A 114,914-nucleotide genomic window follows, 5' to 3' on the forward strand; every position below is an offset into this window, starting at 1 on the left:
TTCTATTTCCACCCGGCTTAAGATGAACCTGAAATATGTGTAATACTTTAATTTGACATCCAATGTGGAACCTTTGAGAATGATTTGCGATGAAAACCATCATCAATTACAAAATCAATTTGTTAGAGTACACCTTTTGATAAAAGAAAATTAGAGGCCAATGTTCATTCCGAGAAACGGACACAGGATTCTGATACCGCATGTAATATAACACACTAAAATAAAGCAGCTGGTCCCAAAATGAAGCCTCAATTTCTATTCTTGCAGATTGTTTAGAAATCAGCACGAGAGGAACCTTGAAACTGTAAAGCACTTCCTCCCCTGCCTTCCACTGCACCACTGAAACTGCTCAGTGGCAACAAACAGACACACTTTGGTTGTTCTGGGCAGTTCTGCAAAATATAAATGTCAAACTGTGTAAATGTCAAGTACAGCATTGCTGAAAAGAGAATTCATCCTCTGTAAATATTCCCCAGCTAAAAATAACGAAGAACATCTCTATATGTCATTCATGCAATGCACTGAAATATGGATAACAGCCTGGTCCTGAACTAATGGGGTCAGTGTATTTAACATACAGTGGGTAATCACTAAAACACAATCTAATGAAAACTGAAAATACTGTTAAATGTGGAATTTCCAAACACATGTCCATTGCCACCCTAATCCTGCCACTGACCTTTAACCCATATCTTCTGCTTCTCTTTGTTTGACTAGTAAAAATACATGTTGCATTTGTGTGACTTATACACCTGAAGCTTGTCTCTAGAGCTATATTAAGTGTTTTGTGTTGCTCTGAATGTATACGTTAAATGCTTCTAAATGGCATTTAACTGCATTTGACCCACCTTTTGTAAAGTTGTTTACAAGTTAAGAAGAACAAATAACCAAAGGAGTCCATATTTTTTGGAGAATAAAGGTTAAAGTCAACAAATAAATAGATCCACCCACCACTCCCATCTACACAAACAGTATTATTTAATACACACCAGTGCTACTTCCAAGTGTTTCTGCAGTGGCTGGAGGAGTCTAAAACGGCTGTGACTTACACTAAACGTGAGCAGAGAGGAGGCGGCATGAAGAAACCAATAGTCCCTGACAAACCTGTGTTTACAGGAGAACCTGAACAGGAAAGAAAGTAGAGAGGAACCAATGTAGTCAGATGGGGTTTCACACTTCTTCTTTCCCATCTCTCGCCATTGTTTTTGTGTTCTTCCTTTCCACTTTATTTTCACTATTTGGGTGAGATGGATCGGTGAAATTATTTAACCTTTTCCACATTGCTGATTTGACTGTTTGTAGCCACTACTGTAACTCAGTTTGTGTGATATTGACAAATGTGATCCCAAATGTGGACTCGTTCCATAGGACTGCCTCAAAGCATTTTCTGACACCTGGTGGCAGGAGCCAGTATAGCACGTCCTTTGTTGGCTTTAGTCTGATACAAGGTTTCTACAACCCACACACAACACTAACACAAATCTATTGCAGTAAGTCAAAGGCAGCGAGTTTTGCATACCCTGTCGTATGTGTACGAGATGTCCATGGAAGTGATTCCCAGGTAATGGACAAAGGCAGCGTAATCACTCCTTGCTCCGGTATCCCACCCTGTCAAAGAAAGACACGAAACATCTTGTATTGTGTGCATGAGAGACCTGAGATTTCTGTGGGGTACATACGGTATACTTAAATAATGGCCAAATTTCACCAACCATAATGGCTGCATGTGTTCAGGTGAAACCAAGGACGAAGACTCTAACAAGGAATTCAATATGTTCTTATTTACTCCTGACAGGTAGTGCAGCAGGAGCTTCTTACCAACAACAGCTATGTCCACATTGATGTAAACAACAGTTCGCTCACTGAGTTTGTGAAGTATTGCTGGAGAAAAGACAAGAACAAGGTCATATGTCTCACTGTACATAAGCTTACTAGCAACCCTTAAAGCAAATCAAAATCATGGAATGAAGGTACATTGAATGAAACAGTTGAACAAGTAAAGAGTAAACAACTCAGAAAAAATATATTTGTTAGGAATGCCCATCTAAAGAGTGCTAACATTAGCCACCATGAGCTACCGTTCATACCAGGCAAAGAAAGGTTGATCAGCAAAACTCCTGAATGTTATATTGCTCGTGAACACATGAACATATTCCTTGGTGGATTAATCCCTAATCACCTCTGTGTATTCTGCAGACCCAATAAGGCCAAACTCCTCCGCTCCCCAGCTCCCAAAGATAATGGACCTGCGAGGCCTCCATTTGTCTAAAATGAAGAGAGATTACAATTGTATCCGGCAATATAAACAAAATAATTAGTCTTCCATTCAGCTAAGAGTCTACGACTGCAACTCACCCTGCTTCACCATCATGCCCAGCACTCTGGTTAATTCCAGCATAACCGACGTCCCACTGCTCGGGTCGATGGCACCGTGGACACAACTGTCCCTGTGGTTCCCATAGATCACATACCTGTCTGTGGAGACACACGCACACGCAGAGGAATTAAGATGTGCAAAATGTGCAAATAGATGTTATAAAATAGCCAAAGGGTCTTAGTGAACAAGTAGGCCTACACCAATGACTCCATAAGGTGCTGCATTGATGGCCTAAATGAGACGCATGGCATTTAAAGGAGGAGGTTCTGTGTGAGCAGCAGCTCTGTATTCAGCAGAGGAGTTCCAGTCTGGACCAAGAGGACCCAGAGCCTCCACAGATTAAAGAGGAACATGAGGAACTCTGCACCAGTCAGGAGGGAGAGCAGCTTGAACTGAAGCAGGAGACTGAGACCTTCATGTTGACTCCTACTCATGAGGGTGTTTTCCTTCAATTGTTCTCTTGCTGATAATAATAATAATAATCATTTATTTTATATAGCGCTTCTCAAGGCACCCGAAGTCGCTTTACAGAGTCCAGTAGTCATACACACACACAGTCATACCGGTGGTGGTAAGCTACATCAGTAGCCACAGCTGCCCTGGGGCAGACTGCCGGAAGCGTGGCTGCCATTCAGCGCCTACGGCCCCTCCGACCACCACCATCATTCATTCACATCCATATGACCGGGGTGAGGCTGCGGTGCATGTCTTTATGATGGTATGATAATTGTTTACAGGGTCATTGTTACTTTTATCTACCGGCTAAAGTTGTATTTTGTATGTTAAATGATTGTCTTTGAAATAACTCAAACATCAGTTGACGTAGAGAGGAGAGAAAAATATTTATAAAAAAGGCGGAACCAAAAAAACAACTTATCCAACGTCGGAACTTGACAGTGTGACACCCAGCGGAAGTAAACAACGGAGTTAGCGGGGGAAAGATGGAACGTTAGTAGTCTTCGCCGAGGTAAAACAACAATGTCGTCAGTTGAGAACATGAGAAAGTTTGTCCACGAGCGGCTGACTGCTGCTGCGGAAGAAATATTCAGAGTTTTTGAAAAAACTATCTTCGAGTACCAGGAAGAGGTCGACCGTCAGCGCAGACTGCTGGACATCGTTTGGAAACCTGAAATAAAGCTACACAGAACAGGTGTGTGAAATATAGCTCATCCTTTTAATTAATACTGCAGTCACGTGGATTCATGCAGATGGTCGACATCAAATGAGAACAGGTTGGTACAATGAGGTGAAGCAGGCAGAGAATAAATAACCTACCTTCCACGGTACACTTGCCGTCCATGGAATAGGATATATTCCTTTCAACTGTTTTATTTAATTATTTATTTAGAATATAACATTATAAGAAGTAACATTGCGCTTTCTCTGGATATTCTATTGCACATTAAGCAACTCTCCATTGTGAGGGCGAAGAAGATTGAACAAGTTAAAATATTTGATCCAATACTGATGTTGGTTTTCTGCCCTGGGTTCACACAATTTTACCATCCTGTCCTCGTCCACTGTCAGGATAGCGATAGCCGGTGTGGTGAAAGCTTGGTTTCACTTGTTGGTATTTTCATTTTTATCAAAAGATTATTACCAGAGCTACCAACTCTAACGGTTTCGCCGTGTGACACACGCTTTTGCATGTTTTCACACGCTCTCACGCCACACAACCAATTTCTCACGGCAAAAGAAATTCTGATTTTGGGCCGAGGAGCGTTGGTTCCTTTTCAAACTCCGCGACGATAGATGGCGCTAAGGAGCGCATCTATAAACCTATTCGCTGCATAGACATCCTATTTACCCCAAAGAGTCCCGAAGTTAGCAACAGAAGAAGATTTTCAAACAGACACAACGAGCAGAAACTACGGTGTGTTAATGCAGGGCTCTCAAGTGTCACGCATTCAGCGTGACAGTCACGCATTTCGGTCTTACGTCACGCACTCCCGTCACACAACGTATTTCTCACGCTGAAAAAACTCGGCTATTTAATGTTTTAATGTGCCGCAGCCAGTGTTGGGCAAGTTACTGAAAATTAGTAATTAGTTATAGTTACTAGTTACTTCTTTTAAAAGTAATTGAATTACTTTACTAGTTACTGTATATCAAAAGTAATTAGTTACTCGGGAAAGTAACTTTTAAGTTACTTTTATGTCTGCTTTTTTAATGTCATGAACAGTACTGAACAGTCAAACACAATAAACATATGTTGTAGACCTATTTATTGCAATCAACAGGGCAACAGGCCTTCAAATCAAGCAGGAGTACAAAAGTCCCTTTTTTAGTTAACTTAATACAAAATAACTGTCTCAGTGATTTAACAGTGTTTTTTTTTTTACCACATTAGGCCCAATGAAATAAAAGTGATTGGCCTACAGTATTAACACTAATTAAAAGAGAAAACAAAGGTGCCTTGAGGTGCTGCATATAATTGAGGGGGGGTGCTAGTGAGGCGGTGCTGATCTGGAGTCAGTTTGATAGGATTTGGGTATAAATAAATTATTTCATTTAAAATATGGATTTTATTTAAAGATATTCATGTAATTTGCATGCAAAATAGGTCTACCGAACCAGCGGACACAAAATTCAACCAGCGGCAAAAACCGCGGACCTGGCAACACTGGAAGTGGCTGTCAATCACAGTGTGGCACCGTGCGTGCTGGTCGAGGGGGCGTGCCTGTGATTGGCGGAGGAGAGGGGAGGCGTGCCTGTGATTGGCGGAGTAGAGGGGAGGCGGGGTTAACCTGTCGGAAAACGGAAGTTACGGGTGGTTGACGGGAACCGTTGTTGTTGATGACGTTCGAGCTGCTGAGCTGAGAGGAGCACGCTGTCTGTGTTGGTGAATGCCCAATAAAGGGAGGAATAATAACGTCGTCCCGTCTCCGTGTCATCAGTGCCATAACGTCTGAGACGTTACAATATCACTGCGCCACCAAGATCCTGCGATGTCAGATCAGAAGCAGCTAAAGTCGGCCTAGCTTGTCTTCTTGTCTGCAAGTGTTCATTTTTCACAAAAGAGAGTAACGCGAGTAACAAACTCATTTAAATTTCAGTAACTGTAACTGCGTTAGTTGATTTAAAAAATACTTCGTTACACGCTCGTTACCGCTAAAAGTAGTGGAATTACAGTAACGCGTTACTTTGTAACGCGTTACTCCCAACACTGGCCGCAGCACGCAAAACATGAGCTGGCCGCGCTGCCCTCACCGTGGAGGAATCAAGCGCTCCCCTGGAGTTCTGCTGTGAGGAGCCACTTATCAGCCAATCAAAAAAAAGAAATGGGCTACACAATAGCCAATCAGAAAAAAACATATCTGGATAAGATTTAATCCAGCAAACAATGAAAATAAAGCATCCTGGATAGATATGTCACTCTTGCCTGTTTTCAAAACTTAAGAGCCCTGTTAATGACATGTGGTTCAATTAAATACTCACTCTCTTAAACTTTAAATCTTGAAATAATTCGTTGTGTTTGTGCGTGTGATTTTGTGTGGTGATGTAAACTCAGCTGTCATAACAAGCAGCAGGAGAGCACCGTGTTAACCTCTTGGTATACTGCATGTGTTAGAGTTGGAAATCGGCACACCACCTAGACGACACTCACTGGAAGAAAGAGCGGTAGACTTCTACGTTACATCTATAAGCGTTTTATTCAGAAATCAGGATACAAGTAGACATCATGCATGGACCCTTCTCCAGAGCTCTGACCAGTGGCCCCAGCCCTGGAGAAAAAGACCACGACTTAGAGTGCGCGGCCATTTTAAATAGCCGAAAGGAACAGTTCTGATTCGTCAGGAGATAAGGGGGCGGTGTCTTCTCATTGGTTCTTGTTGCCAGCTCCCGCCTCTGCCGCTCCTTCATTGGTTCTTCTCGTCTGCCAATGAGTTCACATGTTGTGAAAAGGTGGGGGGAAGAGGAGATAGTTGATTTAATAGACCCTCTCTTGTAAGAAGACTTCCTTCGGGCCTTATCTCTTCAGGGATGAGGCCTGGATCTTCTCCGAAGGTCGTCCACACACCGGGGGGGGGCTTCTTCCCACGTGTGAGTGTGTGTGTGTGAGGGGGATCGGTGAAGGGGGGGGGTCAGTGAGGAGAGACAGTGAGGGTTTAAAGTGTCTAAGAAGGAGAATAAATGGCCCCATCTGGACCCTTGTTATCTATCCTCCCGATGAGGTAAGGACTGTGATTGCTCTTTCTCTACAATGAATACAATGAGCTCTTTCTCTAGTCATCTTCTTTGATGAGTGCAGTGCAGAAGGGGGGTTTACATCAACATTCCTTAGGTGTCACTGTTATCTTTCTTTAGATCAGCTCAGACACCAGAGTGCTCCGCTGGAGGTTTTAACTTCCATTCAGTGTTTTCCATCTTACACATAATCTATATGCAAACAATACTAAGCTATGCTAAACTATAATATATATTCTTTAACAATCCCTCTTTTCACATCCGCTGGATGTGAACCCTTCCTCTGGGAATATTTATTTCCCTCTTGATGCCAGATCTTGTCATGGCCTGGCCTCCCTAAGTGGCTATGTGTCCTGGTCTCCTCGTCCTGTCTTAGCTCTGCCATTTGATGTGAATAAGTCTCCTGAAATATAATCTTTCGTTGCCTAGATTAAGGTCCCATAAGACCTGTAAAATACCTATTTCTCGGGGAGAGTGTCTCTCTGTTAGGGATGGGAATAGGGGCGTGGTTTCTGTCATGTGGTACTCCGATCCACCCTCTTAGATCTTCCATCCTAGGGAAGTCAGTAGGTCTGTGTGCGTTAAATCTGTAGTGTGCAGGTGTCGAAGGAAAGAGGTGAAATTGAGAGTGGTCAGGCAGGGGGGGGTCTTGCATCCTAGCGGCTGGTGAGTAGCAGGTTGGCATCCTGATAACCAGTTGACGATCCGGTCCCCGCTGCAACTCATCTGCTTTATCCTGGTCTGGGTCCTGGAAGTCCTTCTGGTCCTCTGGTCCTCTGCTCCTCTGGTCCTCTGCTCCTCTGCTGTCGATGGGGTCTTTATCCGGTGGTCTTGAACTTGATTTCGTCTGGATCATCCTGGTCAGGCTTGTTGTTCTTCTTCCACTGGTGTCGCATGGGCCCTGGATACGAAATGACTCTCATGGGCAGCATCGTGGGTGGTAGAGCGTGCTCTTCATTGGCTCCTCAGTCTCTCAGCCGGGTGATGATGGTGTCCGATGCTCCTGTGGGCAGCTCCTCATGGCAGGTCCTCACAGCAGGCAGTCAGCACACGATGGAGGTCGATGCTGGAGCGTCAGGTGTAGCTGTTGAAGAGAATGAGAAAACACAACACAACAGCCACTAGGCCGGATCTATACAGAATGTGACACTTGACTATGAAAAATTGTATTTTAATTTCTATATTTAATAAGTATCTAATACTTTCTAGGCTTGAATTCGCAATCTTTAACTGAGTCGGAGGAACAGCTTCTCACCCCGTGTGGGAGGAATCATCTATTAAATGGCCATCCGTCGTCCAACAGAGTCTTAATTACTTATCCAATCCAATCTAACTTTATTTATCTTTACTGGTTATGATAAATGCAATTGATCCTATCTGTGGCCCTTGACTAGGGCATAGAAATATTCAAATCCTACTAGGATCTGATAGCAGGCAGGTATTCGTCCAGCACCCTCCTCTCTCGTGCTCGAACCCTAAAACAGCTTATGGGGAAAAACAAAACCTTTGCACATCGAGGTGCCATTACTGACAGGAGCGGTGAGCAGTGAGAGTCAATGTTGTCTGCACACATCTTCCTATGTTGCAGTCCTAACTCTCGCTCTAATGTCTCAGGCAGAAATGTGTGGAAGTGACCTCACATCTGTTAGTCAGAATTACCCTGATGAGGCAACTATTCAGCGGCTGGTTGTGATTCTTGACGGCTGATCTGCAAATGTACAATGTGTTATTCGGTGCTCCTCTTGGTGAAGCCTCTCACCTGGAGGGCGCTGTGAAGTCCTATGACTTCAAAACACCCTGTCCACCTGGGCTCAGTCCACTTCCCATGTGAACCTCGAGTCTTACCCAGTCACCTGGTTCCACTGATGACTCATCAGCTGGCTCCTAGTGGGCTTCAGCAACCTACTTGGAGAAAAACTTAGATCTGGTCAGTTATATATATATTTTTTCCAGAATATTCTCTGAAATTTGTCAAGTCTAGGACTGTCTCCTAACTCTCTGTTGACCCCGCATGGGTCTTCATGTCAATAACTCATGGGAGAGAAATGTTCTCCCTCCTTTGAGGATAATTTAGCCATCATTGTCTCAATTGCTTCAATTGTTGATTAGCTCTCGCGACTATCACCTGTGATTGGGCAATAGACTGCTCCGTGTGAATGTGCTCTCTAGAAATATTTCTCAACTTCTTGTAGGTGCTTGTTTCTAAATGTGGTAAGTGTTTGGTTGCAAAGCTGTGTGCCAGTCAGACCTGATCACTCCTCGAACGCCACATCTCGGTATCAGTTTCTTCTTTGGACAATTCACCACTGTCTTTGGATCTTCTGTCTGCATGAGCTTGATGTCCTCAAATGCAAGTTCCGGGAGTCCCGGTATGGCAGCGGCTGTCATCTGTTTGACCTAACCTGCTGCTCTCCCCTCTGAGAGGTCAGCTACTTTATTGCCTCTGGCGACTGTGGTCTGTAAGTTATGGTGTCTCTTCATGACTGTTGCTTCTTCATGGTTCCAGGACGACTCTTGGTAGCTGCTTCAATTGGCTGAGTGATTGAGTATAAGTGTGTGTGCGTAGGTGAGTGTGTTTCTTTTGAAATGCCAAGTGTCTTGTTTAAGCCTTTTCAATGTAGTCTAATTTCCGCTGCAGTACATTAGCGATCTCCTTTTAACAGCATATCAGCATCTCAGTTCTACTCCCTCCCTCTTTATTTCTGAAGCAAATTCCATTTGATTCATAAACATGAAGGTGGAGAGAACTCAACATAGCCATCACTGGTCATCGTCACGTTTGTTGTCTCAGCATTCAGCACCTGCAAACCTCTGGTGGTGGTTGGGGACATCCTGTTTGAAACCTCTTCTTTCTGTTAGAAGTTTCTCATTCAGGGATGCTTCTTCATTGGCTCCTCTGCTTCCTCAGCCTTCCAGCATCGAGATATCTGTTGATGAGACTGCCATCTCTAATCCCCAGAGTCTTAGACTCAAAATCAGCCAATCCTCACTCAAAGGTGAGTCCAGCCTTTAACACCTAGTGATGAGTTCAAAGTTCCGCTAGAACAATGGAGGGGTCAAATGTCACTAACCCACGGTCAAAATGTCACTTCCGGTTAAGTCGCTTAACCAAGTATTTTCACAATAAGAGTCTTCTTTTCTTGCGATTTCTCTCTCTTTTCTGTCTAGTTCTTGTCTCCTTTCTGTCTCCTTTCTTTCCAACCTTTCTTTGCAACCTTTCATTTCCTTCATGCAATTCAACTGGCTTCAATCTATAATATTAACATACAGTCGCTCTCATGCAACATACATTAATAACAATGTTCTCCCTAATCTTTTCTATTTTGTCTTTTTTGGCAGGTTCTTCTCTAAACCTCAAATGAATAATCCTACGATAGTGGCAAGGGTTAGTCCCATGACTATTAGAACAGTTTGTCTCATTCACAACTATTCCTATAGTGGTTTGTGGGGGGACCTTCTAGCTGGGCTATCAGGCTCCCCGAAACACCTACGGAACGACCTCTGGTCCTCAACATTTTTCGATCTGATTGTGTTTCTGTCAATGTCCCTGTTGGACAGGTGGCTGGGGCACAATGTGTCAGGTGGTGTCAAGGTGCCTCTGCCTTACCCTTGACCTGGACCATGTGTGAAGTAACCTCCTTCACTTCGTACAGACCAGTCCACCTAGGCTCAGTCCACTTCCTCTTGTGAACCCTGACCCTGACCCAGTCACCTACTTTTACTTTGATTGGCTCTGCTGCCTCCTGATCGATCGTCTGGGCTCGAACAACCTGGTTTGAGAGAGCTTTTGGTGAGAGAGAAATTAGAACTTTTATGTATTCTGACATTTCAATTTTACAGACATCCAGAGGTGGCATATGACCTCCATCTCTGGGTGGCTCTGGCATACTTCTTCCTGTTAACAACTCACTTGGTGACGTCTTCCCCCCTGGTACTGCTCTCATGGTCATCAGTACCTGTGGAAGCGCCTTCGCACATTATCCTCTTAATTATTTGATTGGCTCTCTCGACCAATCCTTGAGACTGAGGGTGATATATAGACCCAAACTTGTAGGTTATGCCCAGTGCATATCAACTTTCCCCAGCAGTTTGTTGTTAAAATGTGTTCCGTTGTCGGACCTGATGCGTCTTGTAACTCTGTACCTTGAGTGTGTGCATGTGTGCACTATATGGGGTGTGATCAAACACTCGCAAGTTATGTGTACAGGAGTGGCGGCTCTTCTTCGAATCAGTCGACGTTGAACCCCATCTACTATCACCACAACTTATGGAAGGAACATAAATAAGATTACATCTTTTCATTTATCAAGCATATTTATGATTTCAAAAAATTATTTTTTATGATTCTCTGGGGTCCCTGATTCTAAACCTACTGATATCTGATCTATTAGTCTGTACTTGTCTGGCCCTCCTCTTAATAGTCTGTCCTCAACATAGATTGTTGTGTGCTTCTATCCCTCTTTTGAAATAGGATGGAATTCCTAAATCCGTCCTTTTCAATAATAATAATCTTAATAAACAGTCAACCTCTAGAAGAAAAGAGAGAAATAAAATAAAACTTTAGCACGTCGCATAAATAGGTGTCAGTTTCTTAACAGCTCATGAGAAATCGACATCAGACGTCCAACGGACGACTGTAATAATAACCACTATTTTTCCAAAAAACAGTAAACCCAAAACTATCCTTTGAAACCGACAACAACAACAACAAAAAACCTCAGTTTTTGAAATGGTGATGAGAAATCAATTACTCGTACGCCTAACGGCATTACTGTAATAATAACCACTATTGTTTATCAGAAATCAATAGTAAACCCACCACTATTCTCTAAAACTGTCAATCAATCAAAACAGTCAACTTCTAGAAGAAAGGAGAGAAATAAAATAAAAAATGCTTGCGTCTGTCAAATCAATGCAGGAGAACCATGTCTTGTCTGAACTCACAGTGTCATCATTGTGCTTGGGTAAGGAATGTCATAATAAGTCGGCCTAATTAGTAAAGAACGGGTTACACATTTATTTATTGGCCCCAAATCAAGGCCCATTTTCCAAGTTTTACGAAATTTAATTAATTAATGTATTCCAGGGCGCCCTCGTCCTCTCCAGTACACCTTCCTATAACAACCATTCTGTGATTTAAAAGTATATCTAGTCTGTTCCATCCTTAAGGGATGCTGGTGATGATTAAATTGGAATCGTACGTAGTTTTAACTCTATCTCTATGGGAGCTATCGGAATCAGTCACACATCAGTTCACCCTTCAGTCCTAAAAATGTCTGGAAATAAGTTTAAGCATGTTGTCAGTATCCCCATGATCAGTGTTCTCTACTATGTGTGTATCTAAGCATGTGTCTCTAATATTAACTGGACCTCCGATGTGTGTGCAGTTCTTTACATGTTCTCAAATGTGGAGTAATGCAAGTGTTCATTTTGTTTGTGCACCCAGTCCGTAGCATCAGCCTCTGCTTTCACCATTGTTCTTCTCTGTGCCTCCACTCTGGACAAACACTGTGATGTGGAGCTGCGGTGTCAACGACTGCATTCAATCTGCAACTCTGGTGTTCATTCATCGGCCGCTGCTACTCCTTGTTCAGTGCATAGATCTCCAAGCCTCCACAGTTGGGTCTTCATGAACCTCAATCTCGTGTTGCAGGCAGTCCCTCAGGATCTCAGATCTCATCTTGTATCAAGGTGTAGTTAAGGGCACAATGTCTTTGGTCCCCTGGTGGCGAGTAGGGATGCAGGACTTTGAACCAAAGTCTCCACTGCTGGCTGTTGTCATGCAGAGGTGTGATGTCATCATCATCATCTACTCTGTCCCACCGGACGCTTTGCTTCCTGTTCAGTGTCTCTTTAGTCTCCAGTTGAATCATTGGGTGACTAGTGGGTGTGGCACATTTCTGTTCAGTGAGTACAGTTCGCTGTCAGCTGTTGGATCTGGGCACGCCTAATTCTGTGTCTCTGGTCCGGGCCTGGTGCCGTGGATCACTGTTGCCTTGTGGCTGTGGCTATGTGTTGGGTGCTTGTTATGGCGGGGTTTAGACATTATGAGAGTACTGAAGTGGTCCTGACTGAGACTGCTTAACCCTGTGGTGGATCAGGACAAAAATTAGCCCAATGTCCAGCCTGACTATAATTACAAATTTATGAATACTCGTCTAAAGCCTCCGTTGCCCCAGTTGTTACTCCTCTTACTCCTGAACAGGCTTCTTTTATGCATATTATCTCTCTGTTGTGGGCCCCATTTATTGGCTGCTGACCCACCTGTTGCGGGACGTAAGGTTTGAGGGAACTAAGCTTGAAGCGGTGCAAACGTGGCTTGCTGTGGCTGTTGATAGATCAGTGCTTATGGATTTGGAGGAGGGGCTGGATACAGACTATGATGTATTGTGGTTGTGCTGTCTGCTGAGGAGGGGGGCTTGAGGGTCTGTTGCTGTGGTGGCTGCTGCAGGAAGGGGGGCTGTTGTTGTTGAACAGGGGCTCCCTGGGGTCCATTGTACCCTCCAGGTCCTCCATAACTTCCTCCTCTGTATCTTCCTCTTCCTCCTCTTCCTCTGCCACCTCTTCCATAATAGTTACCTCTTGGCCTCTTACAGTTCTTGGCAAAGTGCCCTGGCTCATCACAGTTGTAGCAATAGTATGGGCCTATTGTCCTGTCTCCTCTACCAGGTACATAGTTGGAGTCGTTATGGTGTCGTGTGTCGTCAGTCTGTCCGTACCCCCCGTTATTCAACGGCTGGGGATTCATCTTTGGGGACCGTGTGGGTTGGGGAGGGTAAACGGGAGGAAGGGGGCTAATTGTTGTTGTTGTGTTCTTTTATATTTTATCTGAACTTCAAATGTCCGTTTTCTGTTAATATTATAAAAAATACGTACTTATTAAAAACTATGTTTCAGACAGAAAGATGATGGTCACACACTCTATCAATTAATAGTTATCTTCAAAAAGAATTCTTCAGTCACTGTTCTGGCTTGGCTCCGCTCTCACTCTGCTCTCTCAGGGAGTCTGCAGGAGCTGCGCGCGCAGCTAAGTGGGTAGGGGAGGGGCTGCTCTGTCTGTGAAGGCGCGTGCGTTCCGCGGAGGCGCGCAGCAGCTCGTCTGCTTGTCCCCCCTCCTTCTTGTTCTTGTATTTCTGCTCTTGTTTAAGCGGAGTTACCTCTTTGTTTCTCAGTATCTTCCTCAATCTCAAACTCGTAACTGCTTTTAAACGTAGTACATAATCGCCATACAATGTGTTCTTTACTTGGCAGCGTGCCTTTCAAAACAATAAATCCTTATTTATCACTCGTGCAATTCAACAGACTAGAGCTTGCGTTGACACCGTGAGGTTTCGACTCTGCTTTGTTGATTCCACTTTGACAACATTTATTCACCTTGACAACATTTATTCACCACCGGTATTCAACATTCATTCACAGTTTTATGCATACACATGTGTTCTGATGCGGGCCCCTGACCCGACTTCGGCCCCTGACCGGCTCTCTGTAGAGTCTTCACGTGCGGGCCCCTGACCGTCTTCGCCCCTGACCGCTTCCTGAAGTCTTTCGTGCGGGCCCCTGACCCGTCTTCGCCCCTGACCGGCTTCCTATGTAGTTTTTCTACGTGCGGGCCCCTGACCGTTCGCCCCTGACCGCTTCCTATGAAGTCTTTCTCGGCGGGCCCCTGACCCGCTTTCGCCCCTGACCGCTTCCTATGAAGTCTTTCTACGTGCGGGCCCCTGACCCGTCTTCGGCCCCTGACCGGCTTCCTATGAAGTCTTTCTATGCCTCCCTGAGGTCTTTCTGTCAAACTGTATCGTGATTTCCCTTTTTACGCTTTATTTTAATTTTAAATCAAGTCAAAAAATGTTTGCAGTTTCAATACTCACTTCCAATACTCCTGATCAAATTTAGAGTATTCAATCTGACTGATTTGAAATAAACGGGTTCAGTCTTTACCTTTTGTTGACACCGGCGTTCGATCAGTTTCTTGGAGTGGGCCTTGAAAGCAAGTGGTCCGTCTGGGGGTCTCTCGTGCTGTCCTCCTCAGGTCTTCTGGACCGGATTTCACAACCATCCTCTGCTACCATTTGTTAGAGTTGGAAATCGGCACACCACCTAGACGACACTCACTGGAAGAAAGAGCGGTAGACTTCTACGTTACATCTATAAGCGTTTTATTCAGAAATCAGGATACAAGTAGACATCATGCATGGACCCTTCTCCAGAGCTCTGACCAGTGGCCCCAGCCCTGGAGAAAAAGACCACGACTTAGAGTGCGCGGCCATTTTAAATAGCCGAAAGGAACAGTTCTGATTCGTCAGGAGATAAGGGGGCGGTGTCTTCTCATTGGTTCTTGTTGCCAGCTCCCCGTCTCTGCCGCTCCTTCATTGGTTCTTCCCGTCTGCCAATGAGTGCACATGTTGTGAAAAGGTGGGGGAAGAGGAGATAGTTGATTTAATAGGCCCTCTCTTGTAAGAAGACTTCCTTCGGCCCTTTCCTCTCCAGGGATGAGGCCTAGATCGTCTCCGAAGGTCGCCCACACACCGGGGGGGGGCTTCTTCCCACGTGTGAGTGTGTGTGTGTGAGGGGGATCGGTGAAGGGGGGGGGTCAGTGAGGAGAGACAGTGAGGGTTTAAAGTGTCTAAGAAGGAGAATAAATGGCCCCATCTGGACCCTTGTTATCTATCCTCCCGATGAGGTAAGGACTGTGATTGCTCTTTCTCTACAATGAATACAATGAGCTCTTTCTCTAGTCATCTTCTTTGATGAGTGCAGTGCAGAAGGGGGGTTTACATCAACATTCCTTAGGTGTCACTGTTATCTTTCTTTAGATCAGCTCAGACACCAGAGTGCTCCGCTGGAGGTTTTAACTTCCATTCAGTGTTTTCCATCTTACACATAATCTATATGCAAACAATACTAAGCTATGCTAAACTATAATATATATTCTTTAACACATGCTCAAAACATCAGAGCATTGTTTGTTAAGGCTGCCCACATAGCATTTATATTTTTATTTGCAGGCCTAGGAAAAGGACCCTCTCAAAAATGTTCCAAACAGCACTTTGAACAAGTAAGATGTATTCTAAAGAATTTAACATAAAGACAGGACATTTGTGCAATAGAATTAGGCATGTTTTTGTAAATGAGAGTAGAGTTATTAAAAAACATTTTAATTCTTTAAGGTAGCAAAGATGCCTCGTAAAAGACCTTTTCCAGGCCAGAATGCAGGGTACAACATGGGTACAACGCCACATTAATTCTAATTTCCTGATATTTGAGCCACCAATGTGTGTGGCTGCGTGCGCGGCAACATTTTGGTCACCCCCGACAAAATCTCACTCCAAGGTTTTTTGAAAAGTTGGCAGCTCTGTTATTACCTATTTCCTTTTGTTCTCTTTCCCTCCAGAGCTCCCAGAGCAACATGTCTGTAAGGATGAGAAGGAAGAAGAGGTTCTCTCTGAGCAGCAGCTCTGTATTCAGGAGAGGAGCTCCAGTCTGGACCAAGAGGACCCAGCGCCTCCACAGACCAAAAAGGAACAAGAGGAACTCTGCACCAGTCCGGAGGGAGAGCAGCTTGAGCTGAAGCAGGAGACTGAGACCTTCATGTTGACTCCTACTCATGAGGAAACGGACCACAGTGAGCCAGAACCCACAACTGACCACCAGCTCGTAGCTGAGAGCCCAGATCGTAAAGGAAGTGAGCATGAAGACTCTGAATCAACCAGAAATCCAGAGCCAGAACCAAAGAAAATAGATCCCAAAAATAGAAGTCACTCTGACAATGAGAACTTGTTAAAGATTCCCAATGATACTCAAATCAGGAAAGCACTTTTCCAATGTGATACATGTGGAAAAACGTTCACGTCCAGGTCAGGTTTGTCTACACACCTGAGAACCCACACAGATGAGAAGCCCCTTTCTTGCACATTATGTGGAAAACGATTTAGTGGGACATCAAAATTGAAAAGCCACATGACAACACACACAGGTGAGAAGCAGAACTGAAAACATAATTTGAGGCTACTCTGGACGAGGCTCATAAGATCATACAGACACATTGTGTTTGCAAAATGAAGAAAGAATCTTTGTATCGGTGAGTCAGTAATGTTGACATTAGACAACTGTTTCTGCACAAAACAATGTAGGAATTTCATTAACTGAAACAATTATCGTTGTTTTGGATTTTAAAAGCCCACAAACAAATTGCATGGTGTGAACATCTGTCAAAGAATCAGCCAGCAATAGTGAAGAAAGAACAAAAAGAGAATCAGTGTGAGAAATTGTTTTCACTTGTATGTATTCTGATGATAAAGATGTGACATGAATACAGATTCACTGAGGTAAAGCTTTTCATATTATGTTAAGCTGCACATGTGTCTCACTGACATGAAGATGAAAAGTAGTCACAGTGAAGAATGTTTGCTTGACATGAGAAACACTTTGGCATGAGGAAATTTAAAAAGTAGAGATTTTGTCTACTCTGATGTAAACTTGACAGAACATGTAATTTTGCAATGAACAAATCTCTGTAAATATGTTGTGAGATTAACAATATGCAACTGAAAACAAATTATGGGGATTAAACAACAGACTGTTTTCATGTCAGGCAGGGAATGCTGCAAAACAAATGAGTGGATTTTAGGTCAGTTGTGAATGAAAGGAATGAAAAATGTAGGAAAAAAAAAAATTATGTTTTTTTGTATGTAAAAGTGATGAGTGTCTCCACATTGCTGAGCTGACTTATCTCACTGACATATGTGAAAAAAAAGTAGTCATAGTGAAGAACTGTTACGTTATACCATACAAGAGTTGTTTTAATGTTGGAGCTCACAGACTGTTTATTGTTAATTTATGACTTAATACCGTAGCTGATGGTTTGATCAGTGGGGCATCCTCATGTTGAACAAGCTGTGCTGGAATGTAACTGCATGAACTCAAATACTGTAATATTGTACAACGTTGTCCTCAGATGGCTAAGATTTCATTTAAATTCCACACATAGAATCTTGAGCTTAACCAATGTAAATACATTTGAGGTATATTTGTACTTTTACTATTTGTACTTTACTACGTTTTACAGGCAAATGTTGTATTTTTTAAGCCACTGACTTTTATTTAACAGCTATTGTTAGTTTGCTGATTAAGATTTGTACGAATGAAAATTGATTATAGTGCCTTCAATCTGTTTTCTTGTTATACTATGCATCACTGTGTGAACCTTGTAAACAATTAAATCGCTCCACCTCAACATACTGTTGTATTTGTAGACCCATACTATTGACTTTTCTCTTTCATATCAAATTCCTGATTGCCATATTGAATTGCATCATTCTGCTATAATAGCTCTGCAGTGCCCTTCTGCTGTCCTCATTCCCAGACAGAAAAACAATACCACCATTGTTCTTTGTCAACACCATATACATGTTTATTATGAGAACAGAAAACTATTAGTTGATTTGGAATAGGACTGATCCCAGTGATGTAATCAGGAGAAGGAGCTCTAGTCTGGACCAAGAGGACCCAGAGCCTCCACAGATTAAAGAGGAACAGGAGGGACTCTGCACCAGTCAGGAGGAAGAGCAGCTTGACTTGAAGCAGGAGACTGAGACCTTCATGTTGACTCCTACTCATGAGGGTGTTTTCCTCCAACAGCTCTTTGGCTGATAGCAATTGTGTACGATTACACAGGGTCATTGCTACAGGGTTCCTCTTGCATTAAAAAAAATGCTGTTTTATGTTCTATCTTAAATCTTTTTCTTTGAAATAACTCGAAGATATCAGCTGACGTAGAAAGGAGAAACAAATGTGAAGAGGCGGAAAGAAAAAAACAACTCGTTTCTAATGTCGGAACTTGACAGTGTGACACCCAGCGGAAGTAAACAACGGAGTTAGCGGGTACATGTAACGTTAGTAGTCTTCGCGGAGGTAAAACAATAACGTCTCATTGCTGTCCGACATGAGACCATCGTTGATGTCCAAAGGGTCTGAGTAGACAAGCACACCAACGACTCCATAGGGTGCTGCGTTGATGGCCTGAATGAGACACATGGCATTTGAGGAGGTTCTGTGAGCGGCAGCAGCTCTGTATTCAGCAGAGGTGCTTCAGTCTGGACCAAAAGGACCCAGAGCCTCCACAGATTAAAGAGGAACAGGAGGAACTCTGCACCAGCCAGGAGGGTGTTGTATCTTTTCTCCTTGGGGTTCCGCCGGCGCAGTTTGAATGAGGACTTGTTTGGAAAAGAAGAATCGAGGGACCCAGCACTCAAAGAATACAAAGTTTATTCTTTAGAGTACAAAGTAAAAACAGACGCTTCGTTCGAACGGCTGGGAATCCACGGGTCCGTGTATCAGGAATTCAACGGAGATATGTGTGTTTACAGTTTATATAGACAAGAGACAGAGGGGAGGTCTCATGTTCGATTCTATAGGCTCCCCAAAGAATCCCCATAGCCCCCCTTCCTCTCCGGCACGTTGGCCACCAAATATGGATCTATGGCGCCGTTCCCTGCTGTGAACTGTCGCGCCAGCTTGATGACAAAAGAGCTTTTCCCTCCAAATATGCTTGAGGCCTTGTAGGCCTCAGATCTATAAACTAGCTGTATCTTTTAAGAGTAATATGAAAATACACGACATATTCCCCCCTCGAGAGTTGATAGACTCGGCAATAAACAAACAATCAATGCAAACATACAGGAGTATTATCATGACAAAATACCACGTCCTTCAGTAAAGTAACAACATTAATATGACTGTATGAAGTGTAAAAGTGGTGTAAAATAAAATATTACATGTGAAATTGAAAACCTGTATGTCATCAGCACATTGTGAGAAGCCATGCAACAATGACATTGAGAGAATTTGTTAATGAAAAGAGGAACCAGGACAGCCTTCTATAGTGAGAGGACAAGGTACACAGATCCTTCCAAGTTACACTCAATGGAAGAGAAAAACAGTAGTGCTCTGAGAACAGGTCCTGAAGAGAAGAGATCTGATCTGTTTCACTGTCAAATGCTGATCAGAAGGATACAGAGGAGAGAACTGTCTATCTGAAGCTGCCCAGAGACAGCAAGGACTCTGTCAGTCCGCCTTGAATCCAGACTGGTGATCAAGAATTGTTACTGTAGATAACATTTGGCTCAAGATAGCTGTAGAGTTTGAGAGAAAGAAGAAAAATTCTTTATTGCTGACACTTTACTTTTCTTCAAATTGACTGTTCAGAATTGAAACAGCCAAAGCTGTTAATAAGATTGAGAACTGAATCAGGAGCAATAGCCTGAGAATAGACACTCAACATTCTCCTTCACAAGCAAGAACTGATTAGACAAAAAGAGGAAAGAAATAATGTTATGTTTATGATAGAAGATATTTGTAAAACTGTCTATCTTTTTGTAAATATCTTCCTCTAAAAGGATGACAATCATTTAAAAGATAAGAAATTTTTTTAAAAGGAAACTGAATTTAAACTGACAGAGATAGAGGAAAGAAAAAGGAAATATAAAACAAGTCTTTTGAATTTGATTTTCTTGGATGTGTACAGAGTCCAACACAAAGACCAGAATTTTATGTTAAAAGGACAAAGAGAATCAAGAGATGAAGACATGAAGATGTCTCAATTAATGCATATAAACATCATTAAATAACAGAAAAAAACAGATGAATGTTATCTTACAGACTGTGATATTTTGTCAGTCCAAACAGAAATAAAATGAAAATATTGAGACATCAATTAACCTGCTGCATGTCTTTGGACTGTGGGAGGAAGCCGGAGAACCCGGAGGGAAACCCACGCTGCCATGGGGAGAACATGCAACTCACACAGAAGGACCGCCCGACGGAATTAAACCCAAGGGCCTCTTGCTGTGAGGCGACAGTGCTAGCTCCACTACACCATCGTGCAGCTCATATTCAAATGAATGCCCATTAAATTCATGTAAACTAAGTCAACCTGTTGTTGAAAACAGATGTTGGTTTGAACCCTGGACCGCCAACGCTAGGTACAGTTGAACCCTGCCATGAAACGAGAGCTGCTGTTCCACCTAGCTCACTGAAAGGATCAATGGAACCACAAGCCAGAATTCATTCATAACCAAACCCATTTGGGAATGTATTAATCCCACAAGCAGACGTGTCTCATCACAAACCAGATTAGCCTGTAGGCATCCTCAAATCCGATTAGTTGAATTGGAATAGGAGGAATCCCAGTGATGTCCTCGACTGGAATTCTGTAGGTTTCCTCTGAAAAATAATTTTGAAGTATTTATTGGAAAATTCAATTTAAATGACCAGATTAGATCTTTGTTGGGCTCTTGGACGCTGTTGTAAAAGTCCCTCTCTTGATTGTATTGGACTCAAAGTGCAACGGTAGTAGAAGAAACAGACAATACCTGGTTACCTTTGGCAGCCAGGTAGGGTGTGAGCATGTCTCCATAATGAGTGTAAAATGAACCTCTCTCCACACCAGACGGCGGCATGTACCAGGAGTGAGGATACGTCTCATTGCTGTCCGACATGAGACCGTCGTTGATGTCCAAAGGGTCTGAGTAGACAAGCACACCAATGACTCCATAGGGTGCTGCATTGATGGCCAGAATGAGACACATGGCATTTGAGGAGGTTCTCTGTGAGCAGCAGCAGCTCTGTATTCAGCAGAGGAGCTTCAGTCTGGACCAAAAGGACCCAGAGCCTCCACAGATTAAAGAGGAACAGGAGGAACTCTGCACCAGCCAGGAGGGAGAGCAGCTTGAGCTGAAGCAGGAGACAGACCTTCATGTTGACTCCGACTCATGAGGGTGTGTTCCTTCATTTGCTCTCTTGCTGATAATTGTTTACAGGGTCATTGTTACTTTTATCTACCGGCTAAAGTTGTATTTTTTATGTTAAATGATTGTCTTTGAAATAACTCAAACATCAGTTGAAGTAGAGAGGAGAGAAAAAATATATAAAAAAGGCGGAACCAAAATAACAACTCGTATCCAACGTCGGAAATTGACAGTGTGACACCCAGCGGAAGTAAACAACGGAGTTAGCGGGGGAAAGATGGAACGTTAGTAGTCTTCGCGGAGGTAAAACAACAATGTCGTCAGTTGAGAACATGAGAAAGTTTGTCCACGAGCGGCTGACTGCTGCTGCGGAAGAAATATTCGGAGTTTTTGAAAAAACTATCTTCGAGTACCAGGAAGAGGTCGACCGTCAGCGCAGACTGCTGGACATCGTTTGGAAACCTGAAATAAAGCTACGCAGAACAGGTGTGTGAAATATAGCTCATCCTTTTCATTATTGCTGCAGTCACGTGGATTCATGCAGATGGTAGACAGCAGATGAGAACAGGTTGGTACAATGAGGTGAAGCAGGCAGAGAATAAATAACCTACCTTCCACGGTACACTTGCCGTCCATGGAATACGATATATTCCTTTCAACTGTTTTATTTAATAATTTCTTTAGAATATAACGTTATAAGAAGTAACATTGTGCTTTCTCTTGATATTCTATTGCACATTAAGCAACTCTCCATTGTGAGGGAGAAGAAGATTGAACAAGTTAAAATAGTTGATCCAATACTGATGTTGGTTTTCTCCCCTGGGTTCACACAATTTTACCATCCTGTCCTCGTCCACTGTCAGGATAGCCAGTGTGGTGAAAGCCTGGTTTCACTTGTTGGTATTTTCACTTTTATCATCAGATTATTACCTATTTCCTTTTGTTCTTTGTCCCTCCAGAGCTCCTAGAGCAACATGTCTGTAAGGAAGAGGAGGAGGAAGAGGAGGTTCTCTCTGAGCAGCAGCTCTGTATTCAGGAGAGGAGCTCCAGTCTGGACCAAGAGGACCCAGCGCCTCCACAGACCAAAAAGGAACAAGAGGAACTCTGCACCAGTCCGGAGGGAGAGCAGCTTGAGCTGAAGCAGGAGAAGGAGACCTTCATGTTGACTCCTACTCATGAGGAAACGGACCACAGTGAGCCAGAACCCACAACTGACCACCAGCTCGTAGCTGAGAGCCCAGATTGTAAAGGAAGTGAGCATGAAGACTCTGAATCAACCAGAAATCCAGAGCCAGAACCAAAGAAAATAGATCCCAAAAATAGAAGTCACTGTGACAATGAGAACTTGTTAATGATTCCCAATGATACTCAAATCGGGAAAGCACTTTTCCAATGTGATACATGTGGAAAAACTTTCACGTCCAGGTCAGGTTTGTCTTCACACCTGAGAACCCACACACGCGAGAAGCCCCTTTCTTGCACATTATGTGGAAAACGATTTAGTGTGACATCAAAATTGAATGCTCATACAAGAATCCACACAGGCGAGAAGCCATTTACTTGCAAAACATGTGGAAAGAGTTTTGGACGTAGTGGTAGCTTGACGGACCACATGAGAACGCACACAGGCGAGAAGCCATTTACTTGCAAAACATGTGGAACGAGTTTTGGACGTAGTGTTATCTTGATGGTCCACATGAGAACGCACACAGGTGAGAAGCCATTTCCTTGCAAAACATGTGGGAAGGATTTTATATCTAATGCTAACTTGAAGGTCCACACAAGGACACACACAGGTGAGAAGCCATTTTCTTGCAAAACATGTTCGAGGAATTTTGGAAGAAGTAGTAGTTTGACGGTCCACATGAGAACACACACACGTGAGAAGCCATTTTCTTGCAAAATATGTAGAATGAATTTTCCATATCGTTCTCACTTGAAAAACCACATGACGACACACAGGTGAGAAGCCATTTTCTTTCAAAACGTATGGAAAAGATTTTGGACGTAATGATGACTTGTTGGTTCACATGTGGAGAGCCCTCTCTGGGTAGAAGCCGTAACTGCAAGAAAACATAATTTGAGGCTACTCTGTTGACGAGGCTCATAAGATCACATACAGACACGTAGCCTTGTGTTTGCAAAATGAAGAAAGAAACCCTCTCTTTGTATCGGTGAGTCAGTAATGTTGACATTAGACAACTTCTGTTTTCTGTCTACCTCATTAAACATTTCCATGTAGTTTGTAATTTCATTAACTTGAAACAATTATCGTTGTTTTGGATTTAAAAAGTGGCCCACAAACAAATTGCAGGTGGTGTGCAACACGGTGCTGTCAAAGAATCAGCCGGAGCAATAGTGAACAAAGGTGAATGAAAAGTAGGAATCAGTGCTCGAAGGGAAGTGGGCAGCAAAATGCAGTTGTTTTTCTTACCTCTTTTATGTATTCTGATGATAAAGTGATGTGAGGTGATGAATACCAGATTCACGCTGAGGTCTAAAGCTTTAAGTATATTATGTTCATCAAGGCTGCACATGTGTCTCACTGACATGAAGAGAAAAAGTAGTCATAGTGAAGAACTGTTAAGTTATACCATACAAGAGTTGTTTTAATGTTGGAGCTCACAGACTGTTTATTGTTAATTTATGACTTAATACCGTAGCTGATGGTTTGATCAGTGGGGCATCCTCATGTTGAACAAGCTGTGCTGGAATGTAACTGCATGAACTCAAATACTGTAATATTGTACAACGCTGTCCTCAGATGGCTAAGATTTCATTTAAATTCCACACAGAATCTTGAGCTGAAAAAATGTAAATACATTTGAGGTATATTTGTACTTTTAATATTTCTACTTTACTACATTTTACAGGCAAATGTTGTATTTTTTAAGCCACTCCCTTTTAATTAACAGCTATAGTTAGTTTGCTGATTAAGATTTTAACGAACGAAAATTGATATAGTGCCTTCAATCTGTTTTCTTGTTAAACTATGCATCACTGTGTGAACCTTGTAAACAATTAAATCGCTCCACCTCAACATACTGTTGTATTTGTAGACCCATACCATTGACTTTTTTTCTTTCATCTCTTGTTGCTGTGAAGACTTGCATATCAAATTCCTGATTGCCATATTGAATTGCATCATTCTGCTATAATAGCTCTGCAGTGCCCTTCTGCTGTCCTCATTCCCAGACAGAAAAACAATACCACCATTGTTCTTTGTCAACACCATATACATGTTTATTATGAGAACAGAAAACTATTAGTTGATTTGGAATAGGACTGATCCCAGTGATGTAATCAGGAGAAGGAGCTCTAGTCTGGACCAAGAGGACCCAGAGCCTCCACAGATTAAAGAGGAACAGGAGGGACTCTGCACCAGTCAGGAGGAAGAGCAGCTTGACTTGAAGCAGGAGACTGAGACCTTCATGTTGACTCCTACTCATGAGGGTGTTTTCCTCCAACAGCTCTTTGGCTGATAGCAATTGTGTACGATTACAGAGGGTCATTGCTACAGGGTTCCTCTAGCTTTACACAAAATGTTGTTTTATGTTCTATCTTAAATATTTTTCTTTGAAATAACTCGAAGATATCAGCTGACGTAGAAAGGAGAAAAAAATGTGACGAGGCGGAAAGAAAAAAACAACTCGATTCTAATGTCGGAACTTGACAGTGTGACACCCAGCTGAAGTAAACAACGGAGTTAGCGGGTACATGTAACGTTAGTAGTCTTCGCGGAGGTAAAACAATAACGTCTCATTGCTGTCCGACATGAGACCATCGTTGATGTCCAAAGGGTCTGAGTAGACAAGAACACCAACGACTCCATAGGGTGCTGCGTTGATGGCCTGAATGAGACACATGGCATTTGAGGAGGTTCTCTGTGAGCAGCAGCTCTGTATTCAGCAGAGGAGCTTCAGTCTGGACCAAAAGGACCCAGAGCCTCCACAGATTAAAGAGGAACAGGAGGAACTCTGCACCAGCCAGGAGGGAGAGCAGCTTGAGCTGAAGCAGGAGACTGAGACCTTCATGTTGACTCCGACTCATGAGGGTGTTTTCCTTCATTTGCTCTCTTGCTGATAATTGTTTACAGGCTCATTGTTACTTTTATCTACCGGCTAAAGTTGTATTTGTTATGTTAAATGATTTTCTTTGAAATAACTCAAACATCAGTTGACGTAGAGAGGAGAGAAAAATATATATAAAAAAGGCGGAACCAAAATAACAACTCGTATCCAACGTCGGAACTTGACAGTGTGACACCCAGCGGAAGTAAACAACGGAGTTAGCGGGGAATAGATTTAACGTTAGTAGTCTTCGCAGAGGTAAAACAACAATGTCGTCAGTTGAGAACATGAGAAAGTTTGTCCACGAGCGGCTGACTGCTGCTGCGGAAGAAATATTTGGAGTTTTTGAAAAAACTATCTTCGAGTACCAGGAAGAGGTCGACCGTCAGCGCAGACTGCTGGACATCGTTTGGAAACCTGAAATAAAGCTACACAGAACAGGTGTGTGAAATATAGCTCATCCTTTTAATTAATACTGCAGTCACGTGGATTCATGCAGATGGTCGACAGCAGATGAGAACAGGTTGGTACAATGAGGTGAAGCAGGCAGAGAATAAATAACCTACCTTCCACGGTACACTTGCCGTCCATGGAATAGGATATATTCCTTTCAACTGTTTTATTTAATAATTTCTTTAGAATATAACGTTATACAAAGTAACATTATGCTTTCTCTTGATATTCTACTGCACATTAAGCAACTCTCCATTGTGAGGGCGAAGAAGATTGAACAAGTTAAAATATTTGATCCAATACTGATGTTGGTTTTCTGCCCTGGGTTCACACAAGTTTACCATCCTGTCCTCGTACACTGTCAGGATAGCCGGTGTGGTGAATGCTTGGTTTCACTTGTTGGTATTTTCATTTTTATCATCAGATTATTACCTATTTCCTTTTGTTCTCTGTCCCTCCAGAGCTCCCAGAGCAACATGTCTGTAAGGATGAGGAGGGAGGAGGAAGAGGAGGTTCTCTCTGAGCAGCAGCTCTGTATTCAGGAGAGGAGCTCCAGTCTGGACCAAGAGGACCCAGCGCCTCCACAGACCAAAAAGGAACAAGAGGAACTCTGCACCAGTCCGGAGGGAAAGCAGCTTGAGCTGAAGCAGGAGAAGGAGACCTTCATGTTGACTCCTACTCATGAGGAAACGGACCACAGTGAGCCAGAACCCACAACTGACCACCAGCTCGGAGCTGAGAGCCCAGATCGTAAAGGAAGTGAGCATGAAGACTCTGAATCAACCAGAAATCCAGAGCCAGAACCAAAGAAAATAGATCCCAAAAATCAGGGGCGGCTTGTCCATAAGGGCAAGACGACTGCCTCGGGGGAAAAGAAAAAAGAAAAAAAAGAAAAGAAAAAAGTCGCATTCTACCACTAGACGTCTGCTCTGCCTCTGTATGTCATTGTCCAATCAGGTAACAGTCATTCAGTCAGCCTAAAGTCGTGCTTCAAATGGCCCCGCCCCTTCTAGCGACACTGGCTAAATGAAAATCGCCCAGACCTCTCCCATTGACTCAATGTTAAACCCATTTTTTCACAAAACAGAGTCTCAATGCATTCTCTATGGCTTCCGGGAGGAGTCGCTCCTCCAGGTCTTGTCATAATTAATCGACGTAAAAGCGTCTCAGTACGTCATACAGCTGCGACAGAGGCGTATTCAGTCGGCCAGTGCTCAGGGCAACAGCAGCGATTCAATTCCTTCTTTGAAAGAGACTCCTTTCGGTCGGCGTAACATTGAAGACACATCGGCAACAATAGAAGTAGGACCTCCTAGACCAGTGGTCGCCAACACGTCGATCGGTCGACCTCAGAGTCGTTCCCTGTCGCTCTCCAAAATAAAATGAAAATAAAATCAGAAACACATTGTTCCTCATTCTCTAACATTTTCTGAGGTGTCTTCTGAAACGTTTTCTTCCTGACTGGAAGATCGACGTCAGAAAAGATCTCCGCCTGATGTTAAAGAACGCCTGTAAACGGGTTCTCTGACAGCCGTGTTGTCAGCTGTGCTCCATGAAAGAGGAACGTAGGACTACAGGTGAGGCGCAGGGGAAATGCAGACAACTCCACATATTACACACGGTCAAAGTACACCGACATAAAACTAAGTCATGAATAAATAAATGTTGAAATGCCTGTACCTTAATGTAAATGTTTACGTTACGGTATTTACAAGTTGCGCCTGCGCATGCGCGACAGCCGAGATTCTTGGCGACTTGCCAGGTCTTACCTCCGTGAGTTTGGCTTTTCTGCTTTTGTCCTTCAAAACAAAAGCTCAACATTTAGCTTTTTCTTGTCTGGTGGAGCAATCTGGTTTACTTGAAAGTGATTGCAATTGTATTTCTTCTATTATTTGAAAAAGCACAGATGCAGGAATCACAAATGGGGATCTCATATTTATTATTATTATAATTATTTAAATCTTGTTGAAAAAAAATCACCAAATCAAAGACCAGGAGCTGGATTACTGACAGACAGCTCACAGACGGCATCAGACTGTCTGTCTGTTTATGAACTAACTACAAGCTCACAGACAGAGTTCAGTCACAGTCGTCACACTGACTGGAGTCACATGACTTGATGGCATTATGAAGAAGCTACACATAGACAGCTGTCTGAAGTTCTGTGGTTTTGGGAGGGTTAATCATTAACAAAAAAATTGCCCCCCTGAGAATTTTTTCAGGAGCCGCCACTGCCAAAAATAGAAGTCACTGTGACGATGAGAACTTGTTTAAGATTCCCAATGATACTCAAATTGGGAAAGCACTTTTCCAATGTGATACATGTGGAAAAACATTCAAGTGCAGGTCAGGTTTGTCTATACACATGAGAACCCACACAGATGAGAAGCCCCTTTCTTGCACATTATGTGGAAAACGATTTAGTGGGACATCAAAATTGAATGCTCATACAAGAATCCACACTGGCGAGAAGCCATTTACTTGCAAAACATGTGGAAAGAGTTTTGCACGTCGTGATAGCTTGAGGGTCCACATGAGAACACACACAGGTGAGAAGCCATTTTCTTGCAAAACATGTGGAAAGGATTTTCAAAATAGTTATCACTTGAAAAGCCACATAAGGACACACACAGGTGAGAAGCCATTTTCTTGCAAAACATGTGGGAAGGATTTTATGTCCACACAAGAACACATACGGGTGAGAAGCCATTTTCTTGCAAAATATGTGGAAAAGATTTATATACTGATGACTTGAAAGCCACATGAGAAGTAGTCATTTGACGGTCCACATGAGAACACACACAGGTGAGAAGCCATTTTCTTTCAAAACGTATGGAAAAGATTTTGGACGTAATGATGACTTGTTGGTTCACATGTGGAGAGCCCACTCTGGGTAGAAGCCGTAACTGCAAGAAAACATCATTTGAGGCTACTCTGTTGACGAGGCTCATAAGATCACATACAGACACGTAGCCTTGTGTTTGCAAAATGAAGAAAGAAACCTCTCTTTGTATCGGTGAGTCAGTAATGTTGACATTAGACAACTTCTGTTTTCTGTCTACCTCATTAAACATTTCCATGTAGTTTGTAATTTCATTAACTTGAAACAATTATCGTTGTTTTGGATTTAAAAGTGGCCTAAACAAATTGCAGGTGGTGTGCAACACGGTGCTATCAAAGAATCAGCCGGAGCAATAGTGAAGAAAAGTGAATGAAAAGTAGGAATCAGTGCTCGAAGGGAAGTGGGCAGCAACATGCAGTTGTTTTTCTTACCTCTTGTATGTATTCTGATGATAAAGTGATGTGAGGTGATGAATACCAGATTCACGCTGAGGTCTAAAGCTTTAAGTATATTATGTTCATCAAGGCTGCACATGTGTCTCACTGACATGAAGAGAAAAAGTAGTCATAGTGAAGAACTGTTAAGTTATACCATACAAGAGTTGTTTTAATGTTGGAGCTCACAGACTGTTTATTGTTAATTTATGACTTAATACCGTAGCTGATGGTTTGATCAGTGGGGCATCCTCATGTTGAACAAGCTGTGCTGGAATGTAACTGCATGAACTCAAATACTGTAATATTGTACAACGCTGTCCTCAGATGGCTAAGATTTCATTTAAATTCCACACATAGAATCTTGAGCTTAAAAAATGTAAATACATTTGAGGTATATTTGTACTTTTACTATTTCTACTTTACTACGTTTTAAAGGCAAATGTATTTTTTTAAGCCACTCCCTTTTATTTAACAGCTATAGTTAGTTTGCTGATTAAGATTTTAACGAACGAAAATTGATATAGTGCCTTCAATCTGTTTTCTTGTTCAGAATCAGAATCAGAATCAGAAACAGTTTTATTGCCAGGAATGTTTACACAAACGAGGAATTTTTTTTGGTGGAAGGTGCAACATTTGGACATGACAAACAAACAACAATCAACACGACAGAAAGACAACAAGTAATGTGAAAGTGTTTGGGTGTGCTACAAGTGGTGTGTTTTAGTTAAAAGTGTATGTTACGCGTGTGTGTTTAAGTTAAAGTGCATGCAAATAAAGTGGCATGTGTGAGGAGGCCTCAAGTTAAAGTGCATGTTAAAGTGACGTGTGTGGAGGAGGGAAGAAGAAGGAGGAGGGAAGAGGAGGAGGAGGAGGAAGGAGGAGAGAGAGGAAGGAGCGGAAGAAGGAGGAGAGAGGAAGGTGGAAGAAGAGGTAGTCCTGGGGTGACAGCCGTCAGTCCGGGTTCCGATGATGAGCCCGACTGCCGACGGGAAAAGCTTTTGGTGTGGCGGTGGTCTTTGTCATGATGGAGCCTCCTCCCGAGGGAGGGACTCGTGTCCAGGGTGGGAGGGGTCAGCGACAATCTTTCTGGCCCGCTTCAGTGACCTGAAGTGAACACAGGACCTGGAGAGGGAAGGCAGATTGCAGCCAATAACCCTCTCGGCGGCGGATGATGCTCTGCAGCCTGCACTTGTCTTTGGCTGTGGCTGCAGGGTGGTGCCAGACGGTGATGGAGGAGCAGATGATGGACTCAACGATGGCCGTGTGAATTGTACCATCATTCTCCCTGGCAGGTTGAATTTCCTCAGCTGCCTCAGGAAGAACATCCTCTGCTGGGCCTTCTTGGATGATGGTTCAGCTCCCACTTGAGGTCCTGGGTGATGATGGAGCCAGGAGCGGAAGGACTCCACAGCGCCGACGGGGAGTCACACAGGATGAGGGCGGGTGGGCTGCATTCCTCCTGAAATCCACAACCATCTCCACTGTCTTTGAGCGTTGAGCTCCAGGTTGTTCTGGCTGCACCAGGTCACCAGGTGGTCAGTCTCCCACCTGTAGGTCTCGTCCCCACCAGAGATGAGCCCAATGAGGGTGGTGTCATCCGCGAACTTTTGGAGCTTGACGGACTGGTGACTGGAGGTGCAGCTGTTGGTGTACAGGGAGAACAGCAGAGGAAAGAACACAGCCTTGGGGAACCTGTGCTGGTGGTCCGGGAGCCTGAGACGTGTTTCCCCAGCCTCACGTGCTGCTTCCTGTCGGTCAGGAAGTCTGTGATCCACCTGCAGGTGGAGTCGGGCACGTGCAGCTGGGAGAGCTTGTCCTGCAGCAGGGACGGGATGATTGTATTGAAAGCAGAGCTGAAGTCCACAAACAGGATCCTGGCATAGGTTCCTGGGGAGTCCAGATGCTGGAGGATGTAGTGAAGGGCCATGTTGACTGCATCGTCTGCAGACCTGTTGGCTCTGTAGGCGAACTGCAGGGGGTCCATTAAACTATGCATCACTGTGTGAACCTTGTAAACAATTAAATCGCTCCACCTCAACATACTGTTGTATTTGTAGACCCATACTATTGACTTTTCTCTTTCATCTCTTGTTGCTGTGAAGACTTGCATATCAAATTCCTGATTGCCATATTGAATTGCATCATTCTGCTATAATAGCTCTGCAGTGCCCTTCTGCTGTCCTCATTCCCAGACAGAAAAACAATCCCACCATTGTTCTTTGTCAACACCATATACATGTTTATTATGAGAACAGAAAACTATGAGTTGATTTGGAAAAGGACTGATCCCAGTGATGTAATCAGGAGAAGGAGCTCTAGTCTGGACCAAGAGGACCCAGAGCCTCCACAGATTAAAGAGGAACAGGAGGGACTCTGCACCAATCAGGAGGAAGAGCAGCTTGACTTGAAGCAGGAGACTGAGACCTTCATGTTGACTCCTACTCATGAGGGTGTTTTCCTCCAACAGCACTTTGGCTGATAGCAATTGTGTACGATTACACAGGGTCATTGCTACAGGGTTCCTCTAGCTTTACAAAAAATGCTGTTTTATGTTCTATCTTAAATCTTTTTCTTTGAAATAACTCGAAGATATCAGCTGACGTAGAAAGGAGAAAAAAATGTGAAGAGGCGGAAAAAGAAAAAAAAACACGTTTCTAATGTCGGAACTTGACAGTGTGACACCCAGCGGAAGTAAACAACGGAGTTAGCGGGTACAGAATGTAACGTTAGTAGTCTTCGCGGAGGTAAAACAATAACGTCTCATTGCTGTCCGACATGAGACCATCGTTGATGTCCAAAGGGTCTGAGTAGACAAGCACACCAACGACTCCATAGGGTGCTGCATTGATGGCCTGAATGAGACACATGGCATTTGAGGAGGTTCTCTGTGAGCAGCAGCAGCTCTGTATTCAGCAGAGGAGCTTCAGTCTGGACCAAAAGGACCCAGAGCCTCCACAGATTAAAGAGGAACAGGAGGAACTCTGCACCAGCCAGGAGGGAGAGCAGCTTGAGCTGAAGCAGGAGACTGAGACCTTCATGTTGACTCCTACTCATGAGGGTGTTTTCCTTCATTTGCTCTCTTGCTGATAATTGTTTACAGGGTCATTGCTACTTTTATCTACCGGTTAAAGTTTTATTTTTTATGTTAAATGATTGTCTTTGAAATAACTCAAACATCAGTTGACGTAGAGAGGAGAGAAAAAATATATATAAAAAAGGCGGAACCAAAAAACAACTCGTATCCAACGTCGGAACATGGCAGTGTGACACCTAGCGGAAGTAAACAACGGAGTTAGCGGGGAAAAGATGTAACTAGTGATGGTGAGATGAAGCCAAATGAGGCATCGAACCACTTCAGCCAATTGGTTCGAGAAAGGGTTCATTTCTCGAAGCTTCATGTGCTCACGACACCACCTACTGGCCAGGTGTATAATCACAGGAAGCTGTATCTGAACCACATCATGTGATGCATTGCATTTTTGTATCTGTTATGGCTGTTGGGAATGACTGAATTACAAAAATGTATGACCAAATCATTTCTGTACATAAATTATCACATGTGCATAATAACATATTTTTAAAATGTATTCTGTGTGTACATTTTCCCAAAATGGTAGTATATGATATGGCAGATTGTGTAATAATGTTATGTCACTTTAGGAAAATGGCATGGGCTTAAGCAGGCAGAGGACAGTGAAAGTGCTTGTGTAACTAGGAAGAGGGGACTGAATATGGTTGTGTAACTTGGACTGATGTAGGCTACAGGACAGGGGACATTTTTATTCAGAAATAACAGTTTCTCAACAGTTCCATCTTATCACCTATCCTTCTCTCCTCACTCGCCTAACTCTCTCTCTCTCTAAACTCTTCAACCTCTCAACCAACAACCCCAGCGCTGCCAACTCTCACGGTTTGACCGTGTGACACACGCTTTTGCATGTTTTCACACGCTCTCACGCCACACAACCAATTTCTCACGGCAAAAGAAATTCTGATTTTGGGCCGAGGCGCGTTGGTTCCTTTTCAAACTCCGCGACGATAGATGGCGCTAAGGAGCGCATCTATAAACCTATTCGCTGCATAGACATCCTATTTACCCCAAAGAGTCCCGGAGTCAGCAACAGAAGAAGATTTTCAAACAGACACAACGAGCAGAGACTACGGTGTGTTAATGCAGGGCTCTTGTGTCACGCATTGAGTGTGACAGTCACGCATTTCGGTCTTACGTCACGCACTCCCGCCACACATCGTATTTCTCACGCTGAAAAAAATCTCTGCTATTTAATGTTTTAATGTGCCGCAGCACGCAAACATGAGCCGCGCTGCCCTCACCGTGGGGGAATCAAGCGCTCCCCTGGAGTTCTGCTGTGAGGTCCCACTTATCAGCCAATCAAAAAAAAGAAATGGGCTACACAATAGCCAATCAGAAAATAACCTATCTGGGTAAGATTTAATCCAGCAACCAATGAAAATAAAGCATCCTGGATAGATATGTCACTCTTGCCCATCTTCAAAACTTAAGAGCCCTGTTAATGACATGTGGTTCAATTAAGTACTCACTCTCTTAAACTTTACATCTTGAAATAATTCGGTGTGTTTGTGCGTGTGATTTTGTGAGGTGATGTAAACTCAGCTGTCATAAGGAGCAGCAGGAGAGCACCGTGTTAACCTCTTGGTATCCTGCATGCTCAACACATCATAGCATTGTTTGTTAAGGCTGCCCACATAGCATTCATCACTTTATTTACAGGCCTAGGAAAAGGACCCTCTCAAAAAAATTCCAAACAGCACTTTGAACAAGTAAGATGTATTATAAAGAATTTAACATAAAGACAGGACATGTGTGCAATAGAATTAGGCATGTTTTTGGAAATGAGAGTAGAGTTATTAAAAAACATTTTAATTATTTACGGTAGCAAAGATGTCTCGTAAAAGACCTTTGCCAGGCCAGAATGCAGGGTACAACATGGGTACAACGCCACATTAATTCAAATGTCCTGATATTATACCCACCAACGTGTGTGGCTGCGTGCGCGGCAAAATGTTGGTCACCCCCGACAAAATCTCACTCCAAGGTTTTTTGAAAAGTTGGCAGCTCTGCAACCCACATGTTGAATGGAGCCTGAGGGGTTTATATTGCTGTCAAACCTCCCGGCAAAATCTGAACCACTTCCCGAAGCAGTCACGTGGTACAGCCGGGCAGCGAGGCTTCGGACGTCATCATTTTTGGCTCCTCCCCTAAATGAAGCAAGCCTCGATACGCGCTTCGAGGAAACGCCCCCTCCATTACTCGAAACACGCTTCGAAGCGTCGGCACATCTCGTAACAACACTAGATGTAACGTTAGTAGTCTTCGCGGAGGTAAAACACCAATGTCGTCAGTTGAGAACATGAGAAAGTTTGTCCACGAGCGGCTGACTGCTGCTGCGGAAGAAATATTCGGAGGAGTTTTTGAAAAAACTATCTTCGAGTACCAGGAAGAGGTCGACCGTCAGCGCAGACTGCTGGACATCGTTTGGAAACCTGAAATAAAGCTACGCAGAACAGGTGTGTGAAATATAGCTCATCCTTTTATTTAATACTGCAGTCACGTGGATTCATGCAGATGGTCGACAGCAAATGAGAACAGGTTGGTACAATGAGGTGAAGCAGGCAGAGAATAAATAACCTACCTTCCACGGTACTCTTGCCGTCCATGGAATACGATATATTCCTTTCAACTGTTTTATTTAATTATGTATTTAGAATATAACGTTATAAGAAGTAACATTGTGCTTTCTCTTGATATTCTATTGCACATTAAGCAACTCTCCATTGTGAGGGCGAAGAAGATTGAACAAGTTAAAATATTTGATCCAATACTGATGTTGGTTTTCCTGGGTTCACACAAGTTTACCATCCTGTCCTCGTCCACTGTCAGGATAGCCGGTGTGGTGAATGCTTGGTTTCACTTGTTGGTATTTTCATTTTTATCATCAGATTATTACCTATTTCCTTTTGTTCTCTTTCCCTCCAGAGCTCCCAGAGCAACATGTCTGTAAGGATGAGGAGGAAGAGGAGGAAGAGGAGGTTCTCTCTGAGCAGCAGCTCTGTATTCAGGAGAGGAGCTCCAGTCTGGACCAAGAGGACCCAGCGCCTCCACAGACCAAAGGAACAGGAGGAACTCTGCACCAGTCCAGAGGGAGAGCAACTTGAGCTGAAGCAGGAGACGGAGACCTTCATGTTGAATCCTACTCATGAGGAAACGGACCACAGTGAGCCAGAACCCACAACTGACCACCAGCTCGTAGCTGAGAGCCCAGATCGTAAAGGAAGTGAGCATGAAGACTCTGAATCAACCAGAAATCCAGAGCCAGAACCAAAGAAAATAGATCCCAAAAATAGAAGTCACTGTGACGATGAGAACTTGTTAAAGATTCCCAATGATACTCAAATCAGGGAAAGCACTTTTCCAATGTGATACATGTGGAAAACATTCAAGTGCAGGTCAGGTTTGTCTATACACATGAGAACACACACAGGTGAGAAGCCATTTATTTGCAAAACATGTTCGAAGAATTTTGGAAAAAGTAGTCATTTGATCGTCCACATGAGAACACACACAGGTGAGAAGCCTTTTACTTGCAAAACATGTTCGAGGAATTTTGGAAAAAGTTGTAGTTTGACGGTCCACATGAGAACACACACAGGTGAGAAGCCATTTTCTTGCAAAACATGTGGAAAGGATTTTCAATATAGTTATCATCACTTGAAAAGCCACATGAGAACACACACCGGTGAGAAGCCATTTACTTGCAAAACATGTGGAAAGAGTTTTGGACTTAGTGATAGCTTGAGGGTCCACATGAGAACACACACAGGTGAGAAGCCATTTTCTTGCAAAATATGTGAAATGGATTTTCGATATCGTTCTCACTTGAAAAACCACATGACGACACACAGGTGAGAAGCCATTTTCTTTCAAAACGTATGGAAAAGATTTTGGACGTAATGATGACTTGTTGGTTCATGTGGAGAGCCCACTCTGCAGAAGCCGAACTGCAAGAAAACATAATTTGAGGCTACTCTGTTGACGAGGCTCATAAGATCACATACAGACACGTAGCCTTGTGTTTGCAAAATGAAGAAAGAAACCCTCTCTTTGTATCGGTGAGTCAGTAATGTTGACATTAGACAACTTCTGTTTTCTGTCTACCTCATTAAACATTTCCATGTAGTTTGTAATTTCATTAACTTGAAACAATTATCGTTGTTTTGGATTTTAAAAGTGGCCCACAAACAAATTGCAGGTGGTGTGCAACACGGTGCTGTCAAAGAATCAGCCGGAGCAATAGTGAAGAAAAGTGAATGAAAAGTAGGAATCAGTGCTCGAAGGGAAGTGGGCAGCAAAATGCAGTTGTTTTTCTTACCTCTTGTATGTATTCTGATGATAAAGTGATGTGAGGTGATGAATACCAGATTCACGCTGAGGTCTAAAGCTTTAAGTATATTATGTTCATCAAGGCTGCACATGTGTCTCACTGACATGAAGAGAAAAAGTAGTCATAGTGAAGAACTGTTACGTTACACAGACACTCTGGTGAGAAAGGCAAGGCAGCGCCTCTACCACCTCAGGCAGCTGAGGAAATTTAAAGTTTCCCAGAGGATCCTTCAGTCCTTCTACTCTGGAGCTGTAGAGAGCGCCCTGACAGGAAGCATCACAGCACCCTGGTTTGCAACTGTCTACTAGGACAGGAAGGTTTCCAGAGAGAGAGTAGTGCGCTCGGCTGAGCGCACTATTGGAACTACACTCCACCCTGCAGGACTTACACCAGGAGGTGTGCAGAACCAGAGCCGGCAGGATCATGAAGGATCCTCACCACCCCAACAACAGACTGTTTCTCAGCTGCTGCGGTCAGGCAGGCGCCTCCGTAGTCACGCTGCAAGAACAGAGAGACTGAGACGGAGTTTTCTTCTCAGGCCATCAGGACTGTGAACTCCGACCTCACCAGGACCCCACATAGACCCACACAAACTGCCCTCTTAGGCACACACACACACACACACACTTACTGTAAATATTGTGTTGTTTTTTATTGTAAATAGTGTGTACTTGTTGCCCTTGCACATTCCTGCTGAGCATTGCCACTTTCATTTCACTGCACACCCTGTGTGTGTATGTGACAAATAAAAACATCTTGAATCTCTCTTGAATCTTATACCATACAAGAGTTGTTTTAATGTTGGAGCTCACAGACTGTTTATTGTTAATTTATGACTTAATACCGTAGCTGATGGTTTGATCAGTGGGGCATCCTCATGTTGAACAAGCTGTGCTGGAATGTAACTGCATGAACTCAAATACTGTAATATTGTACAACGCTGTCCTCAGATGGCTAAGATTTCATTTAAATTCCACACAGAATCTTGAGCTGAAAAAATGTAAATACATTTGAGGTATATTTGTACTTTTAATATTTCTACTTACTATGTTTTACAGGCAAAATATTGTATTTTTAAGCCACTCCTTTTAATTAACAGCTATAGTTAGTTTGCTGATTAAGATTTTAACGAACGAAAATTGATAGAGTGCCTTCAATCTGTTTTCTTGTTAAACTATGCATCACTGTGTGAACCTTGTAAACAATTAAATCGCTCCACCTCAACATACTGTTGTATTTAGACCCATACCATTGACTTTTTTCTTTCATCTCTTGTTGCTGTGAAGACTTGCATATCAAATTCTTGATTGCCATATTGAATTGCATCATTCTGCTATAATAGCTCTGCAGTGCCCTTCTGCTGTCCTCATTCCCAGACAGAAAAACAATACCACCATTGTTCTTTGTCAACACCATATACATGTTTATTATGAGAACAGCAAACTATTAGTTGACGGAATAGGACTGATCCCAGTGATGTAATCAGGAGAAGGAGCTCTAGTCTGGACCAAGAGGACCCAGAGCTCCACAGATTAAAGAGGAACAGAGGAGACTCTGCACCAGTCAGGAGGAAGAGCAGCTTGACTTGAAGCAGGAGACTGAGACCTTCATGTTGACTCCTACTCATGAGGGTGTTTTCCTCCAACAGCTCTTTGGTGATAGCAATTGTGTAATTACACAGGGTCATTGCTACAGGGTTCCTCTAGCTTTACAAAAAATGTTGTTTTATGTTCTATCTTAAATCTTTTATTTGAAATAACGCCGAAGATATCTCAAGTAGAAAGGAGAAAAATGTGAAGAGGCGAAAGAAAAAAACAACTCGTTTCTAATGTCGGAACTTGACAGTGTGACACCCAGCTGAAGTAAACAACGGAGTTAGCGGTACATGTTGTAACGTTAGTAGTCTTCATGAGGTAAAACAATAACGTCTCATTGCTGTCCGACATGGAGACCATCGTTGATGTTCAAAGGGTCTGAGTAGACAAGCACACCAATGACTCCATAGGGTGCTGCATTGATGGCCTGAATGAGACACATGGCATTTGAGGAGGTTCTCTGTGAGCAGCAGCAGCTCTGTATTCAGCAGGAGGAGTCAGTCTGGACCAAAAGGACCCAGAGCTCCACAGATTAAAGAGGAACAGGAGGAACTCTGCACCAGCCAGGAGGGTGTTGTATCTTTCTTCTTGGGGTTCATGCAGGCGTAGTTTGAATGAGGACTTGTTTGGAAAAGAAGAATCGAGGGACCAGCACTCAAAGAATACAAAGTTTATTCTTTAGAGTGTTAAAGTAAAAACAGACGCCTGCTCGAACGGCTGGGAATCCAATGGGTCCGTATCAGGAATTCAACGGAGATATGTGGGTGGCCATACAGTTTATATAGACAAGAGACAGAGGGGAGGTCTCATGTTCGATTCTATAGGCTCCCCCAAAGAACTCCATAGCCCCCTTCCTCTCCTTCGCACGCCACACCAAATATGGATCTATGGCGCCGTTCCCCGCTGTGAACTGTCGTACCAGCTTGATGACAAAAGAGCTTTTCTCCTCCAATATGCTTGGAGGCCTTGTGGCCTTAGACTATAAACTAGCTGTATCTTTTAAGAGTAATATGAAAAGGTACTATATATTCCTCGAGGAGTTGATAGACTTTCGCCAACAAACAAATAATCAATGCAAACATACAGGTATTATCATGACAAAATAATTTCGCCCTTCAGTAAAGTTCCACACACAGATCGTATGAAGTGTAAAAGTGGTGTGCAATAGAATTAGGCATGTTTTTGGAAATGAGAGTAGAGTTATTAAAAAACATTTTAATTATTTACGGTAGCAAAGATGTCTCGTAAAAGACCTTTGCCAGGCCAGAATGCAGGGTACAACATGGGTACAACGCCACATTAATTCAAATGTCCTGATATTATACCCACTAACGTGTGTGGCTGCGTGCGCGGCAAAATGTTGGTCACCCCCGACAAAATCTCACTCCAAGGTTTTTTGAAAAGTTGGCAGCTCTGCAACCCACATGTTGAATGGAGCCTGAGGGGTTTATATTGCTGTCAAACCTCCCGGCAAAATCTGAACCACTTCCCGAAGCAGTCACGTGGTACAGCCGGGCAGCGAGGCTTCGGACGTCATCATTTTTGGCTCCTCCCCTAAATGAAGCAAGCCTCGATACGCGCTTCGAGGAAACGCCCCCTCCATTACTCGAAACACGCTTCGAAGCGTCGGCACATCTCGTAACAACACTAGATGTAACGTTAGTAGTCTTCGCGGAGGTAAAACACCAATGTCGTCAGTTGAGAACATGAGAAAGTTTGTCCACGAGCGGCTGACTGCTGCTGCGGAAGAAATATTCGGAGTTTTTGAAAAAACTATCTTCGAGTACCAGGAAGAGGTCGACCGTCAGCGCAGACTGCTGGACATCGTTTGGAAACCTGAAATAAAGCTACGCATAACAGGTGTGTGAAATATAGCTCATCCTTTTATTTAATACTGCAGTCACGTGGATTCATGCAGATGGTCGACAGCAAATGAGAACAGGTTGGTACAATGAGGTGAAGCAGGCAGAGAATAAATAACCTACCTTCCACGGTACACTTGCCGTCCATGGAATACGATATATTCCTTTCAACTGTTTTATTTAATTATGTATTTAGAATATAACGTTATAAGAAGTAACATTGTGCTTTCTCTTGATATTCTATTGCACATTAAGCAACTCTCCATTGTGAGGGCGAAGAAGATTGAACAAGTTAAAATATTTGATCCAATACTGATGTTGGTTTTCTCCCCTGGGTTCACACAATTTTACCATCCTGTCCTCGTCCACTGTCAGGATAGCCGGTGTGGTGAATGCTTGGTTTCACTTGTTGGTATTTTCATTTTTATCATCAGATTATTACCTATTTCCTTTTGTTCTCTTTCCCTCCAGAGCTCCCAGAGCAACATGTCTGTAAGGAGGAGGAAGAGGAGGAAGAGGAGGTTCTCTCTGAGCAGCAGCTCTGTATTCAGGAGAGGAGCTCCAGTCTGGACCAAGAGGACCCAGCGCCTCCACAGACCAAAAAGGAACAAGAGGAACTCTGCACCAGTCCGGAGGGAGAGCAGCTTGAGCTGAAGCAGGAGAAGGAGACCTTCATGTTGACTCCTACTCATGAGGAAACGGACCACAGTGAGCCAGAACCCACAACTGACCACCAGCTCGTAGCTGAGAGCCCAGATCGTAAAGGAAGTGAGCATGAAGACTCTGAATCAACCAGAAATCCAGAGCCAGAACCAAAGAAAATAGATCCCAAAAATAGAAGTCACTGTGACGATGAGAACTTGTTAAAGATTCCCAATGATACTCAAATCAGGAAAGCACTTTTCCAATGTGATACATGTGGAAAAACATTCAAGTGCAGGTCAGGTTTGTCTATACACATGAGAACCCACACAGGTGAGAAGCCATTTATTTGCAAAACATGTTCGAAGAATTTTGGAAAAAGTAGTCATTTGACGGTCCACATGAGAACCCACACAGGTGAGAAGCCTTTTACTTGCAAAACATGTTCGAGGAATTTTGGAAAAAGTTGTAGTTTGACGGTCCACATGAGAACACACACAGGTGAGAAGCCATTTTCTTGCAAAACATGTGGAAAGGATTTTCAATATAGTTATCACTTGAAAAGCCACATGAGAACACACACCGGTGAGAAGCCATTTACTTGCAAAACATGTGGAAAGAGTTTTGGACGTAGTGATAGCTTGACGGTCCACATGAGAACACACACAGGTGAGAAGCCATTTTCTTGCAACATATGTGAAATGGATTTTCGAAATCGTTCTCACTTGAAAAACCACATGACGACACACAGGTGAGAAGCCATTTTCTTTCAAAACGTATGGAAAAGATTTTGGACGTAATGATGACTTGTTGGTTCACATGTGGAGAGCCCACTCTGGGTAGAAGCCGTAACTGCAAGAAAACATAATTTGAGGCTACTCTGTTGACGAGGCTCATAAGATCACATACAGACACGTAGCCTTGTGTTTGCAAAATGAAGAAAGAAACCCTCTCTTTGTATCGGTGAGTCAGTAATGTTGACATTAGACAACTTCTGTTTTCTGTCTACCTCATTAAACATTTCCATGTAGTTTGTAATTTCATTAACTTGAAACAATTATCGTTGTTTTGGATTTTAAAAGTGGCCCACAAACAAATTGCAGGTGGTGTGCAACACGGTGCTGTCAAAGAATCAGCCGGAGCAATAGTGAAGAAAAGTGAATGAAAAGTAGGAATCAGTGCTCGAAGGGAAGTGGGCAGCAAAATGCAGTTGTTTTCTTACCTCTTGTATGTATTCTGATGATAAAGTGATGTGAGGTGATGAATACCAGATTCACGCTGAGGTCTAAAGCTTTAAGTATATTATGTTCATCAAGGCTGCACATGTGTCTCACTGACATGAAGAGAAAAAGTAGTCATAGTGAAGAACTGTTACGTTACACAGACACTCTGGTGAGAAAGGCAAGGCAGCGCCTCTACCACCTCAGGCAGCTGAGGAAATTTAAAGTTTCCCAGAGGATCCTTCAGTCCTTCTACTCTGGAGCTGTAGAGAGCGTCCTGACAGGAAGCATCACAGCCTGGTTTGGCAACTGCTCCGCTCAGGACAGGAAGGCTCTGCAGAGAGTAGTGCGTTCGGCTGAGCGCACTATTGGAACTACACTCCCCACCCTGCAGGACTTGTACACCAGGAGGTGCAGAACCAGAGCCGGCAGGATCATGAAGGATCCTCACCACCCCAACAACAGACTGTTTCAGCTGCTGCGGTCAGGCAGGCGCCCCGTAGTCACGCTGCAAGAACAGAGAGACTGAGAGCGAGTTTCTTTCCTCAGGCCATCAGGATTGTGAACTCCGACCTCACCAGGACCCCCATAGACCCACACAACTGCCCTCTTAGGCACACACACACACACACACACACACTTACTGTAAATATTGTGTTGTTTTTTATTGTAAATAGTGTGTACTTGTTGCCCTTGCACATTCCTGCTGAGCATTGCCACTTTCATTTCACTGCACACCCTGTGTGTGTATGTGACAAATAAAAACATCTTGAATCTCTCTTGAATCTTATACCATACAAGAGTTGTTTTAATGTTGGAGCTCACAGACTGTTTATTGTTAATTTATGACTTAATACCGTAGCTGATGGTTTGATCAGTGGGGCATCCTCATGTTGAACAAGCTGTGCTGGAATGTAACTGCATGAACTCAAATACTGTAATATTGTACAACGCTGTCCTCAGATGGCTAAGATTTCATTTAAATTCCACACAGAATCTTGAGCTGAAAAAATGTAAATACATTTGAGGTATATTTGTACTTTTAATATTTCTACTTTACTACATTTTACAGGCAAATGTTGTATTTTTTAAGCCACTCCCTTTTAATTAACAGCTATAGTTAGTTTGCTGATTAAGATTTTAACGAACGAAAATTGATATAGTGCCTTCAATCTGTTTTCTTGTTAAACTATGCATCACTGTGTGAACCTTGTAAACAATTAAATCGCTCCACCTCAACATACTGTTGTATTTGTAGACCCATACCATTGACTTTTTTCTTTCATCTCTTGTTGCTGTGAAGACTTGCATATCAAATTCCTGATTGCCATATTGAATTGCATCATTCTGCTATAATAGCTCTGCAGTGCCCTTCTGCTGTCCTCATTCCCAGACAGAAAAACAATACCACCATTGTTCTTTGTCAACACCATATACATGTTTATTATGAGAACAGCAAACTATTAGTTGATTTGGAATAGGACTGATCCCAGTGATGTAATCAGGAGAAGGAGCTCTAGTCTGGACCAAGAGGACCCAGAGCCTCCACAGATTAAAGAGGAACAGGAGGGACTCTGCACCAGTCAGGAGGAAGAGCAGCTTGACTTGAAGCAGGAGACTGAGACCTTCATGTTGACTCCTACTCATGAGGGTGTTTTCCTCCAACAGCTCTTTGGCTGATAGCAATTGTGTACGATTACACAGGGTCATTGCTACAGGGTTCCTCTAGCTTTACAAAAAATGTTGTTTTATGTTCTATCTTAAATCTTTTTATTTGAAATAACGCGAAGATATCTGCTGACGTAGAAAGGAGAAAAAAATGTGAAGAGGCGGAAAGAAAAAAACAACTCGTTTCTAATGTCGGAACTTGACAGTGTGACACCCAGCTGAAGTAAACAACGGAGTTAGCGGGTACATGTTGTAACGTTAGTAGTCTTCGCGGAGGTAAAACAATAACGTCTCATTGCTGTCCGACATGAGACCATCGTTGATGTTCAAAGGGTCTGAGTAGACAAGCACACCAACGACTCCATAGGGTGCTGCATTGATGGCCTGAATGAGACACATGGCATTTGAGGAGGTTCTCTGTGAGCAGCAGCAGCTCTGTATTCAGCAGAGGAGCTTCAGTCTGGACCAAAAGGACCCAGAGCCTCCACAGATTAAAGAGGAACAGGAGGAACTCTGCACCAGCCAGGAGGGTGTTGTATCTTTTCTTCTTGGGGTTCCGCCGGCGCAGTTTGAATGAGGACTTGTTTGGAAAAGAAGAATCGAGGGACCCAGCACTCAAAGAATACAAAGTTTATTCTTTAGAGTACAAAGTAAAAACAGACGCCTGTTCAACGGCTGGAATCCACGGTCCGTGTATCAGGAATTCAACGGAGATATGTGTGTTTACAGTTTATATAGACAAGAGACAGAGGAGGTCTCATGTTCGATTCTATAGGCTCCCAAAGAATCCCCATAGCCCCCTTCCTCTCCGCACGTTGGCCACCAAATATGGATCTATGGCGCGTTCCTGCTGTGAACTGTCGCGCCAGCTTGATGACAAAGAGCTTTTCCTCCAATATGCTTGAGGCCTTGTAGGCCTCAGATCTATAAACTAGCTGTATCTTTTAAGAGTAATATGAAAATACACGACATATTCCCCTCGAGAGTTGATAGACTCGCCAATAAACAAACAATCAATGCAAACATACAGGTGTATTATCATGACAAAATACCACCCGTCCTTCAGTAAAGTTCCAACATTACTGTGACTGTATGAAGTGTAAAAGTGGTGTAAAATGAAGTATTACATGTGAAATTGAAAAACCTGTCGGGCAGTTATCTTTTCTTAAAATATCATTTAGCAATGTAGACAGGAAAATTATTTCACGGTCCCTCTGCCTAGGCGACCTTAAATTAAACTCCATACCACTGAAATCAGAAAGGTTTTAGCAAATTGTGTAGGGAAATGGTTTTTTAGCAAATACATCAGGAATTCCTCAGTAAATAATAACAAAATAATGATGTCCAGGGGTCCGGCTGGTCATCCCATTGGACCTTTCCCCCAGACCTCCTCCTGCCTGTTCCCCTGCTGTCCCTAAATGTCACGCCGAATAAACACTTGAGATTCCATTATATTTACCAAAGAACAGAAAATATCGTTTCCCCCACAATTAACACCTAAACAAGAAAATACATTCGTAATTTTGATAATGACAAATCTACAAGAATACACAAGAGTATGTAACACTTTAGCTCTTCAGCAGCTGGACTCGGTTCTTGAGGACGTCTTGACTCTGGTGGTTGTTCCACCAGTCTTTGTCCAGAGTCTTGTAGGCCACTGGTATTGTTCATGTTTGATATAATCGACTCCATTCCACCCCTGGAGTCCTTTAGCACTCCATCCTCCCTGTTGTCTCCCGTTGTTCTAGAATGACAGAAGAGACGACCAGTATCCTTGCATACACAACAGACACAAATCAGACATCAACACAGATTAACACTTTTATGAGTAAATGTAAAATTATAAAACATATCGTTCCTTTAATATATATGGCTTTCAGTGTTGACAGGATGGATTTTTCTTCTATTTTTTACAGCTTTTGTCTGGGGGATTGATGCATTCCCCCCTAGTATCACTAGTGATACTATGTGAACTCTAAGTCCTAAACCGGGCCGCTCACTCCCAACGGGTGAGTCGTAAAACGAACACTTGTAATCTCCCTGATCTTCCGGTTGAGGTTGTCGTATATACAGACTGCAATCTCTCTTAATCTCCAGTCTCCTTCTGTCAGTGAGTAATGTAAACTTCCCTGCTGGTAGTTTCCCTTCTAGGTCTATAACCCTGCCACGGCTATCTTCCCACTCAACTCTACGTTTCCCGTTTCTTCTGTCTACTCCGGGGCACTTGCACGGAAGCTGAACTGACTTTCCCAAGGTCACTTCAACCCTGGTCCTCGTAACGGTTTGGTTTAACCCTTTTCCTAACGGGTCTCGGGCTCCTCTGTCCCCCCACCTCTCTGAGTTGTCCTGTTGTGGACTCACTCCTCTGTGAGACCCCAGGAACATCACAGCCAACCGAGCTAGGTCTTGCTGTATCTGGGACATGTTGGATGACAATATCGCGATACCCATTTCCCTGCCCATCTCCTGTGCAAACGTCTCCGGCATCATCAGAAGTGTGTAGAGGAACATCAACATTATCTTCTTCCTGGACGGCCTCTCCTTCTGAATTCTGACTCTGTGGATTTTCATGCATCCTCCTGTCTGGCGCATGTTCTCCCGTATCGTTGTCAGGCTCTCGAGCCTTCCACCTCTTGAATCTGTGACTGTGTCGCCTCCTCTCCAGGTGCTTTGACACAATGTGATAAGTGGTACCACGTTGGTGACCCCTTGACCTGGACCGCGGTTCCCGTACTGCGAATCACCTCGAATGGTCCTTCACGGCGTTCAGTATACCACTTCCTTCTGAATACCTTTACGAACACCTTGTCTCCAGTCTGCACTGTGTTCCTGGTTTGCTCTTCGAGCTCTGCTTGTCCCTCCTGTCTTGCCTGCCTGGCGGAAACATATGTGGATATTCTTTTATGTAGATTAACCATATATGTAACATACTTTTGCATTTCATCTTCTAAAAGGGCCAAGCTTGGTCCTTTCCCACTTGTCCGTAGACAAGGCGTTGGCATCAGCCTTCCTGTAACCAACTCATGCGGTGTCATGTGTAAATCGCGGAGTTCACTCGAGCGACATACCATTAACGCCAATGGCAGTGCTGCCACCCAATTCAAACCCGTGTGCTGACATATTTTGACAATACGATTTTTTAGAACACCATTCATTCTTTCGCACATCCCTTGACTTTGTGGATGGTAGACTGCACCAAGGCGCTGTTTAATTCCTAGTTTTTGCAAGATCAATTTCACCGTTTTGTCCACAAACTCTTTCCCATTGTCTGAGGATATTCGGTCTGGGAGCCCCCATCTGCATATGACCTCTTTACACAAGAACTTGGCAACTGACTGAGCATCTTTACGTTTTGTCGGGCATGCTTCCGGCCATCGGGAAAATCTGTCCACAACGACCAGCATGTATCTTTTACCGTCAATTGGTTTTATCATGTCCACGTAGTCCACCACCAGTTCTCGCATTGGACCTCTTGGGGTTGGAATGTAACCTGGTGGGACCGTCACTCCGCTCGAACATTGTTTTTAGACAAATTGTGCACCTGCCTATCACATAATCAATCTGTTGAAGCAAATAAGGTGCCCAGAAACCATATTCCTTTGTGATTTTTCTCTTGACTTCCCCCCTTGCCACGTGAGCCATACCATGCGCCTCATGAATCATTAGGCCCAACAAGTCCGGTGGTGCGATTATCAGTCCCTCATGATTTCTCCAAAGTTCGCTAGAATCTCGGTGGCACCCGCTCTACCCACAGCTGTTTGTCCGTTTCCGGGGCGGCTTCCTGTATCAAAATTACATCTTTGAGTGTTATTTTGTCTTCCAAGGTCACTTCATGAGTGACGAGCAGGATTTTGCCCACTTTGTTTGCTCCTGTCACTGCTTTGGCTGCTTCGTCTGCCGCTCTGTTCCCTTTTGAAATCTTTGAAGCATCCTTTTTGTGTGCTGCACATTTGGCTATAGCTATTCCTTTGGGCTTCATCATAGCGTGCAGCAGTTTCATGATCTGGGCGTGATGTTGTATTGGAGACCCATCCGTTTTCTTGAATCCTCGGTTCTTCCATACGGATCCAAACAGATGACACACATTATGCGCATAAGCAGAATCGGTGTATATTGTCACTCGCTTTCCTTCGGCCATCAAACACGCTTCAGTCAGGCCCACGAGCTCCGCAAGCTGCGCCGATGCCGGCTGTGGTATCACTTCAGCTTTTTCAACAGTGAATCCGGTTCCTTGGGCTACTACCACGGCGTATCCAGCACTCAACTTGTCGCCAATACGATAACAGGAGCCGTCCGTCCAATACTCCAGGTCCACCTCACTCAACGGGAGGGCTTTCAAATCCGACCTCAGTCTGGAGTATTTCTCTGCTTCATGAACACAATCGTGTGGCTCCCCGTCCTCTGGAGTTGGCAAATTTTCCGCTGGATTTGTCGTGACACACCTTACGAGTGACATCCTCCTGCTCTAAAAGCCTATGATAGTCTCTGAGCCTAGACATAGTCAAATTGTTCTTTCCATAGTTCAAAAGATTTCTGAGACTATGATGTGTAAGAATTGTCACCGGGTACCCCATGGTCACTGATGATGCTTTACTGTACATTAGAGAAACCCCCACCATTGCCCTGTAGCATAGTGGTAGTCCTAACTCTACTTCTGAAAAAGCAGTGGAGTAGTAGGAAATAGGTTGAGGCCCTGTTCCCGTCCCTGTTGGCTGACAAAGGACTGCACATGTATGTTTACCCCCAATGGATGTAGATACATATAGCACGAAATTCTTGGAGTAGTCGGGAAGAGCCAAGGCCGGAGCCTCCTGCAATCTCTTTTTTGTCATTTCAAATGCCCAAAGGCCATCGTGCGTCCAAGAAAGGTTGCAGTGGAGTTTAGCATTTCCAGTGTCCTTGATCATAGCTCTCAACGGTCCCGTTAAGCTGGCATACTCCTCAACCCACGCTGAGGAATACCCTGCAATGCCAAGGAATGTCATCATCTCTCGGACTGTTCTGGGTTTTGGAGCCGTTCGAATGGCTTCCAGATGAATTTCAGAGATGCTTCGGTGTCCCATCGTGATTTGTTGGCCCAAATATGCCACCTTCTCCTGGCAATATTGTAGCTTTTTCAGAGAGGCCTTGTGTCCTTTCTCTGCCAGTATTTGAAGCAGTTTAATTGAGTCTTTATGGCATGTGTCCTTATCAGTTGAACAAATGATAATGTCATCCACGTACTGAATCACAGTACTTTGTATCACCTGATCTATCCCGACCAAATCGTCTTTCAATATTTTGTTGAAGATGTGAGGACTGTGTTTGAAACCTTGTGGCAGTCTCTCATACTCGTATGATTGTCCATTGTATGTGAAACCAAATAGGCCTTGACTCTCTTTGCTTAGTGGTACGCTGAAAAATGCACCACATAAATCTACCACTGTGAAGTGTGACGCGTTTGCAGGGATTTGGTCTAGCAAGGTGTGTGGATCTGGCACCTCTGCCGAAAGTCAGTTACCGCTTCGTTCACTGCTCTCAAATCATGTGTCAGACGATAAGAATTGTCTGGCTTCTTCACTGGCAACAAAGGCGTGTTGCTCTGGGGGTTCTGTGTTATCCTCAAGACACCTGCCTTCAGAAGTCCTTCAATCTGTGGTGCGATTCCTCGGATTGCCTCTTCCTTCAGTGGGTACTGGTTTTTCCAAGGTGGACTGGCTCCTGGTCTGAGTTCAGTTCTTACTGGTTGGGCTGACTTTACCAGTCCAATATCAGTACTATGTCGCCCATAAATCTTCTGGAACTTGTTGTAACATCTCTTCTCTTAATGCATCCGAGTCCAGTTTGACACTGCAAATTGATTCGTGTGTCATCCTCGCAGTTTGTGGCTGTCCTCGTCCTTGAGCCGAGATCATAATCTTGATGAATCGCTGATCCTCGCTCCTCCAAATGGCCTGATTTTCTTTTAGGGGTGTGAACACAGCTTCTTCAGCTTCTGCCATCATTTCTCCTATCTGCTTCTCGTGTGTTCTTCATTTACCAACAAGGTCACATGCGGCACTCCTTGTGATATCAAACTCTCTGTTCACGTAGTCGTCCGGTGTATCTTCATTGCTGCTCCTTGTGGTCCCACAATTATGCAGCCTGAATTGAGTTGGACTTGCTTTGGTTGGTGGCTTAGCCATTCTTCTGGGTTGGGTTGGGCGTTTTTGTCGAAGTACTTGAGCGTGCAGTGAAGTGGATTCTCTGGAAGTTTCGCATTGGGCATGTTGGCGATGATAAATTTCTCCCACAACTTGGCAGGTGCCACAAGGTCTTCCTGGAGGTTTCCGATCCAGAATACTGTAGGTGCTTCCGTCTCTGTTTTCATCACTGATTGATGAAAGATATCGCTTAGTATTTCAACCAGACAGCCGTCTGGAGTACACTTTATTGTACACTTCAACCTACATAACGCATCTCTTCCCAACAGCGCTATAGGTGTCTGTTCAGAGACCAATATGGGTAGTTTGATCTTTACTTCTTGGTAGCTGAGATCAACTGGTTCTGTGAGAGGGATCAGCTGTTTTACTCCCTCAAACCCGATTGTCCGGATCCATTGGCCAGACATGGGGAGATGTGTAGCATCTTTAGGCCGAATACAGGTGAAAGCCACTCCGCTGTCTACCATCACTTCCAATGGTCGATTATTTATTTTCACCTTTATCGTTGGATCTTTCTCCGGCCTGATACTACCAGCTGGCACCTCCCTTGAGTCTTCCGGGCACCTCTATAGCCCTGGTTCCGGGCCTCTGTCAGGGTTCACTGGTCCTTGGTTCGCTCCGGATTGGCCCCTGTATCCTCCTCTGGGATTTCCTCTATTATTTCCTCTGTAATCTCCTTGGTTACACTCCCGGGCGAAATGGCCAAGGGCTCCACACGTATAGCATCTGCCTGAACGCTGTTGGGAATTGGGATTATACCGTCCTCCTCTTCCGCGATTTCTTTGATTTCTGCCATTCCAGGGTTGTTCTTGGTTGTAATCTGCCCGTGGGTAGAAGGCGGCGGGAGCTACTGGAGATTGCTGTAGCTGCTGGAACTGGGCCTGGTATGGCTCTGATGTCACCACAGGTTGAGTTGGTGGTGCCTGACTCTGCATAACCAACGCTTGCTTCCTCTCTGTCCTCTTTGTTTCTACGAGTTGTATATTGTTCAATTTCCTGAGGGTTTCTTGTTCCTGACCCTTGATGTCCTGGTCTTTCTTCCTATACAGCTCCACCTGGTGTGCAATATGATCAGTGTACACTCTTCTTTCCATGCTCCCAAGCCCAACCACTTCTGCCAATTTGCTTCGTACTGGCAGCGGCAAACCCAGCAGGATCTTGCCTCTCAACACTGACTGGTCCATGCGACTCAAATCCGGATCATTCCCTGTGACATTCCTCCACGTTTGATGAGTTCTTGACACATACGCTCTTGGGTTCTCAGCCTCCCAGTGGTTCAATCAAGATGTTGTCGGGATGCACATTTGTCGGAAATGTCTCCTTTAGTGCCCTACACAAGCGACCTCTGCTTGCCGCGAACAGCTCTGAGTCATTTACAGCCGTTCCCACGTACCGCGCCAGTCCAGCTTTTTCTAGGATTTCTCCCATGCCGTGGACCCCAAGGAGATTAGCCAGGAGTCTTTTGATGTCTCCCATCGCTGGCTGTGAGCCAATCATGATTTCTTCCAGTTTTGCAATCCAAGGATGTGCTCCGTCTTGAATAATGGGCAGTTTTTCCAGTATATTCGACATATCGGTGCTCAACAATGGCTTATACTCCAGATTCTGGCCTCGGACGATCACTGGGCACATTGTCTTGGGCGTGGACTGTTTCCTAGGGCGCAATCTGGTCTTCATGCCTGATTGCCTTGAGTCTTCTCTTTGTAAATCTTCCTTCTGTATCTGCAACTCTTCCAACTGCTTTATCAGCTTCCTTTGTTCTTTCTGTCTTTCAGTTTTCTTCAAGTCACGGAGAAGCCGGTCGATGCTTACTTCAACCTCTCTCACAGTCCTCTGTGTATCCTCTTCATCGCTGCCCTCCTCTTCATTGTCTTGAGTGGTTCTATCTCCTCTTCTTTCCGCTCTAGCCAGCGTCCGCTTGACTTTAGGATCGTATCCCCCCACGTCCTCTTCTTCATCACTCTCGTCGATTTCTTCATCACTCAATTCCACCCAATCGACCTCAGTCTCCCAGTCAGTTGTCTTCTTCCTTCCGGAATTTGGATACGTTGTTATGGTTGTCTCCGCTCGTCCTCTCTCGGTTATTTGGTCCTCACTGTCTCTGACCAGATAAGATCCCTTCTGACTCATCACTGGGAGCTGCGGATAAACCATCTTGGGCTTCTTCTTCTTCATGGCGTGGTCGTCTTTTTACTGGATTCATATGTGAGAAAGTTGGATCGGTGTCGGTCAGCAGTTTCTCAGTTTGTTTCGTATTTTTCTCTATTTCTTCCGCGTATTTATCTCTTTTCTCGATGGTAGCATTCCTGAGCTTCTGTCCTTCTTCTTCAAATAACTGAAGGATGCCAAGCTCCACCAGTCTCTTCTCTTTGCGTCTTCCTCCTTTGTGCCTTTCTTTTCGCCTGCCTTGTATGTGGACACAAGTACCTTCATCACGTTAATCACGTCTGGGTTGAGTGTCCCCTCCTTGGGCCACGGTCGGTCAACCTGGGGCCATCGTTTGACCATTTCTTGGATATCTTTGCGATGTTTGCGATGCCGCTGACCAAAGGATTGTTTTTCTGTACTACATCAACTGGAGTAGATACCTTTGGCTCTTTGGTGACATTTTTTCCCATTATGACGGCTTCCTTACGCACTGTTATTATTGTATTGTTTATCGCAAGCTCAAAGTACTTCAATTAACCAATTAACAGAAATCAATAAACAAAACAAATCAATTAACCAATCAACGAATTACTCAAATCAACAAGAATTAATCCATCAACCAATTAACGAATTAATCAAATCCAGACTCCCCCCTTTTATTAATGAGATTGATTTGTCTCTGCCAAAATACCAAAGGCTCACAGGCCCAACCTTGAGTAATGTATGTGCTAATCAACACAGCCAGTGCATACCCTCGTTCCTGACACCAAACGTCAAGCAGAGGTTTGCCCACTGTCCTCGAATGTGGTCTTGAACTCTTCTAGCAATGTCCGTGTTGAATCACCATTCAGCACATATCAAAACAAACACTGCATAAAAACATAAGCAAAGCAACATAAAGAAAAAGAAAAATGAAAAGTAAAAAAAATAAAAGAAAATTAAATAATAATAAAAAATAAAAATAATTAGAATTTAAAAATTAAAACTTACAATTACAAATTAAAAATAAAATTAAAGATTCAAATGAACAAATTAAAATTTAAAATTAAAATGAACAAATTAAAATTAAGTAAATAAAATGAAACCGTATTTGTCAGCCGCGTTTCGACCAACTATTATGTAGCCCAATTTAATTAAAATTGTACTTGATCAGTCAGCCGCCAAGCCTTCATGTGTTTACCTAGATCAATGTTCTACAGTTTCACCAATGTACGCAGCTTTACAATGTGTATCATGAATATCTGACTTTGACTCGAATATATCAACACAAATGAAAAAGCTTGTGGAGTGAAACATGTACCAGCCTTTTGTTGCAGACTGTCCAGCAGGTGGTGCCAAACGTCAGTGGCCACGCCCCCGGCCTGGCCCTTGGTGTTAACTGGTTCTTTGTCCTCTTTTAGCCCAAATCTCATTCGTCATAAAATGAGTAAAAGAAAAGAAATATGAAATGGTTAGGTTCTATCAGCATGTAACCTTATGTTTAACAGACTGTGTTCTCCCCGGAGTGCATGGCTTCCATCTGTGTAACCCAACACTTCCACCCCGTTCCCCCCACCCGTGCACTAGATGTAAGGAGTGAGATGAGTATGTTTGCCCACTAGATGGCGATGACTAGTCGACCACCACGTGTTCGTTCCCCGTGGGACTCTCGCGAGAGCACGAGTCAGTCCTCTACTATTTTTTCCTTTTTTATTTCGACGCAACTCCCTAACGGAGCTTATTTAATCTTATAAATCAATATCTTACTAACTAGTTAGTCTCCTCTTCAGGGAACTCACGTTTGTCTTTACGTTCTCTTATAGAATAAAAATGCACGGCGTGATTTAGAGTTTATTGAAAAACTCCACACACCCGCACACAGCAACTCAACGCACACACGCCAGCAGGCTCGCGCACACACACACACACACACACTGGGTGCAGATCCTCCGGCCGAAGTAATTGTCCCCACCTTTTTATTTCCTTTGTGCTTTTGCCAAAAGATTAGTTATGTCTACCATTCACACGTTTAGCATGCTCTTGCCGCTTGTTCCTCTCTTAAGGTTTAATTTCTGCTACCGTCCGAGACTTTATTTCCGATGAGAGGCTGTGCATTTATTCGTCAATAACCGCAGAGTGGGAGCATACAATCGTACTTTATTTCTCAATCTCGTTAAGCCAGTACTAATTTCTTTAGACTATGTTCTATCCGATTTAAGCAGCTCTATGATCATTTTCCTTTAGGTCCTTTAACCTTCTGACTCTTAATCTCTCTTCGTTTCTTGTTACTTATCTCTGTTTCTCTGACTATGCGCAATGTTATTTTAGCGATTAACTTTCCCGCGTCTTAACGTTAAAACAAATCAAAGGCCTTATTTTCGGATAACTGCACTTACTAATTAACACACCTTAATAACATTCGCTATTTTACCCCTCTATTACTTTACCCCGAAAAAACTTTTCCCTCTCAATTCAAACGCACACACTTCCTCCCCGCACTCAAATATGCAGGAAAAATAAAAATATCGTTCGACACGGTGAAATTATTCTTGAACCACGGCTCACACACAGACTGCACTTTAATGAACCAGCATCTCAATGACGTCAGCAGATGCTCACCGTGTTTGTCGTCCCCGAGTATTCTCACACGTGACTGTTCGTAGACGCCACTTGTTGTATCTTTTCTCCTTGGGGTTCCGCCGGCGCAGTTTGAATGAGGACTTGTTTGGAAAAGAAGAATCGAGGGACCCAGCACTCAAAGAATACAAAGTTTATTCTTTAGAGTACAAAGTAAAAACAGACGCTTCGTTCGAACGGCTGGGAATCCACGGGTCCGTGTATCAGGAATTCAACGGAGATATGTGTGTTTACAGTTTATATAGACAAGAGACAGAGGGGAGGTCTCATGTTCGATTCTATAGGCTCCCCAAAGAATCCCCATAGCCCCCCTTCCTCTCCGGCACGTTGGCCACCAAATATGGATCTATGGCGCCGTTCCCTGCTGTGAACTGTCGCGCCAGCTTGATGACAAAAGAGCTTTTCCCTCCAAATATGCTTGAGGCCTTGTAGGCCTCAGATCTATAAACTAGCTGTATCTTTTAAGAGTAATATGAAAATACACGACAAGGGAGAGCAGCTTGAGCTGAAGCAGGAGACTGAGACCTTCATGTTGACTCCTACTCATGAGGGTGTTTTCCTTCATTGGCTCTCTTGCTGATAATTGTTTACAGGGTCATTGTTACTTTTATCTACCGGCTAAAGTTGTATTTTTTATGTTAAATGATTGTCTTTGAAATAACTCAAACATCAGTTGACGTAGAGAGGAGAGAAAAATATATATAAAAAAGGCGGAACCAAAATAACAACTCGTATCCAACGTCGGAACTTGACAGTGTGACACCCAGCGGAAGTAAACAACGGAGTTAGCGGGGAAAAGATGTAACGTTAGTAGTCTTCGCCGAGGTAAAACAACAATGTCGTCAGTTGAGAACATGAGAAAGTTTGTCCACGAGCGGCTGACTGCTGCTGCGGAAGAAATATTCGGAGTTTTTGAAAAAACTATCTTCGAGTACCAGGAAGAGGTCGACCGTCAGCGCAGACTGCTGGACATCGTTTGGAAACCTGAAATAAAGCTACACAGAACAGGTGTGTGAAATATAGCTCATCCTTTTAATTATTGCTGCAGTCACGTAGATTCATGCAGATGGTAGACAGCAGATGAGAACAGGTTGGTACAATGAGGTGAAGCAGGCAGAGAATAAATAACCGAGAGAGGGCGAGTGCAATCACTGGCACCGACAACTCAGTGGCAAGTCTGTGGGAAGTGCCGCTCGGTGCCAGTACTCAGCGGCAACTCAGCGGCATGTTTACGACGAGTCGCCGGCAGCAACACTCAAGTGGCAGGACAGCAGCAAGCTAACGACACTCTCCGAGAAGCTGTGGGTGGAACAACCATTGTTGTTACGACAGATCAGCTGCCGTTAATCAGTTTTATGATCATAGAATGGAGAAGCTGCGGGTTTTTTCTTTTGTCATTGCCTAAGTGTACAAATAGATAGATAATGTATTTTTGTAGACTTACTTACAATATGCAATACGATATTGCTGTACAATACTGCTGTACTATATTGAAAATTGTTTTGCTACTTTGGCCTACTACGTTTCTCTTCGTAATCTATTACACTTATATACCATGATATTGTAACGTCTCGGACGTTATGGCACTGATGACACGGAGACGGGATGACATTATTAATCCTCCCTTTATTGGGCATCCACCAACACAGACAGCGTGCTCCTCTCAGTTTAGCAGCTCGAACGTCAACAACAACGGTTCCCGTCAACCACCCTTAACTTCCGTTTTCCGACAGGTTAACCCCGCCTCCCCTCTACTCTGCCAATCACAGGCACGCCCCCTCGACCAGCACACACGGTGCCACACTGTGATTGACAGCCACTTCACAGTGTCGCTACAATATGTATAATGTACCCGCCTTTCTTTAAAAATAATAATTTAAAAAATATATATAAATATATATATATATATAATTTATTGTTTTACCATGTCATACTGTTATACCGCCATGAAATTCTACTTTGAGGAGATGCCACTGTTAGTCTAAAGTTTAACACTGGAGGATCAGGTATGAATTTGTCCTGCTTGGTCTTTAAACTGTAAAGAAATTCAAGTTTCAGTGATTCATGTTCTATACAGATTATAATTAACTGGAGGATACCCTTTAAAAAAATTAAGTGTTGCTGAGTTACATTTCATGAATGTAAGGAAATCTGCTGGCAAGTGCTGGCAAGTGCCACTGAGTGCCAGCGTCGCTCGGGGGATCTCGCCCCTACTGAAATAACCTACCTTCCACGGTACACTTGCCGTCCATGGAATACGATATATTCCTTTCAACTGTTTTATTTTGAATATAACGTTATAAGAAGTAACATTATGCTTTCTCTTGATATTCTATTGCACATTAAGCAACTCTCCATTGTGAGGGCGAAGAAGATTGAACAAGTTAAAATATTTGATCCAATACTGATGTTGGTTTTCTGCCCTGGGTTCACACAATTTTACCATCCTGTCCTCGTCCACTGTCAGGATAGCCGGTGTGGTGAATGCTTGGTTTCACTTGTTGGTATTTTCATTTTTATCATCAGATTATTACCTATTTCCTTTTGTTCTCTGTCCCTCCAGAGCTCCCAGAGCAACATGTCTGTAAGGAGGAGGAAGAGGAGGTTCTCTCTGAGCAGCAGCTCTGTATTCAGGAGAGGAGCTCCAGTCTGGACCAAGAGGACCCAGCGCCTCCACAGACCAAAAAGGAACAAGAGGAACTCTGCACCAGTCCGGAGGGAAAGCAGCTTGAGCTGAAGCAGGAGACTAAGACCTTCATGTTGACTCAGACTCATGAGGAAACGGACCACAGTGAGCCAGAACCCACAACTGACCACCAGCTCGTAGCTGAGAGCCCAGATCGTAAAGGAAGTGAGCATGAAGACTCTGAATCAACCAGAAATCCAGAGCCAGAACCAAAGAAAATAGATCCCAAAAATAGAAGTCACTGTGACGATGAGAACTTGTTAAAGATTCCCAATGATACTCAAATCGGGAAAGCACTTTTCCAATGTGATACATGTGGAAAAACATTCAAGTGCAGGTCAGGTTTGTCTATACACCTGAGAACCCACACAGATGAGAAGCCCCTTTCTTGCACATTATGTGGAAAACGATTTAGTGGGACATCAAAATTGAATGCTCATACAAGAATCCACACTGGCGAGAAGCCATTTACTTGCAAAACATGTGGAAAGAGTTTTGGACGTAGTGCTAGCTTGACGGTCCACATGAGAACACACACAGGTGAGAAGCCATTTTCTTGCAAAACATGTGGGAAGGATTTTATATCTAATGCTAGCTTGACGGTCCACACAAGGACACATACGGGTGAGAAGCCATTTTCTTGCAAAATATGTGGAAAAGATTTTCGATATACTGATGACTTGAAAAGCCACATGAGGACACACACAGGTGAGAAGCCATTTTCTTGCAAAACATGTGAAAAAGATTTCAGACGTAATTCAGCCTTGTTGGTTCACATGAGAAGAGCCCACTCTGGGGAGAAGCCGTAACTACGAGACCTGTGGGAAAACATACTTTGAGGCTACTCCATTGACGAGGCTTATAAGATCATACATACAACAAATTACCACCGTTATTCTTTGTCAACATCCTCTACATCAGGGGTGTCCAAACTTTTTGCAACTAGGGCCAATTGTGATAAAGTAAAGATGCCCGGGGCCAATAGTTCCTTTAGACATTTTTTAAACCACAAAAGTTACATGAAAATACACTGTTATAAAACAATTACTTTTATTTTTTAAATGACAATGTAACCACATATAATATAACCAAGTCTGCCTTTCATTCAGTCAGATAACAATGAAAAAGCTGTATATAGAATACCTTACATTTCTATGAGTTACATAACGTTGCAATTAACCTGTTTTGCACTGAATACCTTTTCAAGATAATATCAATAAAGTGCAACCTGTGAAAAATGAAACAAAATAAGATCAAATATTTGGGCATAAAGAGTTTACTGAGTGTTAGTGACACTGCATATCTTTTCAAAATAACAATAACGCGCAACCTTTGAAAAACAAAACAAGTGCAGATATGTCTGTCATTAAGTTTTTTTCTATGTGTGATAAAATGGGCTTTCCACTCCACCTCTTTTTAAAACGGGGTTGCAGGCTTGATACGGCCACTCACCATAAAGCTCAATGTTGAGCTCTTGTTTCGAAGGGCAACAGCTGGAACGCTGAGAGGTAACACCTGGCAAGTCTCCAAGAATCTCGTCTGTCACGCATGCGCAGCGTAACCGGTTAACGTTGTAACGTACACATTTATACGAAAGTCGGCGACAGTCATTTCGCTCTTTATTTATTAATGACTTAGTTTTATGTCCGTGTAGTTTGTAATATGCGAAGTTCTCAAACAAGGTCTTGAAATAAAAGAATCTGCATTTCCTCGCCCACCTCGTCTCTGCTCTTGAACCCGGAGCAGAGAGCTACTCTGAGACGACGTGTCTTCACCACCGTGGGAACGCAGAGGTGTCGGTTTGCTGTTCCCGCGACACATTGGACGCTCTCTGCCGGCTGGTTGGAGCGTGCTCACCTGTATGTGCGCACCTGTCTGCGCATGGGGGCGGAGCTCCGCCGTGATACCGAGAGCCAGGAGAAGTGTGAACGCCACCCCGTAGAGACAGAAATGACATGCCGCTGTGTAGATACGATCAATAATATACGACCGTTTAGTTGAATAAAACAACCTGACATTACTTATGTTGTAATCTGGCGCTATAGAGAACATGTCAGTGGGGCGGACCCCCACCCTGTTCTCATGGGAGGGGAAACACTAGTAATTCTCACCGCTCCTGAAAGCGGCGGCCCTCACTGTCAACTTTTCTCCTTTTTTTTGCCGTCGCCATGGCAAATAGGTTTCGAGAAGGGTTCATGCTACGGATGCAGAGCCAGATACATTAGAAAGGAGGAATTACGTCTTTCAAGTTTTTATGATTTATTTATTCTGACAGATCTGGCGGGCCACAAATAACACATTATATGACCGATGTCGCGGGCCGTATGAAATCTGACCGCGGGCCGCCATTGGCCCGCGGGCCGGTCTTTGGACACCCCTGCTCTACATGTTAATGATGAAAACATAGGTATTTGCCATGAGAACAGAACTTTTCGGACACCACTAAACATGTAAGAGCTGGTAGTTGATGTTCTAAAGAAACCAAAGACTGTTTTTTTCCCTTTATAAATGCATGACAATAAAATGGATTGTACTGTGTTTTATTGAGGTGGATAATGTCTCATGTCATTAGCGATCATTATTTCAATTACACACGCACACGTTATGAAATGGATATTTTGGACTTGGTCAGCAGTCTGACCTGGCTCAACACTCCCTCTGATAACTCTCATCACATTGGACGAGTTTTTCAACTCATCGGTGAAGATGTCCAGTTTCACGTCACTGGAAAAATTCAGATGCAACAAGAAATGAAGACAAAATAATGTTCCACTGCAACATCGCTGCGTCATAACACCAGATTATATGAGGAAAACCAATAATTTTATTGAAAAAGTAGGTGTGTCATTGGAAATCATATATTTGTCATCCTTAGCCTTAGCAGAAATGTGAAGTATAAATTAACTCTTTGATGGCGTTTCTTTTAGAATTTAAACAGGTTAACTGCTTAATAATGCTGCGGGATCAACTTTAAATGCAGCTAATGCCTGCATTGTCTGGCAGACACCCAAACACCTGCACCGGCCTTAGATGAAAAACAATAGAAGCATGTTTGTTTTGAATGAACCAACCAAGATCTTAAAGAAAGAAGATGGATGCTGTTGAGCGCATGTAAAAAGTTGACATAAAAAACGCTTTATATTCAAATGAATGCCCATTAAATTCATGTAAAACTAAGTCAACCTGTTGTTGAAAACAGATGTTGGTTTGAACCCTGGACCGCCAACGTTGTAGGTACAGTTGAACGCTCCCTGCCATGAAACGAGAGCTGCTGTTCCACCTAGCTCACTGAAAGGATCAATGGAACCACAAGCCAGAATTCATTCATAACCAAACCCATTTGGGAATGTATTAATCCCACAAGCTGACGTGTCTCATCACAAACCAGATTAGCCTGTAGGCATCCTCAAATCCGATTGGTTGAATTGGAATAGAAGGAATCCCAGTGATGTCCTCGACTGGAATTCTGTAGGTTTCCTCTGTAAATAATTTTTAAGAAGAATGTATTGGAAAATTCAATTTAAATGACCAGATTAGATCTTTGTTGGGCTCTTGGAAGCTGTTGTAAAAGTCCCTCCCTGGATTGTATTGGAATCGAAGTGCAGCAGTAGAAGAAACGCACAATAAAAAAAGAAAAACACTATTGTGTAGCCTACCATTTTTACACAAGTACGCAGCCAGGTAGGGTGTGAGCATGTCTCCATAATGATTGTTAAATGAACCTCTCTCCACACCAGATGGCGGCATGTACCAGGAGCAGGGCTCTCAAGTTTTGAAGACAGGCAAGAGTGACATTTCCATCAGCACCACCCCCCCCCCCCCCCCCCAGAACGAAATTTTCTGATTTTCTTTTTTTTGATTGGCTGATAAGTGGCTCCTCACAGCAGAACTCCAAGGGAGCGCTTGATTCCTCCATGGTGAGGGCAGCGCGGCCAGCTCATGTTTGCGCGCAGCTGCACATTAAAACATTAAATAGCCGAGAGTTATTTTCAGCGTGAGAAATACGATGTGTGGCGGGAGTGCGTGACTTAAGACCGAAATGCGTGAGTCTCACGCTCAATGCGTGACACTTGAGAGCCCTGCAGGAGTGAGGATACGTCTCATTGCTGTCCGACATGAGACCATCGTTGATGTCCAAAGGGTCTGAGTAGACAAGCACACCAACGACTCCATAGGGTGCTGCATTGATGGCCTGAATGAGACACATGGCATTTGAGGAGGTTCTCTGTGAGCAGCAGCTCTGTATTCAGCAGAGGAGCTTCAGTCTGGACCAAGAGGACCCAGAGCCTCCACAGATTAAAGAGGAACAGGAGGAACTCTGCACCAGTCAGGACGGAGAGCAGCTTGAGCTGAAGCAGGAGACTGAGACCTTCATGTTGACTCCGACTCATGAGGGTGTTTTCCTTCATTTGCTCTCTTGCTGATAATTGTTTACAGGGTCATTGTTACTTTTATCTCCCGGCTAAATTTGTATTTTTTATGTTAAATGATTGTCTTTGAAATAACTCAAACATCAGTTGACGTAGAGAGGAGAGAAAAAAATATATTAAAAAGGCGGAACCAAAAAAACAACTCGTATCCAACGTCGGAACTTGGCAGTGTGACACCCAGCGGAAGTAAACAACGGAGTTAGCGGGGAATAGATTTAACCTTAGTACTAGTCTACGCGGAGGTAAAACAACAATGTCGTCAGTTGAGAACATGAGAAAGTTTGTCCACGAGCGGCTGACTGCTGCTGCGGAAGAAATATTCGGAGTTTTTGAAAAAACTATCTTCGAGTACCAGGAAGAGGTCGACCGTCAGCGCAGACTGCTGGACATCGTTTGGAAACCTGAAATAAAGCTACGCAGAACAGGTGTGTGAAATATAGCTCATCCTTTTAATTAATACTGCAGTCACGTGGATTCATGCAGATGGTCGACAGCAGATGAGAACAGGTTGGTACAATGAGGTGAAGCAGGCAGAGAATAAATAACCTACCTTCCACGGTACACTTGCCGTCCATGAAATACGATATATTCCTTTCAAACGTTTTATTTATAATTATGTATTAAGAATATAACGTTATAAGAAGTAACATTGTGCTTTATCTTGATATTCTATTGCACATTAAGCAACTCTCCATTGTGAGGGCGAAGAAGATTGAACAAGTTAAAATAGTTGATCCAATACTGATGTTGGTTTTCTCCCCTGGGTTCATACAATTTTACCATCCTGTCCTCGTCCACTGTCAGGATAACTGGTGTGGTGAATGCTTGGTTTCACTTGTTGGTATTTTCATTTTTATCATCAGATTATTACCTATTTCCTTTTGTTCTCTGTCCCTCCAGAGCTCCCAGAGCAACATGTCTGTAAGGAGGAGGAAGAGGAGGTTCTCTCTGAGCAGCAGCTCTGTATTCAGGAGAGGAGCTCCAGTCTGGACCAAGAGGACCCAGCGCCTCCACAGATTAAAGAGGAACAGGAGGAACTCTGCACCAGTCCGGAGGGAAAGCAGCTTGAGCTGAAGCAGGAGACGGAGACCTTCATGTTGACTCCTACTCATGAGGAAACGGACCACAGTGAGCCAGAACCCACAACTGACCACCAGCTCGTAGCTGAGAGCCCAGATCGTAAAGGAAGTGAGCATGAAGACTCTGAATCAACCAGAAATCCAGAGCCAGAACCAAAGAAAATAGATCCCAAAAATAGAAGTCACTGTGACGATGAGAACTTGTTAAAGATTCCCAATGATACTCAAATCGGGAAAGCACTTTTCCAATGTGATACTTGTGGAAAAACATTCAAGTGCAGGTCAGGTTTGTCTATACACACAAGGACACACACAGGTGAGAAGCCATTTACTTGCAAAACATGTGGAAAGAGTTTTGGACGTAGTGGTAACTTGACGGTCCACATGAGAACGCACACAGGTGAGAAGCCATTTTCTTGCAAAACATGTGGAAAAGATTTTCGATATAGTGATGACTTGAAAAGCCACATGAGAACACACACAGGTGAGAAGCCATTTTCTTGCAAAACATGTGGAAAACAATTCAGTAACGCATCAACATTGAAGGTTCATATAAGAATCCACACAGGGGAGAAGCCATTTTCTTGCAAAGCATGTGGAAAGAGTTTTGGACGTAGTGGGAGCTTGATGGTCCACATGAGAACACACAGAGGTGAGAAGCCATTTTCTTGCAAAACATGTGGAAAAGATTTTCAATATAGTTATAACTTGAAAAGCCACATGAGAACACACACAGGTGAGAAACCATTTACTTGCAAAATATGTGGGAAGGATTTTCAATATAGTTATCACTTGAAAAGCCACATGGGAACACACACAGGGGAGAAGCCATTTTCTTGCAAAACATGTGGGAAGGATTTTATATCTAGTGCTAGCTTGAAGGTCCACACAAGGACACATACGGGTGAGAAGCCATTTTCTTGCAAAACATGTGGAATGAATTTTCAATATATTTATCACTTGAAAAGCCACATGAGAACACACACAGGGGAGAAGCCATTTTATTGCAAAACCTGTGGGAAGACTTTTAGATCTCGTGGTAACTTGACGGTCCACATGAGGACACACACAGGTGAGAAGCCATTTTCTTGCAAAACGTGAAAAAGATTTCAGACGTAATTCAGCCTTGTTGGTTCACATGAGAAGAGCCCACTCTGGGGAGAAGCCGTAACTACGAGACCTGTGGGAAAACATCCTTTGAGGCTACTCCATTGACGAGGCTTATAAGATCATACATACAACAAAATACCACCGTTATTCTTTGTCAACATCCTCTACATGTTAATTATGAAAACAGGTATTTGCCATGAGAACAGAACTTTTCGGACACCACCAAACATGTCAGAGCTGGTAGTTGATGTTCTAAAGAAACCAAGGACTGTTTTTTTTCCCTTTATAAATGCATGACAATAAAATGGATTGTACTGTGTTTTATTGAGGTGGATAATGTCTCATGTCATTAGCGATCATTATTTCAATTACACACGCACACGTTATGAAATGGATATTTTGGACTTGGTCAGCAGACTGACCTGGCTCAACACTCCCTCTGATAACTCTCATCACATTGGACGAGTTTTTCAACTTTCATGGTTGAAGATGTCCAGTTTCACGTCACTGGAAAAATTCAGATGCAACAAGAAATTAAGACAAAATAATGTTCCACTGCAACATCGCTGTGTCATAACACCAGATTCTATGAGGAAAACCAATAATTTTATTGAAAAAGTAGGTGTGTCATTGGGAATCATATGTTTGTCATCCTTAGCCTTAGCAGAAATGTGAAGTATAAATGAACTCTTTGATGGTGTTTCTTTTAGAATTTAAACAGGTTAACTGCTTAATAATGCTGCGGGATCAACTTTAAATGCAGCTAATGCCTGCATTGTCTGGCAGACACCCAAACACCTGCACCGGCCTTAGATGAAAGACAATAGAAGCATGTTTGTTTTGAATGAAACCAACCAAGATCTTAAAGAAAGAAGATGGATGCTGTTGAGCGCATGTAAAAAGTTGACATAAAAAACACTTTATATTCAAATGAATCCATCCATTATCAAAACCGCTTCATCCCCATTCGGGCCGTGGGGCGCTGGAGCCGATCCCAGCTGACATAGGGCGAAGGCAGGGGACACCCTGGACAGGCCGCCAGTCCATCTCAGGGCACACATAGAGACATACAACCATTCACACTGTTAGGTTGTAGTGGATTTTATGTAAACTTGCACATGTAAATAAGGAAGTCTTATGTTTTAAATAATGCATATAGAAAGATAATTTACATAGTGGATATTAGGGAGGAATATTCCGATTAATGTATTAAGAAGCATAGACAAGTATGATCACTGTATTATATGTGTAACTGTAATGTTGATTTTATGAGGTTTATTGTTATCACAACTGTAGGATGTGGACAGTATGAATGAGATTGGTTTTATTGTGGTAGAGGTGCGTTTCCCTTGAGATCCTAGCTGGTTTCCTGTTTAGGCTCTTATTCTGAAGTCTAAAACCGGGGGTAGGGCTCTAAACCGGAAGCGGAAAGCAGCTGTTACCTCCCTTGGCACGAAGTTCAGTCTTTTTTGAAATGCTGAGCAGGAGAGAGCACACCATCGGGGTGGTGATTAAGAACAACACACAAACTGGGAGCTTTAAGCTCACTGAATGGAGACTAAGTACTAATCTTATTTGTGAGACATTAGATTGACTGTCTGATTATTGGAGGTCGACAGAAACTTTAAAGCAACCAGAAATGACTGTCAAATAAATCCTCTTAAATGCATCCCTAGTGTTGAGACTTCTTCCACAAAACACATCGCTCCATCCAGACTCTTTTGAACCCCCTTTTACTCTTTTAGTTGGTGACCCTGAGGTGATAGTCTATGAGCTGTGTTTAGTGGAGGTTTGCTCGATGTTCGTGGATAGCATCCTTAGCATGGGAAAAAAGAAAAAGAGAGAATTTATATCTTTATTTCTTATTAATTGTTTAAAAAAAACATTAAAAACCTCTCAGATATCTAGCTTTGAAACTTCTCACACACAGCGCTGTTTGATCATGGGAGTGCAGATCCGTTTACCGAAATCTGTGTAGTTATATAGATATTATAGGTGTGAGGAGCGACCAGCTGGCTCTCTGAGGTGTGAACTTTTAGTGGAACAAAGACTTTGTTAACACTAGGCTAACATGTCGACACATGCGGCTGGTGTTTAAGGAATAATTGAATGGAATGCATCTACAAGACTCTGTTTTTATATATATTCATTTATGTGGATCCTGTTTGTTATGTGTCACATTCTTTCTTTTTAAGTTGCACGTTAATTGTTGTGGGTTAAACGTAACTCATGTTGTTTGTCGCATGTGTCATTGCGGAGGTTTTTGTTGAGCTTGCGACGTGCACGCCCGTAAGCTTGAGCTGGAAAGTTCCTGCCATCGGCGCACATTGAAATCATTTGTGAAGAACGACACGTGGTCTAGAGTCTAATATTTAGACAGATAGCGTTAGAAAACTAAAGTTAAATAACTGTTGGGTAGACTCAATTTAATAGTGTGATTGATGGCCGGCGAGCCTGATACACTTACGTGTAAGTACGCTATTAACGAACTGCTATGACCAGATCAACGTGCTAATTTTTTGTTTTAATACTGTACATGGGGTAAAAAAGTGTGAGTCGGATTAACCACGGGCCAGGTCAAACTACATTTTTTCTTGATCCTTTTTGAGAAGACACGAGGTCAGTGGGGGTGAGACACATTAGCATAGTAGAAGACGCCATTACGATTCGGATTAGCGCCTCCTAGAGGTTCTGAAATAGATACTTCGTAAGGGGGATTAAGGGGTTAACCTTTTAGCACCATTGTGTGGTTGTTGTTGGAAATTACATCCGACACACCAGAGTTACATGCTGCTGCTGTTTTCACCAACACATTTTGACAATTTGGATTTAAGAGATATTTTTCTTTGAGTACTATTGCCAGTGTTAAAGATATAGTGTTGGGTTTACTATTGATTTTTGATAGTGGTTATTATTACAGTAATGCCGTTAGGCTTACGAGTAATTGATTTCTCATCACCGTTTCAGTACTGAGTTATTATTTTTTTATCTTTTTGTTTTTTTTGATTGACAGTTTTAGAGAATAGTGTTGGGTTTACTGTTTTTTGAAAAAAGACAGTGGTTATTGTTGCAGTAAATGCCGTTAGGCTTACGAGTAATTGATTTCTCATCACCGTTTCAAAACTGAGTTCTTTTTTTATTTTAGTCGGTTTTAAAGGATAGTTTTTGGGTTTACTGTTTTTTGAAAAAAAATAGTGGTCATTATTACTGTCGTTTGTTGGACGTACGAGTAATCGATTTCTCATCAGCTTTTAAGAAACTGACACCTAGTATTTATGCGACGTGCTAAATTGGCAGTTTTGTTTAAAGTAACAAATATTCTCCCATTCTACAGTAGATTGTTAAATGTTTTGTGTAATAATAACATCCTTTTCCCATTTTTGACAGCTGCAGGCTGTAACATGTCTTGATACTTGACTGTTTTGATTGTCTGTGATTGCTGTTTAACCAAAGTAACAGTTTGTTTTTTACCATTATTATTCTGTATTCGTATTACCATTTGTTCATGTTTGGAGGTGAAAGGTGCAGTGGGGTTTTACGAGTCACCAGGACTGTGCCACAGCGGGAGGTCAGGATGCAGATCTCTCTGCCCCTCCTTCCCTCCCCCCACTCCCTCGCTCCCCACATGCCATTAAGATTCTTTAACTGATAAAAGTAAAGAAAAGAGTGAGAAAAAATGGAGCCTGTTTTTTAGACAAAGGACTCCCAACACTTACTTATGCGATGTGGGGGAAGGTCTTCATGAAGAAGCCGAGATGAAAGTGGAGGTTTCATGACACTGTAAAGCTGGAATACTGTAAGATATTCACCCTGTTTCCCCTCTCCCCCAACCCACCCTCCCAACACACACACATCGACACACATCAACACACGCACTCACTTTGCATATAGAGGACAAATGTTGCCCAAAGCCAACATACCTTGCTCCATTCACTGTGTCCAAAGATCGATACACACACACACACACACACACACACACACATTGTGACGATGTTATGCATGTCGCATAAACATGAAAGAAACCTTTAAAATGGATTGACCTTTGAAAAGGAAACGTTTTATTGACGGTTTGGAAATAATACATGAATAATTTTGATATTGGAACACATTTGAAAGAAAAATGTATGAATCTAATTTTAATCTGAATATTCTTTTGCAGGAGAAGTTGGACCGCAGAGTAAACTTTTTCCTCCCATTTAGCTTTGTTTCTTACATTGTTTTGGATTAAATTGGTGTTGTTGTAACTTGTGTTAACAGTAGAATGACTAAAAGTCGTAACGTCTGTTTAAATCAAACCAATAACCTTTTTTCCCATTTGTAAGTTTCTTTGATTTTGGTAAGTGATGGTTGAACTATTTCGTTTAAAATAACAGCTTTTCCCATTTCTTGACGGTTGATTGTTACAATATTGGCTTACAGTAACAGTTTTTTCCCATTTTGACACAATATTGTAAAATGTGTAGACTGCAATTCCAGTGTATAACTTTATCCCCTCACTAATTTGAATTTTGAAATTTCCCAATCGCACCACACTTGCATCTTAGACAGATAGTGTATAATAATTTTCTTTTTAAATTTATTCAGAATAATTTTAAATGTTTAGATATTTTTCTTTTTTCTACATTTACATTTCCTTACATATATAAAGCCAGTCAGTACCTATTCTCTGGAAAATACCAGAGCCAACTTCAATCAAGACCCCAGTAGCTTGAAGGCCAGAAGTTGACTGATGAGAATGCTCACGCTGGAAAACACAGCAAAAGAGGAGCAGAAGGAAAGTATGGTTCACGTCTCGATCGACAAACCCAACAGAACCGGTGAAGCCATTGAGCGGGCAAGACTGCTGCCGTATGGCATAGCAGTGGATGATGACAACGGTCCTAGAAGATGCCTGGAGGAAGACACAACCTCAATGAAGAAGCATCCCTGAATGAGGAACTTCCAACAGATAAAGCTCCTGTACCTTGCTGTCAGTTTAGTTCCCATCCCTTTCATCTACCCAGTCATATCTCAATACCCTCCCCGTACGCCCATAACCCCCTTATAAGAGAAGCTCTACACACCATAGTAGGTATATTAGGAGAAGAGGTAATGCCCTCTCCAACAGAGCGTTCCAATATACATAACTGGAGATGGATGCCACCTGGACATCTCAACACCTCACAGACCCCCACCCTTAGCACAGATTCCCCAGCCCCATCCCCCAGCCTATCAAGATGACCCAGCCCCCTCAGCCCCCATCTCAGCAGAATGGCCCTGACGCAGGCCCCAAGGCACGCCGAATAAGTTTCGGAGCCATTTAAGATCTTACGCCACTAGGGGTCTACAAGTCCGCTTCCACAGGTACTAACAGAGAGTTGAAAGAAGAGGTTTCAATCAGGATGTCCCCAACCACCACCAGAGGTTTGCAGGTGCTGAATGCTGAGGCAACAAAACATGACAACGACCAGTGATGGCTGCGTTGAGTTCTCTCCACCTTCATGTTTCTGAATCAAATGGAATTTGCTTCAGAAAAGGAGGGAGGAAGGAGATCGCTAATGTACTGCAGCTGAAATTCGACCACATTGAAAAGGCTTAAACAAGACACTTGGCATTTCAAAAGACACATACACTCTCACATATACACTCACCTACGCACACCTACACTCATCTACGCACACACACCTACACTCAATCACTCAGCCAATCGAAGCAGCTACCGAGAGTTGTCCTGGAACCACGCAAGCACAGTCATGAAGAAGCAACAGTCATGAAGAAGCACAGTCATGAAGAGACACCATAACTTACAGACCACAGTCGCCAGAGGCAATAAAGCAGCTGACCTCTCAGTGAAGAGAGCAGCAGGTTAGGTCAAACAAATGACAGCCGCTGCCATACCGGGACTCCCGGAACTTGCATTGGAGGACATCAAGCTCATGCAGACAGAAGATCCAAAGACAGTTGTGAATTGTCTAAAGAAGAAACTGATGCTGAGATATGGTGATCAAAGGAGATTAGGGTCTGACCACGGCACACAGTTTTGCAACCAAACACGTAACACATTTTGAAACACCTACAAGAAGTTAGGACGTGTCTAGAGAACACACTCGTAAGGAGCCCAGGATCCTCTCTATCACCCAGAGAAAGGGGATAGTAGAGTTGATGAAGCAAGTAACTCCAAGTAGTTCAAGTATCCTCAAAATGAAGGGAGACAATGTCCCCATGAGGTATTGACAGGGAGACTATGCAGGGTCCGCAGAGAGTTAGGAGAGTCCTAGACGACACACATTTGATGAATATGTTGAGAAATGAACTAACCAGAGTTTAGTTTTTCTTAAAGCAGGTTGCCAGAGCCCACAGCTGATGGGAATGGCCATTGGTTGAGCAGGTGACTGGGTAAGTATTAAGATCCATGTAAGTGGACTAAGCCCAGGTGAACAGGGTGGTTTGAGGTCATTGCAAGGACTTCACAGCGCCCTCCATGTAAGTGGTCTCACGGAGAGAATGACACCATTTTACATTGTATATTTGAAGATCTGTGGCTAAAGAATCACACACAGCCACTGAAGAGTTGCCTAATCATGAGGGTAATTCTGAAAAGATCACAAAAACAGTTTCTTCCCCCTCGCCGTCTCACGACTAAACAATAACCCACTGTAGCATATATATTTATCCCTTCTCTTCTCGCACTCTCCACTTCTTCTTGTATATACTTTAAGTCACTTTCTAATACTTCTTAGACCGTTGCACTGTTTTGCACTGTTTGTTCTGTTCTGCACTATTTGTTTTTGTTTGTTCTGTGTTGTAATGTACATTTTGTGTAAGCACAGAGACACTTTACCAAGACAAATTCCTTGTTGTGCAAACTACTTGGCCAATAAAACTGATTCTGATTCTGATTCTGATTCTGATCTGAAGCCACTTCCACACATTGCTGCTTAGGAGCATCATTGTTGTAAATATGTTAATATTTTGCTTATTCTAAGACATTAGAGCGAGAGTTAGGACTGCCACACAGAAAGATGTATGCAGACGACACCGACTCTCACAGCTCACTGTTTCTTGCCATTAACTGCACCATTAGATGCAAATGTTTTGTTTCCCCCATAAACTGTTCTAGGGTTCGAGCACGAGAGAGAAGAGTGCCGGACAAATGCCTGCCGGTTAATTTTTTTTGCAGGAAAGGGAAATTTATGACATTGAATGGGAAAAAATTTGGGAAATTTTGATGGATTGAAAGGCCGGCCAGGGTTAGGTGCCATCAATCCCACATGAAAAATTCCCTAGGTTGTTGCCCCTATTATAATGTTCAACTCCATTTTGGAGTTCACCAAAATTAAATTATTTCCCTTTTAACATTTGCTATTGAGAACTACCTGAAAGTTTGGACTCGGCCTCGGTGCAGGGAAAAGCCCAGTATAGAAGAAACAAAAAGTCGATGTGGATTTAAGAGGGCAACAACAAGGACAAATTTACCACTGAATTTTACTTGTTGGAAAGGTGGAGAAATGGTCATTAGGATTGACATTGGGCAACATGGCTCTGTAGAAACTTGACTCATTGGAATGGAAATTTTAATTTCAGACTTATCTGTCCTTCTAATCTTTGGGCCCGTTGTTTTGGAAGCATGTGGTTTGAATGTGGCACAGGAAGGTTTGCAAGGGTGAGGGAGGCATAATCCTGCCACATAAGGGCTTAAACCAATAAAAACTGGATCATAAACAACCAACAACTTTTCAGTTGTCATAACTTAAACAGTAAGAACGAAATGGAGGGGTTTCTTTCCCGGTGGTGTGAAATCCACTTTCCCAGGAACATACCCCTACCCTGGACACCAACCCAACCCCCAAAAAAACAAACAAACACCAAAACACACATTAAATATGTTGGTTTTAAGGGGGAAAAGATATTTGGTGCACTCAATTCTGGAGAATTGGTTCAAATAAATATATTCCGTTGTTGGATTGAATCTTGAATCTTGTTTAATTTTTAAAGACATGAGGCACCCTCGATATGTGAATTTAGTGGAGAGAGATGAAGCCTTCCCAGCGGGAAGTTCAGTTCAACTTCGGAAAAACAGATTTAGTTTATACCTTGGAATTATGGAACCAATCCCTTTAGTTCGGACAGAAAAGAAAAAATACATCTTCCATTTGAACAGCAAATTTGTTGTTTAATTTAGATTAACTTATTGGACCAGGAGTTAAGGGGAAGGAAACCCCTGGGAAGGGACAACAATTTAAAAGGGGGACTGTATTGAAATTTTAGTACTCTGTTGGTTAATGAGTGAAAGTTTTTAAATTAAGCTATTGTATTTATGTTGTTTAGCAGATCTTAGAAGTGATTTTTGAAATTACCCAATAATCACTTATTTATGCTTTAATTAATTTTGGTTTTTAGGTAACAGGTTTTTTTTATGACATAAAAATGCATGGTTTGTAGAGGTTTAACTAAATTTCCTGGCCCCTATTGTTTATTTATTATTTGGAGTTAAAACGGAGTTAAACAACATTCTCCCTTTCACGGGTTTCAACTTAATATATGTGAGGAAATAAAATTGGGGGTTTACCTTTTTTTCATTTTGGGGTTAGGAATCTTTTAAAAGAAAAATTATATCCCTTTAGGATACTGAAGGGTGCCTTTTTAAAGAAGATCTAGAATGTCCAAGAAAACTTAAAGGTTTCTTGGAGGAAGAACTTTGAGGGGGAATCAATGCTGGAAATTTTTCTAAAAAAAATTTCAGTAAGTGTACTTTAACGCTAGAGCCTGTTTTTAATTCTCTTAACAGTACACCATCACCAGGTGACAGTGGTTGGTTGGTTTGGCCGCCAACGGGGTTGTGACCTTCAAGGGGGAGCAGCTGGCCACCTGGCACTGAGCTCCAGGAAGCCAAAGAAACAGAGAGGATACCCTCATTGGAATGAACCCCAGGCAGACGTGGCTCACCCAAAAAGATAATGTTTCTAATTCCAATGGAGTGAATATTTTGGACGTCCGACAAAAATGTTGAAAAGAAATTTTGATATTTGGAATCATTTTAAAATGTTGACTTTTTGCACTTCGGTCTTGGAAGTTTCTCTTTTCATGGAGTCATCAACGTTAACAACCAAAACCTGAGGACTTTTTAACGGTGGTGAGCATGATCTAGAAAAGGGTTTAAATACCCTTACACAGAGTACAAAATGAATCGTTTAAATTTAGATAACCCTTCACTTGACAAGTGTATTACTTAAAGATAAAAGGAGGTGATGTTTCCTAAAGGGAATGGATTTTTTAATTGAAAAGATTTTTTACAGTGAGTTCTTGGAAAAACTCAAAGCTACAAATTAAAAGGAACTGGAGGAATTTATGAAACCGCCCATGGGGAAAGAGTTATAAAGCAATAGAAATATTTACCAATGATATTGAAATATTGTATTTTAAAATGAAAGGATCATGTATTTTTAAAGGTAATTTTTTGGTTTATTAAAATTATTTTTAATAATGAAAATTGTTTAATGGGTAGATCTTTTTGGATCCCTGGGTTTTGTTTCTTTATTTGAACAAAACGCGGAAGTAACAACGAAACGTATTGCCCGGAGAAGTGTCTTTGAAAAACTGCGGAGAACAACGGTGTAGAACACCAAAACTGGGCTTAGCCCTGAATGGCTGAAGATATCTTATTTTGAGAATATCTCGGAAGGGGGACCCAGAACCTTTAAAACCGTGACCAAATAAATAAAACAGTGTGGAACTCTTTCCCAAAAACCCATCCCCTTTGAAATAACATTGGCATTAGAACAAATTAATGATTCCTTTACTTGGGAAAGGGGGAACCCTCCCGGGCTGCAAATGGGGGGGCCCCCCCTAAAAATTTTTTTTTTTGGCGGTTTCCAAAAACCCCCGTACTAAAAAAACCCATTAAAAGAAAATAACAACCTTTTTAAAACGATTTTGGGTTTTAACCCGGACCCCCAAAGGTAGGAAGTTTAACGTCCCCCCCCCCGAAAAATGTGTTCCCCCTAGCCCCTGAAAGGTTGGCCACGCCGAATTCTTCAAAAAACCCATTTGGGGGGTTTTTAAAAAACCCAGTTTGTTTTGTTGGGCCTTGACGTTAAAAAGTCCCTCCTGAGATTGGGTCAAAGTCACGGAGAAAGAACCACAATCCGGTTCCTTTGGCAAAGCCAGTAGGGTGTGAGATCCCACAATGCAGTGTTAAATGAACCTCTCCACAAACCGAGATGAAGACCCGGCCTGTAGGAGGGACAGTGCTGCCTCGACATGAGAATTATGATGTCCAAAATATGTCTGAAGTATTTTTGAAAACAATTTACCCTGACCAATTAGTCTTGACCTCCACAGAGAGCTGCTGTTGATAGCCATGAAGGACATGGCCATTGCAGAAGTTCTATTGAGCCACCATGTCTGGAGTTTAGCAGAGTGCTCATCCTGAGACCAGAGGTAGCCAGAGGCTCCACAGATTCCATTAGGAGAGGAACAGGAGGAATCAAGCCCAGGAGCCGGAGCTGAAGCAGAGACTGAGACCTTCTCCTTCTCATGAGGGTGTTTTCCTTCATTTGCATTTTGCTGATAATTGTTTACAGGGTCATTGACTTTTATCTACCGCTAAAGTTGTATTTTTATGTAAATGATTGTCTTTGAAATAACTCAAACATCAGTTGACGGAGAGGAGAGAAACATATTTAAAAGGAACCAATAACAACTCGTATCCAACGTCGGAACTTGACAGTGTGACACCCAGCGGAAGTAAACAAGAAGTTAGCGGGGAAAGATGTAACGTTAGTAGTCTCAGGAGGTAAAACAACAATGTCGTCAGTTGAGAACATGAGAGTTTGTCCACGAGGCTGACTGCTGCTGGAAGAAATTTCGGTTTTGAAAAACTATCTTCAGTACCAGGAAGAGGTCGACAGCAGACTGTTGACATCGTTTGAAACCTAAATAAAGCTACAGAACAGTGTGAAATATAGCTCATCCTTTTATTAATACTGCAGTCACGTGATTCATGCAGATGAGAACAGGTTACACGAGGAAGGCAGAATAAATAACCTACCCACGTACACTTAAGCGCTCCATGGAATATGATACAGGACTGTTCAGAAATTAATATTGTGATAGCCTTATTTGTAATGCACTGTACCGTCAAACATGTATTCTGATTATTATAACGTCGAAGAGTTGCAAGTTTTTTATTTTATTATTGTTGATGCTTATAGTTTAAGAAAACTTCATAATCCTATCTCATAAAATTATTTCTCAGACCAAGTAAAAAATGTATCACAAAAACAAATCAAACATTTTAAAATGTCCATTAATGCATCTCCTAGTACTTGGTTAAACTTTTGGACGGATTACTGCATCAATGCTGGCAGGCATGGAGGGGCAATCAGCCTGTGGCATGCTGAGGGTTTATGGATGCCAGGATGCTTCATTAATATTTTACTCATTTGCATTGTTGGGTCTGGTGTCTTCAGCTCTTCTTCATAATATCACCAAATTCTCTATGTAGTTCAGGTTGGGGAATTGGCAGGCCAATCGAGGGACAGAAACCATGTCAGTACACCAGCTACTATGGTTTTGGCACTGTGGCAGGTGCCAGATCATGCTGGAAATGTAACCCCCATTCCATAGAGCTTTTTCAGACGGAAGCATGTAGTGCTTGAAAATCTCTGTACACAGCTGCATTTACTTGGACTTACGAAACACAGTGGACCAACACCAGCAGCTGACATGGCTCCCTCAAACCATCACTGACTGTGGGAACTTCCACACACTGGATTTCAAGAACTTGGGACTCTGGCGCCTCAGCCTTTCTCCAGACTCCATGCCTTGACTTCCAAACAGTCACACAACACTGTTTTTCGTCTGAAAAGAGGACTTTGGACCACCTGCAACTGTCCAGTGCAGCAATCCCAGGCAAAAGATTCCCAACCAAGCACTGAGTGCATTAATGGACACTTTCAAATGTCGATTTTGTTTGGTTGTTATAAATTCTTAACTTGTTCATGAATTCTAATTTTATGAGATAGGATTTAGAGTTTTCTCAGTTACAGTCATAATCAGCACATACAAAAGGCTTGCAATATTTGGAAGTTGATTTGTAATGAACTAGACACATATTTTTGTTAATTGTATTACAGGAAATAAAAGAATCCTATCACAATATTCTGAATTATTCGAGAGTCCATATCTTTCAACTGTTTTTATCAGTTTAATTTCTCAGAATATAACGTTATAAGAAGTAACATTGTGCTTTGAGAGCCCTGTTGCACATTAAGTAACCTCACAGAGGAGAAGAAGATTGTCAAGCAAAATATTTGAACGTAATTCTGATGTTGGGTTTTCGCCCTGGGTTCATTAGCCAGTTCTACTCATCCTGCCCCCGCCCACCTGTCAGGATAGCCGCGTGCCAATGCCTGGGTTTCACTTGTTGGTATTTTCAATTTACTATCGATTGGTCACCTATTTCCTTGTGTTCTTTTGTCCCTCCAGAGCTCCTAGAGCAACATGTCTGGCTAGGAGAAGAGTGAAGAGGTTCTCTCGAGCAGCAGCTCTGTATTCAGGACAGGAGCTCCAGTCTGACCAAGATGAACTGTTACTTCCACAGACCAAAAAAGGAACAAGAGGAAACTCTGCACCAGTCCGAGGGAGAGCAGCTTGAGCTGAAGAAAGCAGAGACCAAGACCTCATGTTGACCTGTAATTTGAGGAAACGGACCACAGTGAACCAGAACCCACAATCGACCACTAGTCAGAGCTGAGAGCCCAGATCGAAGCGAAGTGAGGCGAAGACTCTAATCAACCAGAAATCCACAGAACCAAAGAAAATAGATCCTGTGAAGTCATCAGACGTATAGGAATTTGTTAAAGATTCCCAATGATACCAACTGAAAGCACTTTCCAATGTGATATATGAAAAACATCTACATCCAGGCCAGTTTGTCTACACCCGAGAACCCAGTACACAGATGAGAAGCCTTTCGTACATTATGGAAACGATTTAGTGGGACATCAAAATTGAATGCTCATACAAGAATCCACACAGTATGAGAAGCCATTTACTTGCAAACATGGAAATAGTTTTGGGACTTAAAAAGTGTTTGAGGGTCCGCTGAGAACACACAGGTGAGAAAGCCATTTGCAAAACATGTGGGAAGTTGATTAAGCATTAATGCTAGCTTGACGGTCCACACAAGGACACAATACAGGTGATAAGCCATTTTCTGAAAAAACATGTGGAAATGAATTTTTCAATATATTTATCACTTGAAAAGCCACAAGGACACACCGGTGAGTAGCTTCATTTCTGCAAACATGTGGAAAAACAACTAGTAACGCATCAACATTGAAGGTTCATAAGAATTCACACAGGTGAGAAGCCATTTTCGCAAAAGACGCATCTGGGCTTGGTTCACAGAAGAGGCCCACTTGGGGAGAAGTCAGAATCACGAGACCTGTGGGAAAACATACTTTGAGGCTATCACGATTTATATTATAAGAATACACTTTTTATTAATCCTCAAGGGAAATTAGCTCCTGCATTTAACCCATCCCCTTAGTTATTATGAGCAGCGGGTCATGTGAAGCGCCCGAGCAATCAGTTCAGTGCTCTGGTGACGCCTACTTGCAACCAATGGGGAGAGCGAACCCACAACCCTGCGGTGTTGCAGGACTTGCCCTCTTACCCTCACCTCCTGAGCCAGCGTCAAGATCACATACATTCAACAAAATACCACCGTTATTCTTTGTCAACATCCTCTACATCAGGGCTATTCAACTTCAGCAGCAAGTAATAATAAGGAAATCAATGGGGGTGTGGAGGGCCAGTGGCGCTGAGAAGGCCCTCTTAAAATCCTGAGAAGAAAAAAAAAATTCTGTCAAAAAACATTATATGCCAAATCATTTAAATAGTAAATATACCGTGTTGACGCGCTAAATGTGTGTGGGAGACCGTCAGCCTGTCAACAACCACTTAAGTTAATGTGAAAAAATATAATATATCGCCACTATCACGGAGAGAAGCCCCTCCCCTTCTTCGTGACACCGGCCCTATGTGTGTGTACGGCAGCGAGGAAACATTTCAGTCGTTTCGGCAAGGACGGCTTCTCATTGGCGGCTGAAACGTGAATCTTGAGTCACAAAAATGTGCGCCATGGCCACTGGTCACGTCACGTGGACTATTCTGCAGATCAGAGACCCGTATGTTCCCTCAGCCCATAGAGCAGTGTTGCCAGGTCCGCGGTTTCCCTGCGGAATCCAGCTACTTTTCAAGCGTTGCCGCGGGTTGAATTGTGTGTCTGTTGGTTCGGGTAGACCTATTTTGCATGCAAATTACATGAATATCTTTAAATAAAAATCCATATTTTAAATGAAATAATTTATTCATACCCAAATCCTACCAAACTGATCATGAGACCAACAGCGTTTCTCAATTCAAAGTACACGAGTACAGACTTGTGTTCTTTTGGAGTCTGGACTTGGGAGTCTGGTCTTGGGAGTCCAGACTCCGGACGACGGGACGACGGTCTTTCTGCTATTGGATTAGCAGCTGACTTGATGACGTCACCACATCAGCTGTTCTTGCTCCTGGGTTTACTCTGATTATTCACTGTAAATTATTTTTTACAGTCAAATAAACAAAACATCCTAAAATGACATTCCGTAACTCAACAACAGTAGTATTTATAAAAAGTCACCTGTCAGTTGTTTATTTTCTCCTCTGCTATTGTTTCCGGTTGCTGGTGAAATGCATTCTGGGATATCTGCTGGCCAAAGTACGCACAAGTCTCCTCTGATGCATCCTCCGGAAAGTGTGAGGATCAAGTCACATACGGGCATTTTGACCATGCTTTGCGAGAAGCGGACTTTGAATTGGAACATGTACTCGGGCTGGGACTGATGACGTTTCACGAGCCCACGAGAAAACAAGTCGAGGAAAGTACGCACAAGTACGCATATTGAGAAACGCCGCAAGAGGACCCAGAGTCTCCACAGATTAAAGAGGAACTGGAGGAACTCTGCACCAGCCCGGAGGGAGAGCAGCTTGAGCTGAAGCAGGAGACTGAGACCTTCATGTTGACTCCTAATCATGAGGGTATTTTCCTTCATTTGCTCTCTTGCTGATAATTGTTTACAGGGCCCTTGTTACTGTTATCTAGCGGCTAAAGTTGTATTTTTTATGTTAAATAATTGTCTTTGAAATAACTCAAAACATCAGTTGACGTAGAGAGGAGAGAAAAACATATATAAAAAGGCGGAACCAAAAAAACAACTCGTATCCAACGTCGGAACTTGACAGTGTGACACCTAGCGGAAGTAAACAACGGAGTTAGCGGGGAAAATATGTAACGTTAGTAGTCTCCGCCGAGGTAAAACAACAATGTCGTCAGTTGAGAACATGAGAAAGTTTGTCCACGAGCGGCTGACTGCTGCTGCGGAAGAAATATTCGGAGTTTTTGAAAAAACTATCTTCGAGTATCAGGAAGAGGTCGACCGTCCGCGCAGACTGCTGGACATCTTTTGGAAACCTGAAATAAAGCTACATAGAACAGGTGTGTGAAATATAGCTCATCCTTTTAATTAATACTGCAGTCACGTGGATTCATGCAGATGGTAGACAGCAGATGAGAACAGGTTGGTACAATGAGGTGAAGCAGGCAGAGAATAAATAACCTACCTTCCACGGTACACTTGCCGTCCATGGAATACGATATATTCCTTTCAACTGTTTTATTTAATTATGTATTTAGAATATAACGTTATACGAAGTAACATTGTGCTTTCTCTGGATATTCTATTGCACATTAAGCAACTCTCCATTGTGAGGGCAGGGCTCCAGACTAACTTTTTTAACTAGGAGCACAGTGGCCCCTAACTTAAAATGTTAGGGGCGCAAGCAGAAAATTTAGGGCGCACACAGGGTTTTCCTGGGTCATTTGAAAGGCCAAAGTGCCACCATCTATTCATGCAGTCGAGATATTGAGTGAGTGATCAGCAGCTGGCTGCTCTGCGTGATGCGCCGCACACATCCGCTATCACCGGTAAGCACACCTCACTAGCACCCCTCCCCGTTAACAACTCTTCTCGGCTCGCCCAAATTTTCTCTATGCAGGAAAATTTAGCACAGTATAAATCGACTTGCAAAGTTTTCCCATCATTTCTACTGTATTACTGATAAATAATTTGACAATATACAATCTTATGCCTTTTTGCCTTCATGAACTGCAAAACATTCACAACAGAGAACTCTTCAGAAGTTGCTGTATTGAGTTTAAACATATTTTAAGAAAAAACATACCTTGAGCATGTGCATGTTGCACTTCGATGTGGCCAATCAAAACATTTGTTGGTTTCTAGAGATGCACCGATCAGGTTTTTGGTGCCGATCACTGAAATCAGTATCTGCCGATCACCGATAATACCGATCACGGTGTCGATTGAAGCATGTCGTCGACTGGGACATGATCCAATCCAGTTCCAGTGACGTCAGCGTGTTTGCGGAAGTAGCAATGAGCCTCATAGCAACGCTAGCGGACACCATCGTCCCCACGGTAAAAGTTAGGGTCTTTCCTAACCAAAAGCCGTGGGTTGATAGATCCATCCGTGAAGCTGTGAACGCCTCATTGCTGCCTATAACTCCGGTCTTGTATCCGCAACATGGACGAGTACAAGGCAGCGGTCTATGGACTGAGGAGGCGGTGAAGAAGGCCAGAGGAGAGGTACCGAGACAGAGTGGAATCACAGATGGAGCAGCGCGACACCAGGCGCCCTATGGCAGGCAACGGACTATCACAGACTACCAGAGCAGACCCCAGCGCTATGGTGAGTGCCGCATCCCTAGCGGACGACCTGAACTCATTTTATGCACGGTTTGAGGCTAGCAACAACAGCGCTAGCTCGCCTAACAACAACACCGTTAAGCGTAGCCGAGGTGAGTTCTACCGCTGGGGATGAACACACACTCTGTGACCGAGCACAGTGTGAGGAGGGCTCTGTTGAGGGTGAACACCAGGAAAGCTGCAGGTCCAGATGGCATATCTGGGCGAGTACTGAAGACCTGTGCTAACCAGCTAGCTCCAGTGTTCACCACAATATTCAACCTCTCCCTGGCTGAGTCCGTGGTCCTCCCGCCTGCTCAAGAGATCCACTATTGTCCCTGTGCCCAAGAATGCTTCTCCAGCATGTATGAATGACTACCGACCGTGGCCCTCACCTCGGTGGTCATGAAATGCTTTGAGAGGCTGATAAAGGACTACATCTGCGCCTTCCTCCCTTCCTCCATGGACCCGCTGCAGTTTGCTTATCGCCCAAACAGATCCACGGATGATGCTGTCTCCCAGGTACTGCACACCACACTCTCTCATCTGGACAGCCAGAGGGGCGGCTATGTGAGACTGCTGTTCATTGATTATAGTTCAGCTTTCAACACCATAGTCCCCACCAGCCTGCCCAAGCTGATTGAGCTGGGACTGAACACCCCCCTGTGTGCTTGGATCCTGGACTTCCTGACCGCCAGGCCACAGGTGATCAGGGTCGGCACACACCTCAAATCCCTCACCCTGAACACAGGATCCCCAGGGTTGCGTCCTCAGCCCCTACTGTACTCCTGTACACACATGACTGTGTGGCCAGGTTCAGCTCAACACCATCATCAAGTTTGCGGATGACACAGTGGTGGTGGGCCTGATCTCCGTCAACGATTTGAAGGCCTACCTGGAGGAAGTTGCTGATCTGTCACTCTGGTGCCAGGACAACAGCCTCATCATGAATGTCACCAAAACTAAGGAGCTGATTGTGGACTTTAGGAGGTACAACAACAGGACGTACTCACCACTGGGGATTAACGGGACTACTGTGGAGAGGGTGAGCGGTATAAATACCTGGGAGTCCACATCACCGGGGATCTGACATGGTCAACAAACACAGACACTCTGGTGAGAAAGCCAAGGCAGCGCCTCTACCACCTCAGGCAGCTGAGGAAATTTAAAGTTTCCCAGAGGATCCTTCAGTCCTTCTACTCTGGCGTTGTAGTGAGCGTCCTGACAGGAAGCATCACAGCCTGGATTGGCAACTGCTCCGCACAGGACAGGAAGGCTCTGCAGAGAGAAGTGCGTTCGACTGAACTCACTATTGGAACTACACTCCCACCCTGCAGGACTTGTACACCAGGAGGTGCAGAACCAGAGCCGGCAGGATCATGAAGGATCCTCACCACCCCAACAACAGACTGTTTCAGCTGCTGCGGTCAGGCAGAAGCGCCTCGTCACGCTGCAAGAACAGAGAGACTGAGACGGAGTTTCTTTCCTCAGGCCATCAGGATTGTGAACTCCGACCTCACCAGGACCCCCACATAGACCCACACAACTGCCCCTCTTAGGCACACACACACACACACACACACTTACTGTAAATATTGTGTTTTTTATTGTAAATAGTGTGTACTTGTTGCCCTTGCACATTCCTGCTGAGCATTGCCACTTTCATTTCACTGCACACCCTGTGTGTGTATGTGACAAATAAAACATCTTGAATCTTGAATCATTCTATTTTTTGTGTAGCATTATTGCTATGAGGACTATGAGGAAATACATATATAAAGCAACTCAAACAGTAAAGAAATTACAGATTTCTTTAAACATTTAGGACTTTAACTTTGAAAAATGTCCTAATTGATACATTACAATTGTTTGATTGCTATTGTAGGGGATTTCAGATATGTATGGAACACATCTGCATCATTCATTTCCTGGAACTCTTGGGGAAATCTATATACAGGACTTTTCTTAACATACACAAGTCTGACTAATTTTTATAAACTCTTCCTTGGTCCAGTAAAAATGTTCTAATGTTAGCATATGTTAAGCTAAATCTCAGAAACGATCTCTAAAGATACAAAATCAGTTCATTGTTTACTTTTATATGTTCGTGTATGATTTGTCGACATCTTATTTTCAAAAACGGATGTTTCACGTGGTTCTTTACGCTAACTTTGCAAAACCGGATGTTGTCACTTAAATCCTTCCGCTAACTTTCTCAAAACCCTTGCGCGCTCCCGATCGAATGTGTTTACCGTGAGCATCAGTCTCTAGGGGCTCAGACATGTGAGAGTCGGCTGAGTCGACCCAGAGATTCAACTCGGGGGACGCCGCCGGTGGTGAGATCCTCTGACCTCTCACTCTACGGCCAACGCGGTCGCATCGTCTCCGGTGCGCCTCTTTTCACACATTAGCCCCCATACACACACAGGCCAGCCTTCTTCTTCGGTTTTCGCCTCCTTTCTTCTTCTTCTGGAGTTAATGTCGGTTAGCAAACCAGTCATTCAGGCATTACCGCTAACTATAGTGGGCTGAAGTGTAGAACAAGTTTGTCAGCAACAAAAATATTTAATAACAAAAACAAAACAAAAAATCTGCTAATTTGCTGGTCGCGCAAGATGCGAGTTGATGTAAAATTTATCGCACTGTGTCTAATTTTAGCGCAAAATGCGACCATTTGGTCAGTGAGCCCTGAGAAGAAGATTGAACAAGTTAAAATATTTGATCCAATACTGATGTTGGTTTTCTGCCCTGGGTTCACACAAGTTTACCATCCTGTCCTCGTCCACTGTCAGGATAGCCGGTGTGGTGAAAGCTTGGTTTCACTTGTTGGTATTTTTATCATCAGATTATAACCTATTTCCTTTTGTTCTCTTTCCCTCCAGAGCTCCCAGAGCAACATGTCTGTAAGGAAGAAGAGGAAGAGGAGGTTCTCTCTGAGCAGCAGCTCTGTATTCAGGACAGGAGCTCCAGTCTGGACCAAGAGGACCCAGCGCCTCCACAGACCAAAAAGGAACAAGAGGAACTCTGCACCAGTCCAGAGGGAGAGCAGCTTGAGCTGAAGCAGGAGAAGGAGACCTTCATGTTGACTCCTACTCATGAGGAAACGGACCACAGTGAGCCAGAACCCACAACTGACCACCAGCTCGTAGCTGAGAGCCCAGATCGTAAAGGAAGTGAGCATGAAGACTCTGAATCAACCAGAAATCCAGAGCCAGAACCAAAGAAAATAGATCCCAAAAATAGAAGTCACTGTGACGATGAGAACTTGTTAAAGATTCCCAATGATACTCAAATCGGGAAAGCACTTTTCCAATGTGATACATGTGGAAAAACATTCAAGTGCAGGTCAGGTTTGTCTTCACACCAGAGAACCCACACAGGTGATAAGCCATTTACTTGCAAAACATGTGGAAAGAGTTTTGGACGTAGTGGTAACTTTACGGTCCACATGAGAACGCACACAGGTGAGAAGCCTTTTACTTGCAAAACATGTTCGAAGAATTTTGGAAAAAGTAGTCATTTGACGGTCCACATGAGAACACACACAGGTGAGAAGCCATTTTCTTGCAAAATATGTGGAAAGGATTTTCAATATAGTTATCACTTGACAAGCCACATGGGAACACACACAGGTGAGAAGCCATTTTCTTGCAAAACATGTGGAAAGGATTTTATATCTAATGCTAGCTTGACGGTCCACACAAGGACACATACGGGTGAGAAGCCATTTTCTTGCAAAATATGTGGAAAAGATTTTCGATATAGTTGTCACTTGAAAAGCCACATGAGGACACACACAGGTGAGAAGCCATTTTCTTGCAAAACATGTGGAAAGGATTTTCAATATATTTATCACTTGAAAAGCCACATGGGAACACACACAGGTGAGAAGCCATTTTCTTGCAAAACATGTGGAAAGAGTTTTGGACGTAGTGGTAACTTGACGTTCCACATGAGAACACACCCAGGTGAGAAGCCATTTTCTTGCAAAACATGTGGGAAGGATTTTATATCTAATGCTAACTTGAAGGTCCACACAAGGACACATATGGGTGAGAAGCCATTTACTTGCAAAACATGTGGAAAGAGTTTTAGATTTAGTGCTAGCTTGAGGGTCCACATGAGAACACACACAGGTGAGGAGCCATTTTCTTGCAAAATATGTGGAAAAGATTTTCGATATAGTTATCACTTGAAAAGCCACATGAGAACACACACAGGTGAGAAGCCATTTTCTTGCAAAACATGTGGAAAGGATTTTCAATATATTTATCACTTGAAAAGCCACATGGGAACACACACAGGTGAGAAGCCATTTTCTTGCAAAACATGTGGAAAGAGTTTTGGACGTAGTGGTAACTTGACGTTCCACATGAGGACACACACAGAGGAGAAGCCATTGACTTGCAAAACATGTGAAAAAGATTTCAGTCGTAATTCAGCCTTGTTGGTTCACATGAGAAGAGCCCACTCTGGGGAGAAGCCATAACTACGAGACCTGTGGGAAAACATATTTTGAGGCTACTCCATTGACGAGGCTTATAAGATCATACATACAACAAAATGCCACCGTTATTCTTTGTCAACATCCTCTACATGTTAATTATGAAAACAGGTATTTGCCATGAGAACAGAACTTTTCGGACACCACCAAATATGTAAGAGCTGGTAGTTGATGTTCTAAAGAAACCAAAGACTGTTTTTTTCCCTTTATAAATGCATGACAATAAAATGGATTGTACTGTGTTTTATTGAGGTGGATAATGTCTCATGTCATTAGCGATCATTATTTCAATTACACACGCACACGTTATGAAATGGATATTTTGGACTTGGTCAGCAGTCTGACCTGGCTCAACACTCCCTCTGATAACTCTCATCACATTGGACGAGTTTTTCAACTCTTCATGGGTGAAGATGTCCAGTTTCACGTCACTGGAAAAATTCAGATGCAACAAGAAATTAAGACAAAATAATTTTCCACTTGCAACATCGCTGCATCATAACACCAGATTCTATGAGGAAAACCAATAATTTTATTGAAAAAGTAGGTGTGTCATTGGGAATCATATGTTTGTCATCCTTAGCCTTAGCAGAAATGTGAAGTATGAATGAACTCTTTGATGGTGTTTCTTTTAGAATTTAAACAGGTTAACTGCTTAATAATGCTGCAGGATCAACTTTAAATGGAGGTAATGCCTGCATTGTCTGGCAGACACCCAAACACCTGCACCGGCCTAAGATGAAAGACAATAGAAGCATGTTTGTTTTGAATGAAACCAACCAAGATCTTAAAGAAAGAAGATGGATGCTGTTGAGCGCATGTAAAAAGTTTACATAAAAAATGCTTTATATTCAAATGAATCCATCCATTATCAATACCGCTTCATCCCCATTAGGGTCGCGGGGCACTGGAGTCGATCACCGCGGTCAACTCAGCCGACACTCGGATCTCCTTGGTCAACTCAGCCGACACTTAAATTTCTGTGCACCTATAGACTGATGTCTTTCAATCAGGGGGTTGGAGGTTCAATCCCCGCCCTAGTCGATGTGTCCTTGAGCAAGACACTTAACCCTGAGTTGCTCCCTGTAGCTGCGTCTACAGTGAATGAATGTAACAGTACTGTAAGTCGCTTTGGATAAAAGCGTCAGCTAAATGACATGTAATGTAATGTAATGTAATGTTGACGGTACACGCATTCGATTGGGAGCGCGCAAGGGTTTTGATAAAGTTATCGGCAGGATTCACGTGACACAACATCCGGTTTTGCAAAGTTAGCGGAAAGAACTACGTGAAACAACATCCGTTTTTCAAAATAAGATGTCGACAAATCATACACTACTAGCATATACAAGTAAACAATTAACTGATTTTGAATCTTTATAGATCGTTTCTGAGATTTAGCTTAAATTATGCTAACATTAAAATGTTTTACTGTACCAAGGAAGAGTTTATAAAAATAAAACTCAGACTTTTTGTATGTTAAAAAATTCCTGTATATAGATTTCCCCAACAGTTCCAGGAAATGAATGATGCAGCTGTGTTCAAGACAGTCCTGACCAATGTTCCCTCTAAGCTGCGCGCCTGTGCAATCGCGCACTGCTCGCACATTCTCAGCGCACAAGAAAATCTATGCAGCGCATAAAACAAAATTCACCATAAAAGTATTAATTAATATCTAATATTAGACCTAATCTAATCTAATTAATGAAATCAATAATGTGTTTTTTGTACCATTTTTCAATGTTACACAGTGAGTGACAGGTGTCCAGCCAATGATACGATACGGTTTACTTACGCTACGCAGCCAATCATAGCATTGATAGTGCCCTGCCCATACGAACCATGCAGGTTAGCTAGCTAACAACAATACGGCGGGGTTATGAGATGCAACCCCTTATCATGGCGAAACGAACGGGCAGCGCCGGCGACACGTCCACTCACCAAGCCAAAGAAAAAAAGAAATGCGGTTCTTTTAGGATGGAATGGCTGTCGGAGTATGTGCAAATAGAAGAACAAGCGGTGAAACTGGGTGAGATTTTGTCTTTTTCGAGTGAGAAAGGTCTACTCTGCAAAACATGCAGCGAAGCCAAAGTAGCAAATGAGCTTTCAGCGGTAACATTGTGGACTGAATGGGAGTTGGACTACCTCAAGCGTCACATTCAGCAGAAAAGTCATTTGAAAGCTGTTGGAATTGTACGAAGACTCAAGGTGGGACAGGGGGTTGGTTCATTATTGCGGGGAGCGCAAACGACAGAGAGAAAAGGAACGAGCTGTCACGCAAAACAAAATCTGACCCCAAGCAAGTTAAAGTTCTCATTGACAATATTTTACTTGCCATCAAAATGAATGCATCAATGCTGTCAGTTCAACAAATCCATAATCACATGGCAAAGTATGTGAGTACTTGAAGTGGCACATTTGGACCAGCTGATGCGCATAAAGTCAAAGCAAGAAGCAGACGAAGCCATCAACCTGGACAAAGTGTACAACCGTTGGAGAAGTGAGAAGGACAGACGTGAAAAATAAGGTAACATTTAAGTCAAAATGTGTGCATTTATTTAGATTTTTTATTTCTGGATATTAATCATTAAATGATGATGATGATGGTTTATTTGTCATTTGCTAGAGTACAGGTACAAAAGCATCGAAATTGCAAGAAAGGGTGGATGAAAGATTACAGCATAACATGAGGGAAGAAGGCGAGAAAAAAACAACAACCCCCCGACTATGCCCCGAAAGGGGTACAGTGTGGGAGCAGGAAAAAAACCCCTTAGCACATAAGCACATACATCTTAGACATGACTTGCAACGAGTAGGAAGGGGGGAAGGGAGGTAATCCAAAGACTGGGTGATCTAAGCCCATCCATTGGGGGGCAGAAGGTAACCAGCACCGACAAGCAGCCAGCCGGTCCAGCAGCCTTTCACGGCGCCAGCCACAGCCCCGTCCGGTCACACTGGGGGTAAGAAGCAGGCGAAGGTGTGGGATGGGGCGGGGGGGTAGTGAATGCATATCAGTGTGTTGAAGTTCGTGTGTGAGTGGCCTGGTACGTCGTCCTCCCCCAGGCCACAACGGACAGAGTTCTCAGTCCGCAAGATGGTCGTTGCCATGGAGATAGCCTTGAAGGGTCCTGGGGAGATGTTACTACTAGATAATTTATGGGTAGTAGAAATGCTAATAAAAAAACGGTGTAATTAGATATTTTACAGGCAAAGAGTTACAGGAATTTACACTGTATCACAAGCTACAGCACATGTCATTGAGCAAAATGTGAATGTTTTAATGTGAACAAAATGTTATGTCTGAAAGGTGTATATGTCTCATTTCTTCCAGAACAGGACCCTCAGCCAGGCCACAACTGGACCACAGCCAGGCCAAAGCAGGACTCTTCCCATGGCCAAAGCAGGACTCTCGCATATATAACATACTATACATCTCATGAACAACAAGATTTTTGTCTTTTTCATCTTAAGTGGGCCAAATCGCTTATATTAAAAGTAAACTAATGAAAATTGCTGCTGTAATTTGATTCTTTTAATAAGCCATGTAACTTGCTATGATCCAAGGTTTTGAACAGGTGTGATACTGGTGTGTGGCCACAGCGTGCACATCTGATGTTGCTCACAGTGGTCCTCAGTGTGCTCAGGGAGCTTGGAACATCTGACGATCTCATGCCGTCCATTCTACCTTCCCCGGGAGTCAAGCGGGTCATCACACAGCCGCTCACATTCCACCACAAGCGCGGACACCGTAGCACTATCGACCGTGATGTGATGTGTTATGCAGGCATCAGAACAAGTATCCCGGGTGGCTGGGTGTGGGGGAAGGAGACAAACAAAACAAAAAAAAAAAAATCATGCATTCACCCCACACATTACACGTGAAGCTACCAGAGTTGGACCACTTTGGACCACTGCCTAGGCTATAGGCTAGTTAATCTCTCCTCTCCCTCCTCAGACGAAATCAGACCATGCCGCCATTTTTCTGCTTCCAAGTACCGGTCGGAAGCGGGTGTGACGCGGTAGTGGCTAATGTCGGTCTAACGACAATCAGTATGTGAGCTGGGACGAGGACGCTATCGTCGACTGGGACATGACTGGGACATGATCCAATCCCAGACGCCAATAACAGCGCTGAAGCGAGTAGCAGCGCTCATAGCAACGCTAACGGACCTAATCGACCCCCGGTAAAGTTTAGGGTCTCCCTAATCAAAAGTGGGTTGATAGATCCATCCGGAGAAGCTGTGAACGCCCGTACTGCTGCCTGTAACTCCGTCTTGTATCCGCAACATGGGGCAAGCACAAGGGGAGTGGAGTCTAAGAGGGAGGAAGAAAGAGAAAAAATTAAGGAGACAGACCGGAGGGAATCACAGATGCAGCAGGAGACACCAAGCGCCCTATGGCTAGGGCAGGGACTATACACAACTACGAGAGCAGACCCGGCGCAGCGCAGAGTGCGCGCGCCTCCCTAGACGACTGAACTCTAACTCATTTTGGTTGTTTTTGAGGCTAGCAGCGCTAGCTACAACAGCCCTACAACAACATCACGTTCGGCGTGGGTGTGAACACTGGGATGAACACACACTCTCTGTGACCGACACACACTGTGGAGGGGGCTCTGCAGAGGAGACACCACAGAGCTGCAGGTCCAGGATGGCATCTCTGGGCAGTAGAAGAAGTGTGCTAACCAGCTGGCTCAGTGTTCACCACAATATTCCAGTCTCTCCCACAATATTCAACCTCCGCCTGCTTCAAGAGATCCACCCGCCTCCCTGTGCCGAGAATGCTTCCAAGCATGCCCTGACCTCGCCTTCTTGTGTAGCTCCCTCGTGGTCATGTGGTGCTGAGACTGGAGAGGGGGATAAAGGATCTTTCCTCCCCTTCCTCCATGGACCGCTGCGCCTTGCTTCCGCCATGGACCGCTGCCACCCAGGATGCGTCTCCCAGTCTCCCACACACTTCACACCATCTACTGAGATCTGGACAGCCAGATTGAGACAGCACTGAATTATAGTTCAGCTTTCCAGTTTTCTGATCCCCTGAGCTGGCCGGGCAAGCTGATGAGCTGGGACTGAACACCCCCTGTGTGCTTGGATCCTGGACTTCCTGACCGCCCAGCCACCAGGTGGTCACCTCCAGCTGACACACACCTCCAAATCCCTTGCCTCCTCAGCATCCAGGCCCCCCCCTCAGCGACTCCCTCCCCTACTCCTGTCCATCAACACCATGGTACACTTCCCCCACTCAGTTGTCAGGGTCATCCCAGGGTGGGCGGCGATGTTGCCTGGGACACCCTGAGGCTGGCCTGAGCTAAGGGTGGACTGTGGAGATGTGGTCTGATCTGGTCCTGGACAGGAGCTGGGCAACAGCTTCAGGTCTGATCAGGGGCTGAGAGGATTGTGGAGAGAACGAAGGGACACAACAACAGAGGGAGGACGTGGACACTGTAACTGGAGGGGATACTGTGGAGAGGGGTCCACATCATAACCTCCTGGTCACACACAACGTCAAGAAACACAGACACTCACAAACACAAGGTCTGAAGGCTCGGCCACCTGAGGGCCTCTACAGGTCAGGCGAAGTCCTTCAAGGATCCTATTCTCCTTCTACAGCTTCTGGTAGAGAGCAGCTGATGTAACTTGCGTCAGGCCAGTCAGCAGCACAGCCTGGTGAGGAGCTGCAGAAAAAGAGAGTCTGCAGAAGGCCACCTCGGACTTGTACACCGCACTATGCCCTGCAGGACTTGTAGGGGAGGAGCAGAACCAGAGGGATCAGGAAGGAGAAGACTTGCCCACCACCCCAGGAACAGACTGTTTCAGCTGACCAGGTCAGCACCTGCAGGCCGTCAGGCAGCAGAACAGAGAGATCACTGAGAGAACAGACACAGGGCGGGTTTCTTCCCACACTCAGGCCCCTCTTATTGTCCCACACACCCAGACCCCTCACCACTTCACCACACACACACACACACACCACACACACACATTGTGTTGTTTTGTGTGTAAACATTGTGGTTGTGTGACCTGTGTTGTTCCTTTTGAGCATTCCCTGCTCTGCATTGTTGTGTTCATTTGTATTCACAAAGGATACATGCCATGCTATGCTTGTGTATGCCCAGACACATGAAAAATTAGAGGGAACATTGGTCCTGACTTCCATTATCCTGGGAATCAGACATATCTACTGTCCCAATTGGGAGATATCTCAAAGTAAAAGTCCTAAATGTTTACGAGAAATCGGTCATTTCTTTCATGTTTGAAGTGCTTTATATATGTTTTTCCTCATAATGCCCGGCATTGACTGATGCAACTGTGTTCAGGACAATCCAGACTTCCATTATCCTGGGAGTCAGACATATTTACTGTCCCAATTGGGAGATATCTCAAATTAAAAGTCCTAAATGTTTACGAGAAATCGGTCATTTCTTTCATGTTTGAAGTGCTTTATATATGTTTTTCCTCATAATGCCCGGCATTGACTGATGCAGCTGTGTTCAGGACAATCCAGACTTCCATTATCCTGGGAATCAGACATATCTACTGTCCCAATTGGGAGATATCTCAAATTAAAAGTCCTAAATGTTTAAAGAAATCGGTCATTTCTTTCATGTTTGAAGCGCTTTATATATGTTTTTCCTCATAATGCCCGGCATTGACTGATGCAGCTGTGTTCAGGACAATCAAATAAAGGTTCCCGTCAAAATAGTATCTGTATTTCTCGCACATGTGGGGTCGTTAGAAAGACAGTGTCTGTGTGTGGGTATGAAATTGGGATGAAACAGGATGTGTGTCACTCGTCAATCAGACAGTCTATTAGAAGTACTATAGTACATATTTATTAGGAGACATGAAATAAACCCTTACATTAGTGTCACATGTCCAATAAAGGTGTATTTAGGGGGAAAGTGAGAAGATGATAAACATTGTTTGTTCTGTAAAGTGTGCTTTTCATGTAGGGTGATGGGCACACAGCAGGATATAGATGGTTCCCATAACAACCACCTTTATATATGGGGATTTGAACATGGGCGTGTACACAGCAAAATCAGGAGAGCCAAATTAACACTCTCAGATTTGATTTTAACACTTTTGAAGAGTGTATAAGGGTCCACACCACAAAGTTTTAATTTCACTCTTTTTGGAGAGTTAGTACTTTAACACCAATTTAGTGTTATTGACTCTTTTGGGAGTTTAAATTTAACTCTTCGTAAGACTCAGTCGTGTTAGTTTTGTTTAACACTTGTATGTAGTGTTAACAATTAACTCTCTCAAAGGATGGTTTGTTAACAACACAAGTGTCACTCCCATTTTAACTCTATAAGGTGTCAATGTGTTTTTTTACTAGAAATACTTGAAAATTAAAGTTTCTTAAAGGGAAAGGGACATGTTAGTTTTAAAACATATTTATTTTAAAACCAGTGCATCACATAAACATTTTACAATGTTTTTCAAAACATACAACAAAATGGAACAATGTATGCTCTATCACTCTCATTAGAGTATTGTTTATCAAAAGGTCTAACATATGTCAGTTTGTCAAGACCAATCAGAACACGTTCACTGCTTTGCTCCTCTATACAATATGCATGGAAATGGTCATCAAAGTACATCGATGTTGTACACCGTGGTTTGAATGAGGGTGTAGAAACTGGAAAGAGCTTCGTCGTAAGAGACGCTGAAGACATAGTGAGCTTTGAATAGCACATCAAAAGCAGCCACCGATGTCCGAGCGTTGAAGGGGACAGCTTTCTGATCCACAATGATGAAGAATTTTCGATGTTTTTCTTTTGCTCACAGATAACTTTTTAAGGTAACTTTTTTATTTGTTGGAGAGTCAAGCATAGTTTGATAACGGTTTACATGTTAGCTGATGTTCATCACTGTGTCTTAATTATGATAAAGCAAATTCAATTTACTAGATCAAGACTTTTGATAGTAAGGTATTGACAGTAAGGTATAGATTCAGTGTGACAGCTGTTCCCGCTGGTTCCACAGCCAGTGTGTCGGAATGGACACACAAACACTTCAGGAAGTAGCAAATTCCAACTGGAACTGCTGTCTGTGTCCCTAATTATTGCACGATTAGTCGAATAAAAAACGACGTCCTGAACACATCTGCCTCAGTCATTTCCTGGGGTTATGAGGAAAAACATATATAAAGCACTTCAAACATGAAAGAAATGACCGATTTCCTTAAACATTTAGGACTTTAAATTTGAGATATCTCCCAATTGGGACAGTAGATATGTCTGATTCCCAGGATAATGGAAGTCTGGATTATCCTGAACACAGCTGCATCAGTCAATGCCAGGCATTATGAGGAAAAACATATATAAAGCACTTCAAACATGAAAGAAATGACCGATTTCTTTAAACATGAAAAATGACTGATTTCTTTAAACATTTAGGACTTTTAATTTGAGATATCTCCCAATTGGGACAGTAAATATGTCTGATTCCCAGGATAATGGAAGTCTGGATTGTCCTGAACACAGCTGCATCAGTCAATGCCGGGCATTATGAGGAAAAACATATCTAAAGCGCTTCAAACATGAAAGAAATGACAGATTTCTCGTAAACATTTAGGACTTTTACTTTTAAATATCTCCCAATTGGGACCGTAGATATGTCTGATTCCCAGGATAATGGAAGTCAGGACTGTCTTGAACACAGCTGCATCATTCATTTCCTGGAACTGTTGGGGAAATCTATATACAGGAATTTTTTAACATACAAAAGTCTGAGTTTTATTTTTAGAAACTCTTCCTTGGTACAGTAAAACGTTTTAATGTTAGCATAATTTAAGCTAAATCTCAGAAACAATCTATAAAGATTCAAAATCAGTTAATTGTCTACTTGTATATGCTAGTGTACGATTTGTCGACATCTTATTTTGAAAAACGGATGTTGTTTCACGTAGTTCTTTCCGCGAACTTTGCAAAACCGGATGTTGTGTCACGTGAATCCTTCCGCTAACTTTATCAAAACCCTCGCGCGCTCCCGATCGAATGCGTTTACCGTCAACATCAGTCTATAGGTGCACAGAAATGTAAGTGTCGGCTGGGTCCGTGTACGTAATGTTAGTCTGTTTTTTCGTTTCATTCCAAATACGGAATACGGAAATCACGTGAATACGGAAAAACGGAATACCACCTCCGTATTTCGTTTCTGCTGTCTGAAACCAAAAACGACAGAACGGAAGTGCTTAAAATGAAGTCAAAATAAAAGCCAGTGATACATATTCGTATTGACCTTAGAAGAATATTAATTAATCAATATAAAGAATAAATAATTAAACGGGGATATTTTAACGATGCAAACACATAGCAGGGTATTAATAAATTATTTAATTTAAAATATGGATTTTTATTTCAAGATATTCATGTAATTTGCATGCAAAATAGGTTTACCCGAACCAGCGGACAAAAAATTCAACCCGCGGCAACACTTCAAAAGTAGCCCAATTCCGCGGGAAAACCGCGGACCTGGCAACACTGCCTGGTTGGTTAATAAGCAATACTTATAAAGTAGGGGGAAAGTGAGAAGATGTGTGAGTGTGTGTCGGGGTGTGTGTGTGTGTTTTGAAACATATGGTTGGAGGGAGCAAGAAAGACTGTCCCACATTTACAAAGAAACAAATGGTCAATTTGACCCGCAACATAACAGGAGTTGACACTACAAAGGGTTGCATTTTGGGTAACTGAGTTTATTCTGTGTTTATCTCCCGCAGTAGACGTGTTTAGGTTTGCCACTGCTATATACACCCTTTTGCACTGAAGCACGCAAGATGGACTCCAGCCTGTTACCTTACTTAGATATTGTACAACAAATGATGCATAGTGGCTGTTGTGATGTGGACATAAAAAAACACTTGATATTTGAATGTGGCTTGCGTAGAGGAACGTCCGTGGCCAATATTCGGAAGTTTTGTAAAGACCACGGGTTAAAAAGACAGCGAGTGACGGACCAACAACTTGAAGCTGCAGTCTCCAATGCAATAACACAGGTAGGGTGCAGTTAATTTATTTGCGCGAAAAAATGCATACAACGAAACTATAAGTGTGTGTAAGGTTAGTATGTTATACTTTAACCCTCCTGTTATGTTCGTTTCTTATATACAGCCGTCATGCTCCCGGGTCAGTTTGACCCAAAAGTGGTCAGAAACAAAAAAATCCTAATAACTATAGTTTGTACCTCATCACCAACACCATTAATAACAATCCAATCAGTTTTTAGTGGAATTGAGTTATTCACCCCTCCATAGATTTAATGAAAAATACATGTTCAAACAATTTTTTAGGTACATTGAAAAAATCTAAATCTAAATTAAATTGCATTAGTTTACTATAACATGTATATTCTCCTACATTTTATTACCATTTAGTAAAAAAAATTCATGGGGTGATGTAGATAAATAGAGATGAGACACCTGTGTTCAGGGTCATAATGACCCGCCCACTAAAAATCAAGCCAAATGAGTCATAAAGGATTTGTATTGAAAGTAAACTTTAGTTATGTTCATTTATAGTGTTGATATGCATAAATAATGTTATAAAAGATGACCAAAGGCCAGCACATAGTCATCCTCTTGGTGCAGTCGTATGGATCTGCAGAAATGTCACTCTTGCCTGTCTTCAAAACTTGAGAGCCCTGAACAGGGTGTGTGTCACTCTCAGTCACCCAGTCTATTAGAAGTACTAGAGCACCATATTTATTAGGAGAGACATGAAAGAAAGCCTTACCTTAGTGTCCCATGTCCAATAAAGGTGTATTTAGGGGGGAAATGAGAAACATTTGTAAAGTGTGGTTCTCGTGGGGTGATGGCCGGGCACACAGGCAGGATATAGATGGTTCATACAAACAGATGGTAAGAAAGACTGTCCCACATTTACAAAGAGGGGGGGACTCCATAATAGCTATTGTATTTAGTAGTTATATAGTTATTGTAACACGGTCCGAAAACTGTGCAGCTCCACGCAGCTCCAGCCGTAAATACCTGCCGTAAAGTGTGATCCATGTGACGTCATTCTGTAACTTGCTTGTATTTATTACAATAACAAATGATAACGACATCTTTTAACATTAAAGTTAGACACAGATCTGATTAAAGGTCAACATCTGAATCCAACTAAATAATGTAGCCTACTGCTAATTAAATTTGTCTCTTACAACTATGAAAATGTATCGAGTAAAACATGTTTAAACTGCAACTAGTTTTCATAATCATCTATAATTCAAAACACTTAACAATTAATTGTAATTTAATTGGAGTTGAAGTTGACATTTCATGGCTTAACATTACAATGCAACATGTATTCCTTTCTTTATCTTCAGGGTGGTCCTACCTATGGCAGGAAAATGATGACTAGGAGTCTTGCAGCTGCAGGTGTCTTCGCATCAGAGGGTCGTGTTGGAGCTGTTTTGCGCAACATTCACCCACCTTACCATAAGGCACGATGCCAGGTTTTTTTCTTCTTTTCTCAAATTAGAATATGTTGTGCTATTCAATAAGGTCATGATGTTCTTTTTTGTCTGTGTTTAAGGGAGCAAGGAACCTCAACCCTATTCCTTACCATGCAGCCTATGTGGGTCACAAAATCCACATGGACCAAAATGAGAAGATTGTCATGTTTGGCGTGACTCATGTGCTGGCAATAGATGGCTTCTCCAGCAAAATTGTTGGACAAGCTACTATGCCTGTAAAGAACAACCTCACCATCTACAATGACGTTTACAGGTAATTGAAAAGACTGTTGTCCTTGTACCCTAAACATTACAAATCATCCCCATTTTATGAGGTGTTTTAACAGGGTGTCTGTGGGTCCATAAAAACAAAAAAATGCATTTAAAATTAAATATCTTACAATTTCTTGAATACCATATTGTCAGCTCTGAAATATGCACTTGATTAGGAAGAGACGCACATTTTCGAAAGTGGATTTAAATTCAATATGGCTTGTTAATGTATTAAAAGAAAATGCTCAACTTAAGTGGGATTAGTCGCATGTGAAAACCTTCATAATATAATTTTTTTTAGTTTGGATTTGAATCAACGTATTAAATTGCATTCATATTGGTCTAAAAAAGGACTTAAATTAAACTTATTGAAAACTACAGAAACCCTTTTTAAGCAGCAAGTTAAAACTCATCTCACCTCATCAGTACCTGATAACACAAGACCTACTACACATTTTGTAAATGTATCTGACACCATTAGCCTTACGCTCCATACTGCTGTCTGCCAATGTTATGTTTTCTTGCAGGAGTGCAGTAATGGAATATGGGATGTGGGACCAGGTCAGAGTGGATCATGGAAAGGAGTTCTACCTCACTCTTTTCATGCAGGAGAAGTTGGCCAGCCACCGCCACAACACTGAAAGGCCACCATATCTCCAAACACCATCGACAAAGGTGATCAACATACAATGGTTTTGCTGATTATAAAGTTAATCAACATGTAATTAAATAACTATTTCACACTTTCATTAATTATTCAGAATGGTTAACTGAAGATATTGAAATGTGTGAAAGTAAGTTAGTCTGGGGGGGCGGGGAAAATATTTGTTTATCAAGAATCTGAAAATGTCTCTATTTTGCAATGACAGAATCACAGAATCGAGAGAATCTGGCCAGAAATCAACAACCGGGTCAACTACCCATTGAAAGCTGCATTGGTCCAACTGGTGGATCAGGAGGAGCTGGACATGGAGGACCAGATGACTCGGTTCTGTGTGTCATCTTTGACATGCCAGTTGGCCCAGATCGGTGTTAACCGACCTGTGCAAGCATGGAATGCACACAGGATTCCTGGTATGTCTTCGGGTTGGTCTTTCAAGCCTTTTTTAATGTGAATAATTATTTTCAAAATGTTTTACTATTGAATATTTCTTAAACATGTTTAATCAAATACTAGAAGGAGCATGTTGCAATACATGGCATGGTTGTGACAGCCACAGTGAATTATTATTACAGGGAGGGGGATCCCAAATTACTTGGCCAGAGATGGATGCCCAAATAAGCTGTCGACAGACCTTTTGCCAAATGCATCTGTGGCTGCAGACTGGTACGACCAGGAAGTGGGCTCACTGACATGAGTGTCAGACTTTGGCACCAACCCATTTCCAAGTTTACAGGACCAGGAAGCTGCAGTGAGGGGATTTGTTCTGCAGTGCCCTGATACAAGTGTACTGCTGGACAATGCAGTGAATAATCTGCCACAACCGTTCAAAGATGGACTCAAAGGCCTCATCGACATCTCAAGGAGAAATTGTCAACGCTGATGTTTTTTTGTGTGTCTAAGTTGTTATTGTCTGTGCTTTTTAATTGGTTCAACTGACGGAATGTTTTTTTCTTTTCTTCAAATGTTGGGGGTCTAAAGGGAGAAATATGTTCTTTTTGAATAAACACTTCTGTTGTCTTCAAAGTCTGGCACGAATTTCATTTTTAATCTGTAATGGGAAAGTCTGGACCTGTAACACCAACTATTCATAGTGACACAGTGTGTTGACCCCCTGCCAGTGTGAGTAAGGCACTGGAAGATAGCTTGTTCAGTGACCTCTGACCTAGGTAACAAACTTACACCCCAAAATATACACACACAAGACGGTTGCAGCTGGTTTAGGGCGGTGAAGCCATGATAACTTCATACATTAGCCACCATTGTATCACTTGTTTCAGGTTCATAAGTCGGTCTCCCCGACAGCCGGATATCACAGATTTGGACCCAGTGTGAAGATTTCTCACTGGAGGAGGACCCCTATGTGGTTGGGAACCTCGCTTGTTTATGAAGGGCAGCTTAAGGACCCTGACACCCTCAGTTTGGATGTCAATCTGACACCTATTGCTTCACAAAGAACACAGCTGATGTCTGAGCACTACAATCAAACAGCAGGAACAAACATCAATGATAAACAATCTGAGCCAACCTAGTAAATCACATAATACTAAACACCATTTTGACCTGAGCTTGTAGCAGGTATAAAGCTTCAGTGAAGCTCAGTCAGGACGGTTCATACATCTGACATTCACTTTTCATTTGGAACAGCTCTTGGAAGGCAACACTTTGATGATGTAAATCATGCGAGCAGATTGACTGCAGATGGAAGAATCAGAGGAATTGAGATCCAGCAATACAATTCAAATATAAGAATGTAATCCTAATGCAATGCTACCACTAATTCTGAAGGCTCCCTCTTTTAGGGGAGTAGTTAACTTGTGCTTGACATAAAGAATTAGAAAATACCAAAGATTGTCTTTCTTTACGAATCTAGAAGTGTGCAGATGTCATTGGATCAGATATAAGTACATGTGAGCTGCTGCTCTGAGCTAAACAAGGCCATGACCTGCTGCTCTGAGCTAAACCTGTTGCTATTAGCTAAACAAGGTCATGACCTGCTGCTCTGAGCTAAAGAAGGTCATGACCTGTTGCTCTATAAGCTAAACAAGGCTCTGAGCTGAATATGGCTTATCTAAATGTACATGCAGAGATATAGCCATAGGGGCCTACGGCTAAACACAGGCAACAACGCCAATCACTACTATAAACTATGTGAGACATGTTAGAGATGTGAGAGGAGCTGTGCTCTCCATGTTTCACTCTGATACAATAACTCATGTAGTCAGCTCCTCAAAACATGTTCACACACAACACAGAGCTCCATCCTTCTGGAGACCAAAGTACTACATGATGATGATGTGATGTAGTCAGAGGAGTAAAGACACTGACAGCAGAGTCACAACAGAACAGGTTACATGTTTATGATGATTTAGTTTATTTCGATCAGCAAAATATACAACAATCATAATTCAACAAAAGAAGAAAGTGGCTGACCGAAAGGGTCGAGGCTGAAGCTAACGAGCTTATAAGTGCCCTAACCTATGATTTCTCGAAAAAACTTATTTCAAAGAATCATATATATATATATATACACATACATACGTATACATATACATACATATACACACATATATACATATAAACACACACACTATACATACACACATGCATATAAACATAAAACGAAAAACAAAACAAAAAACGTGTCCCCATTAACCGTTGATGTAATGATGATGTAGTAATGAAGGTTACAGGTGAAGCACAGGTGGTGCTGTGACTGGGTGCTAACTGAACGCTGCTTAATAAGAAAAACTCAACTGTCTCTTTATTTTTCAATTGTCAATATGTATTGCCTCGTGGTCATCATATCCTCACTCTTCCATGTGGGAATGTTTAGTTCCAAATTGACCCAAATAAAACAAGTAAATACATGATGTATACAACTATGCTGGAAATTAACCATGAACATAAATATCAGAGGAAATAAACGGCATTAAATACATATGTATCAATAACAGGTATACTGCCATCTAGCGGTATAAAGGTGAACCGTTTACTCTGCGGTGGAAATATAGTCTCTGCACAGAAACATTATTTTGATTAATCTATATTAGGAACTGTGTTGCATCAAACAATGCAACGATTAAGTGAGAAGGTGATTCTTGCTGTGTACATGAATATTAAACTTCCCGTCGTCACCACTGTCGCTAACATATCCAGGTTTAATTCTTTATTCTTTATATTGACTAATTAATATTCTTCTAACGTTACCCTGCTATGTGTTTGCATCGTTAAAATATCCCCGTTTAATTCTTTATTCTTTATATTGATTCATTAATATTCTTCTAAGGTTAATGTATCACTGGCTTTTATTTTGACTTCATTTTAAGCACTTCCGTTCTGTCGTTTTTGGTTTCAGACAGCAGAAACGAAATACGGAGGTGGTATTCCGTTTTTCCGTTTTTGGTTTTCAAACGGAAAACGAAAAAACCACGTGATTTCCGTATTCCGTATTTGGAATGAAACGAAAAAACAAAATAACATTGTAGAGTGTACCGCCGGCCCCTAGAGGGCAGCGTCTAATTACCTGACCGGATATGCCACGCTGCCTTCCGTTAATGTCTTCATCTCTGTCATTAAACCCTTAAACTGACATTGAGGAGTGTGTTTCTTCATGAAGACACCATGGTCGTTGTTGGATGCCCTGCCCCCGGCTGCGAGTTTAAATCCGGAGACTTGTCTGAAGCACTTGTCGCTGCTCTATTGACAATTCATGGATTTAGCCACCAGCACGCAGCGCCTGTCATGGCCGCGCCGGCCCAGGCCCCAACCCCTCGAGGCCCGAGACTCGATCGGCCCAAAGTTGATGTGGGCGTGTCAATAGAGGAATGGAACGTGTTCATCCGCCGTTGGAACGTATTCCGCGCCGGTTCAGGCATAGGGGATGCCCAGGCCCCCTTCCAGCTGTTTCAGTGCGCTGGGCCTTTACTTGGAGACAGCCTGTTGAAAGCCGTCCCCGATGCCGCCTCCGGACCCCTGCCAGACCTAATCACCGTCATGCGATCCCTAGCTGTCATCCCTGTCGCTACATGTGTCCTGCGCACCGAGCTACTTCAGCTACGCCAGGAACGCGACGAGACATTCCGCGCATTCGCTGCCAGAGTGCGGGGTAAAGCAGAGACATGCGCATATAATGCGGTATGCGAGTGTGGCAGGGACGTGGACTATACCGACCACATTATCCGTGATGTTCTGCTAAATGGCATCTATGACCCGGACATACGCCGCGAGACGCTTGGGACACCTGACATCCTGGTCAAAGCAGTTAACGACGTTATTGCACTCGACGAGAACAAAGAGATGGCCCGTAATGCTCTCCCGTCGTCCTCTCTGTCAGCCATGTCGTCATTCCAGCGCCTGAAGACGACTCCACAGACGAGCCCCGCCCCGGGCCCTGCGGATAGGGCTAAACGAGCCTCGTGCCCAGAATGTAAGAGCGTCTTTAACGTCTTCACGGAGGGGCCTCGCGGGTGGAATCCTAAGCCTCACCAGGTGTGCATCGGCTGCTACAGGGCCCGCCGACGACAGAGGCGCCAGCAGCCGTCACCCGACGGTCAACAGGCCGCCATGGAGTCGGAGCTGATCTCCCAGGTCTCATCGATGCAAGCTGGAGCCCGCCCTGGCCTACGTCGCGGGAGCCATCGCCGACGCTGCGCCCCTACGTCGCATGGATGTGTCAACAGGCCTGCACTTATCAGACTCGAGCACCACATCTTCTCCAAGGGCGAATGGAGACGAGCCAGGCTGAGAGACCACCCCCGAGCATTAATTACCATCTCGGTGGACATGCCAGCCGGGCTGAGGGATGGCACCGGCAACCGGGGCTCGGCCGATGGAGCTCGGATATCCGCCGTCGCAGACACTGGCGCGCAGTCAGACCTCTGGTCTCTGGAGGAGTTCCTGGCCTGCGGTTTCGAGCGAAACGACCTGCGACCCGTCAGCCTCAGCCTGTCGGCCGCCAACCGCTCCCCTATAGCCATCGAGGGAGCGTTCTTCGCTAGGCTCTCGACGACCTGCAGCGGGGGGCGTGTTACATCCTGCCGTTCCATGGTATATGTGAGCAGCTCAGTCCAGGCCATGTACCTCTCCTACGAGTCGTTGCTCAACCTCGGCCTCTTGCCCGTGAACTTCCCGTCGGACGACGTCGCAGGGGGGCCCAAGGACAGGCGTAGCCCTGACACGGCAGACCAGCCTTTGTCCATCAACGCGACGAGGTCAACCAACGGCGGCTGCGTAGGGCCAGGTGGCCCCCAGGACGCCCAGTGCTCATGTCCTCAGCGCACGGCCCCCCCGGCGCGCCCCGCAGCACTGCCGTTCCCTTGTATGCCGGAGAACAACAACCGGATGAAAGGTTGGCTACTCGGGAGATATGCCTCGTCGACGTTCAACACGTGCCCCCATCGGGCACTACCAAGCATGGAGGGACCGCCCATCGAGATGCACGTGGACCCCGCAGCCACGCCTAAGGCATGCCACACCGCGGCCACCGTGCCTCTACACTGGCAGCGGAGGGTCCACGATGACCTCCTGCGGGACGAAGCCCTTGGAGTCATTGAACGCGTGCCATATGGCGAGCCAGTTACGTGGTGCCATCGTATGGTAGTCACTCGGAAGCACGACGGTTCCCCCCGCAGGACCGTGGACCTCTCCCCCCTCAACAAGTTCTGCCAACGTGAGACCTTCGCCACTGAGTCCCCGCTCCACCTCGCACGCCGTGTCCCGAAGGGCACCTGGAAGACCGTCACGGACGCCTGGAACGGCTACCACAGTGTTCCCCTGCGGAGTCGGATCGCCACCTCACTACCTTCATCACACCCTTCGCCGGTGGCGCTACACCAGGGCACCACAAGGTTTCCTGTCATCAGGGATGGCTACAACCGCCGGTTTGACGCCATCCTCTCGGACTTTGAACGCAAGGAACGTTGTGTGGATGACACCATCCACTATGACACCGACCTGGAGCAACACTGGTGGAGGACCATCGACTTCCTGACGCGTATCGGCCGGTCGGGCATCGTGTTGAACCCGGACAAGCTTCAGTTCGCAGAAAGGTGCGTCGATTTCGCTGGATTCAGGGTGTCGGAATCTACCATCGAACCGCTCCCAAAATACTTGGACGCTATCCGGGACTTCCCCACCCCAGGCTCCACAACGGACATCAGGAGCTGGTTCGGCCTTGTCAACCAGGTGGCTAACTATGCCCAGTTGCGTGACACGATGGCTCCATTCAAGCCGTTCCTCAGCCCACGCTGTGTGTTCCTATGGTCCCCCGTTCTGGAGGAGGCTTTCCAGGCGTCCAAGCAAGCCATAATGGAGGCCATCCGTGAGGGCGTGGAGATCTACGACATGCAGAAGCGTACCTGCCTCCGCCCTGACTGGTCCACGCGTGGCATTGGCTACTTCCTGCTCCAGCAACATTGCCACTGTGCCTCGGGCATTCTGGACTGCTGTCCAGGAGGATGGAGGATCACCCTCGCTGGGTCGCGTTTCCTATCCCCTGCGGAGCAGCGCTATGCGGCCGTGGAAGGAGAGGCCCTAGCCGTGGCCTGGGGTCTGGAACAGACGCGGTACTTTACCCAGGGGTCCGACAACCTCGCCGTGGTCACCGACCATAAGCCGTTAGTGAAAATCTTTGGCGACCGTACCTGGATGAAATATCGAACTCGCGTCTGTTTAGACTCAAGCAGCGCACCTCCCATGGCGCTCGACATCGTGCACCTGCCTGGCAAGAGCAACTATGCCGCTGATGCTACGTCAAGGCATCCTTCCCCTCGGCTCGGCGAACAGGCACTCACTGGGGCTGGAGAGCTGGCCTGACGCCGTGGAGTCAGGCCTCATGGCCTCCATCCGGGACGACGCACAGGAGCTCGGAGCCGCCTCTTGGCCCCTCCTCGCACGGGAGACAGCGGCTGACGAATGCCTCAGCCACCTCCTCCAACTCATCGAGCAGGAGGGTGGGATTGACGTTAACGACCCTGCTCTGGCGAGTCTGTCATCGGTCTGTGAGTCCGTCACGCGCAGGACGGCGCCCTGCTCTACCGGGACCGCGTCGTGGTTCCCCCATCCCTCCGTGAGAGAGTCCTTCGGCATCTCCATGCAGCTCATCAGGGGACCTCTGCGATGGGGCAGCATGCCCGAGCTATAGTTTACTGGCCCGGGATGTCCGGGGACATTCAAGCCACCAGGGACGGGTGTGCAGACTGCAACCGCAATGCTCCGTCACAGGCGGCTACACCCCCCCTGCCCTCCTCACCCCCGTCCACGCCATTCGAGGCGGTGTTTGCTGACTTCTTCGACTATGGGGGCCGCCACTACCTAGTTGTCGGGGATCGGCTCTCGGGCTGGGTAGAGGTCCTGAGCTCTACGGCGGGTACTGCCCTGGCGGGCTCAGCTGGCCTGGTCCAACACCTCCGTTCGTTCTTCGCCACCTTCGGCGTACCGGAGGAGCTCTCGAGCGACGGTGGTCCGGAATTCAAGGCGAGCCACACTGAGGACTTCCTCCGCTTATGGCACGTCAGACACCGTGTGTCTTCTGTTAGCTTTCCGCAGTCTAACGGGAGGGCAGAAGTGGCGGTTAAGACTGCTAAGCGCCTCCTGATGTCCAACACCGGCCCGTCGGGCAGCCTTGATCAGGACCGCTTCCTGCGTGCTATGCTGCAGCTGCGCAACACGCCTGACCCCGACTGCAACCTCTCGCCAGCGCAGATCATCCCCTTCGTGGCTCGCTCTCCTTCGTGAACCGCCTCGAGAAGTTCTCGAACCCGCATATCCGCCTGCTATGGCGCGAGGCATGGGCGGCTAAGGAGGACGCCGGACCCGTATGTCCTGTACCACCGAGTCTCTGGGGACTCACTCAAGACCGCCGGCCATTGGCACTCGGCGAAAGAGTATTCCTCCAGAACCAGCAAGGCCCGAGCCCCCACAAATGGGACAGGTCAGGGATTGTGGTGGAGTCACTGAGCCACGACCAGTATCGGGTCAGGGTTGACGGTTCGACGCTTGACACTGCGCAACCGCCGGTTCCTCCGTGCCTACACGCCGGCCACACCCCACGCCCATCAGCAGTCGGCCGCGCCGCCGCCGCCCACTGCCCAGGAACATCGGCCCCCACCCATCCACCCGGGCTGGGCTGCGCCCCAGGGGGTTGCTCAGCCGCCGGCCGACGGGCCCCGCGACTGGGCTGTGGGCGCTTCCCCACCGGCGCCTGTTGATGAGGCGACCGCTGACCTCACCGTTCCTGCGGGTGCCGTCCTGGGCGCACCGCTCCCGGTGCCGCAGTCGCCACCGACGCTGCCCCAGCCTACTCGGCCGGGCCGCGCGAGGAGGCCGCCTTCACGTTACGAGCCCGAGTCCGGCAGCTGGATACGGGATTTAGACCGTTAATCTATTCTAACCCTAACCCTAACCCTATTCCGGCCTATAGCTTTCCGGTCTGGGGGGGATGTAGAGTGTACCGCCGGCCACTAGAGGGCAGCGTCTAATTACCTGACCGGATATGCCACGCTGCCTTCCGTTGGGGGCGGCTTTAGCTCAGTGGGGTAAGAGGGCCGTCCTTCAACCGCAAGGTCGTGGGTTCGATCCCAGCTCTCCCCATTAGCTGCAAGTCGAAGTGTCCTTGAGCAAGGCACCAAACCCCCAGTTGCTTCCCGGGCGCTTCACCGCAGCCCACTGCTCCTTAATAACTAAGGATGGGTTAAATGCAGAGAACTAATTTCCCCTTGGGGATTAATAAAAGTGTATATTTATTTAATGTCTTCATCTCTGTCATTAAACCCTTAAACTGACATTGAGGAGTGTGTTTCTTCAAACATTACGTACATGGACCGTACACGGACCCGGCTGAGTTGACCAAGGAGATCCGAGTGTCGGCTGAGTTGACCGCAGTAGCCGATCCCAGCTGACATAGGGCGAAGGCAGGGGACACCATGGACAGGCGGACAGTCCATCTCAGGGCACACATAGAGACATACAACCATTCACACCTATGGGCAATTTAGACATCAATTAACCTGCTGCATGTCTTTGGACTGTGGGAGGAAGCCGGAGAACCCGGAGGGAACCCACGCTGCCACGGGGAGAACATGCAAACTCCACACAGAAGGACCGCCCCGACCGGGAATTAAACCCGCGGGCCTCTTGCTGTGAGGCGACAGTGCTAGCCACTACACCACCGTGCAGCTCATATTCAAATGAATGCCCATTAAATTCATGTAAAACTAAGTCAACCTGTTGTTGAAAACAGATGTTGGTTTGAACCCTGGACCGCCAACGTTGTAGGTACAGTTGAACGCTCCCTGCCATGAAACGAGAGCTGCTGTTCCACCTAGCTCACTGAAAGGATCAATGGAACCACAAGCCAGAATTCATTCATAACCAAACCCATTTGGGAATGTATTAATCCCACAAGCAGACGTGTCTCATCACAAACCAGATTAGCCTGTAGGCATCCTCAAATCCGATTAGTTGAATTGGAATAGGAGGAATCCCAGTGATGTCCTCGACTGGAATTCTGTAGGTTTCCTCTGCAAAATATTTTGAAGTATTTATTGGAAAATTCAATTTAAATGACCAGATTATATATTTTTTGGGCTCTTGGACGCTGTTGTAAAAGTCCATCTCTGGATTGTATTGGACTCAAAGTGCAGCGGTAGTAGAAGAAACACACAATACCTGGTTACCTTTGGCAGCCAGGTAGGGTGTGAGCATGTCTCCATAATGATTGTTAAATGAACCTCTCTCCACACCAGACGGCGGCATGTACCAGGAGTGAGGATACGTCTCATTGCTGTCCGACATGAGACCATCGTTGATGTCCAAAGGGTCTGAGTAGACAAGCACACCAACGACTCCACAGGGTGCTGCATTGATGGCCTGAATGAGACACATGGCATTTGAGGAGGTTCTCTGTGAGCAGCAGCAGCTCTGCATTCAGCAGAGGAGCTTCAGTCTGGACCAAAAGGACCCAGAGCCTCCACAGATTAACCCTCCTGTTGCCTTCGGGTCAATTTGACCCGATTCAATGTTTAACCCTCCTGTTACCTTTATATTTACTAACATATTTTACCCTTTGGGTTCAATTTGACGCCAGCAATTAAAACCTCCAGAAAATTATTAGAATTAATATTGTTTTCCAAGTTTAAGTGTGAGGCACTTTATGTTTGTTTGTTGACTACCGAAAGAACACCGACATTAAACATTGAATGGGGTCAAATTAACCCTAAAGCGGCAGGAGGGTTAAATATTGATTCGGGTCAAATTGACCCAAAGGCAACACAAGGGTTAAAGAGGAACAGGAGGAACTCTGCACCAGTCAGGACGGAGAGCAGCTTGAGCTGAAGCAGGAGACTGAGGCCTTCATGTTGACTCCTACTCATGAGGGTGTTTTCCTTCATTTGCTCTCTTGCTGATAATTGTTTACAGGGTCATTGTTACTTTTATCTACCGGCTAAAGTTGTATTTTTTATGTTCAATGATTGTCTTTGAAATAACTCAAACATCAGTTGACGTAGAGAGGAGAGAAAAAAATATATTAAAAAGGCGGAACCAAAAAAACAACTCGTATCCAACGTCGGAACTTGACAATGTGACACCCAGTGAAAGTAAACAACGGAGTTAGCGGGGAATAGATTTAACCTTAGTACTAGTCTACGCCGAGGTAAAACAACAATGTCGTCAGTTGAGAACATGAGAAAGTTTGTCCACGAGCGGCTGACTGCTGCTGCGGAAGAAATATTCGGAGTTTTTGAAAAAACTATCTTCGAGTACCAGGAAGAGGTCGACCGTCAGCGCAGACTGCTGGACATCGTTTGGAAACCTGAAATAAAGCTACACAGAACAGGTGTGTGAAATATAGCTCATCCTTTTAATTAATACTGCAGTCACGTGGATTCATGCAGATGGTAGACAGCAGATGAGAACAGGTTGGTACACTGAGGTGAAGCAGGCAGAGAATAAATAACCTACCTTCCACGGTACACTTGCCGTCCATGGAATGCGATATATTCCTTTCAACTGTTTTATTTAATTATGTATTTAGAATATAACGTTATAAGAAGTAACATTGTGCTTTCTCTGGATATTCTATTGCACATTAAGCAACTCTCCATTGTGAGGGCGAAGAAGATTGAACAAGTTAAAATATTTGATCCAATACTGATGTTGGTTTTCTGCCCTGGGTTCACACAAGTTTACCATCCTGTCCTCGTCCACTGTCAGGATAGCCGGTGTGGTGAATGCTTGGTTTCACTTGTTGGTATTTTCATTTTTATCATCAGATTATTACCTATTTCCTTTTGTTCTCTTTCCCTCCAGAGCTCCCAGAGCAACATGTCTGTAAGGAGGAGGAGGAAGAGGAGGTTCTCTCTGAGCAGCAGCTCTGTATTCAGGAGAGGAGCTCCAGTCTGGACCAAGAGGACCCAGTGCCTCCACAGACCAAAAAGGAACAAGAGGAACTCTGCACCAGTCCGGAGGGAGAGCAGCTTGAGCTGAAGCAGGAGAAGGAGACCTTCATGTTGACTCCTACTCATGAGGAAACGGACCACAGTGAGCCAGAACCCACAACTGACCACCAGCTCGGAGCTGAGAGCCCAGATCGTAAAGGAAGTGAGCATGAAGACTCTGAATCAACCAGAAATCCAGAGCCAGAACCAAAGAAAATAGATCCCAAAAATAGAAGTCACTGTGACGATGAGAACTTGTTAAAGATTCCCAATGATACTCAAATTGGGAAAGCACTTTTCCAATGTGATACATGTGGAAACACATTCAAGTGCAGGTCAGGTTTGTCTATACACCTGAGAACCCACACAGGTGAGAAGCCCCTTTCTTGCACATTATGTGGAAAACGATTTAGTGGGACATCAAAATTGAATGCTCATACAAGAATCCACACTGGCGAGAAGCCATTTACTTGCAAAACATGTGGAAAGGATTTTATATCTAGTTATCACTTGAAAAGCCACATGAGAACACACACAGGTGAGAAGCCATTTTCTTGCAAAACATGTTCGAGGAATTTTGGAAAAAGTAGTCATTTGACAGTCCACATGAGAACACACACAGGTGAGAAGCCATTTTCTTGCAAAACATGTTCGAGGAATTTTGGAAGAAGTAGTCATTTGACAGTCCACATGAGAACACACACAGGTGAGAAGCCATTTTCTTGCAAAACATGTGGAAAGGATTTTCAAAATAGTTATCACTTGAAAAGCCACATGAGAACACACACAGGTGAGAAGCCATTTTCTTGCAAAACATGTGGGAAGGATTTTATATCTAATGCTAAATTGAAGGTCCACACAAGGACACACACAGGTGAGAAGCCATTTTCTTGCAAAACATGTGGCAAGGATTTTATATCTAATGCTCACTTGAAGGTCCACACAAGGACACACACAGGTGAGAAGCCATTTTCTTGCAAAACATGTTCAAGGAATTTTGTAAAAAGTAGTCATTTGACAGTCCACATGAGAACACACACAGGTGAGAAGCCATTTTCTTGCAAAACATGTGGGAAGGATTTTATATCTGATGCTAACTTGAAGGTCCACACAAGGACACACACAGGTGAGAAGCCATTTTCTTGCAAAACATGTTCAAGGAATTTTGTAAAAAGTAGTCATTTGACAGTCCACATGAGAACACACACAGGTGAGAAGCCATTTTCTTGCAAAACATGTGGGAAGGATTTTATATCTAATGCTAACTTGAAGGTCCACACAAGGACACATACGGGTGAGAAGCCATTTTCTTGCAAAACATGTTCGAGGAATTTTGGAAAAAGTAGTAGTTTGACGGTCCACATGAGAACACACACGTGAGAAGCCATTTTCTTTCAAAACGTATGGAAAAGATTTTGGACGTAATGATGACTTGTTGGTTCACATGTGGAGAGCCCACTCTGGGTAGAAGCCGTAACTGCAAGAAAACATCATTTGAGGCTACTCTGTTGACGAGGCTCATAAGATCACATACAGACACGTAGCCTTGTGTTTGCAAAATGAAGAAAGAAACCCTCTCTTTGTATCGGTGAGTCAGTAATGTTGACATTAGACAACTTCTGTTTTCTGTCTACCTCATTAAACATTTCCATGTAGTTTGTAATTTCATTAACTTGAAACAATTATCGTTGTTTTGGATTTTAAAAGTGGCCCACAAACAAATTGCAGGTGGTGTGCAACACGGTGCTGTCAAAGAATCAGCCGGAGCAATAGTGAAGAAAAGTGAATGAAAAGTAGGAATCAGTGCTCGAAGGGAAGTGGGCAGCAAAATGCAGTTGTTTTTCTTACCTCTTGTATGTATTCTGATGATAACGTGATGTGAGGTGATGAATACCAGATTCACGCTGAGGTCTAAAGCTTTAAGTATATTATGTTCATCAAGGCTGCACATGTGTCTCACTGACATGAAGAGAAAAAGTAGTCATAGTGAAGAACTGTTAAGTTATACCATACAAGAGTTGTTTTAATGTTGGAGCTCACAGACTGTTTATTGTTAATTTATGACTTAATACCGTAGCTGATGGTTTGATCAGTGGGGCATCCTCATGTTGAACAAGCTGGGCTGGAATGTAACTGCATGAACTCAAATACTGTAATATTGTACAACGCTGTCCTCAGATGGCTAAGATTTCATTTAAATTCCACACATAGAATCTTGAGCTTAAAAAATGTAAATAAATTTGAGGTATATTTGTACTTTTAATATTTCTACTTTACTACATTTTACAGGCAAATGTTGGATTTTTTTAAGCCACTCCCTTTTATTTAACAGCTATAGTTTGCTGATTAAGATTTTTACGAACGAAAATGTATATAGTGCCTTCAATCTGTTTTCTTGTTAAACTATGCATCACTGTGTGAACCTTGTAAACAATTAAATCGCTCCACCTCAACATACTGTTGTATTTGTAGACCCATACCATTGACTTTTTTCTTTCATCTCTTGTTGCTGTGAAGACTTGCATATCAAATTCCTGATTGCCATATTGAATTGCATCATTCTGCTATAATAGCTCTGCAGTGCCCTTCTGCTGTCCTCATTCCCAGACAGAAAAACAATACCACCATTGTTCTTTGTCAACACCATATCCATGTTTATTATGAGAACAGAAAACTATTAGTTGATTTGGAATAGGACTGATCCCAGTGATGTAATCAGGAGAAGGAGCTCTAGTCTGGACCAAGAGGACCCAGAGCCTCCACAGATTAAAGAGGAACAGGAGGGACTCTGCACCAATCAGGAGGAAGAGCAGCTTGACTTGAAGCAGGAGACTGAGACCTTCATGTTGACTCCTACTCATGAGGGTGTTTTCCTCCAACAGCTCTTTGGCTGATAGCAATTGTGTACGATTACACAGGGTCATTGCTACAGGGTTCCTCTTGCATTAAAAAATGCTGTTTTATGTTCTATCTTAAATTTTTTTCTTTGAAATAACTCGAAGATATCAGCTGACGTAGAAAGGAGAAACAAATGTGAAGAGGCGGAAAGAAAAAAAACAACTCGTTTCTAATGTCGGAACTTGACAGTGTGACACCCAGCGGAAGTAAACAACGGAGTTAGCGGGTACATGTAACGTTAGTAGTCTTCGCGGAGGTAAAACAATAACGTCTCATTGCTGTCCGACATGAGACCATCGTTGATGTCCAAAGGGTCTGAGTAGACTAGAACACCAACGACTCCACAGGGTGCTGCGTTGATGGCCTGAATGAGACACATGGCATTTGAGGAGGTTCTGTGTGAGCGGCAGCAGCTCTGTATTCAGCAGAGGAGCTTCAGTCTGGACCAAGAGGACCCAGAGCCTCCACAGATTAAAGAGGAACAGGAGGAACTCTGCACCAGCCAGGAGGGAGAGCAGCTTGAGCTGAAGCAGGAGACTGAGACCTTCATGTTGACTCCTACTCATGAGGGTGTTTTCCTTCATTTGCTCTCTTGCTGATAATTGTTTACAGGGTCATTGTTACTTTTATCTCCCGGCTAAAGTTGTATTTTTTATGTTAAATGATTGTCTTTGAAATAACTCAAACATCAGTTGACGTAGAGAGGAGAGAAAAAAATATATTAAAAAGGCGGAACCAAAAAAACAACTCGTATCCAACGTCGGAACTTGACAATGTGACACCCAGTGGAAGGAAACAACGGAGTTAGCGGGGAATAGATTTAACCTTAGTACTAGTCTACGCGGAGGTAAAACAACAATGTCGTCAGTTGAGAACATGAGAAAGTTTGTCCACGAGCGGCTGACTGCTGCTGCGGAAGAAATATTTGGAGTTTTTGAAAAAACTATCTTCGAGTACCAGGAAGAGGTCGACCGTCAGCGCAGACTGCTGGACATCGTTTGGAAACCTGAAATAAAGCTACACAGAACAGGTGTGTAAAATATAGCTAATCCTTTTAATTAATACTGCAGTCACGTGGATTCATGCAGATGGTCGACAGCAGATGAGAACAGGTTGGTACAATGAGGTGAAGCAGGCAGAGAATAAATAACCTACCTTCCACGGTACACTTGCCGTCCGTGGAATACGATATATTCCTTTCAACTGTTTTATTTAATAATTTCTTGAGAATATAACGTTATACAAAGTAACATTATGCTTTCTCTTGATATTCTATTGCACATTAAGCAACTCTCCATTGTGAGGGCGAAGAAGATTGAACAAGTTAAAATATTTGATCCAATACTGATGTTGGTTTTCTACTGCAGTCAAGCCAGCCGCCACTTCGAAAAACACAGTCAAGCCAGCCCGCACGATTTTTTTCAGTACACGTATATACCAGACATTACGGTACGAGCGTGTGAAAGCTGTCTTCAAAATAAGAGCGAACTTCCGGTGAACGTGATATGACGAAACACGCCTTTAAATACAGATATAGTGATAGATTAAACTAAATGAAGAGATGAAAAATCATGAATGGTATTAATGATAAACACATTAAATGAAATAAAGTAATTATTCCAATATTGGGATATTCTGATTTAGAATTTCAAAATAAAAGCTAAAGAAAATCACATTCATGTGCAAATGGGTGTCTAATTTCAGAATAGATTTAGAACACAATGGTGCGTAGTTACAAAATTCTTTCACTTCTGATTCATCGTAGAGTACCTCAAGGTGTCATCCAGAGATAATCAAGACATTCTGACGTTTGATTTCTAAATGAAAGCACTTCATAAAGAAAATAATAGTAATATATTGCCAATATTTGATATTTCTTTGAAGCAAATCTGTAACTTTCTTGAAAAATCACACTGCAGTCTTGTTATTGGTGACCTCAGCTAGGCCCATGAATATTTCCATGAGATATTACTGTGTAGATTTTGAATGAATTCAATTCAAAGTTAGCGAGAAATAAATATTATTAATATTATGGCAATATTTGGATTTTATTTTAAGCAAATTTGAAACTTTCTTGAAAAATCTACACTGCAGTCTTGTTAAGGGTGACCTCTGCTAGGTCCATGATTATTCTCATGAGATATCAGGGTTTTTCCTGCATAGAGAACATTTGGGCGCGCGCCTACGCCGTTTTCCCGAGCGCCTATGACAAATCCCGAGCGCCTAAGGCAAAAAAAAGTCCACGATGGAAAAAATAAATAAATAATACAACCGGTATTACCCGGACCGAAACGCAACGCACATTTCGGTGCTTCTTTCCGGTGCCTGAGCCGATTGAAATTTAAAAAAACTATTGTTGTGAACTTCTCTGGTGACTCCGCCCTGTCAGCAGGTTACGAGCCTCTCATATTTAAGTTTGACAGCGGAGGCTGCGCCGTGTGTGACGGCGTGAGCCCGTGTGGCGCACACCAGCGTCAGGCTGGGCGCGACGGGGAGACCGTCACCGGTCCCCCTGAACACGTGGAGACCGATGATGACGAGCAGCCGGAACTCAGATTAGTACCGTAACGTTGATTGCAAGTCTTGCATTCATAAAAGTAGCCCAAGAAATAATAAATTAGCCATTATAACCATGTTTAAGCTAGCTCGTAGCTCGCGCTAGCTACGAGCTACGAGCGTGACAGTCTGCTAGCAGATGTGTTGATGTCCAGCGGTCCCGGCTGTTTACCCGGTGTTACCGGGAATATAATGACGGAGGAATGAAGACCGTAACTCTCGCTGTCAGAAGCAAAACTTTATTTGTCACGTGTCATCTTTAGTCCCTCTGATTGGTTGTTCTCTTTGCCCATCAACACAGTGACAGGATTAACCCTATAAAGTCTGCACATGACAATACATATCACATATAGTGGAGAACATATATTGTGTATGTTAACAGTCTGATATCCGTTGTTTGTCAGTGCTCCATGATAACGGCTTCTACAGGGAATATGGCCAAAGAGGTTTTTTTCAAAAAAAAAAAATTTTAAAAATTTTTTTTTTTTTTTAAAAAAAAAATTTTAAAAAAAATTTTTAAAGGGGCCCCCAAAAAAAATTTTTTTAAAAAAAAAAATTTTTTT

At 43.6% G+C, this 114,914-nt stretch overlaps 7 protein-coding genes across 12 annotated transcripts; all 7 read left to right on the forward strand.

Moving 5' to 3' along the window:
* Nucleotides 1-3,255: 3,255 nt before the first annotated feature.
* LOC130197451 (oocyte zinc finger protein XlCOF8.4-like) lies at nt 3,256-16,555 on the forward strand. Its single transcript, XM_056420173.1, has 2 exons — nt 3,256-3,527; nt 15,957-16,555. The coding sequence occupies exons 1-2, from the start codon at nt 3,356-3,358 to the stop codon at nt 16,553-16,555; spliced, it is 771 nt and encodes a 256-aa protein (XP_056276148.1). The 5' UTR covers nt 3,256-3,355.
* A 4,772-nt stretch (nt 16,556-21,327) lies between these two features.
* On the forward strand, nt 21,328-24,349 carry LOC130197439 (zinc finger protein OZF-like). The gene is made up of 2 exons (XM_056420144.1): nt 21,328-21,795; nt 22,269-24,349. The coding sequence occupies exons 1-2, from the start codon at nt 21,624-21,626 to the stop codon at nt 23,273-23,275; spliced, it is 1,179 nt and encodes a 392-aa protein (XP_056276119.1). The 5' UTR covers nt 21,328-21,623; the 3' UTR covers nt 23,276-24,349.
* An 11,225-nt stretch (nt 24,350-35,574) lies between these two features.
* LOC130197452 (gastrula zinc finger protein XlCGF9.1-like) lies at nt 35,575-36,184 on the forward strand. Its single transcript, XM_056420175.1, is given in 2 exon segments — nt 35,575-36,041; nt 36,043-36,184. Coding segments are annotated over 2 exon segments (609 nt in total).
* A 3,369-nt stretch (nt 36,185-39,553) lies between these two features.
* Nucleotides 39,554-64,094, forward strand: LOC130197438 (zinc finger protein OZF-like). Of its 3 annotated transcripts, none has more exons than XM_056420142.1 (3): nt 39,554-39,987; nt 40,461-41,216; nt 57,692-58,855. In XM_056420142.1, exons 1-3 carry the CDS (start codon nt 39,816-39,818, stop codon nt 57,958-57,960), a joined length of 1,197 nt encoding a protein of 398 aa, XP_056276117.1. In that variant the 5' UTR covers nt 39,554-39,815; the 3' UTR covers nt 57,961-58,855. The 3 variants fall into 3 exon arrangements, with proteins under 3 accessions (XP_056276117.1, XP_056276116.1, XP_056276118.1); XM_056420141.1 differs by lacking the exons at nt 39,554-39,987; nt 40,461-41,216; nt 57,692-58,855 and adding exons at nt 54,994-55,473; nt 57,029-57,069; nt 62,514-64,094; XM_056420143.1 differs by lacking the exons at nt 39,554-39,987; nt 40,461-41,216 and adding an exon at nt 54,998-55,473 and having other exon boundaries at nt 57,029-58,855.
* LOC130197435 (gastrula zinc finger protein XlCGF57.1-like) lies at nt 61,593-85,308 on the forward strand. Of its 4 annotated transcripts, none has more exons than XM_056420136.1 (4): nt 61,594-62,006; nt 62,482-62,522; nt 83,480-84,110; nt 84,363-85,308. In XM_056420136.1, exons 1-4 carry the CDS (start codon nt 61,835-61,837, stop codon nt 85,049-85,051), a joined length of 1,533 nt encoding a protein of 510 aa, XP_056276111.1. In that variant the 5' UTR covers nt 61,594-61,834; the 3' UTR covers nt 85,052-85,308. The 4 variants fall into 4 exon arrangements, with proteins under 4 accessions (XP_056276110.1, XP_056276111.1, XP_056276112.1 ...); XM_056420137.1 differs by having other exon boundaries at nt 61,595-62,006; nt 84,531-85,308; XM_056420135.1 differs by having other exon boundaries at nt 61,593-62,006; nt 83,480-85,308.
* An 11,114-nt stretch (nt 85,309-96,422) lies between these two features.
* LOC130197440 (uncharacterized) lies at nt 96,423-98,485 on the forward strand. Its single transcript, XM_056420145.1, has 5 exons — nt 96,423-96,525; nt 96,643-96,799; nt 97,326-97,473; nt 97,668-97,872; nt 98,035-98,485. The coding sequence occupies exons 1-5, from the start codon at nt 96,519-96,521 to the stop codon at nt 98,154-98,156; spliced, it is 639 nt and encodes a 212-aa protein (XP_056276120.1). The 5' UTR covers nt 96,423-96,518; the 3' UTR covers nt 98,157-98,485.
* A 9,337-nt stretch (nt 98,486-107,822) lies between these two features.
* Nucleotides 107,823-111,350, forward strand: LOC130197437 (gastrula zinc finger protein XlCGF57.1-like). Its single transcript, XM_056420139.1, has 2 exons — nt 107,823-108,296; nt 108,770-111,350. The coding sequence occupies exons 1-2, from the start codon at nt 108,125-108,127 to the stop codon at nt 110,275-110,277; spliced, it is 1,680 nt and encodes a 559-aa protein (XP_056276114.1). The 5' UTR covers nt 107,823-108,124; the 3' UTR covers nt 110,278-111,350.
* The last annotated feature ends 3,564 nt before the right edge of the window (nt 111,351-114,914 follow it).

The sequence above is a fragment of the Pseudoliparis swirei genome, chromosome 7 (assembly GCF_029220125.1).
Source record: "Pseudoliparis swirei isolate HS2019 ecotype Mariana Trench chromosome 7, NWPU_hadal_v1, whole genome shotgun sequence".
In the NCBI taxonomy this organism is placed as follows: Eukaryota; Metazoa; Chordata; class Actinopteri; order Perciformes; family Liparidae; genus Pseudoliparis; species Pseudoliparis swirei.

Excerpts from the sequence above, each read along its gene's own strand:
- LOC130197435 (XM_056420135.1), top strand. The coding sequence starts at position 61,835 with ATGTCGTCAGTTGAGAACATGAGAAAGTTTGTCCACGAGCGGCTGACT. Across the intron at positions 62,007-62,481 it reads AATAAAGCTACGCAGAACAG|AGCTCCCAGAGCAACATGTC; the intron begins GTGTGTGAAATA and ends CTGTCCCTCCAG. Across the intron at positions 62,523-83,479 it reads GTAAGGAGGAGGAAGAGGAG|GAAGAGGAGGTTCTCTCTGA; the intron begins GTTCTCTCTGAG and ends AAGGAAGAAGAG.
- LOC130197451 (XM_056420173.1), top strand. The coding sequence starts at position 3,356 with ATGTCGTCAGTTGAGAACATGAGAAAGTTTGTCCACGAGCGGCTGACT. Across the intron at positions 3,528-15,956 it reads AATAAAGCTACACAGAACAG|AGCTCCCAGAGCAACATGTC; the intron begins GTGTGTGAAATA and ends CTTTCCCTCCAG.
- LOC130197438 (XM_056420141.1), top strand. The coding sequence starts at position 55,302 with ATGTCGTCAGTTGAGAACATGAGAAAGTTTGTCCACGAGCGGCTGACT. Across the intron at positions 55,474-57,028 it reads AATAAAGCTACACAGAACAG|AGCTCCCAGAGCAACATGTC; the intron begins GTGTGTGAAATA and ends CTGTCCCTCCAG. Across the intron at positions 57,070-62,513 it reads GTAAGGAGGAGGAAGAGGAG|GAAGAGGAGGTTCTCTCTGA; the intron begins GTTCTCTCTGAG and ends TGTAAGGAGGAG.
- LOC130197437 (XM_056420139.1), top strand. The coding sequence starts at position 108,125 with ATGTCGTCAGTTGAGAACATGAGAAAGTTTGTCCACGAGCGGCTGACT. Across the intron at positions 108,297-108,769 it reads AATAAAGCTACACAGAACAG|AGCTCCCAGAGCAACATGTC; the intron begins GTGTGTGAAATA and ends CTTTCCCTCCAG.
- LOC130197439 (XM_056420144.1), top strand. The coding sequence starts at position 21,624 with ATGTCGTCAGTTGAGAACATGAGAAAGTTTGTCCACGAGCGGCTGACT. Across the intron at positions 21,796-22,268 it reads AATAAAGCTACGCAGAACAG|AGCTCCTAGAGCAACATGTC; the intron begins GTGTGTGAAATA and ends TTGTCCCTCCAG.
- LOC130197440 (XM_056420145.1), top strand. Across the intron at positions 96,800-97,325 it reads ATCTACAATGACGTTTACAG|GAGTGCAGTAATGGAATATG; the intron begins GTAATTGAAAAG and ends GTTTTCTTGCAG. Across the intron at positions 97,873-98,034 it reads GAATGCACACAGGATTCCTG|GGAGGGGGATCCCAAATTAC; the intron begins GTATGTCTTCGG and ends TTATTATTACAG.